Here is a 144179-nt window from a genome sequence, read left to right as displayed (position 1 = left end):
CATCCTTTCTCAGTTTTCTCCTTTCACAGCCATTCAACTCTGTAACTGTTTTAACCTGTACTGCTCTGGCGTTCCGCCAGCGGAACTCCTCCCACATTCCACTGAAAAGGCAGAGCGCGAAATTCAAAATATATTTTTTAGAAATATTTAACTTTCACACATTAACAAGTCCAATACAGCAAATGAAAGGTACACATCTTGTGAATCCAGCCAACATGTCCGATTTTTTAAAATGTTTTACAGCGAAAACAGCACGTATATTTATGTTAGCTCACCACCAAATACAAAAAAGGACAGACATTTTTCACAGCACAGGTAGCATGCACAAAGCCAACCTAACTAACCAAGAACCAACCAAACTAACCAACAAACAACTTCATCAGATGACAGTCTTATAACATGTTATTCAATAAATCTATGTTTTGTTCGAAAAATGTGCATATTTCAGGTATAAATCATAGTTTACATTGCAGCTACAATCAGAAATTGCACCGAAAGCAGACAGAATAATTACAGACACCAACGCCAAATACCTAAATACTCATCATAAAACATTTCTGAAAAATACATAGTGTACAGCAAATGAAAGACAGGCATCTTGTGATTCCAGACAATAATTCCGATTTATTAAGTGTTTTACAGCGAAAACACAATATAGCGTTATATTAGCTTACCACAATAGCCAGAAACACAAGCCATTTCCCAGCAGCAAAAGTTAGCGATCGTAACAAACCAGTAAAAGATATATAATTTTTGACTAACCTTGATATTCTTCATCAGATGACAGTCCTATAACATCAGGTTATACATACACTTATGTTTTGTTCGAAAATGTGCATATTTAGAGCTGAAATCAGTGGTTATACATTGTGCTAACGTAGCTACTTTTTCCCACAACGTCTGGATTTTTTTCTGACACTTTTTCTGACACACATATTCTGACCAAATAGCTATTCATAAACATAACTAAAAAATACATGTTGTATAGGAAATGATAGATACACTAGTTCTTAATGCAATCGCCATGTTAGAATTCTAAAAATAACTTCATTACCACATAAGGCTTACGTTATGGCGACCGAGTGCCCAAAAGCTGGGCGCCAACGACTAGTTCACATGTACGACAGATATATGAAATAGCATCATAAAATGTTTCCTACTTTTGCTGATCTTTCATCAGAATGTTGGACAAGGGGTCCTTTGTCGGGAACAATCGTTGTTTGGATTTAGAACGGCCTCTTTCCCTCTCGATTTAGCAAGCACACTAGCCAAGTGGCACGAAGCTCTCCATGTCAACAAACGGAAGAGAACGGAACACGGCAAAACTCCTGAAAAAATTTCAATAATCTGATTAAACTATATTGAAAAAACATACTTTACGATGATATAGTCACATGTATCAAATAAAATCAAAGCCGGAGATAGTAGTCGCCTATAACGAAAGCTTTTCAGAAGGCAATTCCAGGTCCAACCTCGCGCCTTCCTGAAAACAGGAAACTGGTGACACGTCATGCCAAGAGGATTTATTCCATCTCAGACCAAGATAAACACCCCATTTCTTCTCTCACTGCCTCTTGACATCCAGGGGAAGGTGTATGACGTGCATGTATACTAATACGTATCATGCCCATTTATAGGCAGGACCTAGAAGAGAGCATCGATTTCAGATTTTCCACTTCCTGGTCAGGAAGTTTGTGCCAAATGAGTTCTGTTTTACTCACAGATATTATTCAAACGGTTTTAGAAACTAGAGAGTGTTTTCTATCCAATAGTAATAATAATATGCATATTGTACGAGCAAGAATTGAGTACGAGGCCGTTTAAATTGGGCACGTTTTTCCCCCAAAGTGAAAACAGCGCCCCAGACCCGGCACCGACCAGCAGTACGGCCACAGATGGTGCATATGATATCAATTCAGGCTGTAACACAACAAAACATGGAAGTCAAGGGGTGTGAATTATTTCTGAAGGCACTGTATTGTGATATACATTTTAATTACATTCCGTAATATAATATATGTATATGTATTTATTTGGCCAATTTTAAATATCTCACATGTATCCTACATTTTCTTTTATCTAAAAATACAATTTAAAATATTTTTTTTCTGTTAGTGGTTGGTCTCCAGAACATTTCTGGACTGTTTTGTCCTGTTCTGTTCAAGAGTTTTGAGGGGGAAGTTCCTTGAACATCGAATTATGGCATGAAGAGATCATGGCATTGACAGTGGCAATGTTTTTGGAACATTATGCTCAATCGAAAAGTTCCATGGATGTTCTGGCAATGTTTCTTGTCCATTAAGTGTTTGTTTTAGTTTGAAGTTGTGTGGCATTCAACATATTTTGTTGGAAGAATTCTCAGAGTCAATGGGAATGGTCTATCTTAAAAGCTGCCAATTTGCTGGGCTGAGAAGTAACCTATGCTCAAGGCTCACCTTAACAATCACCAGATCGGAAAGATTTGTACTAACTTTGATCAAAGGTAAGCCTCCCTAGACTTACTGACGAGCACTTTTCAAAAGTCTCTGCTGGTTACCTCTTTTTTTTGTAGCAGGCACCTACTCTGGCTACCTACCGCTCTTCCACCTGTTAAGGAGCCAGTCCAGACTGCCTCACCATCGGTGGCATCCCTCAGCAGCCCTCCTCTGAAAGCCCTGTTCTCTTTGAAGACAAGTGGACTCCTCCATGTTGCCAAGAGGAAGGCTGGCTCTTATTAGCAGCAGAGGCAGTAAATATCTAATGAGCATCTTCACAATTTAACCCGAAGGAGCTGAAAGAACCCCAATCCAACATTACTACGGCAGTGGTAAAGATTTCCTTTCCTTAAGGTTTCTAACGGCTGAAATTCACTCTCACTGATTACATTATTCACCAGTCTCTCTCACCACTCACAATGAGATAAGATTGAGTTTGGAGATTTTAAATTCGTTTTTTTCCCCTAAATTGCTGGACCGTGTAATGCACTGTAGAGTAGCACTGAGATTTGTCTGATGTACGGTATGGTTCCTGGTGGGAAAGGAAGAGAAAGGAAAGGAATAGAAAGGAAAGCATTGGGACTAGAAGCACAAATTACTTTCAAGTGGGCTGAGACAGCGCCACAGGAAAGGGACCAGTGCCAGCCATGGTATCTACCCTTGATCAATGCTACCATATGGCACAGTGATCCGCAAATGTTACTCTCAACATTACACAAGAGCAGAGCAGAATGGAATCCACTGCTTCCGGGGTAAATTGTGTTTAAGACATTTCTGAACAAATGGAAACGGATGAGAAGATGTGCATTGTTGTATTGGTTGTTGCTGTAAATGTGACTTTGAGTCACGTTTCATGAGGATGTACATTTTTTTCAGCCATATCATTTTGTTTTTTCACAGAACTGAAAAAGTATCTGAAAGCAATCTGATATATGCTTAATTCATATGAATACTCATCAAAGCGATAATGCAGGTTGGGTTCAGCTTGAATTAACATTCATGACATGTTCTTGCATGGTGTGTAATCAACATTTTTAGATTTGGTTATGATGAGCTATTTTTATCACAACATATTCTCAGACACCAGAGATACATTGAAGCTACAACAATCATTGAAAAATGCAGTTATTTACTGTAAAGAAAAAAACTGATGTTTCTGACATTAGTATTTATGCCATGTATGACTGTTTTGATCTACAGTAATGGCAGCTATCTGTGTGTGGGGAAGATTCTTTGGGAGCAATCATCTAGACACAATGGGCTCCAACAGATACCTCTCTCTCTCTTTCTCACTCTTCCTTTCATTCCTCCCTGCAGTACGTAGGTGGACCTCAGTTCACCATCAGAGACAGACGGGGATGACGAAAAAAAGAAAATAAGAGTGATGTTGCTCGGCCATCTTGCTTTACTTTTCTTAAAAAGGTGTGTGTGTTTTTTATTAGAGAGAAAATAGAGCCACAACAACAATAACATTTTGGGTGTATCTCTACTCTACTTTTTTCTTGCTCTCTCTCTCATCTCAATGGCTCCTAAAATATCTGGTTTGCTTGCTGAATGCTTTGATTGCTTTCTTGTGACAATGACGTCCTCAGTGCTGTCAGGTAGCTAGGTCAGTGTGACTTGACAAATAAGGAGATTACGCCAAACTTGAAGTCGCTCTGTCGTGAAAATAAAAGATAAACCCATTGGAGATAGCAGGAGTCAGCGTCAGTATTCCTCACACCAGGATCCTTTAACCTGAAGAGCACAGTCTTTTGAGGGGTTTACAAAACTGTGATTTTTCTGTGATGAGAATAAAAACAGGGGGGGGGAACAGTTCCACTCATTTAATATAGAGGCAGACAGCTGAGCCTGTATAAGGTGGGTGTAGCCAGTGTCAAAAAGTGGCAGAAGGCAGTGGATGGGGTGGCGACCATCGCATCCATCTGTCCTTAGGAGGCCAGCGAGCGAAAGTGGATGCTGCTTTGGCCTCCGACGGGCATTTGCTCTCCTCCGTGTATGCTAGCGGAGTACCGTGTAGCGTGTCCTGTCTAACTTATAATTCATTAGGAAGCCCAAAAGACACCGGAACCCCTGTGACGAAGCCAGGAGTGCTTCTACATCTGCATTGCTTGCTGTTTGGGGTTTTAGGCTGGGTTTCTGTATAAGCACTTCGTGACATCTGCTGATGTAAAAAAGGCTTTGGAAATAGTTTTGATTGATATTTTTTACCTTTATTTAACTAGGCAAGTCAGTTATTAAGAACAAATTCTTATTTTCAATGACAGCCTAGGAACATTGGGTTAACTGCCTTGTTCAGGGGCAGAACGACAGATTTGTACCTTTACAGGTCAGGGATTTGAACTTGCAGCCTTTTGTTTACTAGTCCAACGATCTAAACAGTAGGCTACCCTGCCACCCCAGATTGATTGATGAACCTGGCTATGTCGTTGACATGCTACCAAACAGGGAGATTTTTTATCAACTCCATAGAACCTTTGGGTAGAAAACAATAACTTGTCTCTCGTTCTAATAAGAGGTGTGTTTTTAAGAGGTGTGTTTTTAATTTTGCCACTCACTGTCACAGAGTGACACACTATCTTTCAACGAAGGTAATTTAACAGCCTGTGCTGACAAATCTACAAACTTGCTTGGAGAAAAATACGTACATTGATTCAGTTCAAGAACTAACAGAGTTGGATTCAGTCAGTCCACCTTCCTTCTCGTCAATCTCCTTGGGTATGCTTATGTTCAGTTCAGTAAATCGTTATTGTCCCTGAAGAGAAATTTGAGTGCAGCACAGGGACAGGTAGAGCTCTGCCCGACGTTATGTCCACCATGTTCGTTGTGCGACAACATCATGCAGCCCAAGGTCCAGAACATTCTTCACATGAGGACATTCTTACACCACCGTGCTATGCTACTTGAACACTGCTATGTTGAAATGCTAATGAACTACTAATATTTTAAAAGTTCTGTTTTGAACAGTCCTGATCATTCTCAACATGTTTTTTTCATATGGAAAACCACCAGAATGTTCTCCCCTTCACCTCAATGTCTTCAAAGGAAAGCATTGTAAACTAGTCAGTGCTAAGGAAGCATTCCCATCGAAGATGTGTAAAGCAAAATAAAACAAGGTTGGTATTGTGTTGGTTGTTGCATCCTGTCGCTAGGTGATTTCTATGGGTTGTATGGCATGAGTGAGTGCAGCAGTCTTTCAATGTACTCATAGCAGACAGGCGGGTTTAAAGAGAATCTCTCCCCTGGATGTTGGCTGGAAGTATCAGAGAATCACATCTTTCTCACCATCCCTCTTGTTCTCTCTCCTCTGCTTGTCTCTACTTCCTTCCTCTCTCTATGTAAATGTATCCGTTTCTCTTTCTGTATCTCAAATTCAATTAATCACATTTATTTTATAAATCCCATTTTACAACAGCAGTTGTCACAAAGTGCTATAAAGATACCTAGCCTAAAACCCCAACGCGCAAGCAATGCAGATGTAGAAGCACAGTGACTAGGAAAAACTTCCTAGAAAGGCAGGAACCTAGGAAGAAACCTGGAGAGGAACCAGGCTCTGAGAGGTGGCCAGACCTCTTCTGGCTGTGACGGGTGGAGATTATAAGAGTAATGCCATTAAGGCCAGATCGTCCTTCAAGACGTTTAAACGTTCATAGATGACCAGCAGGGTTAGATAATAGCCACAGTGGTTCAATCTGCCCCTGTGTCACTCTCCCTTGTCACTAATCTACTGCCGCCTCTGATGGGGATTCCAATAGCAGATCAGCGACAGGTGTAGACATGTTCCCTTAACAAAACAAGCCTGTGCGTCTAAGCACTCCTTTTCTGAAGCATGTGTACGGGAGGAATACCATGACAGCACCTGTCTCTGAATGGTTAACAGTAATGTAAAACGCTTGTATGGTGTTTCTGTCTCCCGTTGTTGTGCAGTCCTGTCAAGTGTGAGATATTGGGATTTAGGTGGACGCTGTTGGTTCCGTCTCTTTTTTGGCCTGTCAAATGAACAGTTAATGGATGGTGTTTCTGAGGCAGGATTTAGGTTTAACTCCTGAGCACACTTTTGTATGTTGGAGGGATGTTATGTATTCAGATGCTGTTCCACTATCTCCGCTGCTGGGTTTAATAGGCGGTCGCAACACTCACTTCTCATTTGCAGGTTCAACGAAGGTTCCATTATTAATAGGGATGACGATGCAGTTGACATTGATAAATACAACAATTTGTTTGTGGAAAGCTCGATGCGGTACCAGGCTTTTGTGTGATGCTTCTCTACGGAGTCCCATTCTAAAGAGATAAAACGCCAAATTCTGATTTCCATGGTCACGACTGACCTATAGTTTCAATGTGGGAGTGGTGGAGATGCCTGTTGCAGTATGGGGGTGTCAAGTGAATGTGGGTGTCAAGGTTGAGGTCACTTTCATTTCACATCTTCTCAATTCTTTTTCACTTCAATTTACATTTTTACATTTTGAATTCAGAAAGAGTCGTTTTGACACCAAGGGCCATTTTACAAGTCAAATCTAAATTAATTTGCTTAAATGAGTGGCATTGAAACTGAGGTTACTCCAAGCTCAGCAAATTGAATGTCACAAAGTCCCATTGGTGAGTTGGCCTCATCCCTATTTATAATGGAACCTTCGTTGAACCTGGAAATCAGAAGTGAGTGTTGCGACCGCCTATTAAACCGAGGAGTGGAGATAGTGGAACAGCATCTGAGTACACAAAATCTCTCCAACATACAAAAGCAACCTACGTCACGTGTGCCAAAGAGTTGAACCTAAAACCCGCCATAGAAACATCAGTCATTTACTGTCCATTTGACACGCCAATAAAGACACGGAACCAACAGCGCCCATTTAATTCCCAAATTTCTCACACGTAACAGGAGACAGAGACACCATACAAGAAAGGGGAGGGGAGGACACGGACACGCCTGAGACCTGTTCACTCCAGGGACAGGAAGTCCCACCTCCCGCGTGTGACATTGGTGTGTGTGTGCGAATGGTACAGACAAAAACCACACCAAAGGGATACATCGCCCAAATGTGCAGATCAAGCCACACACACCAGCGCCTGTTGTGCATATGTGTAACGGGGTGAGTGACTGGTTGCCAGGAAGTCAGGCGCAGGAGAGCAGAGATGGGTGATAACAGGATAACTCTAATATACACCCTGGCCCAAAGGCACAGACGAGGCAGCACAAAGCACAACCACGGTAACATGAACCAGATTCAACAAAACAAACAAACCTAGGTTATAAACAAACCTAGCGCAAGCCAGCCAAACCAGCCTGTAGCGTAACACCCTACACAAAGAACAATTCCACACACAGACATGGGGGAAACAGAGGGTAATATACATTAGTCTGATGAGGGAATGTGAACCAGGTGGCCCACCTTGCCTGACGAGGATTCAGTCGCCTCGCTGCCCGGATGTACTCCAGGTTGCGGTGGTCAGTTCAGATGAGAAAAGGGTGTTGAGCCCCCTCAAGCCAATGTCTCCACGCCTTCAACGCCTTGACCACAGCCAACAGCTCTCGGTCCCCCACATCATAGTTTCGCTCCGCCGGGCTGAGCTTCTTCGAGAAGAAGGCACGGGGCGGAGCTTCGGTGGCGTACGCGAGCGCTGAGAGAGCACGGCTCTTATCCCAGCCTCGGACGCGTCCACCTCCACCGTGAATGCCAAAGAGGGATCCGGATGTGCCAGCACGGGAGCCGAGTTAAACAGAGCCCTTAGGTGACCAAAAGCCCTGTCCGCCTCAGCCGACCACTGCAAACGCACCGGGGCCCCCTTCAGCAGTGACGTAATGGGAGCCGCTACCTGACCAAAACCCCAGATAAACCCCCGGTAGTAATTGGCAAACCCTAAAAAATGCTGCATCTCCTCTAACGTGGTGGGAGTCGGCCAATTACGCACGGCTGAAATGCGGTCAATCTCTATCTCCACCCCTGAGGTAGAAATGCGGTATCCTAGGAAGGAGACGGACTGCTGGAAGAACAGGAATTTCTCAGCCTTGACGTACAGGTCATGCTCCAACAGTCGACCAAGTACCTTGCACACCAAGGACACATGCTCGGCGCATGCAGCGGAGTATATCAGAATGTCATCAATATACACCACTACACCCTGCCCGTGCAGGTCCCTGAAAATCTCGTCTACAAAGGCTTGGAAGACTGACAGAGCATTCATCAACCCGTACGGCATGACGAGGTACTCATAATGCCCTGAGGTGGTATTAAACGCTGTCTTCCACTCGTCTCCCTCCCGGATACACACAAGGTTGTACGCGCTCCTGAGATCTAGTTTAGTGAAGAAGCGCGCCCCGTGCATTGACTCAATTGCTGTGGCTATGAGAGGTAATGGGTAACTGTACTTCACAGTGATCTGGTTAAGGGCTCGATAGTCAATACACGGGCGCAGACGTCCCTCCTTTTTCTTCACAAAAAATTAACTCGAGGAGGCGGGTGAAGTAGAGGACCGAATGTACCACTGACGCAGAGATTCGGAGACATATGTCTCCATAGCCGCCGTCTCCGCCTGTGACAGGGGATACACGTGACTCCTGGGAAGTGCGGCTTCTACCTGAAGGTTTATCGCACAATCCCCCTGACGATGGGGTGGTAATTGAGTCGCCTTCTTCTTAGAGAAGGCAAGAGCCAAATCGGAATATTCGGGGGGAATGCGCACGGTCTGGACTTTCCACCGTAGTAGCACCAATGGAAACCCCCAAACACCTCCCCGAGCACTCTCGTGACCACCTCGTCAGAGCCCTCCATTGCCATGAAACACTGGAGTCATGACAGGCTAACCAGGGAAGGCCTAGCACCACAGGAAACGCAGGAGAGTAAATGAGGAAGAGACTGATTCTCTCCCTGTGACCCCCCTGTGTCACTATGACCAAAGGGGTGGTGGGCTCCCTGATAAAGCCGGACCCTAATGGTCGACTGTCCAACGCATGAACTGGAAAGGGCGTAACCACTGGAACAATGGGGATCCCTAAACTAAGGGCGAATGTTCTATCGATAAAATTCCCAGCAGCGCCTGAATCGACGAGCGCTTTATGCTGGGAATGCGGGTAAAACTCAGGAAAGTTGGCTTGCAGAAACAGGTGGGCAACAGAGGACTCTTGGTGAGAATGGTGCAAGCTGACCTGGGATGACGCCAGAGCGCTCTGCCTGCTGGACGACGCGGTCCATGCCAGCGCTGAGATGGTGAAGCATCGCCGCGTACTCCTGGACGCGCTCCTCTACACCCACAATGGGGGCACCCGCTCCTGCTGACTCCATTGATAGGTGTGGAATTCTGTAACGGGGTGAGTGACTGGTTGCTGGGAAGTCAGGCACAGGAGAGCAGAGATGGGTGATAACAGGAGAACTTTAATATACACCCTGGCCCAAAGGCACAGGCGAGGCAGCACAAAGCACAACCACGGTAACATGAACCAGATTCAACAAAACAAACAAACCTAGGTTATAAACAAACCTAGCGCAAGCCAGCCTGTAGCGTAACACCCTACACAAAGAACAATTCCACACACAGACATGGGGGAAACAGAGGGTGATATACATTAGTCTGATGAGGGAATGTGAACCAGGTGTGCGGGAAAACAAGACAAAACAAATGGAAAATGAAAGGTGGAGCGGCGATGGCTAGAAGACCGGTGACGTTGACCGCCAAACGCCGCCCGAACAAGGAGAGGGACCGACTTCGGCGGAAGTCGTGACAATATGTCATCGCCTGTATGTCCCCAACATACCTGGATCCCTCCACCATCCCCAAGTTCTAAGCCACAAGAGTTTATGTTAAGAACATGATGTTGCCAAGATGGATGCCGAACGCAGTGTTCACACTAGAGACAAAAAACTGTCTGACAGGACGTTTGACCATGATATCTTTGTGCAGGACATCATGGAGGGTAAAATAAACTTCTCTTCAAATATTCAAAATAGTATCTTGTATGTGGTGTCCACAGAATGGGTAGTTAGACATGTTAAAATGTCCAAATGCGTTAAAGTTGTATTATTTTTGGCAAGATTTGCTGTCTCATTGAAAACAATGACATTCTGTTTCACTCTGCCATTATATGTTGCTGGTGTAATAAAGTGATAATGGCCGGGAAGCCGGTGTTTGGAGGATGTACTGACATGAGTGTTGTTAGGCCCGAGACAAAGTATCTTCCAAACACTGACTTCAAGGGCATTCTCACAGGTTACCAACATATTGATAATAATGATTGACATATTTTCATAAAAAAGGTTATTTTGATGCATTTATTCATAATATTTCATCCTTCCTCAAGATATAGTCCCGACACAAATCTATGGTTGCTACCCAAGCCGGCTGGTTGTTCGTTCTATTGGTTCGGTTGCCAGAGACGCGACCCAGTCGTTCAGTCTTTTTATTCTGTATCTAAATGTTCCATTGCCATACTAGCTGGCAACGCTCTTATCCCTTGCTTGCTAGCTAGCCAAATACGGCTAACTTACAGTCATATCAAACAGTGCAGACAGAATAACAGCAAAATAGCAGCATTTGCATTTGTTTAAGCTGTTTTCTAGTGACATTTATTAGTGACATCCATAACAATGAGCTAATGAGGCGTGATTTCGCCTGGCATAGAAAATGTGCTCTTTCATCAGGATAATGTTGTTCAGAGTGGCTAGCCAACAACACAGCTAACACAATAACTTCAAACTGAAGTTGGAAAGACTGCAAACTAGCTGCTTTTTTCAATTGACATTTCTTTGTATATATCCATAAAAATTATGCCAGCTGATTCGTGATTTCGACTGGCTGAGGAACGCTGCCTGCCTGTCTGTCTCGTCCTGACTCCCGACCCCGACACGTTCATCACTGTGACAGCTGGAGATCGAATTTTACTTTTGAAACAATGTTGCAAATGTCAGAAAGACAGCAAGGTTTATACAAATCTCCGCTGTTAAAAACTAAATGTTAGTCTAAAATAAATGTGAGATAATGTCTAGATGCTTTTAATAGTGGAGATCAAGTTTATAAATTGCCTGGCTGGGCTGATGAGACAGTGGATTGCGCAGTCAGATGGAACAGAGTAAATAGGCATTTTAACATCATAGATTTTGGGCTCCCGAGTGGTGCAGCGGTCTAAGGCACTGCATCTCAGTGCAGGAAGTGTCACTACAGTCCCTGGTTAGAATCCAGGCTGTATCACATCCGGCCGTGATTGGGAGTCCCATAGGGCGGCGCACAATTGGCCAAGCATCGTCCAGGTTTGGCCAGAGTAGGCTGTCATTGTAAATACGAATTTGTTTAACTGACTTGCTAAATATTGTTAAATAAAGGTTAAATAAAATAAATACAATTTAGCCGGTGGTAACTTCTGGAATAGACACCGGCTGGAATGTGCTTTTAACCAATCGACATTTAGACCATACCCATTGTATAAACACAGCACTGCTACAAGAACAGAAAGGATATATAGGACAAATATGAAGAAATCTTGGACATACAAGTTGTATTCTGGTTCAAGTTTTCCATTCCATTCATAATAGTTCCAAATGCAGTAACGTCGACTCTATCCTTTCTCATCTTATATTCCACAACGCCAACGGATTGTTGCCCAGCCGTCCTATTTTGTTGAAATTGCTGTATGCAATGCTTTGATGACAACCCCGGATGGGTTGTTGTTGCAGGGCCGAGCAGTGGGGAGGCCTGCTGGCCGCATAGCAGAGGAGCAGTGGGTCAGAGTGTCTCTTATTGGCAGTGGGGCTGAGTGGGGCTGAGTGCCTCTCATTGGACAACGCCACAAACATGCGCAGAGTGGGGGCCTCTGGACATCCCACCGGACGAGCGGAGCTGTGCTACAGAGAGTCAGGACCGAAATGTTCCATCATCCAGACTGTTGTCTTTCTGCCTGCTATTGTCATGTGCGTGGCGATCGATAATGGCCATGAAAGTGCTCTTTTAAAGGGGAATGGAAACACTTCAGGAAGAAAATCCACTAATACTAGTGTTTCCATTCCCCTTTAATTGTCTTCCTTTTCTTTTCCCCTCTCTTTCTGTTCCATTTCAGAAACTCTCACTCTCTCTGTCCTCCAACCTGCTCTGCCTGTTTCTCTCTCCACCCCTTGTTCCCTTCCCTTCATCGCTTGTTGTTCTTAATTTTCTATGTACATACCTACCTTCTGTCTCCCTCCACCCTTCTGCTTCCTCTTTCTGTCCATCTCTCCCACAATCTCTCCTCTACAACCAGTCTCCTCTTTCTGTCTTGTCATCCTCGCTCATCCTCTGCCTGATCCACAGTATACACTGCCCACACCATGAATATGGCATTGAGTTCCTTTGTCCAAAGGTAATTGTGTGTTTTATTCCAGTTGAAAACCTTTCACGTTATTCTGTCCTCCGGCATATTGATAAAGCCTAATCATTTCATTTCAATCTGTCTTATTTCACAGGGCTCCCAACCCATGTCTTTGATCTATACAAGCCCAGTTTTTATGAAACCCGTTCTGCTCATCTGCAAGTAAACCTGACATTTCCAAATACTGAGTCAGCCTGTTGTTTAAGATACCAGAGTATAAATTGTATACTAATGCCTCTGTAATTTAACGGAACCTGTGGATTATTCTTTGGTGACTTTGGGATTGGCTTAATGATATATCTGTACCAAGTCTAATGGATGATATATTTTTCAAAACACATTTCAAAAGTATAAAATAGAGTCTGCAGTAACCTAGGAGACTTTAGGACTTAATTTGGAAGCTTCTCTATTCCTGTAGCTTTTCTTGTTTTTGCTTTCTCAACAGCCTCAACTTCCTTCATATTCAATTTTGCGTTCAAGAATGAGTTTGAGGTGTATCCCACCCTATTCATCTCAATTTACAACCCATTCTTTAACCTCTACAGGATTGGTGGGTCCCCCTCAGGACGATTTAGCTAACGTAGGCTAACGTGATTAGCATGAGGTTGTAAGTAACAAGAACATTTCCCAGGACCTAGACATCAAGTCAAATCAAATGTATTTATAAAGCCCGTCTTACATCAGCTGATATCTCAAAGTGCTGTACAGAAACCCAGCCTAAAACCCCAAACAGCAAGCAATGCAGGTGTAGAAGCACGATGGCTGGGAAAAACTCCCTAGAAAGGCCAGAACCTAGGAAGAAACCTAGAAAGGAACCAGGCTATGAGGGGTGGCCAGTCCTCTTCTGGCGGTGCCGGGTGGAGATTATAACAGAACATGGCCAAGATGTTCAAATGTTCATAGATGACCAGCAGGGTCAAATAATAATAATCACAGTGGTTGTCGAGGGTGCAACAGGTCAGCACCTCAGGAGTAAATGTCAGTTGGCTTTTCATAGCCGATCATTCAGAGTATCTCTACCGCTCCTGCTGTCTCTAGAGAGTTGAAAACAGCAGGTCTGGGACAGGTAGCACGTCCGGTGAACAGGTCAGGGTTCCATAGCCGCAGGCAGAACAGTTGAAACTGGAGCAGCAGCACGGCCAGGTGGACTGGGGACAGCAAGGAGTCATCATGCCAGGTAGTCCTGAGGCATGGTCCTAGGGCTCAGGTCCTCCGAGAGAGAGAGAGAGAAAGAAAGAAAGCTAGAAAGAAAGCTAGAAAGAAAGAAAGCTAGAAAGAAAGCTAGAAAGAAAGCTAGAAAGAAAGAAAGAGAAAGAAAGAGAAAGAAAGAAAGAAAGAAAGAAAGAAAGAAAGAAAGAAAGAAAGAAAGAAAGAAAGAAAGAAAGAAAGAAAGAAGGAAAGAAAGAAAGAAAGAAAGAAAGAAAGAAAGAAAGAGAGAGAATTAGAGAGAGCATACTTAAATTCACACAGGACACCGGATAAAACAGGAGAAATAATCCAGATATAACACACTGACCCTAGCACCCCCGACACATAAACTACTGCAGCATAAATACTGGAGGCTGAGACAGGAGGGGTCAGGAGACACTGTGGCCCTATCCGATGATACCCCCGGACAGGGCCAAACAGGCAGGATATAACCCCACCCACTTTGCCAAAGCACAGCCCCCACACCACTGGAGGGATATCGTCAAACCACCAACTTACCATCCTGAGACAAGGCCGAGTATAGCCCACAAAGATCTCCGCTACGGCACAACCCAAGGGGGGGGCGCCAACCCAGGCAGGAAGATCACGTCAGTGACTCAACCCACTCAAGTGACGCACCCCTCCTAGGGACGGCATGGAAGAGCACCAGTAAGCCAGTGACTCAGCCCCTGTAATAGGGTTAGAGGCAGAGAATCCCAGTGGAGAGAGAGGAATGGGACAGGCAGAGACAGCAAGGACGGTTCATTGCTCCAGTGCCTTTCAGTTCACCTTCACACTCCTGGGCCAGACTACACTCAATCATAGGACCTACTGAAGAGATGAGTCTTCAATAAAGACTTAAAGGTTGAGACCGAGTCTGCGTCTCTCACATGGGTAGGCAGACCACTCCATAAAAATGGAGCTCTATAGGAGAAAGCCCTGCCTCCAGCTATTTGCTTAGAAATTCTAGGGACAATTAGGAGGCCTGCATCTTGTGACCGTAGCGTACGTGTAGGTATGTACGGCAGGACCAAATAGGAAAGATAGGTAGGAGCAAGCCCATGTAATGCTTTGTAGGTTAGCAGTAAAACTTTGAAATCAGCCCTTGCCTTAACATGAAGCCAGTGTAGAGAGGCTAGCACTGGAGTAATATGATCAAATTTTGGGGTTCTAGTCAAGATTATAGCAGCCGTGTTTAGCACTAACTGAAGTGTATTTAGTGCTTTATCCGGGTAGCGAAAGTAGAGCATTGCAGTAGTCTAACCTAGAAGTGACAAAACAATGGATGAATTTTTCTGCATCGTTTTTGGACAGAAAGTTTCTGATTTTTGCAATGTTACGTAGATGGAAAAAAGCTGTCCTTGAAACAGTCTTGATATGTTCATCAAAAGAGAGATCAGGGTCCAGAGTAACGCCGAGGTCCTTCACAGTTTTATTTGAGACGACTGTACAACCATCAAGGTTAATTGTCAGATTCAACAGAAGATCTCTTTGTTTCTTGGGACCTAGAACAAGCATCTCTGTTTTGTCCGAGTTTAAAAGTAGAACATTTCCTTATGTCTGAAACACAGGTTCAAGCGAGGGCAATTTTGGGGCTTCACCATGTTTCATCGAAATTTACAGCTCTGTGTCTTCCTCATAGCAGTGAAAGTTAACATTATGTTTCCGAATGACATCACCAAGAGGTCAAATTTATAGTGAAAACAATAGTGGTCCTAAAACGGAACCTTGAGGAACACCGAAATGTAAAGTTGATTTGTCAGAGGACAAACCATCCACAGAGACAAACTGATATCTTTCCGACAGATAAGATCTAAACCAGGCCAGAACTTGTCCATGTAGACCAATTTGGGTTTCCAGTCTCTCCAAAAGGCAGTGAGTTGCTGCGCAACAGCTTTTTCAAAAAATGTTGAGAGGAATGGGAGATTCGATATAGGCCGATAGTTTTTTATATTTTCTGCGTCAAGGTTTGGCTTTTTCAAGAGAGGCTTTATTACTGCCACTTTTAGTGAGTTTGGTACACATCCGGTGGATAGAGAGCCGATTATTATATTCAACATAGGAGGGCCAAGCACAGGAAGCAGCTCTTTCAGTAGTTTAGTTGGAATAGGGTCCATCCAGTATGCAGCTTGGTTTAGAGGCCATGACTATTTTCATCATTGTGTCAAGAGATATAGTACTAAAACACTTGAGTGTCTCCCTTGATCCTAGGTCCTGGCAGATTTGTGAAGACTCAGGGCAACTGAGCTTTGGAGGAATACGCAGACTTAAAGAGGAGTCCGTAATTTGCTTCTGATATTGGCAGAAAGCTTAAATTCTTGCTAATCTAACTGTACTGTCCAATTTACAGTAGCTATTACGGTGAAAGAATACCATGCTATTGTTTGAGGAGAGTGCACAGTTATGAACTTGAAAAGTTATTAATAAACCAATTAGGCACATTTGGGCAGTCCAATTCTGAACAGAAATGCAATGGTTCATTGGATCCATCGAAAACTTTGCACATACACTGATGCCATCTAGTGGTCAAAATCTAAATTGCAGCTGGGCTGGAATAATACATTACTTTCTCTTGCATGTTTTTAGTTTTTTTAACACGTTTTTTTTCTTTGTATTATCTTTTACCAGATCTATTGTGTTATATTCTCCTACATTCATTTCACATTTCCACAAACAAAAGTATCAAGAATATGCATATCCTTGCTTTAGGTCCTGAGCTACAGGCAGTTAGATTTGTCATTTTAGGCGAAAATTGGAAAAAAAGGTTTCGATCCTTAATTAAGTTACAAGTATAATCTAAGAAATCATCATTAAACACATATGGTATATTGTTGCCTGAAAATAAGTAAAGTAATTTTCCCAGTTATCTAATACACAATTCTTCTTATGTTCAAGATCAACATTTTCCAGTATGATTTCCATGGGGGTTTTCATAACTCATAAACCTAGTTTATTCATTCCAAAATTGCTGAGGGTTATTACTTTGTTTTTGTTCGAGATGCATTGCTTGGCCCTTTCTGAATCTCGTCTTATCAGTGGTGGAAAAAGTATCCAATTGTCATACTTGAGTAAATGTGAAGATACCTTAATAGAAAAAGTGAAAGTCACTCAGTAAAATACTACTTGAGTAAAAGTCTAAAAGTATTTGGTTTTAAATATACTTAAGTATTAAAAGTAAATGTTATTGATAAAATATACTTAAGTATCAAAAGTAAAAGCATAAATCATTTATCATTCCTTATATTAAGCAAACCAGACGGCACAATTTCTTAAATATATTTTTTTACAGATAGCCAGGGTCACACTCCAATACTCAGAAATAATTTACAAACGAAGCATTTTTGTTTAGTGAGTCGGCCAGATCAGAGGCAGTAGGGATGACCAGGGATGTTCTCTTGATAAGTGCGTGAATTGGACCATTATCCTGTCCTGCTAAGCATTCAAAATGGAATAAGTACATTTAGGTGTCAGGGTGTATGGCGTAAAGTATCAAAAGAAGGCGTCCCGGAGTCGCCTCTTCACTGTTGACGTTGAGAAAGGTGTTTTGTGTGTACTATTTAATAAACATGCCAGTTGAGGACTTGTGAGCCGTCTGTTTCTCAAACTAGACACTCTAATGTACTTGTCCTTTTGCTCAGTTGTGCACCAGGGCCTCCCACTCCTCTTTCTATTCTGGTTAGAGGCAGTTTGCCCTGTCCTGTGGGAGTAGTACACAGCGTTGTACAAGATCTTTAGTTTCTTGGCAATTTCTCGCATGGAATAGCCTTAATTTCTCAGAACAAGAATAGACTGACGAGTTTCAGGAGAAAGTTATTTGTTTCTGGCCATTTTGAGCCTGTAATCGAACCCACAAATGCTGATGCTCCAGATACTCAACTAGTCTAAAGAAAGCCAGTTTTATTGCTTCAATAATCAGGACAACAATTTTCAGCTGTGCTAACATAATTGCAAAAGGCTTTTCTAATGATCAATTAGCCTTTTAAAATTATACATTTGGATTAGCTAACACAACGTGCCATTGGAACACAGGAGTGATGGTTGCTGATAATGGGCCTCTGTACGCTTATGTAGATATTCCATTAAAAATCATCCGTTTCCAGCTACAATAGTCATTTACAACATTAACAATGTCTACACTGTATTTCTGAACAATTTGATGTTCTTTTAATGGACAAAAAAATTAGCTTTTCTTTCAATAACAAAGACATTTCTAAGTGACCCCAAACTTTTGAATGGTAGACTACACATGCGCCAGCAAGTGGCTGAAAAAGCAACTAAGTCCTGTCCACTTGTAGAACAGGACAATTTGAATATTGAATGGTAAACAACAAGAGAATATAACAAATAATATTGTGACACACAGTTACACCAATTATTCCATCCATTGACTTGTCGACAATGTTCAATCTATATTGTTCAAATAATTTGTTCCTGACAAAAAAGTCAAACGCCACCTGAAGCATTCGGGGCTTTAATTTGAACGTTTCGATTGTGTCCAAGCCAAGAATAACCATCCAAGTCCATAGTGTAGATGCCAGGCAAATGAGTTTCATTCAAATAAATAACGTCAGTGTTTAAGGACTGTAGTAGTGATGTTCTAAGTGTACAGGTTGTAGTTGTCCATCCATTAACGCTCCAGTGAATTGAATAAAACATTTTCAGCATTTATGGACTACACAGCTTTCCTGAGCATAATCTGCAGGTCCAGCTCCCCGGCCTCGGTGGTCGCCCTTGGCATCAGAAGATCCGTTCATCATACATCCATTCCCTGATATTTAGAAATCTCTCCCAGCCAGGATCTCTCGTTTCGAAGTTGAGTTCGATGATTCGATCTGTGTGGGACTTGGCCGATCTGATGAACACCCTCTACCATTTTGGGCTGCTCCTCAGATGTTACTTCAGTCGGTGAACATCCAGTTTATCTTTGAGCCACTGGAATGCGACCTTCACGACTATTGGTCCCGGGCCTCTCGCTCTCATCCTTTCGGTGGCCACCAGCTCTGGCACCGTCAATACTGTCCATTCTTGAACTCAGGAGCACTATTTCCAGGTCAATACATTCAAGGACTTTTAGGAGTGAGTTAGTGGGTTATTTTGGCCATAGGTGCAGCGCAGCAGACTTCTCACCTATGGTTAATATATCCTACTGGTTTTAAAGTAATTAAAGTCACTTTAGGAAGTTTAAAACAAAGTATTTGCATCTTGTTTTCAATGTTTTGTCTCAAAGTTTATTACAGCTTTGTTCACACACTGTTCAACAACTGGAAGTTGAGCATATGCCATCACCAGGCGATAAAGTAGTTAATAGACCAATAAGAAAGAGAGTTCCAAACCTCTGTCAAAAACATCTTTCAGTTTTCCCCTCCCCACTTAGACCACTCCCAAACAATCCTAGCAAAATTCTTGCTTGAGAAATTGCTCTGCTAAGAAGCTTTTTTTGTTAATTGTTTTTACATTTTTTTTTGTTTTCAATCAGAATAATGTACTTAATTGTTACCCATAAATTGTTTGATATTGAGATAAAAACGGTTGGATTTTGATCTAATGCCAGAATTGGCTTCATATCCTTCCATGTTGAATTACACCGAGAGGTGCTAAATAAACAGTAGATTGCTTGTGCCCAGTACCTCTGACAGCTGCGCACACACACACACTTGTTTTTCTATCCTCATTGGGACCTAAAATATATTTCCATTCAAAATCCTATTTACCCTAACACCTATTTTATTTAACTAGGAAAGTAAATTAAGAACAAATTCTTATTTTCAATGACAGCCTAGGAACAACAGCTTGTTCAGGGGCAGAACAACAGATTTGTACATTTGAACTTGTAACCTTTCAGTTACTATTCCAACACTCTAACCACTAGGCTACCCTGCCTAACACGTAACCTTACTCAACAGCATACAGTTGAAGTCGGAAGTTTACATACACTTAGGTTGGAGCGATTAAAACTTGTTTTTCAACCACTCCACAAATTTCTTGTTAACAAACTATAGTTTTGGCAAGTTGGTTAGGACATCTACTTTGTGCATGACACAAGTAATTTTTCCAACAATTGTTTACAGACAGATTATTTAACTTATAATTCACTGTATCACAATTCCAATGGGTCAGAAGTTTACATACACAAAGTTGACTGTGCCTTTAAACAGCTCGGAAAATTCCAGAAAATGATGTCATGGCTTTAGAAACTTCTGATAGGCTAATTGACATCACTTGAGTCATTTGGAGGTGTATCTGTCTGATTCATCATTGGGAGCAATTTACAAATGCCTGAAGGTACCACGTTCATCTGTACAAACAATAGTACGCAAGTATAAACACCATGGGACCACGCAGCCGTCATACCGCTCAGGAAGGAGACGTGTTCTAGTCACATGGAATGACGCTGGAGAGACGAAGCAGATCCGGGGAGTAAAACATTTAATGAATAACGGACATGGAACGAGACAGGAACAGCGTCAGCAAACAGGTAACAAAAACAAAAGACAATTAATGCATCAGCAGGGAACAGAACGAGGGAACTGACAAATATAGGGGAGGAAATAAACAGATGAGTGAGTCCAGGTGAGTCCAATATCGCTGATGCGCGTGACGAGGGAAGGCAAGTGTGCGTAATTGATGACAGGAGTGCGTGATGCAGGGCAGCCTGGCACCCTCAAGCGCCAGGGGAGGGAAGAGCGGGAGCAGACGTGACAGTTCTGTCTCCTAGAGATGAACGTATTTTGGTGCAAAAGTGCAAATCAATCCCAGAACAACAGCAAAGGACCTTGTGAAGATGCTAGAGGAAACAGGTACAAAAGTATCTATATCCACAGTAAAAACGAGTCCTATATCGACATAACCTGAAAGGCCGCTCAGCAAGGAAGAACCCACTGCTCCAAAACAGCCATAAAAAAGCCAGACTACGGTTTGCAACTGCACATGGGGACAAAGATCGTACTTTTTGGAGGAATGTCCTCTGGTCTGATGAAACAAAAATAGAACTGTTTGGCCATAATGACCATCGTTATGTTTGGAGGATAAAGGTGGAGGCTTGCAAGCCGAAGAACACCATCCCAACCGTGAAGCACGGGGGTGACAGCATCATGTTGTGGGAGTGCTTTGCTGCAGGAGGGACTGGTGCACTTGACAAAATAGATGGCTTCATGATGAAAGAAAATTATGTGGATATATTGAAGCAACATCTCAAGACATCAGTCAGGAAGTTAAAGCTTGGTCGCAAATGGGTCTCCCAAATGGACAATGACCCCAAGCATACTTCCAAAGTTGTGGCAAATGGCTTAAGGACAACAATGTCAAGGTATTGGAGTGGCCATCACAAAGCCCTGACCTCAATCCCATAGAAAATGTGTGGGTGCAGAACTGAAAAAGTGTGTGCGAGCCAGGAGACCTACAAACCTGACTCCGTTACACCAGCTCTGTCAGGACTTATTGTGGGAACTTATTGTGGGAAGCTTGTGGAAGGCTACCGGAAACGTTTGACCCAAGTTAAACAATTTAAAGGCAATGCTACCAAATACTAATTGAGTGTATGTAAACTTCTGATCCACTGGGAATGCAGTGAAATAAATAAAAGCTGAAATGAATAATTCTCTCTAATATTATTCTGACATTTCTTAAAATAAAGTGGTGATCCTAACTGACCTAAGAAAGGGAATTTTTACTAGGATTAAATGTCAGGAATTGTGAAAAACTGAGTTCAAATGTATTTGGCTAAGGTGTATGTAAACTTCTGACTTCAACTGTAGCTTAAGCAGTAGGAAGCGCTGTCATCCATTTATATGCAAATGCTACAGTCCTATACTCAGCTGGCCCCTCCCCAGATTTTGTGTTTAAAACTTCTTATGGCTGCATCCCGCTACCGGGATCAATATGACAGCAGCCAGTGAAAGTGCAGGGAGCCAAATTCAAACAACAGAAATCTCATAATTAAAATTCCTCAAACATACATGTGTCTCATATCATTTTAAAGGTAATCTTGTTGTTAATCCCACCAAAGTGTCCGATTTCAAATATGCTTTTCAGCGAAAGCACTACAAACAATTATGTTAGGTCACCACCAAACCACAATAAGCACAGCCATTTTTCCAGCGAAAGATAGCTTTCACAAAAAGCAGAAATTGAGATAAAATGAATCACTAACCTTTGATTATCTTCATCAGATGACACTTATAGGACTTCATGTTACACAATACATGCTTGTTTTGTTTGATAAAGTTCATATTTATAACAAAAAATCTGAGTTTACATTGGCGCGTTACATTCACTAGTTCCAAAAACATCGAGTGATTTTGCATAGCCACATCGTTTCAACAGAAATACTCATCATAAATGTAGATGATAATACAAGTTATACACATGGAATTATAGATATACTTCTCCTTAATGCAACCGCTGTGTCAGATTTCAAAAAAACTTTACGGAAAAAGCAAATCATGCAATAATCTGAGACGGAGCTCAGAACAATAGCCAAATTAGCCGCCATGTTGGGGTCAACAGAAACCAGAAAATACATGATAAATGTTTCCTTACCTTTGATGAACTTCATCAGAATCCCAAGTCCACAATAAATGCTTGATTTGTTCGATAATGTCCGTTATTTATGTCCAATTAGCTACTTTGGTTAGCGCGTTTGGTAAACAATTCCAAAGTCACAAAGCGCGTCCACTATAACGTGACGAAATGTCCAAAAGTTTCGTAACAGTCAGTAGAAACATGTCAAACGATGTACTGAATCAATCTTTAGAATGTTGTTAACATACATCTTGAATAACGTTCCAACCGGAGAATTAGATTGACTTTAGATGAGCGGTGGAACGGAGGTCCTCCTCATGTGAACGCGCATGTGAAAGCATGGTCAGCTCGTGGCAGTGGTGACTAATTCCTGTCTCCTTCGGCCCCCTTCACATTAGAGTCATCAGACAAAGTTCTATTGACTGTTGACATCGAGTGGAAGCCGTAGGAAGTGAAACTCATCAATATCTCGCTGTAATTTCAATGAGAGCTTGGTTGAAAATCTGCCACCTCGGCTAGATGTTCTTTACTATTCGGCCATCAGATTTGCCACCAATGCTCCTTATAGGACATATCACTTCACTCTATACACCTCTGTAAACTAGTCCTCTCTGTATACCCGTCGCAAGAGCCACTGGTTGATGCTTATTTATAAAACCCTCTTAGGCCTCACTCCCCCCTATCTGAGATATCTACTGCAGCCCTCATCCTACACATACAACACCCGTTCTGCCACTCACATTCTGTTAAAGGTCCCCAAAGCACACACATCCCTGGCTCGCTCGTCTTTTCAGTTGGCTGCAGCTAGCGACTGGAACGAGCTGCTACAAACACTCAAACTGGACACTTTTATCTCAATCTCTTGGACACTCTTACTGACAGTTTTGGTTGCTTCGCATGACGTATTGTTGTCTCCACCTTCTTGACCTTTGTGCTGTTGTCTGTGCCCAATAACGTTTGTACCATGTTTTGTGCTGCTTGCATGTTGTGCTGCTGCCATGTTGTGTTGCTACCATGTTGTTGTCATGTTGTGTTGCTACCATGCTGTGTTTTCATGTGTTTCTGCCATGCTATGTTGCTGTCTTAGGTCTCTCTTTATATCGTATTGTGGTGTCTCTCTCGCAAAGTGTGTTTTGTCTTATATTTTTTTATTATTTGTTATTCTTAACCCCAGCCCCCGTCCCCGCGTTGTAGTAAATAAGAATTTGATCTTAACTGACTTTCCTAATTAAATAAAGGTTCAAAATAAATAACCCTAATTGTAACCTAAACCTAACCCCTATGCTTTAAATAGCCTTTGTCCCCACAAGCGAGAATTTTCCTTATTTTACTATTCTTGTGGGGATATTTGGGGATTTCAGGTCCGGTAGAAGAACAAGTACACACACACACACACACACACACACACACACACACACACACACACACACACACACACACACACACACACACACACACACACCACACACACACACAGGCCTGATTCTATCATGGCCGGGGGGGATCTTATGCATGAAAGCCTTTCACAAACATTATCCTACAGCCCTTTGTTAGGGAATGTTAGTATATTGACAATTCAATATGTGGACCTCTTTTCAACGATGCCCTGATACCCTCCAGTCATCATTAATACATAAAGCTTACGTGTGGATCCCTCCCAATATTTTTGGGATATTTTAAACGATCCTGTCATTGTTAAATGGCATTGTTGTTAAATGAGGACCCTTTAGAAGACAAAAAGCCTATCTTTTTAAAAAGCAGACTGCCCTTATGCAAATTCAAGATCTTCTGTCAAAAATAATTTCACAGTTACATTTTGTTGTTGTATCCAGTGTTACTCATTTGCCTCCATCAAATCCAGGAGGGATATTAAAAAATACATACAATAAAAATATGTTGTATTGTCGCATACACCGGATAGGTGCAGTAATATGTGTTGTTTTACAGGGTCAGCAATAGTAGTACGGCACCCCTGGAGAAAATTTGGTTTAAGTGCCCTACTCAAGGGCACATTTTTCACCTTGTCGGCTCAGCTATTCTAACCAGCGACTATTCGCTCCAACCACTAGGCTACCAACATGTGTCTGTCATCCTGTGAGTGACGGAATTCACTGAGAGCTGAGGAAAATGTCAAAGATGTTATGTCTACTTTCTCTAAAAAATATTCACTCTTGCTATTCAGCTATACAAGCATGTACTCTTGCCCCACATTTGCAGCCCAAGTCAGGAGGTTCTCTCTCTCTCTCTCTCTCTCTCTCTCTCTCTCTCTCTCTCTCTCTCTCTCTCTCATTTCTCTATGTCTCATTTTCTCTCCTTCTTCCCCAGTTAACCGTTTGCTCAGTTTCGCAGTCTGCAGCTGCGTGAACTTTGTACACAGAGCGCCTTGCTCCTAAATCTTTCAGAAACAAGACCCTCACTCATCATGGGAGGGAAGGGTCATTGGCTCGTTTGCTTTGAGCAACATATTTTCACCTGCACGGTGGCATTCCCTTTTAGTCACAAATGTATAGATTGAATTGGTTGTGATGACAGAGCTGTTGACAAAATAGTGCCCCGGGGTGTAACAAGGTTATAAGTGTGTTTTGAAAGAAAGAAAACTGCTTCGAACATATCCAAACCACTCAGCCCTCAGCTCATTACGCTGAACTGAGCACACACTTCACACTCGGATCAGCAAATGAGAAACGTGATTGGTGCGTACTCTCGAGAGCTGGGCTTTTGAAGCACACATGCCTTTAGCTCCTCATGCCACCCCCCACCACCACCTTAATGTTTGCGAAGGACAAAGAAAATGGGCCATAGAAGAAAGCCTCAAGACACCTTCAGGATACAACGAGCTCTCAAGGTGTGCCGCCAGTAGTTCCAGAGTTTTTCCAGAAATTACGTGCTTATCTGTGTATGGCCATGAGCTCCCAAGGTGTATTTGAAAGCTCCTGATAGTCACCTTTACATGAGCACCTCTTCAACATTTCTCAACCCTTGCGTAAGTCATACTAGTACACTTTCCAATACTTTTCTATATGCAGTACTATGCAGTACAGTCAAATCCTTTCACATTGGTCAGTCCTTGTGCATGCCAACCAAAAGTACGGATGTCATCCCATTTATAAGAATATGCAAGGACACATTTACAATATAAAACAGGATTACAAAGGAGATGCGTTGACACAAGAAGTGCACCATGCGCAGGATGGGATGGAGGCACCCACAACTTCATTCTCAATAGCTTCACTGCCTGACAGAAGACAACAGTTCCGCCGGGCCCCAGCCCAGAGCCCCAGCCCCAGCCCCAGCCATTCCTTGGCCTTGTGTGGGGACAGATAATGCCTGGGCCTGCTAAATTGTTATCTGTACAGCCTTTGGCTATCTCTCTGTGCGGCAGGTCCAACCCACACCCAGCCTTCAGAGGAAGCAGAAGGATTATTATCTCTCCGAGAGGCCCTGAGGGCATGGGTCAATGCTACGGTGATGGGCTAGTCTAAAAACAGAGACAGCAGGAAAGCTGTAGTAAAGAAGATGGACCTTTGTGCGTAGTCTTACTGTGTACAGCACCGTTTAAACATGAGTCTTACCATTCCATCCCAGTGATATGTGAAATGTTGATTTAGGAGATTGCTTTGTTGGACTGTACACAAACAATATATTTGCCAGGTTTCATTTTCCGAGAAGAAATTAAAATGAATGATGAAGGTTAGAAGTGAGCATGTAGAATGTAGGGCTGAGGAGAAATGTTCACTGAACTCTACCACGATGTTCCCCAAAACCATCCATCCTCTGAATCGCTGAAGGAAATTCCAAATAGATACATGTACGTATCTTTCTTCTTCTAGTTTGTTGTAATTTATTATGAGCAATTTTAAATAAACTAAACTAACATCAATGTGTGTCATAGAAAAGGAGGTGTGTGCACTATTAATAAATGAAGATGAATAAGAAAAATCGACTCTTATACACTGGATGGCAGGTATGCAGCGAATGGAGCATTGGGCCAGTATCCAAAAGGTTGTTAGCTTGAATCCCTGAGCCGACAAGGTGAAAAATCTGTCGATGTGCCCTTGAGCAAGTCACAACCCTATTTGCTCCAGGGCCACTGTTGATAATGGCAGACCCTGTCCGTGACCCCACTCTCTGAGTGTGTTTCAGGGGGACTTGGGATATGCAAAAAACACATTTCCAATTCACACATGCTTATTCATACACACTTGTACATGCGTGAAAAAGGACAAGTATAAGCACCCACCTATTTATTGTAACTGTTTCTTACTGATATCTGATACCTCCACAAGTGTGTTTACAGATACATAGCTAGCACAATGCTCTGAGGTAAACTAAGACTGTGGATGTGGTTGATTGTGGTTCACCTATCTGACAACCTTGGTGTGCTCCAACTTCCTCAGTGTGGTGTAGTGCAGTGTGGCGCATTGAGGCCTCGAGAGCTCTCTTTAACCTTTCGGCCATCCTTCATTTGCCTGTTTACTGCCTGCTTGACCTTTTTTACAGGTGAGTTCATATCTCCCCCATCAGAGGTGCTCACCCATGTATGCACCGGCCATCTTCTTAAAGTGCTGCTCGCATGGTAAGAAATCAATCGCATCTCCATGCAGTGCTGCATACCTAGCCTCTGAAACAGTGCCAGCCCCTATAAATCAGCATAGCTGAGATATTTGTGGCTAACTTGGAGGAAAGATTTATGCCGGTGGGATATTGGAGAGCATCTCTCAGGAGTAGGGGGTGGGGTTGGTGGAGGAGGGGTCGGTGGGTGGGTGGGGGTAGGCTAACGGGGATAAATGATAGGGATTGAAGGATTGAGAGGTGGTGAGTGGGTGGGGGTGGTGGATGAGGAAGGGGTGTTAGACAGTGTGATGTGGGATGTTTGAGGTGGGCATAGTTTCTGAAATGTATGGATTTTATTAAGGGTGAAAAAAGACTAGCGTGAATGGTGGGGGTCTTGCATTGAGGAGTGGGGTTGGTGTGTGGGGGAAGTATGATGTCTGAGGGTAGTAGTTGTGAGAGGGGAGGGGGTGAGGTAGGGAGAAGGGGAGGCTCTGGGTCGTTACTCTGGCCCGTTAATCAGACTGCGTGTGGGGTTGGCACGCCACTTGAGACGGGTTCACATGGTCACGTTACCTGACCTTACACTTCCAAACGCTATGGTTATGATGCATGTGCATGTACAGTATACTAGCGTGGCTGGCAACATTTTGATCTGGTCTTTTATGCCGTGTTTTTGGTTCATCATCGTAAGCAAGATGGGAACCATCTTTGTGGTTTTGGATTCATCCTTTTCTATCTGCTTGTGCGTTGATTCCTCATTGTGTTGTGTGATTACTGCATGTCACTAGACTTTGCTGTATATTCGCTGTCAGAAAGGCAATGTTTTTCAGTGTGAATGCTAAAGCGAACCATACACACATAATAGAAACCAAAGCCTTGATGTGCTATCATTCCAGTTAGACATAAGTGCTTGGATCGACCCCTGCTTTCATTCCAGAAATCTCAGTTGGCCTGGAAAGACAAGTCTGGGAATCAGGCTCCTTGGAATTGTGGGTATTGTTCAGGGGAAAAGACATGGCAGACAAAGGGCTAAAGCCTCTAAAATCCAATTTATGCTTGCTCTGTAAATGTAATCCGGAGGCTCCTTAATGAGGGTGTGACTCAATTGCAGAGCCTCTGGAGGCTTGGTGAGGCCAAATTGAGCTCTGTTCTGCATTGCCGTCCGCCTCCCAAATTTTCTAACAATATGGGGAGCTCCGTATAGCGCCGCATTGACATACTCACTTCCTTGACAACTTCCTTCACAACAGCTCTGCCCTGCTCCACAAAGCACAAAAAGTATGTTTGCTCTGACTTTTGCGGAGGCCACATCGTTGTAAATACTGTACGGCCACTGCAGATGTCGGATTGACCATGCAGAGCCTTTAAGTGTGTATTGGTTCATTCTTAACCAAGTGGGAAGTGGGAATTTACCACAGACGACTGGAAAAGGTCCACTTGAACGGCCCTCCAACTGGTAATTATTAGCGGGAAACTCGTCTATCATCCCTGAGTTCCAACTTCTCCACATGCTGACCTCTGATGTCACCTATTAAGAAATTCAGCATTTTCAGCAGTTAAATGTAACAACAAAACATTATTTACAAGAATGATAGCTGTAGGCTTTGGTTTCTATTATGTGACAAGATGGTGCCGACGGACATGGCAGCTCTGCTTCTAGCTTCTACGCAACTTTAAAGTATTTTGTTTTTTTGTGCGTTATCTCTTACATTATTAGACCAGAACGTTTTTCGTGTTATTACGTACAGATATCAGAGCAGCATTAAATACAACTTTCCGATTTGGATCCTTTGTTCTGACCCCCCAGGGCAATTGAACTTATCCCAGAGGTTGCTCGAAGAGGCCGCTGGCGAAGAAGAGGTATTCGGAGTGCTTTTAGTCGGACTCAGAAGGCGTGCACACCATCCACCGCTTCCGAGTATATTACTTGCTAATTTTCAGTCCCTGGACAATAAAGTAGATGAGCTCAGGGTGAGGATCTCCTTCCAGACAGACATCAGAGACTGTAAGATACTCTGTTTCATGGAATCATGGCAATCTCCGGATATACTGTCCCCATCCATACAGCCAGCTGGGTTCTCAGTATATTGCGTAGATAGGAATAAAGAACTCTCCAGGAAGAAGAAAGGCGGTGGTGTATGTTTTTCTGATTAACTACTCACGGTGTGATTGTGATAACTTACAGGAACTCAAGTCCTTTTGTTTACCCGACCTAGAATACCTCACAATCAAATGCCGACTGTATTACCTCCCAAGAGAATTCTCTTCGGTTATAGTCATAGCTGTGTATATTCCCCCCTCAAGCCGATACCGCAACGGCCCTCAAGAAACTACACTGGACTTTGTGCAAACTGGAAACTACATATACTGAGGCCGCATTTATTGTAGCTGGGGATTTTAACAAAGCAAATTTGAGGAAAACACTACCAAAATGTTATCAATACACTGACTGTAGTACTCGCACTTCAAAAACTCTCAACCATTGTTACTCTCCCTTCCAGGATGGCAACAAGACCCCCAGCAAATCAGATCACGACTCCATTCTGGCCCTCCCTTCCTATAGGCAGAAAATAAAACAGGGAGTACCCGTGCCAAGGTCTATAAAAAGCTGGTCTGAACAATCGGAATCCATGCTTCAAGATTGTTTTGATCACACGGACTGGGATATGTTCCGGGTAGCCTCTGAGAATAACATTAACGTATACACGGACACGGTGACTGAGTTCATCAAGAAGTGTACAGGGGATGTTGTTCTCACTGCGACTATTAAAACCTACCCAAACCAAAAATATGGATAGATGGCAGCATTCGCACAAAACTGAAAGCGCGAACCACCGCATTTAACTTCTTTAGGATTGGTGTCCCTTCCACGAAACGGTTGAGCTAACGTAGGCTAATGCGATTAGCATGAGGTTGTAAGTAACAAGAACATTTCCCAGGACATAGACATACATATCTGATATTGTCAGAAAGCTTAAATTCTTGTTAATCTTACTGCACTGTCCAATTTACAGTACCTATTACAGTGAAATAATACCATGCTATTGTTTGAGGAGAGTGCACAATTTTGAACAAAGTTATTAATAAACCAATGAGGCACATTTGGGCTGTCTTGATACAAAATGTTGAACAGAAATGCAATGGTTCATTGGATCAGTCTAAAACGTTGCACATACACTGCTGCCATCTAGTGGCCAAAATCTAAATTGCAGCTGGGCTGGAATAATACATTATGGCCTTTCTCTTGCATTTCAAAGATGATGGTACAAAAAAAATACAAAAGAACAGTTGTTTTTTTCTTTGTATTATCTTTTACCAGATCTATTGTGTTATTCTCCTACATTCCTTTCACATTTCCACAAACTTCAAAGTGTTTCCTTTCAAATGGTACCAAGAATATGCATATCCTTGCTTCAGGACCTGAGCTACAGGCAGTTAGATTTGGGTATGTCATTTTAGGGGAAAATTGAAAAAAGGGGCGGATCCTTAAGAGGTTTTAACCACGGAAAAGTGACTGGGAATATGGTTGAATACAAACAGTGTAGCTATTCCCTTCGTAAGGCAATCAAACAGGCAAAACATCTGTACAGAGAAAAAGGGGAGTCACTATTCAACGGCTCACACACGAGACGCTTACTTACAAGCCCTTTACCAACAATGCAGTTCAAGAAAGAAAATATTTAAGAAAATATTTACCAAATAAACTAAAGTAAAAAATAATAAAAAGTAACACAATAAAATAACAATAACAAGGCTATATACAGAGCGTACCGGTACCGAGTCAATGTGCTGGGGGTACAGGTTAGTCGAGGTAATTTGTACACATAGGTAGGGATGAAGTTACTATGCATAGATAATAAACAGTGAGTAGCAGCAGTGTACAAAACAAATGGGGGGGGGGTCAATGTAAATAGTCCTGTATCGTAGAGGCTGTTGCCCTATGTACATAGACATGGAATCACTGGTCACTTTAATAATGGAACACTAGTCACTTTGATAATGTGTACATACTCTTTTACTCTTTTCATATGTATATACTGTATTCCACTGTATTTTAGTCAACGCCACTCCTAGTTCAAAGCACGTTTGATGGCACCTTAATTGGGGAGAACAGGCTCGTGGTAATGGCTGTATCGGAATGAGTGGAATGGTATCAAATACAATACATTTCCTGTGTTTGCTAAATCCACTTGTCACTTAAATCTCGCTGGAATGATTTTATTTTCATTTTACTCCCGTGACCCTTTCTCCCTCTTGCTTGTGCCATTTGTTTTTTCCCAAATAACGTTTGTAATGACCTGTCAAACACTCCGGTAATGACTGAAATGGGCTCTATTGACTACATAGGCTTCCGTTGCATCTATTTAATTTTTTTAATTTTTTTATTTCACCTTTATTTAACCAGGTAGGCTAGTTGAGAACAAGTTCTCATTTACAACTGCGACCTGGCCAAGATAAAGCATAGCAATTAGACACATACAACAACACAGAGTTACACATGGAATAACCAAAACATACAGTCAATAATACAGTAGACAAATAAGTCTATATACAATATGAGCAAATGAGGTGAGATAAGGGAGGTAAAGGCAAAAAAAGGCCATGGTGGCGAGGTAAATACAATATAGCAAGTAAAACACTGGAATTGTAGATTTGCAGTGGAAGAATGTGCAAAGTAGAAATAGAAATAATGGGGTGCAAAGGAGCAAAATAAATAAATAAATACAGTAGGGGAAGAGGTCGTTTTTTGAGCTAAATTATAGATAGGCTATGTACAGGTGCAGTAATCTGTGAGCTGCTCTGACAGCTGGTGCTTAAAGCTAGTGAGGGAGATAAGTGTTTCCAGCTTCAGAGATTTTTGCAGTTCGTTCCAGTCATTGGCAGCAGAGAACTGGAAGGAAAGACAACCAAAGGAGGAATTGGCTTTGGGGGTGACCAGTGAGATATACCTGCTGGAGCGCGTGCTACGAGTGGGTGCTGCTATGGTGACCAGTGAGCTGAGATAAGGCGGGGCTTTACCAAGCCGAGACTTGTAGATAACCTGTAGCCAGTGGGTTTGGCGACAAGTATGAAGCGAGGGCCAACCAACGAGAGCGTACAGGTCGCAATGGTGGGTAGTGTATGGGGCTTTGGTGACAAAACTGATGGCACTGTGATAGACCGCTTCCAGTTTGTTGAGTAGAGTGTTGGAGGCTATTTTATAGATGACATCACCGAAGTCGAGGATCGGTAGGATGGTCAGTTTTACGAGGGTATGTTTGGCAGCATGAGTGAAGGATGCTTTGTTGCGATATAGGAAGCCGATTCTAGATTTAATTTTGGATTGGAGATGCTTAATGTGAGTCTGGAAGGAGAGTTTACAGTCTAACCAGACACCTAGGTATTTGTAGTTGTCCACGTATTCTAAGTCAGAGCCGTCCAGAGTAGTGATGCTGGATGGGCGAGCAGGTGCAGGCAGTGATCGGTTGAATAGCATGCATTTAGTTTTACTTGCGTTTAAGAGCAGTTGGAGGCCACGGAAGGAGAGTTGTATGGCATTGAAGCTCGTCTGGAGGTTAGTTAACACAGTGTACAAAGAGGGCCAGAAGTATACAGAATGGTGTCGTCTGAGGTGTATCAGAGAATCACCAGCAGCAAGAGCAACATCATTGAGAAGAGAGTCGGCCCGAGGATTGAACCCTGTGGCACCCCCAGAGAGACTACCAGAGGTCCGGACAACCGGCCCTCCGGTTTGACACACTGAACTCTATCAGAGAAGTAGTTGGTAAACCAGGCGAGGCAATCATTTGAGAAACCAAGGCTGTCGAGTCTGCCAATAAGAATGTGGTGATTGACAGAGTCGAAAGCCTTGGCTAGGTCGATGAATACGGCTGCGCAGTAATGTCTCTTATCGATGACGGTTATGATGTCGTTTAGGACCTTGAGCGTGGCTGAGGTGCACTCATGACCAGCTCTGAAACCAGATTGCATAGCGGAGAAGGTACGGTGGGATTCGAAATGGTCGGTAATCTGTTTGTTAACTTGGCTTTCGAAGACCTTAGAAAGACAGGATAGGATAGATATAGGTCTGTAGCAGTTTGGGTCTAGAGTGTCACCCCCTTTGAAGAGGGGGATGACCGCAGCAGCTTTCCAATCTTTGGGAATCTCAAACGATACAAAAGAGAGGTTGAACAGGCTAGTAATAGGGGTTACAACAATTTCGGCAGATAATTTTAGAAAGAGAGCTATAAGCTATAAGAGAGTGATGCTGGACAGGCATAAGCTACAAGCTATAGAAAGAGAGCTATAAGAACGCTAAAGCTTTTTCTGTGATTTAACGCACCGTCTCGACAGTTACATCACAAGAAAGAAAAGAAAGATAACTTGATTTTGATGGGTGCTGATTTTTTTTGCAATTGAAAAAAGTAATTATATTTAAGTTGAAATATGTCTGATCTCGCAAACAATGTAAAGTAAGTATAGATAGATTTAATCTAGAGCCAAGCCTTTTGATTTCTAATCACGTAGTATCCTTCTCTTGACACGCTTGCTGAATAATCCAAGAGAATTTGACAACAACAGTAATGAATAATTAATGAGGCAGTCTAGACAGCCACCAGTTGTTGGTGGTTACAGCCCTGTTCCACCCCTGTATATCAATTTATTACTGTTTGCAAATACACCCAGTGTATACTGCATATGCAGATGAGGCATGTATAATTGTCTTTATTCTATCTCACAAAGTATTAAAGAAATACCTGATATACTAAGAAAATGTATATATATTTATATTTTTACTGGTCAAGCCACAACTGAGTGAGCCAAATAAAACCTTTTGGTTGTACTCAGCCTGACACTAGCACCTCTATTTCAGGCTCTGAAAAGTAAATTTTTCTTATCTTTGTTTGGTTGCGCTGTTGTAATTCATGGTAAAGAGTTGTATATTCCCCATGGCTTTAAAGGGGTGATTTTGACCATATATGGTTTATTATGGGCATTTCTCAATGCAAATAGCCATGGTCGTGCACAAGCACTGAGGCTGGCTGAGAACAATTTGTATTTATCAATGGAGATCTCCTACTGATGTGCGTATGACGCTCGTAGGATTGTTTGATAAATCACCCTTTTTCCATGCGTACGAACATTCTAAATTCTGTTCGCAAGTAGTATTTAGAATAGTTTCAAACTAGCAAAACATAGGGCTCTGGGATACGAATAATAACGTCATACACGTAACGTTCAAATGGCTCTCCTGTGAAATCGTGACTTACGACATACGCCTAGTTTCCTGAAACGGGTCACATATAGAAATCGATGATGGGAGTCAAAATGACTCACAATGACTTCACTTTTAACTCTAATGCATTTGATTGATAGCGATGACATGAACATGTGTTGGGGTTGACATCCATCCAAGCATTATACTCTGATTTTTACCTCCACATAGTGTGTAACACACATATAAACAATAGCCTAAATGTAGGCTAATTTTGCTGGGGGGCAAGGAGGAGACTCCAGATCTTTCCCCCACGGCCCTTTCCACCACGCATTTCCATGGTAATTCCATTGTTTTGATTGACCTCTATACTGCTTCTATTGTGTAAAACTTAAACTGTTTACAGATATTTTTTTAGGGCAGCGACAATTCCAGTATCGCGATACTTGTTAGTAGGGAATGGGAAAGGGGGATACCTAGTCAGTTGTAAAACTGAAAGCATTCAACTGAAATGTGTCTTCCACATTTAACCAAGTATCGTGGCAAGGAAAAATAACATGAAGCGGATTTAACTTCTTTAGGAAAACGGCCCTAATGTTGGAAACAAACATCATTAGGTTGTCATCCAGTCACATTCATTTATATTCCTGTATAAAGCAGACAAATAGACTCAAATGAGATGTCAAAAACATGGAGTATGCACGTCATTTGTGAAAATGAACATAGGGAATTAGAGTTTACATGAGTTAATAAGTCATGTTTTCATCTCTTTCAACTCGCCGTGTTTCCAAAACCTACCAGTCAGACCTGACATCATAAACACTTAGCTGCTGCCATGGGTCCTCTGATGTCATGAGTTTGTATTTGCATGAAAAACTCCCCACATACTTGTCATAAATATGTTGCAGGAAAGGGCCTGTTCATTCTTGCCCCTGTGCCATTGCCACCGAGCATTTGACTTGGATCTGAACTATTGTGTGTGTGTGTGAGGGGGTGTGGTGAAGGGAGAGAGGGAGAGAGAGACAGAAAAGAGGAGATAGATGATGGAGCTGAGAGAGAGAGTGAGAGAGAGAGAGCCGGTAGTGAGAGAGAGTAAGAGAGTCCATTTGGAGAATGTGTGTGTGAGAATCTAGGAAAGAAATAAAAGGTTGAGGGAAAATAACATTTTCAAAAGTGTGTGAACTTTCAAGGTCACCTGTTCTCTGTGTATTTTTGGGTGAGTGCTGTTTGCAACTCTGAGCCAGGCATGTGAAGAGAGATGGGGGTAAGTTAGAGTCCCAGTTTGGGAAGCAGGTCTCTATATGCCCTGAAGGCTGGAGTCTCCTTCAGGGGCCTTCCCACAGACAACGGCCATGCATTAATCATGTGCAATGTGATACCCCCGACCGACAGCCATAAACAGACGTGGACCAAGCTGTTCCCACCACTGGGGCAGAATAGGACGGGGGGGGGGGGGGGGGGGGGGGCTTGTGCATGTTCGTGTGTGTGTGTACATGTGTGTGCATGCAAGTGTGTGTGCTTGTCCATGTTTCTATGACTGCATATGGGCCTGTTGTATATGCAGTGATGTAAAATACTTAAGTAAAAACACTTTAAAGTACTACCTAATTCATTTTTTGCAGTATCTGTTCTTTACTATGTATGTACTTCACTACATTACTAAAGAAAATAAGAAAATCCCTGGTCATACCTACTGCCTCTGATCTGGTGTACTCACTAAACACACATGCTTCGTTTGTAAATTATGAGTGTTGGTGTGTGCCCCTGGCTATCTGTAAGTAAAAAACACAAGAAATTGGTGCCGTCTGGTTGCTTAATACAGGTATTCCCAAACTGGGGTACGCGAAATGCCGTCAGGGGTACGCAAAATAAAAATGTGATTCATATTTAAAAATGACAAATTATTATTAGATTTTTTTTTTTTATTATAATTTATTTCTAACAGTACATTTATATATTCCAACGGGGCTATACATTTGGGTGAGTTTTTTTTTTCTCGCCTGAGTAACCTCGTTTCATTGCCAAAAATAAAATTAAACCATCTAGTGTTCAGCGAAATTACAACACAATGTGAAATACAGGTAGCCTAGTCAAATAATTAACATCCAATCCCATTAACCGTTATTCTCTCACGGGAATTCCACTAATGGTCCGTATGTAGCCAAACGTCATTCTGTTTGCTCGAAAATGGATAAATGGTTAAAAAAGTATAGCACATAGCAGCTCTACTGGTAGTAGTGCTACACCAGCAGTACTACACCATCACCTTTCGATGACACAAGTTGTTATGCTTCCACGAGCACCTCCAATGCTAGCATCAGTAATTCTACATTTGTTGTTATCCCAGATAGCATGGAAACTGACAGTTGTGAGTCTGATGCAGCCGAAGAGCAACTGCCCCCTTAGGGGGGCAACAGACATGGACGTTGGACCATCAAAGAGGCACACGTATGATGAGAACTACATTGATTTGGGGTTCACGAATATTGGAAGTAGGGCCTTTCCTCAGCCACAGTATGTTATATGTGCAAAAGTACTATCTCACAACTCAATGAAACCTTCACACTTGCGCAGACATTTAGAAACAAAACATGCCAATTTGAAAAATAAGCCACAAAGGGTTTTTTGAGAGAGAATTAAGACGACTTTCGAGTAGCAAGACATGTATAAAAGCAACAGATAGTTAATAAGAAGGGGCTAGAAGCATCTTATATGGTGAGCTACCCAGTGGCTAGCACAGGCAAGCCCCATACTATTGTGGAGGACTTCATTCTTCCTGCTGCCGCGGATATGGCTGGGACAATGCTGGGGAAAAAGGCCAAAAAACAACTATACAGACAATGCCTTCACCAAACAACACTGTTTCACGACGCATCAGTGACATGGCAGGAGATGTTTTGAAACAATTACTGCTTCGCAATACAAGCCAGTGAATTCTATGAGTTACAGCTGGATGAGTCAACAGACGTGGCGGGCCTGGCACAGCTCCTGGTTTATGTCCGTTACGTTTATGGGGGTCAATTAAGGAAGACATCCCCTTCTGCAAACCACTGGAAACCAGGACAACATGAGAGGATATTTTTAAAGTACTGGATGGCTTTATGACATCTAATGGACTTTGGTGGTCAAGATGTGTTGGTATCTGTATTGATGGCACAAAAGACATGACAGGGAGACATAGTGGAGTGGTAACGTGCATGTAAGCAGTTGCTACCGACACCACTTGGGTACACTGCAGCATCCACCGAGAGGCTTTTGCTGCCAAGGGAATGCCTAACATCTTGAAAGATGTTTTGGACACTTCAGTGAAAATGGTTACTCTTGTGTATTTTCTGCACTATGCAATGATATGGGCAGCGACCATGTAACGATTTATCAAGGGGCAAAGTATTGGCACATTTTTTTGAAGAGATTGAGAGATGAGCTTAAAGTTTTCTTTACTGACCATAATTTTCACTTGTCTGACTGCTTGCATGATGACAAGTTTCTCACACGACTGGCCTAACTCGGTTTTTTCGACTTCCGGCGCCGACCAAGATGGCCGCCTCGCTTCGCGTTCCTTGGAAAATATGCAGTATTTTGTTTTTTTATGTGTTATTCCTTACATTGGTACCCCAGGTAATCTTAGGTTTCATTACATACAGTCGGGAGGAACTACTGAATATAAGAGCAACGTCAACTCACCATCGTTCCAACCAGGAATATGACTTTCCCGAAACGGATCCAGTGTTTTGCCTTCCACCCAATACAATGGATCTGATCCCAGCCGGCGACCCTATGCGACGCCGTAAAAGGGGCAAACGTAGCGGTCTCCTGGTCAGGCTTCGGAGACGGGCACATCGCGCTCCACTCCCTAGCATACTACTCGCCAATGTCCAGTCTCTTGACAATAAGGTTGATGAAATCCGAGCAAGGGTAACATTCCAGAGAGACATCAGAGATTGTAACGTTCTCTGCTTCACGGAAACATGGCTAACTCAAGAGACGCTAACGGAGTCGGTGCAGCCAGCTGGTTTCTTCACGCATCGCGCCGACAGAAACATACATCTTTCTGGTAAGAAGAGGGGCGGGGGGGTATGCCTTATGATTAACGAGACGTGGTGTGATCATAACAACATACAGGAACTCAAGTCATTCTGTTCACCTGATCTAGAACTCCTCACAATCAAATGTCGAACGCATTATCTACCAAGGGAATTCTCTTCGATTATAATCACAGCCGTATATATTCCCCCCCAAGCAGACACAACAATGGCCCTGAACGAACTTTATCTGACTCTTTGTAAACTGGAAACCACACACCCTGAGGCTGCATTCATCATAGCTGGGGATTTTAATAAGGCCAATCTGAAAACAAAACTCCCTAAATTCTATCAGCATATCGATTGTGCTACCAGGGCTGGTAAAACCTTGGATCATTGTTATACTAACTTCCGCGACGCATATAAGGCCCTCCCCCGCCCTCCTTTCGGAAAAGCTGACCACGACTCCATTTTGTTGCTTCCAGCCTACAAACAGAAACTAAAACAACAAGCTCCCTCGCTCAGGTCTGTTCAACGCTGGTCCGACCAATCTGATTCCACGCTTCAAGACTGCTTCGATCACGCGGATTGGAATATGTTCCGCATTGCGTCCAACAACAACATTGATGAATATGCTGATTCGGTGAGCGAGTTCATTAGAAAGTGCATTGACGATGTCGTACCCACAGCAACGATTAAAACATTCCCAAACCAGAAACCGTGGATTGACGGCAGCATTCGCGTGAAACTGAAAGCGCGAACCACTGCTTTTAACCAGAGCAAGGTGACCGGAAACATGACCGAATACAAACAGTGTAGCTATTCTCTCCGCAAGGCAATCAAACTAGCTAAGTCCCAGTACAGAGACAAAATAGAGTCGCAATTCAACAGCTCAGACACAAGAGGTATGTGGCAGGGTCTACAGTCAATCACGGATTACAAAAAGAAAACCAGCCCCGTCGCGGACCAGGATGTCTTGCTCCCAGACAGGCTTAATAACTTTTTTGCTCGCTTTGAGGACAATACAGTGCCACTGACACAGCCCGCTACCAAAACCTGCGGGCTCTCCTTCACTGCAGCCGAGGTGAGAAAAACATTTAAACGTGTTAACCCTCGCAAGGCTGCAGGCCCAGACGGCATTCCCAGCCGCGTCCTCAGAGCATGCGCAGACCAGCTGGCTGGTGTGTTTACGGACATATTCAATCAATCCTTATCCCAGTCTGCTGTTCCCACATGCTTCAAGAGGGCAACCATTGTTCCTGTTCCCAAGAAAGCTAAGGTAACTGAGCTAAACGACTACCGCCCCGTAGCACTCACTTCCGTCATCATGAAGTGCTTTGAGAGACTAGTCAAGGACCATATCACCTCCACCCTACCGGACACCCTAGACCCACTCCAATTTGCTTACCGACCCAATAGGTCCACAGACGACGCAATCGCAACCACACTGCACACTGCCCTAACCCATCTGGACAAGAGGAATACCTATGTGAGAATGCTGTTCATCGACTACAGCTCAGCATTTAACAACATAGTACCCTCCAAACTCGTCATCAAGCTCGAGACCCTGGGTCTCGACCCCGCCCTGTGCAACTGGGTCCTGGACTTCCTGACGGGCCGCCCCCAGGTGGTGAGGGTAGGTAACAACATCTCCACCCCGCTGATCCTCAACACTGGGGCCCCACAAGGGTGCGTTCTGAGCCCTCTCCTGTACTCCCTGTTCACCCATGACTGCGTGGCCATGCACGCCTCCAACTCAATCATCAAGTTTGCGGATGACACTACAGTGGTAGGCTTGATTACCAACAACGACGAGACGGCCTACAGGGAGGAGGAGAGGGCCCTCGGAGTGTGGTGTCAGGAAAATAACCTCACACTCAACGTCAACAAAACAAAAGAGATGATTGTGGACTTCAGGAAACAGCAGAGGGAGCACCCCCCTATCCACATCGACGGGTCAGTAGTGGAGAAGGTGGAAAGTTTTAAGTTCCTCGGTGTACACATCACGGACAAACTGAATTGGTCCACACACACAGACAGCGTTGTGAAGAAGGCACAGCAGCGCCTTTTCAACCTCAGGAGGCTGAAGAAATTCAGCTTGTCACCAAAAGCACTCACAAACTTCTACAGATGCACAATCGAGAGCATCCTGTCGGGCTGTATCACCGCCTGGTACGGCAACTGCTCCGCCCACAACCGTAAGGCTCTCCAGAGGGTAGTGAGGTCTGCACAACGCATCACCGGGGGCAAACTACCTGCCCTCCAGGACACCTACACCACCCGATGTCACAGGAAGGCCATAAAGATCATCAAGGACAACAACCACCCAAGCCACTGCCTGTTCACCCCGCTATCATCCAGAAGGCGAGGTCAGTACAGGTGCATCAAAGCAGGGACCGAGAGACTGAAAAACAGCTTCTATCTCAAGGCCATCAGACTGTTAAACAGCCACCCCTAACATTTAGCGGCCGCTGCCAACATACTGACTCAACTCCAGCCACTTTAATAATGGGAATTGATGGAAATTATGTAAAAATGTACCACTAGCCACTTTAAACAATGCCACTTAATATAATGTTTACATACCCTACATTACTCATCTCATATGTATATGTATATACTGTACTCTATATCATCTACTGCATCTTGCCATCTCTATGTAATACATGTATCACTAGCCACTTTAAACTATGCCACTTTATGTTTACATACCCTACATTACTCATCTCATATGTATATACTGTACTCTATACCATCTACTGCATCTTGCCTATGCCGTTCTGTACCATCACTCATTCATATATCTTTATGTACATATTCTTTATCCCTTTACACTTGTGTGTATAAGGTAGTAGTTGTGGAATTGTTAGGTTAGATTACTTGTTGGTTATTACTGCATTGTCGGAACTAGAAGCACAAGCATTTCGCTACACTCGCATTAACATCTGCTAACCATGTGTATGTGACAAATAAAATTTGATTTGATTTGATTTGTGATGTTTTTTTCTCGCCTGAATGGTCTGAATTTTGCGGGACAAAATTGAGGCTATGATTAAGAATTTGGAGCTCTGCTCTGTCTGCATTAACAAAGACAACACACAGGTCTTTCCATAATTGTATGATTTTTTTTGTGTGCAAATGAACTCAAGTTTACGGACAATGTCAAATGTGATATAGTGAAGCACCTGAGTGAGTTGGGGGCGCAATTACGCAGGTACTTTCCCGAAATGGATGACACAAACAACTGGATTCGTTATCCCTTTCATGCCCTGCCTCCAGTCCACTTACCGATATCTGAACAAGAGAGCCTCATTGAAATTGCAATAAGCGGTTCTGTGAAAACTGAATTTAATCAGAAGCCACTGCCCTCACTAGCATGAAAACTAAATACAGGCACAGACTGTGTGTGGAAAAAGACAGAGACTCTCCAATACAACCCAACATTGCAGAGTTATGTGCATCCTTTCAAGCACACTCTTCTCATTAACCTGTGGTGAGTTATTCACAATTTTCGATGAACAAATAAGGTTTCATATGTAAGATGGCTAAGTAAAGAGCAAAATGATTGATTATTATTATTTGTGCCCTGGTCCTATAAGAGCTCTTTGTCACTTCCCACGAGCCGGGTTGTGACACAAACTCAAACTCATTCTTATGTTCAATAAATGTATCGTATAGTGTGCGGCAGCCTTACAATGATGGCAAAAAAACAACATTTGAGAGTGCACTGACCCTGGTTCTAGAGGGGGTACGCAGCTGGAGGTTGAATGTTAGAAAGGGGTACGGGACTATAAAAAGTTTGGGAACCACTGGCTTAATATAAGGAAATGATTTATACTTTTACTTTTACTTTTGATACTTAAGTACATTTAAAATCAAATACTTTTAGGCATTTATTCAAGTATGACAATTGGGCACTTTTTCCACCACTGTGTATATGTCGGTGAAGTCTGTGTATTTGTTCTGTGTATTTTCCAACATTCTAGCTCAACTGAAAATAATTGATGTTCTAGACACTCACACACGCACACACGCACAAACACACAGAAACACTTATACTGTCACGCCCTGACCTTAGGGAGCCTTTTTATGTCTCTATTTGCTTTGGTCAGGGTGTGATTTGGGGTGGGCATTCTATGTTTTTGTTTTCTATGATTTTGTATTTCTATGTTTTGGCCGGGTATGGTTCTCAATCAGGGACAGCTGTCTATCGTTGTCTCTGATTGGGAACCATACTTAGGTAGCCCCTTTCCCTCCTTTCAGTGTGGGAAGTTAACTTTGTTTGTGGCACATAGCCCTGTTAGGCTTCACGGTTGTTTTGTATTGTTTATTGTTTTGTCGGCGTCATTTCAAATAAAGAGGAATATGTACGCCCACCACGCTGCACTTTGGTCCTCTTCCTTTGATGGCCGTGACACATACACACACACACACTTAAAGAGTTACTGCCCCTAAAAAGCAACATCTCGTTTTGAAAATGGCCTATCTGGCATTGATATGAAGTGTAAATAGGATAATTTTTGTCATAAAGTCAGTCTCATCCAAAACGGACATTTGCGAGATGATAGGGAAAAAACTGAGCATGTATACTGTAGGACTTACCTAAGAATACTGAATACTGATATGAAACAAAGCATAAGGAATTTGATGTAATAAACATTTCTACGCTGGCTAACACAGGAACATACAGGCTAGTTCTGTTGTATTATTTTACTGAAATGTGTAAGTAAACCCTGAAAATCTATGTCTCCATTACCATAGACACCAGGTACAATGGTTATTGGCTGTCAATACGTGGCACTCATTTGCAGCAAAATCAATACATTGGATCACTAACATAGTCCGGTTTTGCACATGGGCGATTTTTTCACTTCTATCAAACAGCCGACTTTCTTGAACAGAGTATAAAAATCAATTCAATCTTTTAAATTAGCTGCATCTTGTTTGCTTTCAATACCACATTACAGAGGAGTAAGAAAGTCCCAAGTATGGAGCTAATATGACCCAAACAATGCTGTCCTACAGATTTAATTTGTTTAATATAAGTCATCTCTGTGAATAAGCACGAAATAAGAGTATGACTAATTTCAACTTTAATCCATATTAACGTCAATAGAGCTTCGTTGGATTCTGTTGTTTGTACTTTTATACTGTTAGTGTGAATTTTTCTGTATAAAGATGGTGTGACTGAATGGGTATTTTTCTCAATGACCAAATCAACCCATTTGTCAATGAAGCATTTAACTTGTTACCTCAGCTTTGTAATGTAAACATATTTATTTATAGCGAACATGTGTGCGACCTAGCATAGCCAAATCATCCGTTCCATTCCTTCCTCTTGTCGGACACATTATAAATCATTCATATCACTTACCCAATGTCGAGGATAACGAGTACCAGACAGATGTAGCTTAAACCCGTTTCTATGGTGTCCGTAGCTGCTGCACACTAGCTGTCTGACCCTGGCAATTAACACTGGGAGAGTTGTATTGAGCAATATTCAGGCATTGTTTATTTGGAGAAACAAAGTGATGGCGTGTGGGGGGTGGGGAGGGTTGAAGGGGGGGAAAGGAAGAGGAAGGGAATAAAGCTTGAGGGGCTAGCTGTGGAGCTAATGGCTAACTAGGCTAACTAGCTGAAGAGATAATAGGCTACTAAAGTTAGCGACTGGGCTAAAAATAAGCTAGCGTCTGGGGCTAATGGCTAGCTGTGGCCTAGCTGGCCCACTGGAGGTTGTGTCTGTCTGTCATAGAGGGGTTAGCTGGTTAGACTATGGTGGTGTTGGGCTAATGACTGGGCCTGTCAGGAAGCCATCCATTTCCCCCATTGTGCCCTGGAGGTTCAGGGCCTCCTGTCCTTCAAGCATCTGTTCCAGGACAGGGACAACGCTCTGTATATTTATTATTCCGTCATTATCTCTTTCTTGCTCTCTCCCTGTCTCCCTCTCATTTTCTCTATTTCGCTCAACCCGTTTCTGCTCAGTTTTTTCCCAGTCTATTTGAGTGACATCGAAGACCATGGGAGGTCCTATTTAGGATTTGTATGAAACACTGACATTAGCCATGTCAGAGTAAAGCGACATTTGCAGTATGCGACTTTAATGCCTCTATTTAATGTAGACTGCCTATAACGTCTTTAAGTCATTCAAATGTATTGCAGAGCCTATAATTTCTCTCATTGATCGTTATCCTAAAACATAATTGGAATACCACACATCGATAAACGTCTTGAATAGACCATTTTAAACCATTAGCTGTTGGATAGCCTCCACATCCCAGTTAAGATAGCTCCTAGCTAGTAATGTATTGGAATGTCAATGCCGATTGCAATATTCATACTGTAGAATGGGAAAAAAACATGTAATGATTGATTGACGGATCTTAGTCGTCTCTCTGACATGTGAGGATAAATTCAACTTATTTTATTTATAATCTTATCATATTTATAAAGTGCAAATGTGACTGATAGCTGACAAAATAATGCCAAACAACCATACTCTTATATGACATATACAACCACTTCAACCTAGTAAACTGACATATAGACAAAGGGGAAAATAAAACATTCCTTCTTCGTTCCTGGGATAGATTTTGAAGGAAGCACAATGACATGCATGGCAGTAACTTCAAAGTCTGCCATCAAACTGAATAGGGTGAGGAGCTCTAGAGTAGGATTAAGACACTCTAGAGTGACTCTAGCTCAGAGGGAAGTGGGTTATGGTGGTATACAATCTGAACCATTAGTATAACAACATACACATTGTGACATGTTAGATAAAGGAGCCCTTTGTGAGTGCCGAGTTGAGATCTGACGTGTTTTAATGAATATTGAGACGATTCATCGTGAAGGTTTTGACTATCGACAGGTTTAACTGTTGATTTGGTGTGGCAGAGCACTTGGAAGGGTTTTTGAGAAGTGCATCTCTTGTCAAATGAATATTCATATTTCCAAACCCACAGTAAGATAACTGATCTATACATTGCCCACTGAAAATAAGTTACAACCTAAGGACAAATGTTGATGTGCTTGCATGTGTGCGTATGTAGGTCTGTGTGTGTGTGCACGTATGAGTGTGTGCCTATGTGTGTGTGCGTGCTTATGCACGTGTCCGTGTGTGCTCCTGCGTGTGTGTGTGTGTGGGCAGGGGGCATGTGGTAGTGAGGGGAGCTTGTTGTTGCTGTTGTATGTTGGCAGGGCTCCAGGTTGGTAGGCCTTATCAAATATTGATCTGTAGAACCGTGTATCCTGCGGCCAAGCTGATACATTTGGATAATATATGTAAAATTTGGTTTGAAAGTTCATTCTCTCATAGCAACTGATATGTATACTATGTATACTAATGCATGCAACAGTAACATCTGACTGACAGAGGAGGCTTTGTTTGGTGTATATTCCTAGACACCACCTCATGACCAGTGCCCACTCTGTCCATTGAGACAAGACCATATCATCCACTGTTATTTTGGCATCTTAATGTTTCAATTTGGGCCTGTCCATGTAGGCCAGTTCCATTGAGTTTAAGAAGCTACCGTTGATGTATCTTCACTATACTGCAAGCATCAACTGCAGTTTCTTTCAATTCTGTCATTAGCTACTGTCTTGTACAAAAGATAGTTTGCACTACTACACCACACTACAATACTGTGTTATTTCTCCTAGTACTTATTGAAAGTAGAGAAAGCTTCGCTTTTAAATCCCAATGAGAACATCTATAATATATGACTTGAGGCCTCCTCCCTGTATTCCTTCTCCTAAATAAACAGAATAATTTCAACTCTGAGATAAAAAAAATAAAAAAAGAGACAGAGAGGAATCCTCTGATGTTCTGTGAGACGTGGAGAGGGGGCTGCTACGCTGAACGAGGGTGCCACTGGCATGGGTTAATTAGACTGTGTGTGTGCATCCATGTCATGTACGCGCATGCACATTTGTGTGTGTGTTTTATGTGTGTGTGTTACTGTGGGGACCATGTGACTGACATGCTCTTGTAGGGGCCTTAGAAGCCTTTCTACACCTCACTAGGAGCTCTGTGATGCAGGGGTCTGTCTTTCAATGGCAAACCCAGGGCCTTTGATTCATTTTTTAATAGGCCCCCACTGCTCAGGCAATGATACTCACTGTGTGTCGGTGTCCCAAAAGGCATCCTATTCCCTATATAGTGCAGCACACTACGTTTGGCTAGGCTCTCATACAATGCCATTTGGGACACAACCACTGTTTCTCTCCTCACTTTGCTCTTTTTCTTCTCCCTCCCCATCATAGATCTTTTTCATGCTCAATATTTCTATCCCACCCCGTCCTCTCTCTGTTCACTCGCTGCCTCTGTATCTTAAATGTAAATGTAAATGTATCTCAATCTGAGTGGATTGAGCTAGCTAGCCATCCTACGTACACATGCTACCCACCACTATGACACATTTATTTCAAAATGAATCGTAGTGTACCGGACCTATTCTGTTTGTGCTTGAGCCTTTAGCTCTACAGGGGGTGCATAGCTAACAACAGACTACTAGAGTTTCCTCTGGAAGATTTCTTGACAACTAGAATATGAATTCTACGGCTACATCCAAGGATATATGCATGCGTAAGTAAGTAACTGGTTTACACTTTTCTTGCCGCTATCTCTCCTCAGAGAGGGAGAAAGAGAGAGAGGAGAGAGGAAGGCAGTCAGCCTGTGGTGTCCCACTTTTCCTACTTCTATCCCTCCACCCCTCCCCCTCATCCTATCCTCCCTTTTCTCTTTTCCTCTGTCTAACGCCTACAGAAGCACACACACGTGGGGGAGCCTTGCTGTGTGTGTGAGTGTGCCTGCGGGCATGTCATGCCAGCTCGGTCTCATCAGAGTGGCACTGACATCCTGCCCTCCCCCCTAAGACTATCTGTTATCCCCTGAACCGCTCACCTACCCGTGTGTGTGCCCACCTGGGGGTATCCGGAGTCCTGCACGGGCCGTCACCCCCTCGATGGTCCCTGTCTCGTCACATCGAGTAAGGCAGCCCTCAACAGAAATCCCACGGGAGACTCATATACTATGAGACCTTAACCTTTGTTCAGGAATTATGCGTGGAAACCGAGCCGAACAGGCTCTCTCCGTATCTTGCTTTATCTCTCTCTTTCTTTAAAGCTTAATCCCTTTTTGTGTTTTTCTTCGTTCCGTGTTTTCCCACATCTCCCTCAGGTGTTTCCTGGGTTTTGTTCCTTTTGAAACACTCCGTTTACAGGTTTACCAGATCACTGCGGCAACAGTGTCCCCAGGGAAATCTGACACACACACACACACACACACACACACACACACACACACACACACACACACACACACACACACACACACACACACACACACACACACACACACACACACACACCGGTTGAACGGAAGAAGGGTCGTTCCATCTCAAATAGCATAAGAAAGAGGATTTCGACACCCACCATCTCAGATTTTTCTGAAATCGTTTCTGTTATTAGAAACAGATACGGTGAGCATTCTCTGAAAAATTAAGCTAATCGATTGCATCCAAATGGCTCATTTTCAATTATAGGATTCATATAATTTTGAATAAATATAGTACCTAGAATCGGATTTGGACCAAACTTTTTCTAACAATGAGTTAGACATGAGGGATCCAAAGGAATGAACAAAAGCCACTGAGACCCCCCTCAGCCCACGCCAATGCCAACCCAACATCGAGTATATGGTATCAGTTGTCTGTGTCTGACAAGTAGTATGAAGCTGCGGCTCTGAGCATTGTTTTTTCATCCTTTGTAATGTATTTCCAGTGAACTTGGTGATTATTTTTTACCCCCTGTTCAGACAAATTTGTCATTGAAGTTATTAGGTTTATGTTCTATCTTGATATTATGAGGTTCTGACCATTAGATGGTACTCTTCCTGCTATTAGGTGAAAAAAATGTGAAGAATTGCACCCCAATGGTAGTTTACCTAAATTACACAATTACATTGGTTTCCTTACCCTGTAAGCAGTCAATTGACAAGGTATGACAGCAACCCACGCTTTGGTTTCTGTTAATAACATTTTCACTCTTCATGTTCAAATAATCCTAATGTTTTCAAAAAATAATTGTGTAACTCAATAATGTTACTTATAGAGGAGATGGATATGAAGCCGAAAAGTGCTAATATTGGTTCCATTGACTTGCATTGGATTTGTGCCACAAACGCTAAAAAGTTTACATTTGAAACAGTGGCCAGGTAAACAAAACCAAAGCATGGGTTGTTGCCATACCTTGTCCATAGACTGCTTAGAGGGTAAGGAAACCAATATGTAATTTTGTAATTTGGGTGAACTATCCCTTTAACATTGAGGGGAACCTTTTTTAAATGACCTAATAGCAGGAACATCACCATCTAGTGGTCAGAACCTGGTAATATTAGGATGTAGATGTTGATCAGACATAGAGAGCTGATACGGTATACTCGTTGTTGGGTTGGGATTGGCGTGGAGTGTGAGTCGTCCATGGGTGGCTTTTGAGCACTAAATAGAATGGGATGCGTGTTGAGATTTCTCAGTGGATTTTGTGATTGTGACTGTGTTGTGTTGAGTATGAAAGAGGTCCAAAGAGGTCAGCTGATAGAAACAGAAAGAAGGCAGAGAAGACAAGATCTCGCACAGTAGCGCAGATACAGCCCCCTCGAATGGCTCCTGATCTACATACTGTATATCTTTCTTTTAATTGTTATTGTCTTTTTATATATGTTTATTATTTTCCAATGATAAAAGAAGACAGAGATACAAACATTGACATTCGTGCCGGAGAGGATGGCTGCCGTTGTATTGGCTCTTAACCAACCGTGCTATTTTGTTTATTTTTTCGCATTGTTTGTAACTTATTTCGTACATAATGTTGCTGCTTTAGTCTCTTATGACCAAAAAGAGCTTCTGGACATCAGAACAGCGATTACTCACCTCGAATTGGACGAATAATCTTTCTTAAATGAGTCGGGCGGGAAGGATATACTCCAAACACCCGGACAGGCCCTCATCTCCGTCATTCGCTGGAGAAAGAAACTGAGATTTCGCGGAAAGAGATCGGGGTGCCTTGTGAGGATCAGGCGACGAGTGGCTAATCTGCCTTTGACATCCGTACTGTTAGCCAACGTTCAATCGCTGCAAAATAAATGGGACGAACTGAAAGCACTTATATCCTACCAACGGGACATAAAGAATTGTAATATCTTATGTTTCACCGAATAGTGGCTGAACGACTGTCACGTTCCTGACCTGTTTTCTGTTAGTTTTGTATGTGTTAGTTGGTCAGGACGTGAGTTTGGGTGGGCAGTCTATGTTTTCTGTTTCTATGTTGGTTTAAAGGGTGACCTAATATGGCTCTCAATTAGAGGCAGGTGGTTTTCATTTCCTCTGATTGAGAGTCATATTAAGGTAGGTGTTTTCACACTGTTTGTTTGTGGGTGGTTGTCTCCTGTGTTAGTGTCTGTCTATGTTGCACCATACGGGACTGTTTCGGTTTGTTTGTTCATTTTGTTCGTTCGGTTTTTATGTAGTCATTTCCCTGTGCGTGCGTTCTTCGTGTTACATGTAAGTTCTTACGTCCAGGTTTTGTCTACATGCGTTTTGTTATTTTGTTAGTTAATTCAAGTATAGTTCGTTTTTTGTCTTCGTTGTTTTGTCGTGTCTAATAAATATCATGTCGAAGTATCACGCTGCGTCTTGGTTCAATCCATGCTCCTCCTCTTCGGATGAAGAGGAGGAGGAAAACCGTTACAGAACCACCCACCGATCCAGAACCAAGCAGCGTGAGTTCGAGCAGCGGCCAAGAGATCAGGACTCATGGACTTGGGAGGAAGTATTAGAGGGAAAAGGACACTGGGCGCACATTGGGGAATATCGCCGCGCTCGTGAGGAGATGGAGGCAGCGAGAGCCCAACAGCGGTGGTATGAGGAGGCAGCAAGGAGACGTGGATGGAAGCCGGAGAATCAAGCTCGAGACCGGATTTATGAAGGTACGCGGCTAGCACGGAAGCCCGTGAAGAAACCCCAAAAATTTCTTGGGGGGGGGGGCTAAGAGGTAGTGGGCCAAGGGCAGGTAGGAGACCTGCGCCCACTTCCCAGGCTAACCGTGGAGAGCGGGAGTACGGGCAGACACCGTGTTACGCAGTAGAGCGCACGGTGTCTCCTGTACGTGTGCATAGCCCGGTGCGGGTTATTCCACCTCCCCGCACTGGTAGGGCTAGATTGAGCGTTGAGCCGGATGTCATGAAGCCGGCCCTACATATCTGGCCACCAGTACGTCTCCTTGGGCCGGCTTACATGGCACCAGCCTTACGCATGGTGTCCCCGGTTCGCCTACATAGCCCGGTGCGGGTTATTCCACCTCCCCGCACTGGTCGGGCGACGGGGAGCATTCAACCAGGTAAGGTTGGGCAGGCTCAATGCTCAAGGGAGCCAGTACGCCTGCACGGTCCGGTATTTCCGGCGCTACCTCCCCGCCCCAGCCCAGTACCACCAGTGCCTACACCACGCACCAGGCTTCCAGTGCGTTTTCAGAGCCCTGTTCCTCCTCCACGCACTCTTCCTATGGTGCGTGTCTCCAGCCCAGTGCCTCCAGTTCCGGCACCACGCACTAAGCCACCTGTGCGTCTCCAGAGTCCTGTACGCACTGTTCCTTCTCCCCGCACTCATTCTGAGGTGCGTGCTCTCAGCCCGGTACCACCAGTCCCGGTACCACGCACCAGTCCTATAGTGCGCTTTGAGAACTCAGTGTGTCATGTTACCGCTCCCCGCACTAGCCTTGAGGTGCGTGTCTCCAGTCCGGTACCACCAGTTCCGGTACCACGCACCAGGCCTACAGTGCGTCTCAGCCGGTCAGAGTCTGCCGTCTGCCAAGCAGCGCCTGAACTGCCCGTCTGCCAAGCAGCGCCTGAACTGCCCGTCTGCCAAGCGGCGCCTGAACTGCCCGTCTGCCAAGCGGCGCCTGAACTGCCCGTCTGTCAAGCGGCGCCTGAACTGCCCGTCTGTATTGAGCCTTCAAAGCCGCCCGTCTGCCATGAGCCTGCAAAGCCGCCCGTCTGCCATGAGCCTACAGAGCCGTCCGCCAGACAGGAGCCGCTAGAGCCTTCCGCCAGACAGGAGCCGCTAGAGCCTTCCGCCAGACCGGATCAGCCAGAGCCGTCAGCTAGCCATGAGCGTCCAGAGCCGTCAGCGAGCCATGAGCGTCCAGAGCCGTCAGCCAGCCATGAGCGTCCAGAGCCGTCAGCCAGCCATGAGCGTCCAGAGCCGTCAGCCAGCCATGAGCGTCCAGAGCCGTCAGCCAGCCATGAGCGTCCAGAGCCGTCAGCTAGCCATGAGCGTCCAGAACCGTCAGCTAGCCATGAGCGTCCAGAGCCGTCAGCCAACCATGAGCTGTCCCTCAGTCCAGAGCTGCCATGTATCCAGAACTGCCCCTCAGTCCAGAGCTGTCTCTCTGTCCGGAGCTGCCCTTCAGTCCGGAGTTGCCCCTCTATCCTGAGCTACCTCTCTATCCTGAGCTACCTCTCTATCCTGAGCTACCTCTCTATCCTGAACTACCTATCTGTCCTGAGCTACCTTGTCCCGGAGCTGTCCCTTATTTTGATGTTACCCGGTATATTAGGTGGGTGGAGTAAGAGGGTGGTCATTCTGAGGGAGAGACGTAAGCTGGGATTGACTATGGTGGGGTGGGGACCTCGCCCAGAGCCTGAGCCACCACCGTGGTCAGATGCCCACCCTGACCCTCCCCTAGACTTTGTGCTGGTGCGCCCGGAGTTCGCACCTTAAGGGGGGGGTTATGTCACGTTCCTGACCTGTTTTCTGTTAGTTTTGTATGTGTTAGTTGGTCAGGACGTGAGTTTGGGTGGGCAGTCTATGTTTTCTGTTTCTATGTTGGTTTAAAGGGTGACCTAATATGGCTCTCAATTAGAGGCAGGTGGTTTTCATTTCCTCTGATTGAGAGTCATATTAAGGTAGGTGTTTTCACACTGTTTGTTTGTGGGTGGTTGTCTCCTGTGTTAGTGTCTGTCTATGTTGCACCATACGGGACTGTTTCGGTTTGTTTGTTCATTTTGTTCGTTCGGTTTTTATGTAGTCATTTCCCTGTGCGTGCGTTCTTCGTGTTACATGTAAGTTCTTACGTCCAGGTTTTGTCTACATGCGTTTTGTTATTTTGTTAGTTAATTCAAGTATAGTTCGTTTTTTGTCTTCGTTGTTTTGTCGTGTCTAATAAATATCATGTCGAAGTATCACGCTGCGTCTTGGTTCAATCCATGCTCCTCCTCTTCGGATGAAGAGGAAGAGGAGAACCGTTACAACGACGACATTAATAACATACAGCTAGGGGGTTATACACTCTATCAGCAGGATAGAACAGCAGCCTCTGGTAAGACATGGGGCGGCGTTCTATGTATATTTGTTAACAACAGCTGGTGCACGATATCTAAGGAAGTCTCAAGGTTTTGCTCGCCTGAGGTAGAGTATCTCATGATAAGTTGTAGACCACACTATCTACCTAGAGAGTTTTCATCTGTATTTTTCATAGCTGTCTACATACCACCACAGACCGATGCTGGCACTAAAACTGTACTCAATGCGCTGTATACCGCTATAAGCAAACAGGAAAACGCTCTTCCAGAGGCGGTGCTCCTAGTGGCGGGGACTTCCATGCAGGGAAGCTTAAATCAGTTTTACCTAATTTCTATCAGCATGTTAAATGTGCAACCAGAGGGAAAAGAACTCTAGACCACCTTTACTCCACACACAGAGACACATACAAAGCTCTCCCTCACCCTCCATTTGGCAAATCTGACCATAATTCTATCCTCCTGATTCCTGCTGACAAGCAAAAATTAAAGCAGGAAGCACCAGTGACTCGGTCAAAAAAAAAAATCAGATGAAGCAGATGCTAAACTACAGGACTGTTTTGCTAGCACAGACTTGAATATGTTACGGAATTCTTCCAACGGCATTAAGGAGTACATCACATCAGTCACTGGCTTTATCAATAAGTGCATCGAGGACGTCGTCCCCACACGTACATACCCCAAACAGAAGCCATGGAATACAGGCAACATTCGCACTGAGCTAAAGGGTAGAGCTGCCGCTTTCAAGGAGCGGGACTCTAACTCGGAAGCTTACAAGAAATCCCGCTATGCCCTCCGACAACGATCAAACAGGCAAAGGGTCAATACAGGGCTAAGATCGAATCGTACTACACCAGCTCCGACGCTTGTCGGATGTCGCAGGGCTTGCAAACTATTATAGACTATAAAGGGAAGCACAGCCGAGAGCTGCCCAGTGACACAAACCTACCAGACAAGCTAAATAACTTCTATGCTCACTTCGAGGCAAGTAACACTGAAACATGCATGAGAGCATCAGCTGTTCTGGACGACTGTGTGATCACGCTCTCTGCAGCCGATGTGAGTAAGACCTTTAAATAGGTCAACATTCACAAGGCCGCAGGACCAGACAGATTCCCAGGACGTGTACTCCGAGCATGCGCTGACCAACTGGCAAGGATCTTTACTGACATTTTCAACCTCTCCCTGTCTGAGTCTGTAATACCAACATGTTTCAAGCAGACCACCATAGTCCCTGTGTCCAAGAACACTAAGGTAACCTGCCTAAATGACTACTGACCCGTAGCACTCACGTCTGTAGCCATGAAATGCTATGAAAGGCTGGTAATGGCTCACATCAACACCATCATCCCAGAAAATCTAGACGCACTCCAATTTGCATACCGCCCCAACAGATCCACAGATGATGCAATCTCTATTGCACTCCACACTGCCCTTTCCCACCTGGACAAAAGGAACACCTATGTGAGATTTCTATTAATTGACTATAGCTCAGCGTTCAACACCAGAGTGCCCTCAAATCTCATCACTAAGCTAAGGACCCTGGGACTAAACACCTCCCTCTGCAGCTGAATCCTGGACTTCCTGACGGGCCACCCCCAGTTGGTAAGGGTAGGTAATAACACATCCGCCCGGCTGATCCTCAACACAGGGGCCCCTCAGGGGTGCATGCTCAGTCCCCTCCTGTACTCCCTGTTCACTCATGACTGCACGGCCAGACACGATTCCAACACCATCATTAAGTTTGCCGATGTCACAACAGTGGTAGGCCTGATCACCTACAATGATGAGGCAGCCTATAGGGAGGAGGTCAGAGACCTGACCATGTGATGCAAGGACAACAACCTCTCCCTCAACATGATCAAGACAAAGGAGAAGATTGTGAACTACAGGAAAAGGAGGACCAAGCACGCCCCCATTTTCATCGACGGGGCTGTAGTGGAGCAAGTTGAGGGCTTCAAGTTCCTTGGCGTCCACATCACCAACAAACTATCATGGTCCAAGCACACCAAGACAGTCGTGAAAAGGGCACAACAAAACCTATTCCCCCTCGGGAGACTGAAAAGATTTGGCATAGGTCCTCAGATCCTCAAAAGGTTTTAGAGCTGCACCATCAAGATCATGCTGACGGGTTGCATCACTGCCTGGTATGGCAACTGCTTGGCCTCCAACCACAAGGTACTACAGAGGGTAGTGCGTACAGCCCAGTACAGCACCGGGGCCAAGCTCCCTGCCATCCAAGGTCTCTATACCAGGCAGTGTCAGAGGAAGGCCCTAAAAATTGTCAAAGACTCCAGCCACCCTAGTCATAGACTGTTCTCTCTGCTACCGTACGGCAAGCTGTACCGGAGCACCAAGTCTAGATCCAAGAGGCTTCTAAACAGCTTCTACTCCAAAACCATAAGACTTTTGAACATCTAATCAAATGGCTACCCAGACTATTTGCATTGACTTTGTGCCGGTACCCCCTGTAAATAGCCCCGCTATTGTTTTTACTGCTGCTCTTTAATTATTTGCTATTCGTATCTCTTACTTTTTTTAGGTATTTTCTTAAAATTGCATTGTTGGTTAAGGGCTTGTAAGCATTTCACTGTAAGGTCTACACCTATTGTATTCGGCGCATGTGACAAATACAATTTGATTTGGAAGTTGTGGGAACCTATGTTTTTTTGTTTCTCATTGGTTCTGGGAACGAAGCCATAAGTTTCCTGACTGGTAAAATGTAACGTTTTTTTATAAACATTCTGAGAACAGAAGTGACATTGTTTTGCATATAGGAGGTTCAGAGAACGTTTTACTCTAGTTCCTTAGAAGTTTTTTTCCTGGGAGGTTTTATTAATGCTCAGAGAACAGAAATGATAAGTTATTTGGAGTTGTTTTTATAACTCCCTTAACTGTTTCAATAAGACTTTTAATAACACTGCTAGCATGGAAATTAATTTCCTTAGGTATTATTCATGCAAACACATATTTTTTTATTGTGACACAGCATCAGTGAGATTCAGACCTACAGTGCCTTCGGAAAGTATTCCGACCCCTTGACTTTTTCCACATTTTGTTAGATTACAGCCTTATTCTAAAATTGATTAAATTGTTTCCCCCCCATCAATCTACACATAATACCCCATAATTACTAAGAAAAAAATGTTTTTTAGAAATGTTTGTTAACTTATTAAAAATATAAAACTGAAATAAGTATTCAGACCCTTCACTCAGTACTTTGTTGAAACACCTTTGGCAGCGATTACAGCCTCAAGTCTTCTTAGGTATGATGCTACAAGCTTTGCACACCTGTATTTGGGGAGTTTATCCCATTCTTCTCTGCAGATCCTCTCAAGCTCCGTCAGGTTCAATGGGGAGCATTGCTGCACAGCTATTTTCAGGTCTCTCCAGAGATGTCCAATCGGGTTCAAGTCCCAATCTATTAGTTTAAAAAGAACCATGAGGAAACCTGTAGGAAACGTTATGCTGAAATTCCTGTCTCTTAACATTCTCTGAACTGTTTGAGAATATTCCCAATGTCAACCCAGTTGGAGAACATTCCTGGAACATTACCAAAATTTAAATTAATTGTAACCATTTTTGACCATTTAGGAAACGTTCTGTTAAAGTAATGAAATACCAAGAAAATAATGTTTTTTTTGTCAAGTTCCTTAAATGTGCTGAACATCATAGTATGAGTACCATAGTATGAGTCATAATACCCATAAAACCTAGCGGTCAAACAGGAAAATGGTTCCAATCATTTTCCAACCATTTATTTTTCCCATAGGGAATTTCAGGAAAAATTAAAATAAGGGCTATGTTTTGTGTAGGTTTACTTTGGCATGACTTTTTGATAACCATGTAAGTCTCTCTCGGACAAGGTGACTTTTATCAATATATTTGCCTGTATTTACCCCCCAAATATGAAATGCTAATTAGCTGCTAATGTGGCTATCATAAAAAACTACAAATGCCATGATTATCTGGATGAGTCTGACAAATCGAGGCAAAGTATCAAATGTTAGCTAAATGTAGTACATTTCTTTATATTGACAATTCTGTGAACTGTCTTGTGCAAGTTTTACATTGACACAGTAAAGGTGTCTGCTAGAAATGACATGCAGGAGCTTGCAGGAATTTGTAGTTTTGCATGATGTCTACTTTGATGCTAATTAGCATTTTCAAATCTGAGGGTAAATGGAGCTGAATATATTGATAAAAGTCACCTTGTCCGAGAGAGATTTACATGACTATCATGTAAACGCTAGGGTAAGTCTACACGAAACACAGCCCTTATTTTAAGTGTTTCTAAAATCTCCTGTGAGAAAAATGAATGGTGGAAAAACGTTTTGAACCATTTCCCTGTTTGAACCATTTCCCAACTCCACTGTGGGGCTCTATGTTCCAAAGCCAAGCAACTATCCTGCACCATTTCCCAACTCCACTGTGGGGCTCTATGTTCCAAAGCCAAGCAACTATCCTGCACCATTTCCCAACTCCACTGTGGGGCTCTATGTTCCAAAGCCAAGCAACTATCCTGCACCATTTCCCAACTCCACTGTGGGGCTCTATGTTCCAAAGCCAAGCAACTATCCTGCACCATTTCCCAACTCCACTGTGGGGCTCTATGTTCCAAAGCCAAGCAACTATCCTGCACCATTTCCCAACTCCACTGTGGGGCTCTATGTTCCAAAGCCAAGCAACTATCCTGCACCATTTCCCAACTCCACTGTGGGGCTCTATATTCCAAAGCCAAGCAACTATCCTGCACCATTTCCCAACTCCACTGTGGGGCTCTATGTTCCAAAGCCAAGCTACTATCCTGCACCATTTCCCAACTCCACTGTGGGGCTCTATGTTCCAAAGCCAAGCAACTATCCTGCACCATTTCCAGAAAGTTGTGGGAAAGTTTTCTGCAAAAATAATCATAGGACAACCACGCTCTCACCAAGCTCAAAGACACATGTGGTTCTCAGAACGTTATGTGCTAACTTGGTAATAATACAATTAATTAAACATGACTAAATAACAAACTGTATGCAGGAGAGAGGGAGAGAGGGAGAGAGGAAGAGCAAGCGAGAGAAAGATGTTGAGATACAAAGAGAAGCTCCAGAGCCTAATGAGCTGTCCGCGGGCCCCTCTTCTCTTGTCGTCCATGTGATTGCATGGTAATTGGGTCAGTCAATAGCCCCATACGGGTGGGAGGGTGGCTGGGCTGGGCTGTGCTGTGCTGTGCTGGGGAGAGCAGAGCAGAGGAGTTAAGTGCACTGTCTGATGAGAGTCCTCACCATGGTGGGAAATGTGGGCCAGAGGAGCAACGCCAAGCCCCATGGCTCACCCTACACTGGGAAAATACCAATCAACTGATCAGTGGTGGGTGGGCGAGCCAGAGGGATACACCGAACTGGGCTAAGGGGAAAGTTGGAGTTCCAAAGTTGTGTTTTTGGGGGGTTTCTTCTTTTTTAGTGGCTTTGTTCGACCCACATCAGTTCTCATATGAACATATCGGAAGCAATTGTCTCATGTCATGTAACCTCATAGCGCATAATAAGCCTGATATGTCAATGATTCAAAGTTGGCCTTAGTGAGAGTGAATTCTATGAGAGTGACCTTACTGACTAAAGTATTTGTCACCATTTAATTGTAATGAATCACACGACTGCGAGGCGTGGCTCTGTGCTTGTGGTGTACTAGTGTACGGGGGAGGGTTAAGGGGAAAGTTGTGGTAGATTGGCTGCTAGACTAAGGACTAGATTCAATCAGATAAAATGTTAACCGGCACAAGCCGACACCCGCATAGCTGATGTTTTGGCTGTGCCTAAGAAATCGGTGAGCAGCTGCTCTTGTGATCATTGTCACTAAGCCACACCCATCCCACTCGCGTTAGAAGGTCAGAATGTCACGTTCCTGACCTGTTTTATGTTAATTTTGTATGTGTTTAGTTGGTCAGGGCGTGAGTTGGGGTGGGCATTCTATGTTTTGTGTTTCTATGTTTAGGTGGTTGGTAATTAGCCTTATATGGTTCTCAATCAGAGACAGGTGTTTGACTTTTCCTCTGATTGAGAATCATATATAGGTTGGCTGTTCACACTGTTTGTTTGTGGGTGATTGTCTTCCGTGTCTGTGTCTGCGCACCACACGGGACTGTTTTCGGTTTGTTCGTTCGTTAGTTGTAGTCTGTATCCTGTTCGTGCGTTCTTCATGTTATATGTAAGTTCTCAGAGTTCAGGTCTGTCTACGTTTTCGTTTTGTTATTTTGTAATCATTTCAAGTGTTCTTCGTGTTTCGTCTTCGTCTGTAAATAAATCATTATGTATTCACAACCCGCTGCATTTTGGTCCTCCGATCCTTCTCTCCTCTCCTCGTCCGAGGAGGAGGAAGATCTAGACACCCGTTACAGAATCACCCACCAACCTAGGACCAAGCGACGGGGGAGAGCGCAACAAAAAAAACACGACTCGTGGAAATGGGAGGATGTTTTGGACGGCAAGGGTTGCTACACATGGGAGGAGATCCTGGCTGGAAGAGATCGCCTCCCATGGGAACAGCTGGAGGCGATTAGGAGAGCAGAGGCAACCGGAGAGAGGAACCGGAGTTATGAGGGTACGCGACTAGCAAGGAAGCCTGTAAGTAAACCCCAAAAATTTCTTGGGGGGGGGCTAGAAGGGAGAGTGGCGAAGTCAGGTAGGAGACCTGCGCCCACTCCCTGTACTTACCGTGGAGAGCGAGAGTACGGGCAGACACCATGTTACGCAGTAGAGCGCATGGTGTCTCCTGTACGTGTGCACAGCCCGGTGCGGTACATACCAGCTCCTCGTATCGGCCGGGCTAGATTGAGTATTGAGCCGGATGTCATGAAGCCGGCCCTACATATCTGGCCACCAGTACGTCTCCTCGGGCCGGCTTACATGGCACCAGCCTTACGCATGGTGTCCCCGGTTCGCCTACATAGCCCGGTGCGGGTTATTCCACCTCCCCGCACTGGTCGGGCGACGGGGAGCATACAACCGGATAAGGTTGGGCAGGCTCAGTGCTCAAGGGAGCCAGTACGCCTGCACGGTCCGGTATTTCCGGCGCCACCTCCCCGCTCCAGGCCAGTACCACCAGTGTCTACACCACGCACCAGGCTTCCAGTGTGTCTCCAGAGCCCTGTTCCTCCTCCACGCACTCTCCCTGTGGTGCGTGTCTCCAGCCCAGTACCTCCAGTTCCGGCACCACGCACCAAGCCTCATGTGCGTCTCCAGAGCCCTGTACGCACTGATCCTTCTCCCCGTACTCGCCCTGATGTGCGTGCCCTCAGCCCGGTACCACCAGTGCCGGTACCACGCACCAGGCCTACAGTACGCTTTGAGAGTCCAGTGTGCCCTGTTGCTGCTCCCCGCACTAGCCTGAAGGTGCGTAGCTTTAGCCCGGTACCTCCAGTTCCGGCACCACGCACCAGGCCTATAGTGCGTCTCAGCCGGCCAGAGTCTGCCGTCTGCCCAACGGCGCCTGAACTGCCCGTCTGCCAAACGGCGCCTGAACTGCCCGTCTGCCCAACGCCGTCTGAACTGTCCGTCTGCCAAGCGCCGCATGAACTGCCCGTCTGTATTGAGCCTTCAAAGCCGCCCGTCGGTACTGAGCCTTCAAAGCCGCCCGTCTGCCATGAGCCTGCAAAGCCGCCCGTCTGCCATGAGCCTACAGAGCCGTCCGCCAGACAGGAGCCGCTAGAGCCTTCCGCCAGACAGGAGCCGCTAGAGCCTTCCGCCAGACAGGAGCAGCCAAAGCCTTCCGCCAGACAGGAGCAGCCAGAGCCTTCCGCCAGACAGGATCAGCCAGAGCCTTCCGCCAGACAGGATCAGCCAGAGCCTTCCGCCAGACAGGATCAGCCAGAGCCTTCCGCCAGACAGGATCAGCCAGAGCCGTCAGCCAGACAGGATCAGCCAGAGCCGTCAGCGAGCCATGACCAGCCAGAGCCGTCAGCGAGCCATGACCAGCCAGAGCCGTCAGCGAGCCATGACCAGCCAGAGCCGTCAGCGAGCCATGACCAGCCAGAGCCGTCAGCGAGCCATGACCAGCCAGAGCCGTCAGCGAGCCATGACCAGCCAGAGCCGTCAGCGAGCCATGACCAGCCAGAGCCGTCATCCAGCATTAAGCCATCATCCAGCCAGGATCCGCCAGAGCCAGCCAGCCAGGATCCGCCAGAGCCAGCCAGCCAGGATCCGCCAGAGCCAGCCAGCCAGGATCCGCCAGAGCCAGCCAGCCAGGATCCGCCAGTCATTCTGGTGTTGCCCCTCATTCTGGTGTTGCCCCTCATTCTGGTGTTGCCCCTCATTCTGGTGTTGCCCCTCATTCTGGTGTTGCCCCTCATTCCGGTGTTGCCCCTCATTCCGGTGCTGCTCCTTATCCTGGTGATGCCCCTTAATTTAGGTGGGGTTATTTGGAGGGTGGGCATTGTGAGGGGGATAAAGAAGCGGGGATGTATTATGGTGGGATGGGAACCACGCCCAGAGCCTGAGCCACCACCGTGGACAGATGCCCACCCAGACCCTCCCCTAGACTTTTGGTGGTGCGTCCGGAGTTCGCACCTTGAGGGGGGGGTTCTGTCACGTTCCTGACCTGTTTTATGTTAATTTTGTATGTGTTTAGTTGGTCAGGGCGTGAGTTGGGGTGGGCATTCTATGTTTTGTGTTTCTATGTTTAGGTGGTTGGTAATTAGCCTTATATGGTTCTCAATCAGAGACAGGTGTTTGACTTTTCCTCTGATTGAGAATCATATATAGGTTGGCTGTTCACACTGTTTGTTTGTGGGTGATTGTCTTCCGTGTCTGTGTCTGCGCACCACACGGGACTGTTTTCGGTTTGTTCGTTCGTTAGTTGTAGTCTGTATCCTGTTCGTGCGTTCTTCATGTTATATGTAAGTTCTCAGAGTTCAGGTCTGTCTACGTTTTCGTTTTGTTATTTTGTAATCATTTCAAGTGTTCTTCGTGTTTCGTCTTCGTCTGTAAATAAATCATTATGTATTCACAACCCGCTGCATTTTGGTCCTCCGATCCTTCTCTCCTCTCCTCGTCCGAGGAGGAGGAAGATCTAGACACCCGTTACACAGAACAAGAAAGTCTGTAGGTTATATACAAATAATGACGCTCAAATTGAAAGTTATATAACAAAATAATGAGGGTTTCTATCAGCCTAATAGAGGTGTAGATTAAATCTCACATTCCAGGGTTCGAACTTGTAAACATGGCTGCATGGGATTTCTCTCAATTCAACTCTGTGCAGCCAATGGCAATGTCTGCCACTTGTGGATTTGACAACTCTAACACCTCTGACACCGCCAAAATAAACGCTATGCAGGTGTCAGCTAGCGTGGATCTGACCAATCAAATAACATTTTATTTGTCACGTGCTTCGTAAATAACAGGTGTAGGTAGACTAACAGCGAAGAGCTTACTTACAGGCCCTTCTCAACAATGCAGAGAGAAAAATATTAAAATAAGTTTAAAAATAATAACACATTGAATTAATACACAATGAGTAATGATACCTTGGCTGTATACACGGGTTACCAGTACCAAGTCCATGTTCAGAGGTACGAGGTAATTGAGGTAGATATGTACATATAGGTAGGGGTTAAGTGACTAGGCAAAAGGTTAGATAATAAACCTTAGCAGCACCGTATGTGAGGAGTCAAAAGAGTTCATGCAAAAAGGGTCAAGGCAGATTGTCCAGGAAGCTATTTGGTTAACTATTAAGCAGTCTTATGGCTTGGGGGTAGAAGTTGTTCAGGGTCCTGTTGGTTCCAGACTTGGTGCTTCGGTACCATTTAACATGTGGTAGCAGAGTAAACCGGCGTTGACTTTAGGGCCTTCCTCTGACACCACCTAGTATAGAGGTCCTGGATGGCAGGGAAATCAGCCCCAGTGATTTACTGAAGCTTTCGACCCACTCCACTACAGCCCCATCAATGTGGATGGGCGTGCTTGACCCTCTGTTTTCTGTAGTCCACAACCAGCTCCGTTGTCTTGCTGACATTGAGGAAGAGGTTGTTGTCCTGGCACCACACTGCCAAGTCACTGACCTCCTCCAGTTGCAGAGGGAGGTGTTCAGTCCCAGGGTCCTGAGCTTAGTGATGAGCTTGGAGGACACTATGGTGTTGAATGCTGAGAAATGGTCAATGAACAGCATTCTCACATAGTTGTTCCTCATGTCCACGTGGGAGAGGGTAGTGTGGAGTGCAATAGAGATTGCGTCATCTGTGGATCTGTTGGGGCGGAATGCAAATTGGAGTGGGTCCAGGGTGTCTCGGAGGATGGTGTTGACGTGAGCCATGACTAGCCTTTCAAAGCATTTCATGGCTACAGATGTGAGTGCTACAGTTGTGAGTGCTACAGCGCGATAGTAATTTAGACAGGTTACCTTGGCGTTCTTGGGTACAGGGACTAGTGGACTGCTTGAAACATGTAGGTATTACAGACTGGGCCAGGGAGAGGTTGAAAATGTCAATAAAGACACTTGCCAGCTGGTCAGCGCATGCTCTGAGTATGCGTCCTGGTAATTCGTCTAGCCCCACAGCCTTGTGAATGTTAACCTGTTTAAAGGTCTTAAATAGACTACATAGAGCGAGATCACACAGTCGTCCGGAACAGCTGGTGCTCTCATGCATGGTTCAGTGTTGCTTGCCTCGAAGTGAGCATGGAGGTATTGAGCTCGTCTGGTAGGCTTGCGTCACTGGGCAGCTCACGCCTGTGTTTCCCTTTGTAATCTGTGATAGTTTACAAGCCCTGACGCATCCGACGAGTGTCAGAGCCGGCGTAGTAGGATTCGATCTTAGTCCTGTATTGACGTTTTGCCTGTTTGATGGCTCGTCGGAGGTCGTAGCGGGATTTCTTATAAGCGTCCAGATTAGTATCCCACTACATGAAAGTGGCAGCTCAATCAATCAATCAATCAAGTTTATTTTATATAGCCCTTCGTACATCAGCTAATATCTCGAAGTGCTGTACAGAAACCCAGCCTAAAACCCCAAACAGCTAGCAATGCAGGTGTAGAAGCACGGTGGCTCGGAAAAACTCCCTAGAAAGGCCAAAACCTAGGAAGAAACCTAGAGAGGAACCAGGCTATGAGGGGTGGCCAGTCCTCTTCTGGCTGTGCCGGGTGGAGATTATAACAGAACTATGCCAAGATGTTCAAACATGTTCATAAGTGACAAGCATGGTCAAATAATAATCATGAATAATTTTCAGTTGGCTTTTCATAGCCGATCATTAAGAGTTGAAAAACAACAGGTCTGGGACAGGTGGCGGTTCCATAACCGCAGGCAGAACAGTTGAAACTGGAATAGCAGCAAGGCCAGGCGGACTGGGGACAGCAAGGAGTCACCACGCCCGGTAGTCCCGACGTATGGTCCTAGGGCTCAGGTCCTCCGAGAGAAAGAAAGAGAGAAGGAGAAAATTAGAGAGAGCCAAGATTTTCAAAATGTTCATAAATGACAAGCATGGTCAAATAATAATCAGGAATAAATCTCAGTTGGCTTTTCATAGCCGATCATTAAGAGTTGAAAGCAGCAGGTCTGGGACAGGTAGGGGTTCCGTAACCGCAGGCAGAACAGTTGAAACTGGAATAGCAGCAAGGCCAGGCGGACTGGGGACAGCAAGGAGGCATCATGCCCGGTAGTCCTGACGTATGGTCCTAGGGCTCAGGTTCTCAGAGAGAGAGAAAGAAAGAGAGAACGAGAGAATTAGAGAGAGCATACTTAAATTCACACAGGACACTGGATAAGACAGGAGAAGTACTCCAGGTATAACCAACTGACCCTAGCCCCCCGACACAAACTACTGCTCTAGCCTTTAGCTCAGTGCGGATGTTGCCTGTAATCCATGGCTTCTGGTTGGGATATGTACGTTTGCTCAGTGTGGGGACATCATTGTCGATGCACTTATTAATGAAGCTGGTGACTGATGTGGTAAACGTATCCATATTATTGGGTGAATCCTGGAACATATTCCAGTCTGTGCTGGGGAAACAGTCCTGTAGTTTAGCATCTGCTTCATCTGTCCACTTCTGTATTGAGCGTGTCACTGGTACTTCCTGTTTGAGTTTTTGCTAGTAAGCAGGAATCAGGAGGGTAGTTCTGGTCAGAATTGCCAAAGGGAGGGCGAGGGGGAGCCATGTACGCATTTCTGTGTGTGGAATAACGTGGATCTAGAGTTTTCTCGCCTGTAGTTGCACAGGTGACATGCTGGTAGAAATGAGGTAAAACCGATTTCAGTTCCCCTGCACTAAAATCACCGGCGACGAGAAGCACCACCTCTGGATGTGCATTTTCTTGATTGCTTATGGCCCTATACAGCTCGTTGAGTGGCGTCTTAATGCCAGCATGGGTTTGTGGTGGTAAATAGACAGCTATGAAGAATATAGATGAAAACTCTCTCTCAGTAAATAGTTTGGTCTGCAGCTTATCATGAGGTGTTCTAACTCAGGCAAGCAACAACTTGAGACTTCCTTAACATTAGAGATTGCGCACCAGCTGTTGTTAACAAAGAGACACACCCCTCCCCTCTTCGTCTTACCCCATGCTGCCGTCCAGTCTAGACGATGCATGGAAAAACCAGCTCGAACGGAGCTCGTCCAGTTTGTTCTCTATGACTGTACGTCAGGAGGCAGTTAGGACCAGGTCCTAAGGTCAGAATATTTCTGTAGAAACACCTCTGCCACACCTCTGCCACACCTAGCATGCTTTTCTCATGCTTAAATTCAAGGTCAGAATACGTGTAGAGAGAAAAGTGCATTAATTAAAGGGAATTCCGTTCTATTTACGCACGCTTTAGAGTTGCACTTGGTAAACATTTCTTGACCAGGTTTAACTTTAACTGTAAAATGTTTCCTTAGAAAACTAGAATCTTGGTTTGGTGAGGTAACTGCCAAAATAATGGAAACACTTGAGTAAATGAGGGATACAAAGTGTATTGAAAGCAGGTACTTAAACACAGGTGTGGTTCTTGAGTTAATTAAGCAATTAACATCCCATCATGCTTAGGGTCATGTACAAAAATTCTGGGCAGCCCATTATTTTGTCTACCATGGCTATGCCCCCCCCCTCCCCCCACCCAGTCTTTTCTACCATAATTAACAAAACACCAAATTATGGAATTTCTGGTGTTGCATCCATCCAAAAGACTACAAAGACACTTGTAGAATCTATGCCAAGTTGATTGGCAGTTGTTCTAGCTCGTTGTGGTCCAACACCCTATTAAGACACTTTATGTTGGTGTTTTCTGTATTTTGGCAGTTACCTCTACATTATAATATGACCAATAGTGATTTTATCAAATCAAATTGTATCGGTTGCGTACATAATTTAGTAGATGTTGTGGCGGTTGCCGCGAAATGCTTATGTTCCCAGTTCCTATCAATCATTGCAGTAAATGTCAACAAGCACACAATAATCCAAAATCAAAAAATTGGCCAAAATGTAGTACAGCAGTAGATATTGAAATAGTACGTAAACATTATAAAAGTGACCAGTGTTCAATGACTATGCACATAGTGCAACAGTACCTAGAGCTTACTACAAGCTCTATGCAGACACAATAGTTGACTATTCATCTATTCATTAAAGTAGTCTATTTCATATTGATAAACAAATATAATATCAGCGACTGTTCAAACAGTAAACAAAACAACAAGTATCCATCCAAAAATGTATTTAAAAAAAATATATTGTGCATGCCGAGGAACTTCAACCTTTTGATCCTCTCCACTGCGGACCCATCGATGTGGATGGGGGGCGTGCTCTCTCTCTGCCACAACCATGTTTCATGAGTGTAACTGAATGGTTTTACCTCTCTGTCTGAAACATCGACTTAAAAGCAAATGTCTTCCAAAGTTTGAATTTGATGTATTCAATCTTAAATTCATGATCTAAGATACAGTACAATGTCTCAATAGCTCAATGACTAAGCAACATTTACATGTCTTTATACCTCTGCCACAATATCAAATGGGGTTATGCATGCTCATAACAGCGTTAACAATATATACTGTAAACAGCATAGCTATTACAACATATTCTAAGTCATTGTCATGTATAAAAACTGTAACGGGGATGAATTCATGTCAGTCAAACATGGTCGCAAGCAAGAAACAACCAGCAGTTATAAGAAAGAAAAGTGGGTCATATAATCTGGACAAACAACTTTATTTCTGGTAATGCATCTATACACTGTACATTCAGTCACTGTGGTATATAAGCATAGCTATTTTCAAACATAATCTCATAAAGTCCTTTACTTTACAATATAGTCCGTGTCATGAGAGAGCGAGAGGGTGTCGATGGGGGGAGGTGGAAAAGGCGCGATAAAACAAGGGAAAGGAAGGAATAGATAAATAAGCCAAGCTTTTTTTTCATACTATATGCGTCATTAATAAACGAGAAAGCACACATTTTCCTCTTACATAAAAATATTTCTAGAATTGTAAAGTTGGTATAGTATTAGCAGCAGCGTAGGGCTAAAAAGATACAAGGATGGGAGAAAAAAATCTACGAGGTGGCGGTAGTTCTTGTGTGACTCATTTTTACCATGGGTAAACTATTTGATATTGAATATATTGTTAAAAATATATATGAACTGGTGAAAAAAGTCATTCAATATAAAGACTCTACAGTAAAAAAAAAAAAAAAACATCCAAACAATGGGATAAAAACATATTTATGTAGGGTATATTCTCTAACGCACTGCAATAATGATTTTTTAAACATGTTCTCGGTTAAAACACAAACTCAAAAAAACAAGACAGCTATTGTGTCCGAAAAGATTTCTTTTTGAATAAGGATTAACCTTGTACATATATAATACAATATTGTAAATGAAAAATTATTTACATTTGTAAATTCTTCTTTTTTAATCTTCACACTGGCTAGTTTTGTCTATGAATATGTACTGTTATTGCTGCTTTATTGTCATCCATTTAGGAAAATGGTTCCTGTTTAGAAAATGATAAATAATTTAACCATTTTTTTCTTTTACTTGGGAGCGAAGAGCCAATGTCGTCATTTTCTCCCTTTTTGTAGAAAACCATGAAAAGGAAACTACAAATATCAATTTGTTTGAGTGTAAAAACAACTATAAAATGTGCCAATTTAAGGTCTGTCAAAGTCACAAACTCAGTGTCAGTCTCTCAATAACATTGCCCTTTTCTAATGTTGGTTAAGACATGGGGCTTCAACATAATGCCCTCTTCACTAGTCAGAGATGTCCACCTTTGGATGGACAGACCAGATCATGTAAAAATGGTATAACATCTTTATCTACAACCAAGATTAACCTTATAATACCGCATAGCTATGGTACATACGTTTTCTGTTGATACCTATAATTGTTTTTGACATGCATATCTCTGAAAGAGCATTTCTGAATGAATTACAGATATTATTGTTTTTCTAGCAGTTAAAAGTAATTAAATTGTATTTGTTGATAATGTAGAGTAAATGTAATTACTACCGTAAACTGCAATAGCGTCATCTTGTAACTTGAGAAAGGTAGTCAAGTCAGGCCTGTCGAGAGGGATAGTGCTGAGAGGAGGGAGAATGTTCTAGATACTCCCCTCGAGAGTGCAAAAAGAAAGTATCCCCTCCATTGACAGTGTCTGCACTGTGTGACGGGCTTGACATCTGCACTGTGACGGGAATGACATCCCATGGTGGAGTTGACTCTGAGCATGTCCCTATGGGCCAGCTACAATTACTTCATCGTCAGTGTTCCTGATCTGGAAACCATCTGCCCACTTTCAGGCACTTGAGGTTGTCCAGCATTGCATTTGAACTTCGGGTTGTGTTTTGGGGTGTACTTGTGAAGTAGTTCTTCTTCTGGTCTATGTAATAAACAAAGTTTAGTTTCCTTTAAAAATGTGGGTTTTTTCTTTAAAAAATACATGTTTGCTGTATATTGCATAACACAATAAAACCCTTACATGTACAGTATCAATGCCCAATAATGACTATATGTATGGCAAACCTTCTCAAATGTCATGCATATGAAAGAAAATATGAGTTTTCGATTGGAAAAACAGACAAGCAATAAAAAATATCCCACATTAAAAACAACAACAAGAACATCAACAACCAAAGGAAAATGGCATAAACACAATGTACATTCGGATTGCATTGTACCCACTGTGTATTTGGAGCATTTTTAAATGTATTTTTTAATTAATCATGAATTTCTCCCAGGTAAATATGTGAGCAATGTGTCTTCGGACTCTAACAATCACTGCTTTTCCATGACTGGTCAAACAGCACTGTTTTACACCTTGGAACTTCGATGAATCATTGGCGTATTAATAAATACCAAAAATGTAGGAGAGTTGGGCACTCAAAGACATTCTGTGTTTCGCAATCCTACGTCCCATTATCTTTCTATTTTGAGGAGTGTCAATTGATTAAACAACCAAAATGGTACAATTAGTGCCAAAAAATGATTGAAATTACATTTTTTTCCAACAGCCCAAACAGTATCAGCAAGCAAGCCTGTACACCCCTTTTTTCTCTCTCATTTTATTTACAATATTTTGTCTTAAACACATGAATACATTGCATTTAAATGAGTTGCATATAATTAACAAAATGCTCACTTGGATTTATATTGTTCTTGTCATGGATATGTCCTCTCCAATGTAAGATTGAAGACAATAGTGGGAGTATAATGCATTATAACAGTATTTTGTTATGACAAAGTGCGATTTATAATTGTAACGTAAAAAAAACATATCTATATTTACATACCATAATTTAATTAAAAATAACATTTTGTGGTTCTGGCTAAAGGCGCCACTTCCAGCCCTAAAATCATAATATTCAAATGTTTTATTTTTTATCTTAATTTGAGCAAGTCATGTCAACTCTTGGTAATCAAATGAAAAGGAGGAAACACAGGCAAGCTAGTTTTAACCAACAGTCCCGGGGGAAACTGGCAAAGGTCTGGGCTTCAGATTGCACCCAGATACAAATTGATCACAAAGTGTATCTTTATAAGTTCTTTACAAGTTCCAAAGAGATAAAATATCTAGTCCAATGCAATCCTCCTCACCTCTCCCATAGTAAACGTTATGTATTTCTGGAATAGTACAAAAAAAAAAAATGAAACTTTTCCTCAGTGGATCACAATGGCCTGCTCACTTGGATCACCACCGACGAACCATGGTGGTAGTTTGTCTTGCTTGTTGTTGTCTGTTAATATATTTTGTAAATCTTTTTTTAAGCTCCGATAGAACAAAGAATCAAAGATTTTTTTAAAATATTTTTTTTATATCACTACGCAGTCTCTTAAATAGCTTATAACGTCATAAAATTATTTAACTTCTTCACGGGAAACGGAGTAGAAGTCCTGCTGGGGCACGTGGGCAGAGTCCAGTCCTCCTGCTCGGCTCATCTGCCGTTTTGAAAGCCCTCCATTTTGTTTCTAAACAGGCCAGTCTAATATCTTGTATTATTATCATATTTTTTTTCATCATAGAAAAGTCTGTATCCAAAATGTTCACCAGTTTTTGTCTCAGAGAAAATACAGGCACAACCATATTTTGTGCTATATTTTTTTCTTCTTCTTCAGATTCAATTTTCAGTTTTTGGAGGAGAGGTGCGTTTCAGTGCTTGTCCTAGTAACACATACAGAGTTTGACTTGCTTTGTTTCTTGCGTCAAGGATGCACCCAAGCACTCATACATTTTTTTGTGAGGATGTATACGTGCACATATAGAGGTTCGATATATCTGCATTTCTCTATTTTGTCTCTGTTATCTCAGTCTCTCTGGTTGGGTTGGGTGGGGAGGGTGTAGTTTTGTTTTGGGGTGCTGATGGTGGGGGATTGGAAGGGGGTTGATAGTGGAAGGGGCTAGTTGTTGGCGGGGGTATCCTTGGTTGGCTTGTTCTGCTCCTTGGGCCACAGCTGCTGCTGCTGCAGCTCCTTAACCACTCTCTCCAGGTGCTCCCTGGCCTCCCGTTCCAGCAATAGGTCTGCCCGGAGCTGCTCGCGGTCTGCCTCGGCATGCTGGAGCTTCATTTGCAAGTCCTCGATCTGAAACAAAAAAAAACACCATGAAGGGTTGAGCTTAGGAACTAGACAATACACCTGCTTAGTGTGTCTACTTTCAGCCTTTACAGTTTTTTTTGTTTACTATCTAATATCATCTCTTTAACTCTTAAATCAGACACACACACAGCCAGTGTGACAGCAAGACGCAATAGCCACATCCTTCCCCCGCCACTGCAAACCTCTAAGCCTCTCCACTTCCCGACCCAGACACACAACAGTGAACTAGCGACACAGACCTAACTTAGCTGTCTCTCCAAATACCACAAACACTATAAACATTCACTCAAGTAAAGGCTTTTAAGACAGGGCTAGAAAGCAAATTGCTCTTTTTAGAGAAACTAGGACTCAAGGCCAGTGTACTTCTATTTTGTTTTGCCTAATCTACATTTCCCATGATGCTTAAAGGGAACTACACGTCTCTTCCTGTTTCCTCTTTAGGCTAGCACTTATCTTGTGTCTGTGCTCTTTGGGTTACACCCATTTGTTTTCGACCACGCAGAAGGAACGTTTTTTTTTCTTACCTCATTGACAATGAGCGCTTAACCTTGGTGTTAGACAGAAATGCTACAATTACTTTGAGGGCTAGCCTCAGTTCGGAGTGTTTATGGAATCGGACTACAGACACTTTGACTATGGCATCTTCTGTCTGGGTTTGAATAGCTTATTGTGTGTGTGTGTCCTCACCTGTGCCGAGTACTTGGCGCGCAGGCGGCCCGCCTCGCAACCCTTGTCACACACTCGGAGCTGCCGGGCCTGCTCCAGCTCCCTCTTCAGACGCATACGCGACTCATTAGCCTCCTTCATCTTCTTCTCGCTCTCGGCGCGCAGGCGCTCAATCTCCTTCCTCAGGTTCCGCTTGGCCTCCGTGGCCTCCCTGAGCTTCTCTTTCTTAGCCACCCGCAGGAACTCCAACTCCTATGGGACAAAGTTGGCGTAAACATTAGGATGAGCTAACTAGCAGTAGCATTACTGAGTTACCATTAGCGTGTACAGGTTAGCAAAAGCTAATTAGCATTAGCCTACAGAGGAAAGCATTAAATGTAGTCAGGGACGCTAAACCAAACAACAAGCTAGCTGTTGACATTGCGCCTGAGGAAACCCTGTTCAACTTTGAATCCTCTGAAACTCATAGCGAACTCCTGGAAAATAGATAAAGAGATAGCGTTAAATTATTTTTTTTAAGTTATGAAAGCTCATCCAAACTAACAATGCAAGTTTAATGTAACATTAAGTCTGTTGAAAAAGTTCTACTGCACAATGTACTGTGTTATAATACATACAGTTGAAGTCGGAAGTTTACATACACTTAGGTTGGTGTCATTAAAACATGTTTTTCAACCATTCCACACATTTCTTGTTAACAAATTCTAGTTTTGTGGTCGGTTGATGTCGGTTAGGACATCTACTTTGTGCATGACACAAGTCATTTTTCCAACAATTGTTTACAGGCAGATTATTTCACTTATAATTCACTGTATCACAATTCCAGTGGATCAGAAGTTTACATACACTAAGTTGACTGTGCTTTTAAATAGCTTGGAAAATTCCAGAAAATGATGTCATGGCTTTAGAAGCTTCTGATAGGCTAATTGATATCATTTGAATCAATTGGAGGTGTACCTGTGGATGTATTTAAAGGCCTACCCTCAAACTCAGTGTCTCTTTGCTTGACATCATGGGAAAATCAAAATAAATTAGCCAAGACCTCAGAAAATAAATTGTACACCTTCACAAGTCTGGTTCATCCTTGGGAGCAATTTCCAAACGCCTGAAGGTACCACGTTCATCTGTACAAACAATAGCACGCAAGTATAAACACCAAGGGAACACGCAGCCGTCATACCGCTCAGGAAGGAGACACGTTCTGTCTCCTAGAGATGAACGTACTTTGGTGCGAAAAGTGCAAATCAATCCCAGAACAAAAGCAAAGGACCTTGTAAAGATGCTGGAGGAAACAGGTACAAAAGTATCTATATCCACAGTGAAACAAGTCATATAATCGACATAACCTGAAAGGCTGCTCAGCAAGGAAGAAGACACTGCTCCAAAACCGCCAGAAAAAAGCCAGACTACGGTTTGCAACTGCACATGGGGACAAAGATTATTCTTTTTGGAGAAATATCATTTGGTCTGATGAAACAAAAATTGAACTGTTTGGCAATTATGACCATCGTTATGTTTGGAGGAAAAAGGGGGACGCTTGCAAGCCGAAGAACACCATCCCAACCGTGAAGCACGGGGGTGGCAGCATCATGTTGTGGGGGTGCTTTGCTGCAGGAGGGGCTGGTGCACTTCACAAAATAGATGGCATCATGAGGATGGAAAATTATGTGCATATATTGAAGCAAGATCTCAAGACATCAGTCAGGAAGTTAAAGCTTGGTCGCAAATGGGTCTTCCAAATGGACAATGACCCCAAGCATACTTCCAAAGTTGTGGCAAAATGGCTTATGGACAACAAAGTCAAGGTATTGGAGTGGCCATCACAAAGCCCTGACCTCAAGCCTATAGAAAATCAAATCAAATCAAATCTTTATTTGTCACGTGCGCCGAATACAACAGATGTAGACCTTACAGTGAAATGCTTACTTACAGGCTCTAACCAATAGTGCAAAAAAGGTCATAGGTGAACAATAGGTAGGTAAAGAAATAAAACAACAGTAAAAAGACAGGCTATATACAGTAGCGAGGCTACATACAGACACCGGTTAGTCAGGCTGATTGAGGTAGTATGTACATGTAGATATGGTTAAAGTGACTATGCATATATGATGAACAGAGAGTAGCAGTAGCGTAAAGAAGGGTTGGCGGGTGGTGGGTGGCGGGACACAATGCAGATAGCCTGGTTAGCCAATGTGTGGGAGCACTGGTTGGTCGGCCCAATTGAGGTAGTATGTACATGAATGTATAGTTATAGTGACTATGCATATACTATAAACAGAGAGTAGCAGCAGCGTAAAAAAAGGGGTTGGGGGGGCACACAATGCAAATAGTGCGGGTAGCCATTTGATTACCTGTTCAGGAGTCTTATGGCTTGGGGGTACAAACAGTTGAGAAGCCTTTTTGTCCTAGGTCCTGGATGGCAGGCAGCTTAGCCCCAGTGATGTACTGGGCCATACGCACTACCCTCTGTAGTGCCTTGCGGTCAGAGGCCGAGCAATTGCAGTACCAGGCAGTGATGCAACCAGTCAGGATGCTCTCGATGTTGCAGCTGTAGAACCTTTTGAGGATCTCAGGACCCATGCCAAATCTTTTTAGTTTCCTGAGGGGGAATAGGCTTTGCTGTGCCCTCTTCACGACTGTATTGGTGTGCTTGGACCATTCTAGTTTGTTGTTGATGTAGACACCAAGGAACTTGAAGCTCTCAACCTGCTTTGTGCTTAGTGATAAGCTTTGAGGGTACTATGGTGTTGAACGCTGAGCTGTAGTCAATGAATAGCATTCTCACATAAGTGTTCCTTTTGTCCAGGTGGGAAAGGGCAGTGTGGAGTGCAATAGAGATTGCATCATCTGTGGATCTGTTTGGGCGGTATGCAAATTGGAGTGGGTCTAGAGTTTCTGGGATAATGGTGTTGATGTGAGCCATTACCAACCTTTCAAAGCACTTCATGGCTATGGACGTGAGTGCTACGGGTCTGTAGTCATTTAGACAGGATACCTTAGTGTTCTTGGGCACAGGGACTATGGTGGTCTGCTTGAAACATGTTGGTATTACAGACTCAATCAGGGACATGTTGAAAATGTCAGTGAAGACACCTGCCAGTTGGTCAGCACATGCCCGGAGCACACGTCCTGGTAATCCGTCTGGCCCTGCAGCATTGTTTAAGTTGACCTGTTTAAAGCTCTTACTCACGTCGGCTACGAAGAGCGTGATCACACAGTCGTCCGGAACAGCTGATGCTCTCATGCATGCCTCAGTGTTGCTTGCCTCGAAGCGAGCATTAGAAGTGATTTAGCTCGTCTGGTAGGCTCGTGTCACTGGGCAGCTCGCGGGTGTGCTTCCCTTTGTAGTCTGTAATAGTTTGCAAGCCTTGCCACATAAGACGAGCGTCGGAGCCGGTATAGTATGATTCAATCTTAGCCCTGTATTGACGCTTTGCCTGTTTGATGGTCCGTCGCAGGGCATAGCAGGATTTCTTGTAAGCTTCCAGGTTAGAGTCCCGCACCTTGAAAGCGGCAGCTCTACCCTTTAGCTCAGTGCGAATGTTGCCTGTAATCCATGGCTTCTGGTTGGGGTATGTACGTACAGTCACTTTGCGGACGACGTCCTCGATGCACTTATTGCTAAAGCCAGTGACTGATGTGGTGTACTCCTCAATGCCATCGGAAGAATCCCGGGAACATGTTTCAGTCTGTGATAGCAAAACTGCTTCATCTGACCACTTTTTTATAGACTGAGTCACTGGTGCTTCCTGCTTTAATTTTTGCTTGTAAGCAGGAATCAGGAGGATAGAGTTGTGGTCGGATTTACCAAATGGAGGGCGAGGGAGAGGTTTGTACACATCTCTTTGTGTGGAGTACAGGTGATCTATGATTTTTTTCCCCTCTGGTTGCACATTTAACATGTTGATGGAAATTTGATCGAACTGATTTAAGTTTCCCTGCATTAAACTCTCCGGCCACTAGGAGCGCCGCCTCTGGGTGAGTGGTTTCCTGTTTGCTTATTTCCTTATACAGCTGACTGAGTGCGGTCTTAGTGCCAGCATCTGTCTGTGGTGGTAAATAAACAGCCACAAAAAGTATAGCTGAAAACTCTCTAGGCAAGTAGTGTGGCCTGAAATTTATCACAATATACTCTACTTCAGGCGAGCAAAATCTATTGACTTCCTTAGATTTCGTGCACCAGCTGTTGTTTACAAATATGCACAGACCGCCCCCCCCTGTGCTGTTCGTTTGTGGGAAGAACTGAAAAAACGTGTGCGAGCAAGGAGGCCTACAAACCTGACTCGGTTACACCAGCTCTGTCAGGAGGAATGGGCCAAAATCCACCCAACTTATTGTGGGAAGCTTGTGGAAGGCTACCCGAAACGTTTGACCCAAGTTAAACAATTTAAAGGCAATGCTACCAAATACTAATTGAGTGTAAATAAAGTTCTGATGAAAGAAATAAAAGCTGAAATAAATCATTCTCTCTACTATTATTCTGACATTTCACATTCTTAAAATAAAGTGGTGATCCTAACTGACCTAAGACAGGGAATTTTTACTTGGATTAAACGTCAGGAATTGTGAAAAACTGAGTTGAAATGTATTTGGCTAAGGTGTACGTAAACGTCCGACTTCAACTGTAATTGAACAAGTCAAGTGGTTTCAGTCAAGGGATGCAAAGCTAACAATGTGTAGGCTAGCTACTGATACATTCATAGGAAGGTCACCAAATAGAGCTTTCCTCCATATACTGTACATGTACCTAGAATTCCTATTTCAATACGCCACAGACCACAGTGTTTACTATAGGGATGGGTGAAGTCCTCTGAGTGAAGGGTTAAGGAGATGAGAGGGCAAACAGATGTGAGGTTTCCTTCCTCTTTGAAACTGAGAGACTAAGAGATTCCTCTCTCTTTGTGTGTGTATGTGTGTGTGTGTACATAGAAACACCCTTCTCATGGGAACCTAACTGACAGGACAAGCATGTCTGTCGTCAAGCTTTGTTAGCTGTTTCGTAAAAGTATGATAAAAAAGGACAGGAAAAAAAATCCCCCGTTCTACTTGCTCAATTTACAAAATGTCCTATTTGGTAAATTAAGTGGAACTTTTGAATAATGTTCCATCTCGGAGGATGCACGTTGTGTACCTTCACACACACACACACACACACACACAGACACACACACACACACACACACACACACACACACACACACACACACACACACACACACACACACACACACACACACACACACACACAGTTGTCGTTGGTTTAAGAAATAGTTTCTTTCCAATACCAAAATATAAAAAGAAGTCTGCTCCGACTGCTTTTGTAGCAACATCCGTTTAAAATGTTTTTGCCAAGTCATGGTGTAAGCCGCCAGTCATCTGAGTTCTTAACATTTTGCCCTCTGTCTGGCACTTAAGAGTTTGAGGAAACTAAGACAAACTGGCATAAGAATAGGGCTAAAACCTAGACATTAGCCCTGGGAGTTGTCAGATCTTAGCCAAGGTTCCCCATCACACAGGGATAGTTCATCAACCTGTCTCTGCAATTCTATATATTTTATAAATATTTATGGATATTTGATTAAATATACACTGGGTGTACAAAACATCAGGAACACCTGCTCTTTCCATGACATAGACTGGCCAGGTGAATCCAGGTGAAAGTTATGATCTCACTTGTTAAATCCACTTCAAACAGTGTAGATGAAGGGGAGGAGACAGGTTAAAGGAGGAATTTTAAGTAATTTAACAATTGAGACATGGATTGTGTATGTGTGACATTCAGAGGGTGAATGGTCAAGACAAAAGATTTAAGTGCCTTTGAACGGGGTATGGTAGTAGGTGACAGGTGCACAGGTTTGAGTGTGTCAAGAACTGCAATGTTGCTGGGTGTATCAAGAATGGTCCACCACCCAAAGGACATCCAGCCGACTTGACACAACTGTGGGAAGCATTGGAGTCAACACGGGCCAGCATCCCTGTGGAATGCTTTCGACACCTTGTAGTCCAAGCCCCGACGAATTGAGGCTATTCTGAGGTCAAAAGGGGGAGGGGGGGGGTGCAACTCAATATTAGGAAGGCTTTCCTAATGTTTAGTATACTCAGGGTACATGAATTGGGATATAGGATAGTTGATTGATGGGTCTCTGTACCTGTTGGAGGCTGCGTTTGGCCTGCAGGGCTGAGCCAAGCTTTTCCTCCTGCTTCACCCTCATCTTGACGATCTCATGCAGGAACTTCTCCTTAGACTCCTTGGAGTCCAGCCCGCTGTCCAGTGTGTGCCTCAGGGTCTCCAGCTCCGACTCAAGACCCCCGGCCCCGGGGACATCAGGGGCCAACACCACTGCCACTGCTGCTGCTGCTACCCCAGTAAGAGGGCCACCCTCTGGGGTCAATACAGCCGACGTCAATGTACACACTGGGCCCTGTGCGCCAGGCGAGCTCAGGTCCTTAGCCGAGCTGGAGGAGGTGAAGGATGGGGAGGAGAGGGAGGAAAGGGACGAAGTGACTGGGGAAAGAGAGGATAGAGAGAGAGTAATGTTAAGTTTTGAGTCAGAGAAAGAGGTTTCCGGCCGTTGACAACCTTAATCTTTCACGTCAAACATGACATGTTTCTGGGATACTCACATTCCTCTCGGCTCTCCACCTCAATCTCAACTTCTGAGTCCTCCTGGAGTGGGGGCTTGCTGGCTGCTGCTGATGGGGGGCAGAGGGGCTCGGGGCCTGGGTGCGGGAGCTCCACGGTGGCCATCCTCTTCCGGGGCCTGGGGATGGCCCCTTCTCCTGGGGCCTCCCTGGCGCTGGGTTGGAAGGTGCTGGGCACGGACGGGGACAGTGGCCCCGCCTTTGCCAGGGGGAGGGGCGTGAGGGCAACGTTTGGGGCCACGGCACTCTCCATCGTCTTGAAGTTGTAGAAGCTAAGAGGGAGAGACGGAAAGAGAGAGGAGGATGTGAGAGGTGGTTGGTTTTTCGGTGTCTGTGGTTGGACTACAGGGAAAGAATCTCGAATGTTGCGGATGCTTTGACAATGAGCTAACAATGAGCATGCGTGACACTTTATTTCACAATCCAAAATGGGTTCAACAGCCACACGTAATAGTCTGTTAGATATTCACTCCTACTAAGTGAAAAATTGAATAGATTAAGTGTGTGTGCCTGTGCACATGTGTGAATGTAATGTGTGTATTATGTGCTTATGTGATTCACTCCGAGTGGGTGCACACGGTTGAGTGTGTGTGAGTGGTGCCGTGTGGGAGGCGGCAGTACAGTCAGCACTAACCCCCTGACCTCAGCCCACCCAGACAAGCCGGTGGGCCCTCCTGATCGTGAGGCATGCCGGGAGGGAGCAACTCCGTGACATAGGAATGAGCACAAAATTCCCATCCAAAATGGCTGCCGTGGTTGTGCTCTCAAAACAACCAAACTGTTGCTGCTTTTAAACAGTGGGGGGTTTTTCATTGTTTTAGAGCAGGGGTGTTGAACTCATTTTGTCCCGGGGGGAGCATTCGGTCTTCACCGAAGTCCGGAGGGACTCTCTGAAAAGTGGTTATATTTCCTTGCCGTCGAAACTTGCAAAAAAATAGTCTCTCTATCCATGTGTTTTATTTAATTTTTTTTGCTCCCTGACTGTCAATAAATAAACTGTATGAATGTAGGTCCATTGACTCTGCACAGTGATTATTAGCGAGCTGGGCAGTGCTGGAGCTGGACAGTGTGAATATTGGTCCATAATCATTTCTTCACAGTTTCGATTTGGTTGTAGTGATTTTAAAGTATATTGAGTCATTTTAAAGTATTTTTACTCTAACCACCCACGGGCTGGATTGGACACCCTCGCGATGTTTGATACCCCTGTTTTAGAGGCTTGGATGATTGACGTGTGTTTAAAGCATGGACTTGTACTATGTCGACATGCGTGTTTCTTCAGGGTAGTGTGCTGTTGTTTGTTATTGTGCGTATGTTGAGCTCACCTGTCTCTCAGTGTAGCCAGAGGGCGGTTGGGCGTCTCTTTGTCCCCAGCCGAGAGGTTAGGGGACCAGGGCCTGAAAGCTGACGGTCTCTGTCTGGGCTGGATGCAGTTGAGCCCCGTATTGTCTGAAGCCGAGAGGGATCTTAACCAATCGGGTTGCTTCTCTTTCTCAGCGGACAGGGGCAGCGATGGGAAGTCTTCATGTTTAGACTTCTTGGCTGGGATGGGATCTGATGCCTGGAGAGAGAAAAGAAGGGAGAGAAGAGTAAATGGCATGTAAGACAAATTGTAGGGCAATTTTAGAAGTACAAGGTCAAATCTATGTTCTATTCAGAGACCGGACGTTTCCTTTGTCCAGCGGATGGCAATTTGAGCCGCACGGCCCGCTTGGCATCCTCAATACCAGTCTCTAATGCCAGTGAACTGAAAATGCATCCAGAGGTGTAAGATGGCTCTAGCCTGTGTGTGTGTGCGTGTGTATTTGCTATAGTTGGAAGTGCTTGAGGGTTATTATAGTGTTAGACAACACAAGACGGAAGCCTCAACTCTCCCACTCGAGCTTGCAAGCCCTTCTTAACCAGCTGGTATATTGACATATGACACACGTATAAGTTATATAGAGACTGTTTGACTGAGGTTGAGCTTGTTTTGGTCAAACAACTATCAACAGTGACAGCTTTTGAGCAGTGTTGCAATAATGTTGACACTAGGATAGGCTATATTGCTTCAAACACTTAGAGTACACACACACGCGCTCACACTCACACACAGTCTGCACACGCCAGTACTCCAGACAATTGTACTACAGTGTATTTCAGCAGAGGTGAGACGTCTCTCTCTATCCCTTTCTCTCTCTTTCTCCCTCTCTCTCTCTCTCTCTTTCTGTCTCTGAGCTGAGGGAGTCTTTAAAAAGCAGACAAGGGCAGGTCTGTGTTCCGGACTGCCATGACCTCAGCCTCTCCAAGCTGTGGCTGTCACTAGCCTCCCCCGACCCCCCCCTTCCCTCGCAGCCCTCCTCACTGCAAGTCTCTGTCTCTCCTCTTCTTCCTTTTCTCATTCTCTCGAGCCAATAAACGTAATGCCGTGTATCCTTTACTACTATCTTACTTGTCATTCACCGAGAGTGAATGACAACAGAGCATCTGGAAATGATATATAAATGTGTAATAGCTATATAATTCCAATCCCTCATCATTAGCATCATAACACAAACCTAATGTCACAATTGCTGAGTGTAATATATTGTTGTACACAAGAACAACATTGGAGAGCCCAAATCTAGCATTCGTTATATCACACATGTGATGTTCGGCCACAGACAGACAATAGCCTATCATTACAAAATTGACTCAAATGATTGAGAACGTGGAAATAGGAACTAGGACATCGGAAGGAAAGACACTTTGGAATATTGGGACGTGGCCAATGTCTCTGAGAGGAGCAGATGTCTTGCTTCCGTCTACCTGACCACCCAACCAGGGCTCTGCACGTGTGTGTGTGTGTGTGTGTGTGTGTGTGTGTGTGTGTGTGTGTGTGTGTGTGTGTGTGTGTGTGTGTGTGTGTGTGTGTGTGTGTGTGTGTGTGTGGGTGTGTGTGTGTGTGTGTGTGTGTGTACTCGGGACGCTTGCCAAGGTCTTCCAGCCCAAACAGGAAATGCTGGGAGCAGTGCTTTGTGGGAGGAAGTGAAATCTGAAGGACGGGCCGAGGTGAATCGTAACAATCCTGTCTCCCAACGTATTGTCTCACACACACCCCAACACTAACTGTGTGTGTGTCTGTGCGTGCGGTGTGTCCTACACAAGGTGGGACACATCTACTTTTATTAGAAAGCCAACAGCCCTATGCTGATAAGCCACTGCATTGCAACAGGATTGAGAGAGAGAGAGAGAGAGAGAGAGAGAGAGAGAGAGAGAGAGAGAGAGAGAGAGAGAGAGAGAGAGAGAGAGAGAGAGAGAGAGAGAGAGAGAGAGAGAGAGAGAGAGAGAGAGAGAGAGAGAGAGAGAGAGAGAGAGAGAGAGAGAGAGAGAGAGAGAGAGAGAGAGAGAGAGAGAGAGAGAGAGAGAGAATCTCCTGGCATGGGCTGCAAATGTGGGGCAAGAGTACATGCTTGTATAGCAAGAGTGAGGTGGAAGAAAGGGAGGGGCAAGGCTTGTTTTTATGATCCTGTCTGGATTACAAAGCATAGACAGGATGTCACACTCGAATATAAGGCCTTTGATTAGCCAAGTTGTGTGAGAGACATGCCCAGACGAGTGTCGGCTCACTGAAAATACCCGCTTTTGAAATCTCACACCTCGGCGGAGTCATAGTATCTGCACCCCCACTGCCTAGGAATAGCCCAGGGTTGAGAGAGTGACAAAGCCTTTTCTCATGAGGGCTGGCTGGGTGGATGGAGGTAAGGAGGGAGAAAATAGAGAGAGAGAGAAGATAGAGAGAGTAGCGGGTAATGCTCAGCTGCCAGGAAGCCCTCCGGATGAGTGTGTGGCATGCATGTCTGCCAGTGTGTGTGTGTCTGTGCTCGTGTGTGTGTCTGCTCATGTGGGTGGGGCACGTCACACTCTGTCAGTCACGCTCAGTCAAGGTCTATGTGCCCTGTATGAAACTCTTCAAGTTCTTCTGTCTGCTAGCTACCACAGTGTGGTACACCAATGTAGCGTCCAGCTCAGTACAGTCAAACACTCATGCTATGGCTAGCTAGCGCTGAGGCTAACACTAGAGCAGACGAGGAAGCAAAGGTCAGCTCTGGCCACACAGGCAGGGGGCTCTTACTCAGTCGCTGAGGACAACTCCATGTCTGAGCCCTCAATGTTACACATCCAATGAGGGGGAAGTTCACTGAGTGGTTTTAGATGTTACAGAGCCAATCAAATTCCTAGTAAGTTAGAGAATTGCTTTATTCTGGGGGGAAAATGTGACTTGGCAATTTTGATGGGAGGATAATTGTCGGATCTAGAAAGGCTTGAAAGAAAATCCTCCTCGCCGAAAAAGCCCAGGCTTTGTGGTACAGTGGATAGACGGTCTGTTTTCTCAAGAGGTAGAACTGACACTCCCATGACACAATCTGTCATTTTCATTGCTCTCTCCCTCAGTCTCTGTCTCTCATTGTCCCTGCCTCCCTCTGTCTGTTTGTCTGTCTCAATTCAACACTGCATTTCTTGTGACACAGATTACAGGATGTCCTCTCCAAACAAGCAGAATTCCATTCAACAAAAGCAAGCGAGCAAAACGAAGCTAGAATGAAGAAAAAAAAGTCCCGACAACACAGGGAGGTAAACAAACAAACTGTCGGGGGTGAACAGTCAACCGTATCTCAACCCAATTTAAAAGGTCAATCTCAAGATCAAAATGAAACAAAATTGCTGCAACTCTCGGACATTGCGGTTCAATGTCATACTCTGGTCTTATTCTGGTCAGGTTTCAACTATACTACATCTTGGTTGTCTAGGCAAACCCTGACCGTGACATTGACCGCGTGAATGAGGTCACTTCCTGTTTGGCCTGACGACCTCACTTCCACGTTGAGTTCGCGGCCTGAGTGTGAAACCTTGTCAACAGTGTCAGTGACGTGGTTGTGTCAGAGAGAAGAATGGCCCGTGGCGCTAGATTATGTGCATGTGGCACCAAACATGTTGTGTTAGCTAGTGCAAAGCTAACATCCTCTCAGACTACGGGGAAATTAATGTCTCTAACTATCGAGTCCCACCCTGCCTGTGACCTGTCTTTGACCTCCTTGCTGGAGGGGCCACACTGTGACTGCAGGAAGGGAGGGCCTTCCTGGAAATTAGCCTAGCACCTTGTCTAGTGTTCGCTGCTAGCTCGAAAAAGGACATGAAGCGAGAGATGTCTCACTGCGCCTTAACCGCAGAAACCTAAAGTCTACATCTGCTGGCAAACAAACAGGTGTCAGACAACACGTTTCTGTGAAAAGTGTGATTAAAACACACACACACACCTGTGTCTCTGTACTCGGTGAGGTAAATAACTATAAACAGGTTTTTGAGTTACAGCAACACAACTCAACACTGCAGACTAGGCTCAATTTCATCTTAAGTGTCTACTCTATACTATAATTATTTAAATATCTAAGTACGGTGCAACTGGATATGTGCATTTTGGAGATTCTACTTTTCTTCGCTTTGCTGACTAAACTTGAAAGTACCTCATTTAGTATTCACTTTGATATACCGAGGAACACTTTCTCTGTGCTCAGCAGTTAAGTGAGTATGTTTAGTCCTTCTAGTTGGGCTGCTGTATAGAGAGGGTGTATTCAGTTGTTGATTGAATATCCCTGTTCTTAAGGCAGTCGTGTTCAAAATATACAGCCAGGGATTTACTGACACCTGTTTCTGTGTGCGTACGTGCATGTGTGGGCGCGTGTGTGTGTACTAGTAGCAGCAAGGGGTGAGACGAGAGGCAGATGTTCAGGTAGCTGACTTCTGTAGCGAGAGAGGGGCCAGCATCTGTACTACCTTTACATACACACAAACACCCTCATCTAGCAACACCATCTCTTTTCATGTCTCCCTAATACAAGAACAAAAACAGCCCAATTCCACAACTTAACCTTAACCTGCAACTTCAACCTCCAACGATCCTAGCCATCCCTTATCAAATCAAATCAAATTTGATAGGTCGCATACACATATTTAGCAGATGTTATTGCGGGTGTAGCGAAATGCTTGTGTTCCTAGCTCCAACAGTGCAGTAATTTCTAACAATACACAACAATACACACACATTTTTAAGTAAAATAATGGAACATATAAATACCATGTAAGTCCAAAGTTAAGACTTTGCTCCTGACAGCATTCTCTCAGTCTCCACATGTCCATTTGGAAGGACAATGTTGATAACTTTCAGAAAATACAGACTACAGAACATAGTTGTCTTTTTTTTTTTATATGGCTGATGCACTTTGGGCTTTCCCAGAACAGAATGCGGTCTGGTGTTGTTCCTCCTCGACTGAGGTTTCCACTTCCAGGAAGAGTCCATAGGGACAGACATAACAGACCCTGATACGTGGTTGTGCTCGGCTCGGCTACATTAGGCTAGGCTAGAGGCTAGGGCCACCACAAAAAGGGGAGAACAGGCTAGCCAGCCGCAGCTAAATTAGGCCCAGGTCCCAAGGGGACAGGAGTCTCACACACCCTAGCCACATCAGAGAGAGAGAAGGGGAGGAGGAGCGAGAAGGTGTCTGGGCAGATGGAAAGAGAGGGAGGGAGCGAAAGGGGAGAAGGGGAAGACTGAAGTAAAAGAAAAATCACCACTGCATGGCGAGGGATCATATTTATGCAGACTACAGAAACTCTCCCTTAAATACAAATATATGAGAGAAGCAAGAGAGAGGGAGAATGCGAGCAGGAGAGCAGTTAATGACTTTCCTTGTTCCACAGGCCTCCCATCCTGCCTGAAAGTAACTGTCCAGTGAAAATCTCACTTTTAAAAGTTAACATGCTGTTAACTCATAACTAAATAATGCAGATTTTTTTGTGCTCCGATTACACGCAAGCGCCTAGTTCAGCAGTTTAAACATGATGACTTCAGCCTTATGTGAAAAACCTTACTAGCTAGCTAACGAGCTTTCCTCTTTTGTTAGTTAGCAATCTAGCCAACGTTAGCTCTCATTTGACTGATATAACGTTACGTTAGCTAGCTAGCTAACTACCTAGCTAATCAAAACCACATTCATTGGCTAGCTACCTTTATTTGCCTGTCCGTTAGCTAGCTAGCTTTCAGTTGACTGGTGTTAGCTAGATACAGCGGCTGGCTAACTGCTGGGCTTTGTACAAGCAAGCTAACGTTAGCTAGGTAGCGTTAGCTAGTTAGCCACGTAGCTAACTAGCTAATCAAAATATCTGTTTGCATTTATTGATTAACCTCAGCTTAAATACCACCATATAGCTAGCTATATAGAGTAGCCTAGGTTTATTAGCATACACTTCAAATGACTGGCAGCAATACTCTTGAGTTTTGGCTAAAAAAATATGTTAGCATTGTCAGAATTTCTACAAAAAAGTATCACATCAATGTTTCTTAGCGGATTATTAAATTATCAATTTAATAACAACTGTTGCACCTACAAACTTAATTAATCCGTTTTTAAGTCCAACGGTAACTTTATGGATGCTATAGTCTCGTTTGATTTCAACGTCAAGAATTTGAGCTAGGTACTATAGGCGCAAGAAATACTCAACTGTTAACGTTAACCACCCTGTTAAAAAATCTGGTATGTGGATTTTTGGTAATGGCCAGACGGATCATGACGAGAGGCGGGGAGTGTGTTGTGTACCTCCAATCAAGTTGATTTGCGAATTTTCATCGAGATTGGTGTCATATTGGCTTATTTATAACCAGAACAGTGTTGACTCATCCTATACTCATATGTGGCCAAAGCATACATTAAGAAAATAACTAAACAAAAATAAACACTTTATCTGAAAAACGTTTATCTGAAACAGGCCGTTTAAAAAATGCTTGCCATTTCCTCATAGAGGATTGACGTCATCCACCTGAGGAGGATGAGCTGTCCACTCAGCAGTCTACTTGAACTAATATTTTTAATGACCAGTATACACCATTCTGTTGTTGGGGTACGCCCACACCATTCCAACACAGAAAATCTGCTTTTTAACGCATATTGTAATTAATTGTACGCCATATTTCATAGAAATCTGGAAACACTGGAAAGTTACTTGAAGGCCTAGCAGAGAGCAGTGAACACACACTCTCTGACACACACACACACAGACCTGGCGCAGCGCCAGTGCTTCAGAATAGTCTAAACCAGGTCGGAGAGTGAGAGAAAGAGGGAGAGCGAGAGAGGGAAATTGAGGGGGGGGCTCCATTTCCTATGGCCAAATTTGCTTTGGCAACTGTTTCCGTGGGAATAGTGCGAGACTGGTTCCCCTAAGCCAGAGAGGGATCGGCTCCACTGGAGGAAGGGTTGAAGCATGGGGGGTGGCCATGGTAAGCAAATACAGCTGGACTTTTCCATCCATATCTATATCCCCCCGTGCCAAAGCAAAACATGAGCCGGTCTGTCTGCTAGATGAAGCTAGCTAGCTGATTGTGGAGGGATCAAATGCTAGCCAAATGCTAACATGACACTTTGGACGGCTGTGCATAGCTATACACAACGACATGTCCACATTGTGACGTGACGTGTTATAACCCTACACCAACTGGCCATAAAATGGCTTATGAACATGCCAAGCTATGAAGCATGGAATGATGTCTGACTTATGTGAAGGCTTCAAAGCCAGCTTTGTCACCTTATGTGTCTCAACACCAGTGGGTAGTGGGCAATTAAGAAGAGTATTGGAAGACTCAAATATCACAACTAAATATTTGTTGCTTTTGACTTCTTTGGTCCCTGGCCAAGTAAGATGGGCCAAAGAGCAAAGTGTCCATTTTCACATAGGCACATGATGCTAGAAAATAATCCAATGTCTGCCTTACTATCCAAACAAGTAATGTTTTATAGCCATCTAAAAGCAAGATAATTCAATTGACTATATTTTTAAAAGTTGTTCTAATCCCTGCCACACACTAATGGACAGTTTTATCGATCTGCCTCTGTGTGTGTGTGTGTGTGTGTGTGTGTGTGTGTGTGTGTGTGTGTGTGTGTGTGTGTGTGTGTGTGTGTGTGTGTGTGTGTGTGTGTGTGTGTGTGTGTGTGTGTGTGTGTGTGTGTGCATAACTCCTTCTTCCTGGCCATGAATGGAGAATAATTGTAGTCCCCATCTTAATGATAACATGACTGACCATCAAGTAACAGAACACAACTCATGGATAATCAAACATGGTCATGTGGCCATGCCGTCTCACCATATCACAGTGCCGTACTGCTCATAGCTATTGGGTGCTGTTGAGGCAATAGCTAGCCTCGAGAGAAGAAACAACATTTCTCAAAGGAATGCCGGCCAATTTAGGTGGGGCTTCATTGCCGTGGGTTATGACGGGGCTTTACAGTCCACTCCAGATAGTTTATTTGGTGTCAGAAGGCCTCCCCTTCATATGGAATATTCTGAGTGGGAATGGCAGAAGAGAACAAAAATGCCAGCCTTTACAGCCTCGTAAAGGCTTGCTCTGGTTAGGGAAAGGCTGAGAGGAGGAGAGACAGAAAGACAGAGGGACGGAGGAGAGGAATCCACTGAGGAAAACTATGGCCCGTTTTCACAGGAGCAGATGTGGACAACAAGGCGAGGGGAACGGTGTGTGTGTTGGGGGCGGGGTGGGTGTACAGTTGAGCCTAGTGTGTGTGTGACAGCGCACCCCCGTTTCTATTTTTTTTACATTTATTTAACCTTTATTTATCTATGCAAGTTCTTATTTCACAATGACGGCCTACCCCGGTCAAAACCTCCCCTAACCCGGACGATGCTAGGCCAATTGTGCTCCGCCCTATGGGACTCCCGATCACGGCCGATTGTGATACAGCCCAGGATCGAACCAGGGCCTGTAGTGACGCCTCTAGCACTGAGATGCAGTGCCCTCGGGAGCCGGTTGAGGTTGTATGTGAAAGGGTTAAGCCGCATGGCTGAGTGAATACATCAATTGCAGCGAGGGGTGTGTGGGCATTGCATGCTCCAGCTGGCACGGAGGCACACACACACCGCCAGTTTGATTTCCAAGTATTACTTACGGGGGGCAGTGGAACACCAGCAGGTACAGTATTTTTGGGTGCTCAGGCTACTGCTGCACATGCCTCGACATGTGACGCCCTAAACCTACCACACACAGACAATCCCCAGAAATCAGTGTGCAAGCTCTTAGACACACACACACAGGCATGTTTACACACCTATGCCAAATTTCACACACACACACACACACACACACACACACACACACACACACACACACACACACACACACACACACACACACACACACACACACACACACACACACAAGCTGTGCCACACAAAAAAAGCAAACATGCCCACACCCACACTTCAAAGAGCTGCAGTGCGGGGTTAAGTTGTGGAGACAAGCCTTACCCCATAACAATAAATCACAGATCTGAGCACCTAAAACAAACTCCCAACTGTTCCCAACTGCACTTCTATAGACACCCCAAACAAAACACACCATGCGGTGCCCTGCACTCACATAGATAACGTTAGGCCCCCTCTCAATACTTGAAAACCTTGTTGTAACTGCTTTAAATTATTGAACAGAGCTGCATTGACAACAGCTGAGCAACAAGCTGCCTTTCTCTATGTGTGTGTGTGTGTGTCTGTCTGTGTGTTTGTGTGGTCCACTAAGGCCCAGGCATGGGGCCTTAGTCAGGCTAGTTGTGAGGCAACACAGGCTAGAAGTCACAATCCCCCCTTCCCTGTCTATAAGGCTAAAGCCCTTCCCTGGAGCCTGCCAATACCAGGGATAAGGACAGACGACCAATTACAATCTTAACCTCGATCGCCCGCACCCAAAGCTGCTTTGCTGCTCTCTCTCTCTCTCTCTCTCTCTCTCTCTCTCTCTCTCTCTCTCTCTCTCTCTCTCTCTCTCTCTCTCTCTCTCTCTCTCTCTCTCTCTCTCTCTCTCTCTCTCTCTCTCTCTCTCTCTCTCTCTCTCTCTCTCTCTCTCTCTCTCTCTCTCTCTCTCTCTCTCTCTCTCTCTCTCTCTCTCTCTCTCTCTCTCTCTCTCTCTCTACCAATCTACCAATCTACCAATCTACCAATCTACCAATCTACCAAAGGGGGGAGCCGCCACACACAGAACCAGGAAGAGGAGACGTCGACTCACTCTAGAGGGTGGTGGCCATTATAGAAATAGAAGCAATAGAACAGAAGTAGTTCTGAAATGTAGGATCTGGATTGTTCTCTTTTTCGACAGCCACTGTGGCTGCCTGTCCGTATAGCCTATCGCCTGAGCTACGTTTCAATATTCACACTGGCATACCACTTGGAATGTAGTCCTTTGCTTCAATGCAAGTGGTATGCTGGTATGAATTTGGGATTCTGTGCCTATAGGGGCTGACTAAACTTGGTAGCTTGATTGTTTCCATTAGCTTCTGTATGGAATTCGGCGTAAGGAAAGAGGACCTTGAAGCAATCACTTATAGATGGAGTGGTTTGTTGATGAAAGAGGTGGATATTGTGCCACGTGAATAGGAGTCAATGGAACTCGAGACACTGAGGATAATGAAAGGTATGAAAATGGTAAAAGGTGTGAATAGAATGAAGGGTGAGTATTCTAGGGTTCTCAAGTCATCGTACTCCACATCGAAGTAGCACTCGAGACCGATCCATGGCATGTATAAGGGGACTATTCATGTCAATATCAAGGTCCACAAGGAAGCTGGAGAAATTAATGTATTTGTTTAAAATGTATGGGGGTCTGTGTGTGTATAAGTAGTTTGTTTATGTGAACGTGAGTGTGTGTATGTAGGGGCCAATGTGCTAGAGGATACCATGTAAAAGGTAGTTGTTTACCAACTGTTAAACTGCTGTCACTGTGATGCCATTCCAGAGTGTGTGACACTAGACAAGACTGGGAGGCTAGCCCATATTGAGTAGAGAGCAGGTCAAAGAGCAGGAACCCTTACTCCCCTCTGCCTGCAGCAGCTGTAGTCTGAGCTGGAGAAATCTGATTATTGCCACCTGGCATTGTCTGCCGTGTGTGTGTGTGTGTGTGTGTGTGTGTGTGTGTGTGTGTGTGTGTGTGTGTGTGTGTGTGTGTGTGTGTGTGTGTGTGTGTGTGTGTGTGTGTGTGTGTGTGTGTGTGTGTGTGTGTGTGTGTGTGTGCGTCTGTGTGTTGGACTGACTCAGATTTCCGGAGCTATGTCAGCGCCGGCCCTCATTTTCATAAGAAAATCCTATAAATCCTCTCTCTACCTCCTTCTCCATAGCAACCCGGGGAGACACTCCGGTTAAGCGGCTCCATCTCAGCCGGGCGCCCCCGTCCTCTTCATCTTTTTAAATTCTAATTGAGGACTCTTTTCAGAATGGAGCTTTTGTGGCTTTTATGGGTCACCAAAGTCCCAGGCTCCCGTTTTTCCTACAGTTTTTCCGGTTCTTTCCGACGGATGTTGAGATAAAACAGGGGGCTGGATGTGGGATGTGGCGGGATTAGGCTCTTCAGGGATTGACCCCAGCCGAGCTGTCTGCTCAATCCTCTTGATTAAAAACCGGGGAACGTGTGATACGACAAACGGGTCTCGTTCGCGGTTTCCCGCCGGGCGCAACTAAGGTTAGGGCCTTAGACAATCCTGAAAGAAAACATCCAAAACACGTGTGTGTGTGTGTGTGTGTGTGGGTTGGGGTGGGGTGGGGGGAAGCAATGCTTCACAGTCCTCACACACACAACTGCATAAGCCCTGAACCATCTGAGACAGCAAGTTTTTCAGATCTCTAACACGCCAGAGAACACATTTGTCCTAGAAGAGAGAAGGGGGGTCACTCTCCTTCCCTTTCCTCTTCTTCCTTCCTACTGGGCACGGTAGGTTAGCCATTTTACAAACCGATTCAAGTCAGCCGTGGTGGTTGACGTATGGCAGCGAGCGAGCGCGACTCCCAATGCCGATTTTGGACACCCAGACTCCTTGAGACACAGCCACTCCTGTGGAGCGTACAAAAGGCGGACTGTGTTCACTGATGGACGTGTTTGTTGTAGTTGGGCATTCAGTGGGCCGCTCGGGGCTACGGTAATGAGCTCGCAGACACGCAGGTCAGTAGATGGACCACGCTGAGTACATCATCACCGGCGCAGGAGAAACAAGTTCTAATACATAGTAGGACTAGGGTGGAGGACTCCATTATATAGAGAGGGACAAAACGAGGAAGGCGGAGGGGGAAGGCTGAGTCTGGATAAAATGAACGGAGCATGCTGTGTTGAATCCCATAGTGACTGCAATGTATGATTGTGCAGGAGAACAAGTGGGAGATGCAAAGAATATGCTGTCAGAAAAGGTTTGGGGAAAATGACAGGGCCTTTGTGGGGAAAACGTTGACAATGTGACGCGTGCTTTCAGAGATAATCCGGATATCATGTCCATCCACTTCAATTACAATTAGAGATTTGGATTGTAGAAAATGGCACATTGTAATTCGGATGTCATATCCTGTATGTAAAGTAGCCAATGTATTGCTGCTGTTCAGTTTAGCAGTTCACTGGTTATACACTCGCCTCCATAGAGCCAGCTTTTCCGCTTCCCTTCCCATTTAGACTGCAAGACAGTCAATAGTGGAACAGCTGCAGCCGCCCCTAGTCCTCCCCTCTCTTACCCAGAACAAACCCGCCTAGAACAGGCAATCATATGTCAGTACTATAGCATTAGCACAAATTCCAACACTTTAAATGCAACGAGAGTGTTTGTCCACAACTGTCATGACAAAACACTCAATGTGATGGCCAGCCAGCTGTTTTCCATACCCTCCGACAGTCAAACACTATGGAAATGATGCGATGGGCAACTTTTGCATATAGTGGCCAGCTCCTGCGGCGCGAGGGTGGGTGGGGGGGGGGGGGGGGGGGGGGGCGAGACATTTACGGTTGAGCCACTGGCATTTTGACAGTGGCTGCCATCTCATTTGCAAACCACTAGAAAGCGGGAGTGGCTGAAGCTGCCAATCCCAATCGGGAAATAGGCCCAGCCGAGAGACGTCGGGTCACATCGTCGGGGGATACGGCATGGTGGTCTGAGGAGCATGCAATGCATGGCCAACAAAGTTTCTCCATTGACGCCAATGGCTCAGCTTAACAACTCCCCCAAGAAGACAGCCTAGCCTAGCGGTGTCTTCCAACCTGCACTAACTGTGACAACGATGAGGTTATTTTTGGAAAACCACAAAAATGTCCAAGCCAACCGTCACAACTGTCAAGTACTGCACAGCACCGAGTTGACGCCACACCAAGACACTGACATTCCAGCCTTGGCTGAGGGGGAAGAAAATGTCAGCTTCTGTGCATTTATCTGCCGCAAAGTCGCATTTCAATGTCTGCAGCAGCTTGTCTTGCTAGTCAGTGGCTTGACTCGAAGTCAAGGCTGTTCTGTGAGTGAGGCATGGTGGTCCGGGGGTTGTTACAGCTCCAACGTTGGTGTGATGGAATGTTTCTGACAGCTTTCAGACACAAGCTCACTAATGACGCTCTGCATGCCCGATGGGCAATTTGGGTTTTTTCCCCCTTCTCTCGCTCCCTTCCCAATCAATGTACCATACAATTTAACCAGCCATGCAAACAAGCAGCAGAATGCCAGCTCATGAGCTCATCCAAGGTAAATACTATTGGGGAGATGTGTGTCCAAGTTAGAACTGTGTCTACGCTAATACTCTTTAAATAAGGCTTTGGTCGTAACCAAGTCTATTGGAAAATATTGACACTTAATTCATGTCTATAAAAAGTCTGTCTGGGATATTTCCTAGGTCTAAACTATCAAAGCAACCTTTTAACTATAGTATATGTGTCAAATCTTTGTTACCAAACAGTGTTATCGGTTCGTTCTTTTCTGTGTCTAGCTAACAATGTTAGATATTAGACGTTTACATCTAGAAACTAAAATGACATCTATACTAATTTACCAGTCTACTGTCTGTCAAATCCTTGTTATGTCTACACTGTAGCCTATTGTAGGTCGAAGTTCCACCAGCCAGTAGTGGGAGGGAGAGCAGCGGACGTGAGGGACAAACCAATGGGCAGCACCATCAGGGGGGAGGTAGGGTTATTGTTAATCAATGATCAGCCAATTAATTTCCATTGATACCATCAGCCTAATGACACGGTGTAATAAAATTATAATCCGGACTTTAGCTTGTACAGATGCAAAGTTTGGTAACAGAATGACGGCACAAACATCACAAACCATCATTCTGTTACCAAACTTTGCATCTGCACTGTTCTTTAAGTAAATGTGTTTTTGTAAAATATTCAGTGGAAATTGTTAAAAGTAGTCATTGTGCATAGAGTTGTATGGTTTGTTTAACTTTGCAATGATTGTGTTTTGTTTGACGTACATTTTAAAGTCAAAAATCGGAGTCTCTGCGTTATTCTGCTACCGTGTAATTGCCATAAGGCTACAAAGTTGTTTGTGTTATTGGTTAAACAGTCGCTGAGATTATATTTGGTTATCTTTTATTTTATTTAACCTTTATTTAACTAGGCAAGTCAGTTTAAGAATAAATTCTTATTTTACATTGACTGCCTACCCCGGCGAAACCCTCCCCTCACCCGGACAATGCTGGACCGATTGTGCACTGCCCCGTGGGATTCCCAATAACAGCCAGTTGTGATACAGCCCGGGATTGAACCAGGGTCTGTAGTGACGCCTCTTGCACTGAGATGCAGTGCCTTAGAACGCTGCGCCACTCAGGAGCCCTTATCGATGCAATAGACTGCTTATTTGATTGAAGCATGGTCTATAGATCAGATGAAGATCATCACAACACTGCCCCCACCCCAACGTACGGAATAATACGTTGCACCAAAAAATTGGAGCGGAGAAAATCTGCGTAGCAAGTGCCATAGCCAGGCCTACATGCTACAAAGAGCCAGCCATTTTGTGACAAAAAAGCGACATGCACATAATGCGCTATGCTCAGAATCGCTACATTGCGTGAAGTCTTCCGAGGCTCTAAGCCAGCCGTGGGGAGGGACGACAGTCAGTCAGTGGCCCACATTCCCACTGTACTGGGGGAATGGGATCCATGTTTCGATGATCTGTTCAGCCCTTTGAGAACCACAGACATCTGACACGACAACCAGTCAACTGAGACAAACTATCAAAAACCAGAGGTGACGCACTTAGGTCAAACCACAAATAAACATAATTGGATAGCGGATCACGGCCGGGCTATGTGCGAGTGAGAAAAGACAAAGTCATTTATCGGAAATATTGTTCGGGTTTTAGATTGTGGCGGGGCCAAACATTCCTGGAGTCGAGGGTTCCCGTTTGGCTGTTGTTGACGTAGAGAATTAAATGTGGGTCAGCCCATTGTGAGGCCAGCTGTCAAGGCCTAGTTACCCATGGTCCATCGGTCCGGCTCATTAAAATGCCCCCACACCCCTCCCTTCAGCCCAGCCAGAGAACACATCAACTCAGCCCTGTCTGGGTCCAGGTGTCACACAGACAATTGCAGATGCCTAAAATACCTCACGTGAACAGTTAAGCCCCCCCCTGTCACTCCCCTGAGCCTAGTAAGTGCTTCCTCTCTGCTTGCCATGCACCCTTAGTCCATACGCTATCAGACAGACAGACAGGCAGGCAGGCAGAGGAGTAGAAATAAATACTGCCTACTGCCAAGCTCTATGCCCTACTTCCCCCCCACACCCACATACACACCCATGTGCCAGCCCCTCCAGTGCGGTGCCAAGCTCCCTCTATGTTGCCAGCCATTATAGAGGACAGGGCGATGCCACAGGAGCCAGTGTCACTCATGTGAAATCTATATCTGTAAATCAATTCTGTCTGGCGGCGAGCGTGTGCACTGACGACAGATCTGAAAGCTGACGTCTTTGAAGATAGGTTTAGTCTCGGGCACTTGGGAGACACGAGCCAGAGTACTATCAATCGAGGTGGCGTCGTAATAGGGTTCCACATAGTTCACATACATAGTAGATCAACGGGCTCCAGCTCCCTTGTGACTTGCCACGTCTGTATGACAGAGGGAGAGAATATCTTCCAATAACTTTTCATAGATACCACAGCTACCTGTAAAATCCTAATTTGGAACCTTTGCCACACACATAAAAAAAACAGGATCCACTCAGCGTAGTCTGTCAGAACTGAGGAAACAGGTGGCGGATTGATGAGAAGAAATTAAAAGAAGTAGTAAAGAAGTGTATGTTGGAATGAAAGGGGTGGGGGAAATTTTAAGAGATAGTGAGTGGGGGGCGGCAAATACTGAGCCATCCCATCAAAGTCCTGCTACAGGGGCAGGAACAGGGGCAGGGCGTGAAGTTGGGGTCGCATTGTTTCGCCTGGCAGGAGGATAGTTGTGTCTGTTGCAGGAGTTCACCCAGAGGTGAGCGAGAAGACTGGTGCTGTAAACAAGTCTGAAGTTTATAGCCACTTTTGGGTTTGTTGTTCCTTCAGCCCATTCTACCCCACTGCTCTCGGGGGGGGGGCCACAAAGCAACGATGGCGGCAAGAAAAGCAAGGGCAGGCCGTAAAAGAAGAGTAAAAACAGCCATGTGGTAGCTCAGGGGACCAACTGGCCCGTTAAGACTGGGGTCAACTAAAGAGCAGCTTCAGGTCAAGCCCCCATGTCCTTCATTCCCTTCCTCGGTCAGGTCAGCCCAGGAGCCATCTCGTTTTACCTTAGCCCTGAGAGAGAGAGAGAGAGAGAGAGAGAAAAAGGCCGGCACTCTCTTTTCCTCACCGGAATCTGTTTTAATTAAAAAGGATTGGTTTTATGTGACTGCCCGAGGGGAGATGTGTTTACTGCAAACATGTTCAGAAACGAGGGAGAGACTGGAGGAGGGAGGGAGGCAAGAAAGGGGAGGAGGCTATGGGAGGGTGAAGTATATGGGTATTCTTTCTTAGTAGCTCACAGCTACGGGGCAAAGCCCTACTTTATTGCAGGCGATGAAAGCTAAATGAATAGGTGGTTTGGAGGTCGAGTGAGAAGCAGATTAATGGACCTGGCTGGGACTACTTTTCATCAGTTTTGTGCCACTGCAAATCACAGTGAAAAACCCTGTGTGACTGTTTCGTTCAGGCCCTTGTCTCCAGACTGGAACAGTTGGATCCTTCACTGTCTCGTCAATCAGGATTTGTTTGGTAGGATGTGTTAAACACCACTTCCTTCGCCAGCAACACACATCTCCATGGGAACCGTATCCTCCATAAACACCAGTGCTGAAACAGTATTTTTACATCTACGTCATTTAGCAGATGCTCTTATCCAGAGCGACTTACAGTATTTTCATACTCTTTTGTACTAGTCCCTAGTGGGAATTGAACCCACAACCCTGGTGTTGCATGCTCTAACAACTGAGCCACACGAAACTACAACTGACAGACGCTGGTGTTAATGGATATTTTATGGCGTCAACCTCGGGGACCACTGTCACACACAGAGATGGAGATTGATGTCACCAATAAGCTATTCTGTTCAATTAAATATGTTAATTATCTCAATGTAAATGTATAACGTTCCTTCAACAGCGACGTAATGTATTATTTTGATGTATCTATTTATATTTAAAAATTGAATCACAAATTCTGGATCATCCTCCATCAATTCCAGTATTTGTTCAAGCCCAGATATGTCTAGGCGATGAGGTAGGTTGCTTGGACTGTGTGACGTAAGAATAGCAGACACATTCCTTGGTCATGGAAGATGTTGCGAGCCAAAGGGCCAACAGAACAGGACTCTGCACCATAGCAACGAGTAAACCCAACAGTTGCGGAGAAAGGCTAGACTAAACTGTTGACGCTCTCTGACTCAAACCAGAACAAGCCCTTTGATCCCTTGACCAGACATAACACATACACACAAGCATGCAGTCACACACACACACGTGCATGAGCGCATACACACACACACACACAGGCATGCAGACACACAAACACACTCACACACAGCCTTTCTTCCCACAGCCTGTACAGGCGGCATTGTGACCTGCCAAAAACCAGGGTACATGATGTTGTTGTTAAGTTGGTCAAGGTGACATCTGTTGGGCAAGGGATTTGACCAGACGGTGTGTGTGTGTGTGTGTGTGTGTGTGTGTGTGTGTGTGTGTGTGTGTGTGTGTGTGTGTGTGTGTGTGTGTGTGTGTGTGTGTGTGTGTGTGTGTGTTAGCAGGGCAGGGGTGTGTGGGAGTGGGTGGCTGAGAGAAAACCCACCCGGCGTGACTGGAAGGACACAGATAGTCACCTCTCCAGTCTACCGTCACAATTGGCGAGGGGGCTTTGTGTGTGTGTGTGTGTGTGTGTGTGTGTGTGTGTTGGCACAGCGTGTGGGAGCAGCGGCTCAGTTCCCTTACTGCAGGTGAGCTGCATACCAGAGCCTAGGCACAGCTAGACAGATAACAGGCAAGCAGGTATGGGCACGATCCGCACACACACACACGCGCACAACACACACAAACACTTATTGAGGAAAAACGTAACGCAGCTGTGTATGTGAGAAATACACAAATGAGAAAACAAAAGATCTCTAATTTATCCCCAAAATTCTTAAAACAAACACACACCAATCAAGAAAATGGAAGAGTGGTAGCAGCCATGCACTCTACTCTGACCTTTCACTCACTTCAATTTGTTAAATAAAACGCACCCCGTCAATCTACTGTCTGACAACACTAATATACCTCATCTCTCATTCATTCTCTCTCTCTCTCTCTCTCTCTCTCTCTCACACACACACACACACACACACACACACACACACACACACACACACACACACACACACACACACACACACACACACAACACACACACACACACACACACACACACACACACACACACACAAACTAATGCATCTCATCTTTCATTCATGGAGGGGGAAAAGCATGAAAAAGCCACAATTCTGTTCATACTAAAATGTCTGATAAGCACTCCTATGCAACATCATAGGTTAGGGCCAGTACAGATTTAGAATGACAAAGGTCATGAGAAAATGTAACAATGACGATCATATTCAAATGCACAGAGGTCTTCTGGTGGTGCATTCCAGCTTGGCTTTGCTTGAGTTGTTTTCTCCACACCAAATATTTGAGGTGATCTTTTCCAGCATAAACATGACTCCTCCTTACGCCTGCCAGATCTGGATAGGTATTTTACATATCAGCTACCCACTTCATATGTTACAGCAATCTGTCAGTCTCTGACACAATCAATGAAATGGCACGCAACCATTGGTTGATGCATGCAACGTCTGAGTAGGGGAACGCGACCGGAGTCTGCTGAGTGAGACAGCAGCCATTTTGTTTCCATCAGACTCCATTTTTCATCCACTGTCTGAGGGAGGCTGTTACTCCTCATTCACTCACTCCAGTCTCTCTCTCTCTACGCCCTGCAAATTCTTGGATCGAGTTTCTTCGCTTTTTTTCTTTTCAACATGTGTTTTTTTTTATTCCTTGTACTCTTCGGAGTCTGGCATGGCCTGTGTTATTCACCATAGAAACCGACATAACAGGCCAATACACAGCCAAGCTCAAGCTCTGCAAACAGTACCAAATAAAAATCTATCATTCAGTTGCTCTGTGCGTATGGGAATTCCCCCCACCCCCACACACACACAGCAACTCATGCCATAGTTTAGAGCTGGGAGGTTTGGTAGGTGATTTAACAAAGACGTAAGCTCATCACCGGGGGGGGGGGGGGGGGGGGGGGTTAAAGTGTTGGAATCTGAAGGGGAAAAAAACACAAAAGCAAGTGAAGAAAAATGGTGTAAATGAAAGATGAAATCATCTCTTTCAATTCCCAAGTCTGAATTTGGTTTAAACGTGGTGTTGGGTGCACCTTCCTGACTGCTAACACAATTAAGCTAGCCATTCAAGCAGAAAATAGCCCTCCCATCTGATCCGTTTATGATGTAATTCCTCTAAAACTTGGATATTTGTTTTGGTTACGTAAGTACTCTTGCTACAGATGGAATGAGTGACAAATCTCAGAGGTTTGGTGTTTCCTGTCCAAGAGGTGGTAGGGGTAATTTTCAACAATTTCCCAATGCATAAGAACAAAAACATTGAAATCTGTGGAAGCACAAAGCTACGTGAAAATCCTTAAGCCTGACTGTCATACGAAGTTGTGTGTGTGTGTGTGTGTGTGTGTGTGTGTGTGTGTGTGTGTGTGTGTGTGTGTGTGTGTGTGTGTGTGTGTGTGTGTGTGTGTAGCCTGTGACAGTCGCACACACACAGTGGACGACACCAGCTGACATTGGCCAGCGCAGGCCCCAGCCAACCAGACGTCTGTGCCTCCAACCAATCACCTCTCTGCCCTCAGCCAAACTCTCACCCTATGGGATATGTGTCCTTCAAGAGCGGGAGATCATGATTGGTGGGCTGGGGAAGTGGACATGACACACAGACAAGAGCCAGAGAGACAAGCCATAGGAAGACGTCATAGTGCCGCTATCACCGGCCTGCTCTGGACTTTGTCAGCTCTCCGTCTGTCTCTTCCAATATCTATCGTTCTCTCTCCCCTTTTCTCCTCCTTTCCCTAATGCTCTCTTTTCCTCTTTCCTTCTTTCTCTCTCTGTCTCTTTGTTCCCCTGTTAGTATGTGGTCCTGGGTTTGCGTCGCACCCCAAAAATCCCAGAAAACTCACTAGAGCTCTTACTCAAAACACCTCTCTCTGAGTTACACTTGGGTCTCATCCATGACACCATTACATAATGGCATTTAGTAAACAATGAGGGCCCCCCCCCCTCCCTTCGGTTATGCCAGGGCCAGCATGTTGTGTCTGGGGCGCAGGAGATGGATTCCAGACAGACTTATCGCAATCTGTTTGTTACAGCGCTAGGCACACAGAGTTACTTTTATCTGCCCTCTCTTTCTCTTTCTAAAGGCAAATGAACGAGAGATGACAGAGTTCCTGACCCAATCTTCCTTTTCCCGCGATGCCGAGCATTGTATAAAGGGCTGATAGTAAACTCTTAGAAATAGTTTATCAGTTGTTATAGGTTAAGACCAAAAAATTGCTTATAGTTTATTATAGGGTTACAATGGAAAAGTCTCTGAGCTCTTACACTAAATATTCGGCTTCCTTTCTGACACAAGCTCGTCAACACAACTGTAGGTCGTGTCAGGAACTCCAGTCCTTTGCCAGGAACTGATGTTTGGTCTAATTTGTCCCTGGTGACGCCTATATAAGCCACGCACAGAGGGAAACGGACTAAGTGGGAGAGCAGAAAATGAAAACAGCTGTCTCTCTATGAGAAGGGAGGAAATACAAGTGTTCTCTCCAGAGCTAGGCCCCAAGATTTTTCCACTGACATGTTTCCCCAAGGTTTCTCTTTTCTTCCTTCTCTCTCTGTCTTTCTTTATCCAACTAACCCTGCTCATAGAGTGCACACACACACTGACCTAGCCAGAGAGATGGAGAGAGAAAGTGGGGATGTGAGAGAAAGGGAGGGGGCATTTCCTTTACTTTTTCCATACTCTGTATCTTGGCTAGCCGAGGGGGGGGGAGACAAGGTTCCATAGCCTACCGGCAAAGATGAAAAGACAGGAGAGGGAAAGCAAAGAAAAAAAGAGGGAATATGAGGGGAAAAAAGAGAGAGAGAAAAAAAAACACTGAAGAAGAACAATAAAAAATGCATCGGAGGGGAAGCAGGAAGCAGCCTGTGGGCTTAAGTGCTGTGGAAATGATCATCAAACCGTCCCTGATCTGCAGCTAGCCGCAAACAAGGCCTGCCCCTCCCCCAGCGTCTATAGAGTCATAAAATATACATTTAAAGAGTGGAAATTCACACATCACCTCCTGCAGCTGAGGTTAGACAGAACACAGAATGGTCTAGGATGAGTTGTGCACCAAAAGATACTGTAGTGTTATCTTGTGACAACAACTGCAAAGTGAATGCTGTCGATTGCAGGCGTGGACCTCTGCAAGTGGATGACCAACTCTCCTGAATTGAAAACAAAATGGGAGGAAAGTTACAACAACTACACTTAAAGACTTGAAGTTAGGAGGGTGTGCGTGCAAGCCAGCGTAGATAGACACAGAGTATAGACGTAACCTGTCTTAGATAAATAGCTACATGAGGGAAGCCTAGTGGAGAGTTCATCTCAACCACTGTGACACACAACGCCGTTTGTCGCTTCACTCTCGAAGATGTTGCGGCCACGTACATGAACTTCCATTGTGTAGACGCCAAAGAGATGTGCTGTAACTAGCTATGTTGGACTAAGGCCGAGCGTGATTCAACACCAAGCCCTTCCGGCTTAAGGGCTTAGGCAGGCAACCCAACACTAGCAGATCTCCACTGGTGTGTGTAGGCAGCTAGCTACACATATCGATTTCATTGAGCAGATTAGATTTGGGGGAGTACACAGGCTCACGTCGATGCTACTTTGTGAGGGGGGGCATGAGGCGCCTGCCTAGTCTTTTGGAGTCTGGCTGAGGCATGTAGACACACACACACACACACACACACACACACACACACACACACACACACACACACACACACACACACACACACACACACACACACACACACACACACACAAGCCCAGGGAGTAGCTAGCAGTCAGGCAGCTGTTAGCGTTTCAGAAAAGATTAGCACCAGGTTTGACTGTCAACAATGAGCTCATTCTCCTGCGCGGCCGAGTTGCAAAACTCTCTCCACATCTGCTTTGGAACAAGCTGCCTTATTCAAGCCCCGCAGCGTGCGAGCGAACAACCCACGTACACCCCCTTGTAAAATAAAGAAGAGGGAAAGCACATGTGGGGGAAAGGGGCTACTTTCGAGTCATGCTGTGTAATGGCATGTCGTTAGCCATGTAGCTCGTAACCGACCATGTTCCCGGTTCCTTCACCAACGCATGGCTATGACTAAATGCGTAATGCTAACGCTAGTCAGCGGGGCCAAGCGGCCGCCCATAACGTGGCTTCCTCGTTACGTTCTGTGCTGGAGTGTTGTGTATCTGAAGTGCACAGCCACACACTCCTAGCGAGGCTTTATAACTGCTCAAGAGTCCATTTTGAAGGCATACTCTGATTCATACTCTGATACTCTGTCTTCAATAAGCTCTTGGGTGAAGCATGAGCTTGGCGTAGGACCACCTATAGTATACACACTAGGAGGGAGGGGGTAGTGAAGTCAAAAGCACATCCCATGAGTCAGGCTTGGTGTGTGTGTGTGTGTGTGTGTGTGTGTGTGTGTGTGTGTGTGTGTGTGTGTGTGTGTGTGTGTGTGTGTGTGTGTGTGTGTGTGGGTGTGTGTGTGTGTGTGTGTGTGTGTGTGTGTGTGTGTGTGTGTGTGGGTGTGTGTGTGTGTGTGTGTGTGTGTGTGTGTTCGTATGCAGGCATGTCATGTGATCATGGAAGTGTGTGTGTATGTGTGCCTGAGCGTGTGCCAAGCTGGAGGACGGGTCTGCTGGCCTGCGAACCACAGACGAGGGGAACAGGTGGCACCCAGGTGGGGGTTGGCGTGGAGGGGGTTGGGGCTCAGAGCGGACCGGGCGCCGTTGCCCTTTCACGCTCCACGTGCCATCTGCCTCTGTTGGCACGGCAACACTGCAGTGACTCACCTCCGAGCGAGAGAGAGAGAGAGAGAGAGAGAGACAGTAACATCTCGTTGTGTGTGTGTTATTGACAATGGCTAATACCTACTATTATCACTAAGAGTGGTATCATTATTAGTGGTTGTGGTAGCAGAGGTAGTCACAGTGGAAGTGGTGGTAGTTGTGGAAGAGCAGTAGTAAGAGAAGCATAATGGTAGTGATTAGGGCAGGAAATTACCAGGGACCTCATAGTACGATATCACGATACTTGAGTGCTGATATGATATGTATTACGATTCTCACGATTCTATTTGTATTTCGATTTTACACAGCAATTTGATTTCAATTTGATTTCCCAAACATATTTCTCAATATACAGTATGGCTGCTGCAGAGAGACAAGAGACAGCATTAGAAAAGGAGTTTTGATCAGTCATGGAACTAAAAGTGCGGAAAACATGTTGGCTCACTATTTAAATAGAAGATGGAGAACAAGCTATAGAATGTTTTGGGGCAGGTAAAGCCGACAAGCATTAGCAAATGCTACCTAGCAACTAAATAAAAAATAATATATATTTTTACGATATGTAACTGTATCGATTTTTTACCCATCACTAGTAGTGATAATGGTAGTGCAGAAGTAGAAGTGGTAGCAGTCATAGTAACTGTAGTAGTGGTGGTAGCAGTCATAGTAACTGTAGTAGTGGTGGTACCAGTCACAGTAACTGTAATAGTGGTGGTACCAGTCATAGTAACTGTAGTAGTGGTGGTAGCAGTCATAGTAACTGTAGTACTGGTGGTAGCAGTCATAGTAACTGTAGTAGTGGTGGTGGTACTAGTCATAGTAACTGTAGTAGTGGTGGTAGCAGTCATAGTAACTGTAGTAGTGGTGGTACCAGTCATAGTAACTGTAGTAGTGGTGGTGGTACCAGTCATAGTAACTGTAGTAGTGGTGGTGGTACCAGTCATAGTAACTGTAGTAGTGGTGGTAGCAGTCATAGTAACTGTAGTAGTGGTGGTAGCAGTCATAGTAACTGTAGTAGTGGTGGTGGTACCAGTCATTGTAACTGTAGTAGTGGTGGTGGTACCAGTCATAGTAACTGTAGTAGTGGTGGTGGTACCAGTCATAGTAACTGTAGTAGTGGTGGTAGCAGTCATAGTAACTGTAGTAGTGGTGGTGGTAACAGTCATAGTAACTGTAGTAGTGGTGGTACCAGTCATAGTAACTGTAGTAGTGGTGGTACCAGTCATAGTAACTGTAATAGTGGTGGTACCAGTCATAGTAACTGTAGTAGTGGTGGTAGCAGTCATAGTAACTGTAGTAGTGGTGGTAGCAGTCATAGTAACTGTAGTAGTGGTGGTGGTAGCAGTCATAGTAGCTGTAGTAGTGGTGGTGGTACCAGTCATAGTAACTGTAGTAGTGGTGGTACCAGTCATAGTAACTGTAGTAGTGGTGGTAGCAGTCATAGTAACTGTAGTAGTGGTGGTAGCGTCATAGTAACTGTAGTAGTGGTGGTGGTACCAGTCATAGTAACTGTAGTAGTGGTGGTACCAGTCATAGTAACTGTAGTAGTGGTGGTAGCAGTCATAGTAACTGTAGTAGTGGTGGTAGCGTCATAGTAACTGTAGTAGTGGTGGTAGCGTCATAGTAACTGTAGTAGTGGTGGTGGTACCAGTCATAGTAACTGTAGTAGTGGTGGTGGTACCAGTCATAGTAACTGTAGTAGTGGTGGTACCAGTCATAGTAACTGTAGTAGTGGTGGTAGCAGTCATAGTAACTGTAGTAGTGGTAGCGTCATAGTAACTGTAGTAGCGGTGGTAGCGTCATAGTAACTGTAGTAGTGGTGGTAGCGTCATAGTAACTGTAGTAGTGGTGGTACCAGTCATAGTAACTGTAGTAGTGGTGGTACCAGTCATAGTAACTGTAATAGTGGTGGTGGTACCAGTCATAGTAACTGTAGTAGTGGTGGTAGCAGTCATAGTAACTGTAGTAGTGGTGGTACCAGTCATAGTAACTGTAGTAGTGGTGGTACCAGTCATAGTAACTGTAGTAGTGGTGGTAGCAGTCATAGTAACTGTAATAGTGGTGGTACCAGTCATAGTAACTGTAGTAGTAGTGGTGGTAGCAGTCATAGTAACTGTAGTAGTGGTGGTAGCAGTCATAGTAACTGTAGTAGTGGTGGTAGCAGTCATAGTAACTGTAGTAGTGGTGGTGGTACCAGTCATAGTAACTGTAGTAGTGGTGGTGGTAGCAGTCATAGTAACTGTAGTAGTGGTGGTGGTACCAGTCATAGTAACTGTAGTAGTGGTGGTAGCAGTCATAGTAACTGTAGTAGTGGTGGTAGCAGTCATAGTAACTGTAGTAGTGGTGGTGGTAGCACTCATAGTAACTGTAGTACTGGTGGTAGCAGTCATAGTAACTGTAGTAGTGGTGGTAGCAGTCATAGTAACTGTAGTAGTGGTGGTGGTAGCAGTCATAGTAACTGTAGTAGTGGTGGTAGCAGTCATAGTAACTGTAGTAGTAGTGGTAGCAGTCATAGTAACTGTAGTAGTGGTGGTGGTGGTAGCACTCATAGTAACTGTAGTACTGGTGGTAGCAGTCATAGTAACTGTAGTAGTGGTGGTAGCAGTCATAGTAACTGTAGTAGTGGTGGTGGTAGCAGTCATAGTAACTGTAGTAGTGGTGGTAGCAGTCATAGTAACTGTAGTAGTAGTGGTGGTACCAGTCATAGTAACTGTAGTAGTGGTGGTAGCAGTCATAGTAACTGTAGTAGTGGTGGTAGCAGTCATAGTAACTGGAGTAGTGGTGGTGGTAGCAGTCATAGTAACTGTAGTAGTGGTGGTAGCAGTCATAGTAACTGTAGTAGTAGTCGTGGTAGCAGTCATAGTAACTGTAGTAGTGGTGGTGGTACCAGTCATAGTAACTGTAGTAGTAGTGGTGGTACCAGTCATAGTAACTGTAGTAGTGGTGGTACCAGTCATAGTAACTGTAGTAGTGGTGGTGGTACCAGTCATAGTAACTGTAGTAGAAGTGGTAGCAGTCATAGTAACTGTAGTAGTAGTGGTGGTAGCAGTCATAGTAACTGTAGTAGTGGTGGTAGCAGTCATAGTAACTGTAGTAGTGGTGGTAGCAGTCATAGTAACTGTAGTAGTGGTGGTACCAGTCATAGTAACTGTAGTAGTGGTGGTAGCAGTCATAGTAACTGTAGTAGTGGTGGTAGCAGTCATAGTAACTGTAGTAGTGGTGGTACCAGTCATAGTAACTGTAGTAGTGGTGGTAGCAGTCATAGTAACTGTAGTAGTGGTGGTACCAGTCATAGTAACTGTAATAGTGGTGGTAGCATTAAATGTTGCATCCAAGCAACGTACACCACACCAATAACAGCACACTGTCTCTGTTTTTAGGAATACAGACCACAGTGCATCAAATTTCACCAAGCAGAAGAACAAAAAACGGTGGTAAAACTTAGTTGACCGTGTCTCCAAAGACTTGACGATGGTCGCACTCTGCCAATTTCATTTGGCATTCCAATTCATGGAATTGTTAATTGCAACACTGCTCTATTTAATTGTCCAAATGAGTTAGAGGGGGTGTTCTGTACCGTGTCCCCGATGAAGTCAGAAGTGTGCTTGTGTCTTCTTGGAACTATGAGAGAGAAAGCAAAATTGCTGTGGCATAATGCTCACTGGCTGTTTGAGTATTTGACGTGAAGTAAGACGACATTCACGTCTGGTAATTCTTTACAAAAAACTTGAAATATCTAAGTGTGTGTTAATAGAAAATTGACAATGTGAACAGGTTTTTCAAAATTTGAGAATGGATGTTGTTGTGTATACATGTATATTTGTATATGTATATTTAAACATGTACATTGTGGCCAGTGTCCATTCAGACCGAAATACAATTCAACACACTTCTCAGCTCAAATCTGTCAGGATTTTCTCTCTCCTTACTTCTCTCGTTTTTTCCCTTTTCGAAAGAGAGAAGGAGAAGAAAAAAATGATATGTGCTATTTGCAAGCAAGGTCAATAAGAAAGGGCATGACAAGAAGCCAACATTCTCTCTACCTCCCCCTCACTCCCTCCCTCTACCTCCCCCTCACTCCTTCCCTCTCTCTCTGTCTGTTAGGCAGGCAGGGAGGGGAGCCACTGCTCAGGAACTCAATAATAACTTTCAGCAGTCTAGCCAGGAGGCTGGAGGCCCAGACTGCAGCTGTTCTGTCATCTCGAGCTCCCTCCCCCCTCCGCAGCCTGGCTCCCCTCTGTTCCCTACTCCTGCTCCACAGCACTAATGCATTCTGCAGGTCTCTCTCTCTCTCTCTCTCTCTCTCTCTCTCTCTCTCAAAGGGCCAGGCGCCTAATTTTTCTCCAATAAAATCGCTTCAATTAGAGGCCGCCGCTAACTAACACAGGCAGCCATTATTTTCCTTCCCTCAGCTTTTCGATCTCCGTCTCACTCTCTCTCTCTCGCATGGCCTTTTTCTTTTTTGTCGGTCCCCATCTCTTGAAAACTCAACAGACCCACTACAGAGGAGTGGGCGAGAGGAGAGCGGAGAAGGGGAGAAGGGGAGATTGGGTGTGAAATGTGTTAGCGACTTTGAAAGAAATGGAGCGCAGCAGCGGTACTGGCAGTGTAGGGCAAACGCACCTTGTCGAGGGCTTCCTTTTGATCTTTCATTTAGAGAGCGAGTGAAAAAAGGAGAGGAGTAGAAGTGTCGAGTGTGCTGAAACCCCTCTGTTTTCATCAAAGGATTTATGATTCTTTCATTCCCCCCCCCCCCCCCCCCCATTGCACTGATGAAGTACTACAAACTGAAGTAGCAGAGTGCGGGAGAAGAAGAAGGGAGTGTGAAAAGGAAGTTAGCAGGGTTGCGTTTGCTTGGGCAGTTTGGGCTGTGATCTTGTGTGGGTCTAGTTGTTGTTTTTTTGGACTACGTTTGTCAATCACCCACCTTTGTGTGTTTGACTAGGAGTGGTAGCTGTAGTGAATGATAACAAGGCGTGACATGAATGAACCCTGAAGGTATAGAACACTATAGGTATACAGGATAGACTGACCTGTCATCTTCTTTCCTCTCCCCTCCTCCCCTCTACCCCCCCCCTTCCCATCCTTTAACTCTCCTCTACTCTCATCTTCCACTCCTCTCCTCTTCTCTTCTCCCCATTCTACCAAACTCCTTTCCCATCATCTCTTCTTTCTCATCCCCTCCCCTCTTCTCCTGCTCCCATCCCTCTCTTCTTCTTTTCTTCTCCTCTGCTGGAGGAGTTTTCCGTTTTGTGGTCATTGGGTGAAAAAGTGGAGCTGTGTGCCAGGCAGAGGGAGGAAGCAATTAAAAATGAATGGAAGCTGAGTGATAAGAGAAGCCTGCAAGGGCGTGCCGCCCGCCAAACACACACGCACTCTGCGTCTCCCAGCCGTCAGCGCTTTTCCATCCGTCCATTCCTCCCTCTCTTTTTCTCTCTTTCACTCACTCGTATAGTCTCTCCCTCCTTTCACTCACTCGCTCCTTCCCCCTCTCCATTGCTCATACACGGGACGTCCAAAATGGGAGAAAGATTATGTGATTCGGTCTAACCAGTTTCTTCAGAGGAAATGGCACACAGAAATAGAATGCAATTGTAGCGTATACGTATATCGTGATTAATTACCAACATACAATATATGGGAATGGTAGTGTGTGCATCTCCCCACTCTCTCTGTCTCTGTCTCTGTCTCTGTCTGTCTCTGTCTCTCATCATGTGACACAGGCTTGCACTTTGCTCCTGCTTCACTCTGTGCCGCTGTACTCTGTGGAGAGTTGAACCACACTCCCCCACCTTCAAACCTTACCTCCCCTCCCCCAGAGAACCCCTCCCCCCATTCTTACTCTCTCTCTCTCCTCTCTTTCTCAGCTGGTCCTGACTGATCTCTCCGCGCCAGGAGACCCCCTCGCCAATATCCCCCACAAGTCCCCTGAGGCACGCCATATTAACAACCCCGGGGCTCATTTGCATGTTGGAGACCTTGCCGCCTGTCCCTCCGGAGAGGCCGACCCCCCTCCAGGGGCCACTTCTAACCCTTGACCTTTCTTTGTCCCCTTCCCTAGTCTCCCACAGATGTGGCTCTCTCCCTAGGCTGGTGCATTATTTTAGCCCTACAGAGATAGATGGTTGTTGCAGGCAGTAACCCCATTGTCCTGGGTGAGACACGTCAAAGTGGGCATGGAGGGGTGGGTTGAGGAGCAGGGTGGATGGAATTCACTCCATTTTTTTGACCAATGTGTGTCTGGCTGAGTACAGTCTGGCTGGTTACAAGAATGGACATTGAGGGACAATACAGCTCTCGTCATGTCAAGTCGAAATGAAGCAAAATGAAGCGCAATATTGATAGGTGCAACCATCTATAGTCAAGACAGCATGTCACGGGACAGATGCTACGCAGACAGCCCAACTCTGGCACTCTCCAAAATGCTGCCTCATATTAACTACTATCTACTGTGACAATAGAGACGACGGAGAGAGGAGTGGTGGAGGTTAAACGTACACAAAACAACAACTTCACTGAGACAGACTATCTGTAGCTTTGTGTGATTTGGGTTTGTCGCATCAAAGCAAAAAATAACCCACGCGGTAAGCCCTACTGGCGTCCTCTATCAGAGAGACTGTTGTGGGCGGCCATTTTGGTTTTGGTAAGCCAAGGTCGGTCTGCACCGGGGTTTCAGTACTTTGGCGCGCAGGCGCTCTGAACCCCCCTCACCACAACAGCTCCCTCTACTTAGTTCCTCCCTTTCGAACACAACAGCAGCACTGAGAGTTATCAGACGAATCTCTGCTTACACAGGAATCCATTTTAAGAAGAGGGGAATGAAATTCATGTAATGTAGGCTGCATAGTGGTTTAGACTGTTTAGGTGGTGCACTGGGGTGTCGTTGTGAATTCAAAGTGATGTATTCACCACACTCTCCTGTCTAACAACCTTTAGAAAGTAGCTTAGAGGCAGGCTATTTTTTGGGACATTATTTTGGCCACCATGGCTATGGCCTATAGGATGAAAATCACCCATCCACATGGCATGAGTGGTCACTGAATGGTTTGATGAGCATGGAAGCAATGTAAACCGTACGCCATGGCCGTCTCTGTCACCAGACCTCAACCCAATTTGAATACGTATGGGGGATTCTGGAGCGGCGCCTGAGATAGCGGTTTCCGCCACCATCAACAAAACACCATATGATGGAATTTCTAAGTGGAAAAATGGTGTCACATCCCTCCAATAGTGTTCCAGACACTTGTGGAATCTATGCCAAGGTGGATTGAAGCTGTTCTGTCTCGTGGTGCCCCAACGCCCTATTAAGACACTTTATGTTGGTGTTTCCTTTATTTTGACAGTTACCTGTATGTGTTATGTGGTGTGTCATCTGCATGTGAGGCTATATGTGTTGTAGGTGTAGAGGGCAGGCAGCATGGTCTTGCTGGGAGGAAAGGGCCCACTAACTGTACAGCTGATATAAAGCTCGGTATAAAATATACGAATTGGAATGAAAGACACTCACCTATTGATGACCAAGGACAGCACCAAGGAGACATGGAATAAAAAATAGAAATAGGAAGATTAGTTACATGACAACGTAGCACAATGATCAAAGATTCTGTTGCTGTGTGGTTTGAAAAACAGCTGAGGAGAGGAAGAGGAATGCCTAAAGTCCCATAGGGGTACCCCCCCCCCCCCCACACACACACACATCTCATGAAAGGTGGGCTATTTTTTTTTGCATCTGCTACTCTATGGGCGGCAGCTTTTTCCAGTAGTTGTTTTATTTTTCCTCCGTCTGTTTAAGTGACACGGCGAAGAGGGCCTGTGAAATTCCCGACAGGCTCATTAAAGGCAGTAATGGCTTTGAGAGCAGTGGCTCGTAAAGGACTCCGCTGCCTCCATCTCTTTCTAGAAAGTAGGGGAGAGGGAGGGACCCCAACAGTGGTGGGGGGGGGGCTCAACAGCCCTCCGCTCCCCCCTAAATTACCATTCATCATGAATGTGAGACTGAGTCCCGGCACACACATCACACTGTCAAGCACACAACTAACACGCACAAATACAAATTCACAACAACAACAAAACCACGAGACAGAAGCAGATATCTGACTATCTGACTCTATCCATTTACTTCTTTTATCTTTGGAGGGTAAGCTAGGAAAGAGGTTATGACCGCAGTACCCTTTATGGCTTCTTAACCGCCCCTTCACCACCCCCTTCCACCCCTTTATCCACATAGCCAGAGGGCCATAGGCACTGAGTGAGTGGGGCTGCAGTGCGTTCCCCTGCACAAGGCTGGTTAATGAGGGTAAAACATCCACACTCGGCTCTGCTAATTACTTCCTAGCTATACTATAACCCCACAGTTTGCATAATCATACAAGTTGATGCTTCAGTCCTCCATGCTAACGATGGTTAAAAAGGATTGGCTGTAAAGTATGAGTTAAACCTCGAATAAATATAGCCTGTGTAGTTTGCTTAGCCAGATGTTGGGGTAGCTCGGCTCAGGTACACAAAGGGTTAAGACCGAAATGTGGCTTTCTTGCATGGGCAAGTATAATGTTAGTGTTTGATGGAATTTCAATGTTCCCTGATGGAATCTGTGTGGGTATCCGGTGAAGTACCGTATTTCTCAAAGTGTCTCAATCCCACCCTGTTTTAATAGTTAACCATATAACATCCGTTGTAGAAACCCAACGTCCTTTGCTGGGAAAACTATAGAAAATATCCCAAAAAAAACCTCACCCGCCCACGCTACTGTTAGGTGAACTCTGTGCTATTGAAGCCCGGGGAAAAAAACACATCAGAGATAAATAAGTTAACATTTCAAGGTGGATCATTCTTGATTGTTGATTAAGCACTTAAGAAGATTTCCCCCTCATTCTCTTCTTTTACATTGATGCCGCTAACAGGATTGGTCTGGCTAATGTTCCCTGCTTAACATGTTTTCGGGCCGGCTGAAAAGTGCCACGTTTTCATGTGAAAGGGTGGATCATTTCGAAAGACAAAAGGGAGATGATAGTCCTTGACTTTCTCTTTTTCGGGGGGCTCTTTTCTCTCTCCTTCACTGGGTCTCAACAGGCTTGGCTTACCCTCCACGTAGGCTCACCACATCCTCCCAGCTAGCAGGGGGACTAAACTTTCTCTGCGCTAAAGGGATTAGCTGTAATTGGGACAAAAGGCTTGTCTCCTAGGTTTTCTAGCCCTGGGACTCCCATTACAGACTGTTAGTTGTTGTATATCCTCTCAATTCAAACCCCCCCCCCCCCCCCCCCCCCCCCCTTAAGTTAGCTTCTTTGCTAATGCCTCACTCTGATGTAGCATTTCCTTTCAGGCTGATATATTTCAGCTTCTCTACTGCTAAAGCTAGATTCTATTGTAGAGCTCCTAATTCTTGGCCTCCCAATTCAGCTACAAACGCTAACTGACCCATTCATTAAGTCTCGCTGGTGAGGTGACGCATGCATTTGGTGGCTGTACTTCTCAGGATAAGAGTACATTTTTCTTTATCTCTGTGTGACCTTTCAACTGGGACTGCTGTTATTTCTGCCTAGTCTAGCTCTGGTGGCGCTGAGAATGTTCACGTGTTTCCTTTCTCACTCTCTTATCCGTCTGTCTACATGGTCTAGTCAAGTCAAGTACGAAAGTGGTGGTGGTAAGGCAGAGAGAGAAAAAAAAGTGTTACAGAGAAGGGAAAAAAAGTGTAAGAGAAAGAGGAAGAAAGAGAGGAGAAAAGCCTGTTACTGTGACTTATCTATCGAACGTGTCAGCAAACAGAGTTCTCGTTGTTTCTCTTTCAGACTTACAAGTCTGAGCGGAAAGGAGACTGCTGTGTAAAATGTTACTGCTGCACCCTCCTCGCGACCTTCAGCACACATTCCACGGCCAAACAATCTATAAATAATGACGAGAGCTCAACATCTGGGGATCGCTAATGAATTTGTCAGTCGCGTGTTTCTCTCTTTAACGTGACAACCTGGTGACACACTTCCCCTCTCTCTTAACCCCGGCGAACAACCCCACCCGGGCAGGAACACTTACTTTCCGACCGAAATCAAAAAGACAACAGGTTTGAACTTTTGACCCCCTTAGCTCCCCGGATTTGGTGGAGTGAAGCTGTGTGGAACTCTGACGGAAGGTGAGAAGCCAGGGGCAACCCAGGAGTCCACTACTTCTCCCCTTCCTTTCCCTCTCTCTCACCCCCTAAAAGCCCCATTAAAGAGCACAAAAGTCGGACTTACTGGGCTGACTTTATGGCTACCAGATGGCATGAGATGGGCCTGGGCTGCATGTGAACTAGCCTCCACCCCTGTAAAAGACTGACCAGTTGACCCTGGGTGCATATAAACCTGCCGTCTAAGACAACAAGGCTCCAACCGCCGAGACACATCACGCCAGACAGTCAGCCAGTCAGTCACACAAGGAGACCAACCGGCTCTGTCTTTAAACAGTTCTTCCTGCCGCCATTTTAACTCATGGTTTGGTGCGCACTACAGAGCTGTTCTCTGAAGCTAAAATGGCTGTACAGTGGAGCCTTGGAGTGGAGTGTTTTCTCCATGCACAATGAGGGGGCGATATAGAGACTCAGTTGAAGGCCAGGTGAATGTTGGAATCATAATATTTCCTGAGATGAGCGATTAGACCCAAGGACAACTGGACTATGGGATTTTTTTAACAGCACGTAATACAGTACAGTTGAAGTGGCATATCCAATTTGTGATCAACAGTTACACACTTAATAGCCATGTATAGGTTAATGTCGATAGCACTGAAATATATTGTCGGGCTGCTTCTTAAGCCGGCACCTTATCAGTGACCCTGATGATGGTGCTTGATAAGAGAAGCGTGTTCAACATCCGACTTGCAATACATGAACCCTGGGTGTCTTGGAGGGTTCGCGATCCTCGCTGACCTCCCTCTGGAACGGCCAAAGCCCCCCCCCTTTCCCCGTCCCCCCTGGACTAGGTTTACGGTCTGAACCACTGTAAAAAAAAAAAAAACATTTAAAAAGGTGTTCCTTTAGAAATGCAGCCTCGCTCTTTAACGCTATCATGAGAAGTAATGAAGGGAGGGACACTTAAAGCTTCATTACACCAAATGTCTTTTAATGACTCCAGTCACAGCCTCCTTAATTAATGGCCACGCTGGGGAGTCAGGAGGGGGTCTGGTTGAATAACAGGGACGTAAACCTTGGGTCGCCTCCAGAGGCTCAGCCCACATGGTGGGGATAGAGAGGAGAAACTGGAACTGGGAGCTTCGCAGAGGCTGGCTGCAGGAAAGGCGTTTGTTCAGGAAGGGATGTAGGCCTAGTAGGCAAGCCAACTTTTAGAAGCCAAGTATAAAATACAATCTACGGTTGGAGGGGGGTAAACTAAGGTGAGGGGTAATGATGTCATATCTGTGTGGCTGTCGTATTTGTGTGACGCCCCGCAACATTATAATGAGCAACTGAGTGGAGTGTCACTGGAGCCAAAAGCAATCAATAAAAAATAGTCACATTTAGAGAATGGGAGAGAAATCTTTGCTAATTTCCATTTTTTTGTTCCTTACTGTCCTCCTTTCCCTCCTTTTTTGCACACATCTGGAAAGCAAGACTGTGCCAGCCCCACGCCTCGCTCCAACACACACACACACACCCCTCTCGCTCCCAGGCACTGACATCATGTGTATCTTACTGCCTGATAGGAAACACATTAGGAGGGGGGGGGGTCATCAGAAAACCGCCAGAACTTTCTACTCTTTTCTAGCCTTTCCCCCCCTTATCACACAGCTCTGGTGCTAGAAGATTCCCTTCCCCATTGACCGCAGCATATTCTCATCCACGCGAACTTCCAAACACCATTTTTTCTTCATAAACATTTCAAACAGCCGACTGTGCTTAAAACGAATGGGCGATAACTGTGATGCGACCCCCCCCCCAACATCCCACCCACACTCCTATTGCCATAGTTAGCAAATAACAACATTCAGGATATATATATATATATATATATCTTTTTTAAAGAGCAACTCGCTGGCTTTGAATATGAAACTTATGTCCACAGTCATTTGTACTCCTCCCTTTAGCAAAACAAGCCGAGCAGGGAAGGGGTAACCAATCATCTGGGCTGGAGGGAGAGTTTCTCGCCTTGGGTGGCTAACTCTTTCCGTGGCTTCACTGAGCACACCCCCACGGTGCCTCTACCCTATCCTGTTTCAGTTTCTACTTTCCTCTGCCTGTTGGTGAGCCACTGGAACTCGCGAGGGGACAAAATGGTCGAACAGGTGAAGGAGAAGAGGGGTCGATCGACACTTGTGCTCTGACCTTTTGAAATTATACATAGCATTGTGCTGTAATCATAATCATCACAAACACTGTCCTAATAATGCACGGAGACACACACACACACACACACACTCCCACACACAGGCTACTCTGCATTCATGAAGCTAATCCTGTAGGTGCAAGTAAACAACTGGCTAATGCAATTAATTGGAGCTGCTGTTGGAAGAGGACTCAATGGAAGCTTCATTTCACACAGTTCAGATAAGCTTGTGTAATGAAACAAACCCCATTTCCCCTGTTTCATGTGACAGAGTGAGAAAGCCACACTGCCACATTTCCTGTCCCTGCCTCCCTCTCCCTCTCTCTCTCTCTCAACAACGTCTCAGTGCGAGTCACGCCTGCCAACATCGGTTGGGTAAAGGCCGTAAGAGAGGTGCGAGCTCCAGCCGATACACACGCACACACACACACACAAACATCTACAAGCGCCGATGCACTCTCACAAACAAAACTGAGACTAGTCCAAATAAAGAAACACAATAATGAACACAGACACACCCACACACACTGCAGCGAGAGCAACACATACAACTAAACAAAAGAAGATTAGCGTCTCAAGTGGAGGAGGCGGTGGTGTAAATGAATTGTGCTAACTCTGCAGTTGATAAGCCCCTTCGTGCTGAGGGGCTGGCCGATTACCGAGTTCGCACGATGCTAATCTGAAAAGCTGCTTGGGAGTTGTTTTAAGATATACGACTGTGTGGCTGAAGGCTGTCCTCTCTCTCCTGTCTCTCTCCTCTCCCTCCCCCGGCTAGATTCCGAGGGATGCTAATAGCGCTAATTCAAGAACAATGATGCATGCCCGCTGCAGTGAAGTGTGGAGGAGCTGGCTCTATTTTAAGGCTAGCTAGCCCTCCTCTACCCATCCCTGAGAGAGTGTAGGCACGGCTGGAAATAAGGCCAGACTCCCTCAGACACCACCCCCTCCTGAGAGAGAGAGAGAGAGAGAGAGAGAGAGAGAGAGAGAGAGAGAGAGAGAGAGAGAGAGAGAGAGAGAGAGAGAGAGAGAGAGAGAGAGAGAGAGAGAGAGAGAGAGAGAGAATTGATAAGGGGCCAAAGGTTTCCCTCAGGAAGGGAAGCTAAGTGTCTAAGACCAGATCATAGCCTCATTACGTCCGGTTATTAAAGTGTGTGTGTGCAGGTCTGTCTGTCCTTGTAGGTGTGTGGCGATAAGTAAACTATCACAGTACAAATAAATACTTTGCCTGAAGCTTCTTCCACAGCTACTGTAATTGCTTACAGAAACCAGTGAGCTTTAAGATTAGAAGCTGTTCCCCGTACAGTGCATAACATGTGGGCTGGAGTTGGCCAGTGAGGCCTTTACATAAACGCCTCAACATTGGCTTCGCTGGCCACCCCCTTTATGTCACAGCGAGAGGGACAGAGGGAGAGATGGAGAAAGAGAGGAAGGCGAGAAAGAAAGGATTAGAGGGATAGAGGCCGAGTCCCATGTCTGGGTAATTGGGGGTGACAGGCCTGGGATGCTGCATCAGCCTCCCAAACAACAGGCCATCTGAGAGAGAGAGGGAGAAAAGGGATGGATGGAAGGAGAGAGTGAGTGAGAAAGAGAGAGAGATAGGGGAGTGAAAGGAGCAGTACAGGACCCCCAAAACCCTCCCCCCCCAAAAACTTCTGAGTCAGCCATGAAAAAAATAGGGAGAGAGAGGGACGAGTGCTAATGAGCGGGGGGGGGGGGGGGGGGGGGGGTATGGGATAGGAGAGAGAGGGAGAAATAAGGGGAGACGTCAGCCCCGACACGGCGTCAGGTTACATGGCTAGCGAGGTGGTAATCTAGAACGTGTCTAGGAGCACGCTGGCTTCGTTTACCTCTCAGGGTTTCTGTCGACATGCCGGGCCCCGTGTGCGTGTGTGCGCGTGTGTATGTGTAGTGCAATGCACATGTGCCAAAGTAGATATTCCCTAACCCTGCAGAATGCGTCACACATCGACCGAGCTTTCCACCTGCCTCGCAGAATGCTGCAACGTAAAGCGCCACTGCTTACACGTGTATATGTTACACTGACCTAGTACACCAACGCCATGAAGTAGTCTATCTAATACGTAGCTGCTTGGTAAGAAAACAATTATGGCATTGTCATTTTGTATCGCTGTATATTGCTATAAAACAGACTTTGTCCGTATTGTCATGTTATAGGGTAGATATACTCCATAGGCTATGCCGCCACCAACACCCAATTTGTCTGTACTGTAAGTAGCTGAGGTGAATGAACATGCCAGGCTGAGCTGTGGGAGAGGGGGGAGTCTTGTGTTTGCTCATGCGCGTGTGTGTGTGTGTGTGTGGTGTGTGTGGTGCGTGTGCGTGTGCGTGTGTGTGTGTGTGTGTGTGTGTGTGTGTGTGTGTGTGTGTGTGTGTGTGTGTGTGTGTGTGTGTGTGTGTGTGGTGTGTGTGTGGTGTGTGTGTGGTGTGTGTGTAACTCTGACTGTGTGAGACCGAGCTGTGCTGCAGAGTCGCTGAGGCGCACAGTAATGCGGCTCCGGAGTGGGGGAGAGAGAAAGAGAGGGAGAGGGAGAAAGAGGAGAGACGTGCTCGACTCGCGCACACGATGCCGACTAGAATCAGGTCAGAGCAGGCACAGGAGGCCCCCTCGCAAATAGAACTGGGCTACAGCAGAGCTCTGTATTCAGTGGCCCGCCGTTCACACGTTCCCGCCGCCTCTTTCTCAGGCCCTTTTGTTTGCAAAGAATTTAGTGGTCGAAACAGCACTTAATAAAAATTCTAATGATGGCGATAGTAGTTTTTTATTTGTTCTATAGCGTGTCATAGCTGTCCCACAGTGCAAATGTTCTTTGTGTGCTGTTTATTTGAGCTTATGTGTAACTAGCAGTGGAAATATATTTATAACTGTCGGATGAATACGGTGACTGAGTTCATCAGGAAGTGGATAGGAGATGTTGTACCCACTGTGACTACTAAAACCTACCCAAACCAGAAACCGTGGATAGATGGCCACATTCGTGCAAAACTGAAAGCGCAAACCAAAACTGAAAGCGCATTTGACCATGGCAAGGTGTCTGGGAATATGGCCGAATACAAACAGTGTAGTTATTCCCTCCGTAAGGCAATCAAACAGGCAAAACATCAGTACAGAGACAAAGTGGAGTCTCAATTCAATGGCCCAGACACGAGACGTATGTTGCAGGGTCTACAGACAATCACGGACTACAAAGGGAGAACCAGCCACGTCGCAAACACCAACGTCTTCCTTCCGGACAAGCTAAACACCTTCTTCGCCCGCTTTGAGGATAACACAGTGCCACCGACGTGGCCCGCTACCAAGGACTGTGGGCACTCCTTCTCCGTTGCCGACGAGAGTAAGATATTTAAGCGTGCTAACCATCGCAGGGCTGCCGGCCCAGATGGCATCCCTAGCTGCTTCCTCAGAGCATGCGCAGAACAGCTGGCTGGAGTGTTCAATCTCTCCCTATCCCGGTCTGCTGTCCCCGCTTGCTTCAAGATGGCCACCATTGTTCCTGTTCCCAAGAAAGCAAAGGTAACTGAACTAAATAACTATCGCCCCGTAGCACTCACTTCTGTCATCATGTAGTTCTTTGAGAGGCTAGTAAAGGATCATATCACCTGTACCTTACCTGACACCCTAGACCCACTTCAATTTGCTTACCGCCTCAATAGATCCACAGACGATGCAATCGCCATCGCACTGCACATTGACCTATCCCATCTGGACAAGAGGAATAGGAATGCTGTTCATTGACTATAGCTCAGCATTCAACACCATAGTACCTTCCAAGCTCATCACCTCCCGGGTGGCGCAGTGGTCTAGGGCACTGCATCACAGTGCTAGCTGCGCCACCAGAGTCTCTGGGTTCGCGCCCAGGCTGGGCTGGGTTCGCGCCCAGGCTCTGTTGCAGCTGGCCGCAACCGGGAGGTCCGTGGGGCGACGCACAATTGGCATAGCGTCGTCCGGGTTAGGGAGGGCTTGGCCGGTAGGGATATCCTTGTCTCAGCATGTAAAAATGTAATGTCAGTATGTAAAAATGTAATGAAATGTATGCACTCTACTGTAAGTCGCTCTGGATAAGAGCGTCTGCTAAATGACTAAAATGTAAATGTAAATTAAGCTCGGGGCCCTGGGGCTAAACCCTGCCCTGTGCAACTGGGTCCTAGATTTCCTGACGGGCCACCCCCAGGTGGTGAAGGTAGGAAACTACACCTCCATTTCGCTGATCCTCAACACAGGGCCCCACAAGGGTGCGTGCTCTGCCCCCTCCTGAACTTCCTGTTCACCCATAACTGCGTGGCCACGAACACCTCCAACTCAATCATCAAGTTTGCAGATGACACAACAGTAGTAAGCCTAATTACCAACAATTACGAGACTACAAAGAGGAGGTGAGGGCCCTGGCGGAGTGGTGCCAGGAAAATAACCTCTCACTCAACGTCAACAAAACAAAGGAGATGATCAGGGACTTCAGGAAACCGCAGAGGGAGCACCCCCCTATCCACATCGATGGGACCGCAGTGGAGAAGGTAGAAAGCTTCAAGTTCCTCAGCGTTCACATCACTGACGATCTGAAATGATCCACTCACACAGACAGTGTGGTGAAGAAGGCGCTTCAGCGCCTCTTCAATCTCAGAAGGCTGAAGAAATTTGGCTTGGCCCCTAAAACCCTCACAAACCTTTACAGATGCACAATTGAGAGCATCCTGTCGGGCTGTATCACCGCCTGGTACGGCAACTGCACCGCCCGCAACCGCAGGGCTCTCCAGAGGGTGGTGCGGTCTGCCCAACACATCACCGGCGGCAAACTACCTGCCCTCCAGGACACCTACAGCGTCCGATGTCACAGGAAGGCCAAAAAGATCATTAAGGACAACAACCACCTGAGGCACTGCCTGTTCACCCCGCTACCATCCAGAAGGCGAGGCCAGAACAGGTGCATCAAAGCTGGGACCGAGAGACTGAAAAACAGCTTCTATCTTAAGGCCATCAGACTGTTAAATAGCCATCACTAGCCGGCATCCACCCGGTTACACAGCCCTGCACCTTAGAGGCTGCTGCCCTATATACATAGACTTGGAATTACTGGCCACTTTAATGATGGAACATTATTCACTTTAATAATGTTTACATACTGCTTTACTCATCTCATATGTACAGTATGTACTGTATTCTATTCTACTGTATTTTAATCAATGCCACTCTGACATTTCTCAATCTAATATTTATATATTTCTTAATTCCATTTTTTTACTTTTAGATTTGTGTGTATTGGTGTGTATTGTTAGATACTACTGCACTGTTGGAGTTAGGAACACAAGTATTTCGCTGTACCCGCAATAACATCTGCTAAATATGTGTATGTGACCAATTAAATTTGATTTGATTCAGCATTACATGGAGGTCTGAGCATTGCACTATGGGAAAAGGGAAGCTCTGGGATAGGCTACATATCAACTATGAGACTTCTGAGTAGAAGCTTACTGTACACAGAAAATGCATGTGTTCCAAGTAGAAGTCGACTGCACATATAGTGTGTTAAGTTAAGTAGCCCCCAATGCTGAGAAGGTCAAAGTAAACGACACACACACACACACACACACACACACACACACACACACACACACACACACACACACACACACACACACACACACACACACACACACAACCTCAAACAAATTTGTTTGAAAGTGGATCCCGTTTTCTATCTCTCACGTCATACAGTCACATCTTGGCATCTGGCTACGCTAATTGCTGCGCCACCTGTCTCGGTCTCCTGTCAGAATTCTAGCCAGGCGCTAAACGCAGGGCTGCTCTCTCCATCCGGCAGTTTATTTAAATTGCCTTGAGGAACTGACCCTTTCCCCCTTCACCTTCCCCTGTCTCTCTTCCTGACGGACAGTTGACCCACACCTGCAGTGTGCAGGCTCGGATTACAGAAAACCTAGTCGACAACTAACGGGAGAGCGCTATAGCTACGCTAGGCTATGCTAAAGTTAACGCTCCTGGGCTATTCTAAGGTAAAGCTTCTTCTCCAGTAGAGGAGGACGGTTCACCGGCTGGGCCACCCAGAAATAGACTCAGTTGTGGCCCAAAGCCAGAATACGGTTACACCTAGGCTAGCTTAGCAATGAGTTGTGTTAGCAAGATAGGCCAATGATCTCTTCACAGCAGGCACTTCCCTCGCCCATTCAGGATGGGCAAAATGGATTAGCGCATTAGCCTGTGATATGATTATTATATAATGATTACTGGGGAGATTTCATTGAGAAACTCCACGTTTCCTGTCGTGCTCCCTGGAGGGCCTGGCTGCTTCAGCACAGACAGACAGACAGACTGACTGACAGACTGCTTCCTGGGACAAACAGACAGCCAGACATGCAGACAGAGCCAAGGCCCACCCGCCAGCTCATCTTGCATGCAGCTGTGAGTGTGTGTGTGTGTGTGTGTCTGCATGTGTGCGAGCGTGTGTGCAAGCATGTGCCTTCGTGTGTTAGCACACTGGCACGCTCCCCTCCAGTCCAACCCACCAGCCAGGAAGCAGCCGACCCATTATTTTTTAGCACAGGAAGGGCAGATTTGCTTAGCAACCACATTAGTGCTCCAATCAGAGTGGCATTTGGGATAATGTGGGGCCAAGCGTGCGCGGGGGGGCGGTGCGTTAGACACATAAACACAGAGAGACTACTGCTTCTCCCTTAATGCGCCAGCTTTCTCCAGGCACGAGAGAGAGCGTGGTAGAGTACAGTTTGTCACACTAGCCTTTCCCTTAATGCTTGAGATGTCTCTAAGCACAGTCTCTCTCTCTCTCTCTCTCTAGAGAGAGAGAGGACTCCCCCCGCTGTCTGGCACCTTGGCGCACACGCTTAAGTAAATACATTATCACTCCCCCCCTCCCTCCGTTATCCCTCCCCCGTCCGCCATAGAGGTGTCTGACTGTCTGCATCACCACATCAAACTAATAGACTGAAAAAGAAAATCCTCTGCCATCTTGGCTGGTGTGAGCCGCTGCCTTGGAGCCCTGTACTGAAAGCCTTTCATAGCAGAGGACACAGTCTGCTTCCCAAATGTCACCTCATTCCCTATAGTGCACTACATTTCACCAGAAACCTATGGGCCCTGGTCAAAGGTAGTGCACTACATAGGGAATAGGATGCCATCTGGGACGCACCCACTGCACTGCGGCGCTATCGTTCTATAGTGAACTCTGGGTCATTGAACTTGAGGTCAAAGCTAAACACAACCTTCCAATGGGAGTTCCTTCAGTAGTATCTCCTACCATATATAGCCTAGCTTTCACCAATGCCATTGTATTTATACAGACAGGTGTTGTAGGCCCCTAAGTTAAGCATAAACATTTTTATTTGTGTGATGTGAATATGTTACATGTTGTGAAAGTGTTACATGTAGGATATTTGAGACGTAGACATGCACCAGAGGCTCCTGCACCAGAGGCTGTGTGGTTATCGACGGCTAAATAAACCTTTATCTACCTCCGGGCTGTGTTTACTACGGTAGACATGGCCAAGGCCCTGAACCAGGGTTCAAAGTTCACCAGGCACCACCCTGTCACACCTACAGTTGAAGTCGGAAGTTTACATACACTTAGGTTGGAGTCATTAAAACTTGTTTTTCAACCACTCCACAAATTTCTTGTTAACAAACTATAGTTTTGGCAAGTCGGTTAGGACATCTACTTTGTGCATGACACAAGGAATTTTTCCAACAAAGGTTTACAGACAGATTATTTCACTTAATATTCACTGTATCATAATTCTAGTGGGTCAGAAGTTTACATACACTAAGTTGACTGTGCCTTTAAACAGCTTGGAAAATTCCAGAAAATGATGTCATGGCTTTAGAAGCTTCTGATAGGCTAATTGACATCATTTGAGTCAATTGGAGGTGTACCTGTGGATGTATTTCAAGGCCTACCTTCAAACTCAGTGGCTCTTGCTTGACATCATGGGAAAATCAAAAGAAATCAGCCAAGACCTTAGAAAAAAAATTGTAGACCTCCACAAGTCTGGTTCATCCTTGGGAGCAATTTCCAAACATCTGAAGGTACAACGTTCATCTGTACAAACAATTTTACACAAGTATAAACAACATGGGACCACGCAGCAGTCATACTGCTCAGGAAGGAGAGGCGTTCTGTCTCCTAGAGATGAACATACTTTGGTTGTGAAAAGTGCAAATTAATCCCAGAACAACAGCAAAGGACTTTGTAAAGATGCTGGAGGAAAACAAACGTATCTATATCCACAGTAAAACGAGTCCTATATCGACATAACCTGAAAGGCAGCTCAGCAAGGAAGAAGCCACTTCTCCAAAATTGCCATAAAAAAGCCAGACTATGGTTTGCAACTGCACATGGGGACAAAGATCATACTTTTTGGAGAAATGTCCTCTGGTCTGATGAAACAAAAATAGTACTGTTTGGCCGTAATGACCATCGTTATGTTTGGAGGAAAAAGGGGGAGGCTTGCAAGCCGAAGAACACCATCCCAACTGTGAAGCACGGGGGCGGTAGCATCATGTTGTGGGGGTGCTTTGATGCAGGAGGGACTGGTGCACTTCACAAAATAGATGGCATCATGAGGAAAGAAAATGTTGTGGATATATTGAAGCAACATCTCAAGACATTAGTCAGGAAGTTAAAGCTTGGTCGCAAATGGGTCTTCCAAATGGACAATGACCCCAAGCATACTTCCAAAGTTGTGGCAAAATGGCGTAAGGACAACAAAGTCAAGGTATTGGAGTCGCCATCACAAATGTCAGGAATTGTGAAAAACTGAGTTTAAATATACTTGGCTAAGGTGTATGTAAACTTCCGACTTCAACTGTACATATACACATACTGAGTAAAAAAGACCTGGTTAGAAAATAGACACGGTAAAGGGTGTGTTCGGCTTGAACAGTGTTCTTTGCCTTTCCTAGGGGAAACCTCCTTTGCCCTGTTGCGTGGTCATTGTGACTTAGGATATGAGGGGGAAACTGAAAAAAGTCCTTTCTACAGCAGCTTCTTCCTCTTACTATTCACGGTTTTATTGGTAACCTCCATAACTAATATACAAACAGGCTGATATGTGTATTTATTAAAATATGGATATATTTTTACGGGGCGAGGCACAAAGGCGGTTTAGTTCAGGGAGCCTCAAACAAGCCAGGGTGGCTAGCACATGCTGGAGCTTTCCACCCCAGCCCCGGACATTTTGTTCCAAATGAGTGAACTCTGGGAGATAGAAAGAGGAAGAGAGAGAGAGAGGGACAGAGACTTCGCTCGGAGGCCAGATCACAAGAGCTCAGAGTGGCCAAGTCTCAACAGAGAGGGAGGAATGGGGTAGAGAGAGAGAGGGGAGGGGGAAAGGTGGGAGACTGGTGGGAAAGAATGAGAGAAACAAGAGGAGAGGCAAATTGAGGCACACTAATATCCGGGTAACATTCAATGAACGATTGAGCCCTCTCGTACTATTTCATGTACACTAGAGATGTGCCATAGGCCTATGCTATGCTCACAATCCAGCTTGCCTGGTAATACACCGAGCCTGGAGTAGCTAATAATAGGCCGAAGATAGTTGATAAAGTGCAGGAGAGGTGAAACTCCCAGAGTGACAGTCAAATGCAGAGTCACAACAACCTAACCCTGGCTGGGTGTGTCACAGTCGCATAGGAAATCACTGTGGTGTTACATCAAAACCATAGTCTCCATTCCACCGCAGCCAGGGAGGGGGGGAAGAGTCATAGCGAGACACCGCAGACTAGTAGCAGCGCCCACTTATTGAGGCATCCGCATGCTTAGAATTTTGTGATGTTTTCTTCATTTTGGACTTCGGTCAGGATTTTTTCGGCTGTCCGAGCACATTACATTTTTTCTGAAGGCAAGCCGAAGTCTATGCCCCTTCGTCGGTTATTGGTCAACAGTAGGGATTCTCAATAAAGTCTTTGTTGTCATTCAATGAGAGACGACTCGTTTTCACGCACATCTTTCCATTGAAAAATACTGCACCAAACATATTAGTTAGATGTAAAATTGTGCGACTAAGATCCCTTCGATAAAAACGTCAAAATGAATGACAGATTTCGTTTCTCAAGCGAAGGTCTTTTAAGGGAGTATGCGAGCTCACTCTTTTGGCTCGGTTAGCCGAGTTCGGCCGAACTGAAGCATGCTAACGCCTTTAGTCATTCAGGAGGAGGAAGTGGAGGTCTCTGGATTGTGTGTGGGGGGGACTCTGTGGAGGGGGAGGTGTGTGTGTGTGTGTGTGTGTGTGTGTGTGTGTGTGTGTGTGTGTGTGTGTGTGTGTGTGTGTGTGTGTGTGTGTGTGTGTGTGTGTGTGTGTGTGTGTGTGAGGACCGTCCGTTCCTGCGTGACCCCTGCTGCTGTTTGTCCACTGGGCGATCACCCCACTCAGGACACGTGACACGCCCACACAGGCGGCCCACTGTTTGGGGACAGGGGTGGGACAGGGGGCAAAGGGGGGTGGGGGCTAGCTGGGACACTCCAGAGAAAACTCTGGCATCAGCAACCTCGATGACCTTTGAACTGTGGCCGGCCTGGCGCACGCAGAAGGAAACAACAATGGCCTTTGACATCCCCGCTGGTGGAAAATACCAAAATACACACAGCCAGCTAGTATAGCATGGAAGCTAGGAACTGTGGGAAGCTAACTCCATTCAATAACATGCCAAAAAGCATAGCATTGAAGCTACCAAGCGAACTCCATTCACCCAGAGCTTGATACAAAAAACCTGTCTCCACTAAACAATATCACAAGAGTGGAGTGTTCGATTGAGCAGTTTGTCGGCAGCCATTTTGTCAAATTGGGCTATGAATGAGCTCAGTACATTGAAGAAGGAGATGTGTTCTGTTCTTTCCTTTCCTCCCCGTCAGTCTTTTCTCTCTAGTTTTGTTAGTTTCTCCAGCGGAGGACGACGCTAATGGACATATTAGTTGCTGGGTTTTCCCAACATGACGATTAGGTGCCTGTGAGGTCATCCCTTCACTTCTGGCCCGCTCACATCGGGGAGCTATCATTTAATTACCGCTGCACTGAGGAGGGAGGGTGCATCCTTCCATCCCATCCAAATGCCGAGTGTAGTGGGTTTAGCTTGTAGCCTAGCACTGGTAGCATTTAGCATAGGATAAGCAGTAAAATGAAGCCTGAAATGTTTTGCTAGTGCTGTTTGCAGTGGCGCAGGGTTAATTGCTGAAAGCTTGCAGACAAGGCATAGCAGTATCCCTCCACACCACATCCGTTTTCAGCCAGGGAGGGTGGGGTGCTCTGATTCCCTGCCATTTCCAGCAGTTAGTCTGAATACCACAGACATTTTGAGGCCGCCATTACATAAATGGTGCAATAAACCTTTTTTATTTTTGGCCAAGTCTAATTCCAACACAAGGGCAATTCGTTTATCCTCTTTTCCGATGTGTGTCCCGAGGATGTGTGTGTGTACGTGTGTGTGTGTGTGTGAAAGCATGCCATTGCATGTGTCTGTGTGCATGCATTCCCAGCCATATGCCAATGTGTGGGTCTGCACAGGACCTGAGATGTATTGATTTCTGCAGGAAGTGGATTCTGATGTTTCATGGCACGTCCTGAGTCGGATGGCTTCTACACGAGAGCCAGGGAAGAAAGGAACCCCAGCCAAGGAGAGAGGGAGGGAGGGATGGGGAGGGGGGGGGCAGAGAGACAGAGGGAGAGAGAGCTAGAGAGAGAGGGAGAGAGAGAATACCACAGTCAGAGAGAAAAAGAAAGAGTAAAAGAGAACGAAAAAGAGAACATGTTAGAGAGAGAGAAGAAGAATAAATTGATCATCAGAAAGAGAGACATAACATCTCTCCCTCTGTCCATTCCCGAAGACTAAACACTCGCCCTGCATCTCATTTTCTCTTACAATAATACCGACTGGCTCGGCAGGCGCGTGGAAAATCAAACATGTACAAAACCCAAGCCTCTCTCTCGCTCACTCCTATGAAACTAACCTTGCTAAGGTATCATTCCTACCACAAAATACAGACGGATTGGATTTCCAAATCTAAAATAAATACGCCAAGAATTCTCTCCTTTTTTTGTGACCGTCCAACAAACTCCGACGGCAGCATGTAGGCCTATCTGTTGGACTGTTGGGCGTCGCGACACAGACTGTCTCTGGCTAGTGTTTGTGAAAAGGTGCATGCTGTACAGACCACAGACATACAGAGAAAGAAAGACACACACACACACACACACACCAAGGAGTCAGTTTAATCCAGAGCCTTGCAGACCACCAGTTGTCAGGCCTGGAGATGGGGAGTGGAAGTAGGGAGGTAGGTTTTCCATCATTCTCTGCCTTCTCCAGCCTCTGGATGAGTCTGTGTGGCCCAGAGGGCAAGGTTCACCGGGAGCCTTGACCTGTGTGTGTATGTGTGTGTATGTGTGTTTGTGTGTGTTTGCAAAGATAATTAAACAGGGCAAACAGATGAGCCGAGCGAAGGGGGTAGAGGTCACAGGAGATGGAATAAGGATAAGATGACCGCCCGCCTGCCACTGCCCCACACCCATACACACAGACACACACACACCCCCACAACACACGTGTGTGGAGGGAGATTAACAGAGACGGATATAAATGGTGGTATGCTTTATATAAACAGATGTCCTACTGCTGAAGATAGCTTTGACAGTCTCCCCCTTGAAGAACAGCTAGGGATAGGGTCTTACGCAGGGAAATAATGCCTTTGTACTCCTGGGGAGGCTTTACACTGAGGAGGCTGTTACACACTCCACACATTTGCCTGTCTGCACATCTACAATTACATGAATTATAAGCCAGGGGCTTCAAGAGATTCATTGTCTGCCCTGGCGGAGTGTTGGGGGTGCAAGTGTGTGTAAATAGCATGTGCGGATGTTTGACTGTGTGAATATTTATGCATTTGGCGAGGACTATGGGAGTGTTTGTTTCAGTGGTGGTGAGTGTGTTTGACTGGAGTGTGTGTGCATGCCGTCATTTATTTATTTGTGTGTGTGTATGTGTGTGTGTGTGTGTGTATGTGTGTGTGTGTGTGTGTGCGTGCGTGCGTGCGTGCGTGCGTAGGTGCGTATTCATGCGTGTTTCTATGAGAGATTGTGTGAGGCGGGGGAAGGGCACAAGGGACATTAAATCAATAGGTTACACTCAAGCCTAGAGAGGTAGGGAGAGAGAGAACCATGGGATATGTAAAGGAAAAATTAAAGAAAGAAAGAAAGAACCAAAAAATAAAGAGTTGTGTGCCGTGGTCGGAGGCAGCTTCCTTCATTTGAGACCCAGGCGCCCTATAGCCAGGACTCCAGGAGGAGGGATCCCCTTTCAACACCTTGTTTTATTTAGTATCTATGCTGCCAGTTCATTTGCCAGAGTGGGCTAGAATGGGATTCATTGGGGAGATCAGTGACTTGGAGGTGGAGGTGGGAGAGGCTGGAGGGAGAGACTGCAGGAAAGATGTTAATGACATTATAAGCCATTGTTTCAGAAACTTCATTCCTGAGGCATAAACTGAGCCGTGGGGCATGGAGAGGAGAGGAGGGGGGTACACACACATACACATCCCACCTCTGCTTCCTGAAAATCTGCCATGGTGTGACCGGCAGCCGAGTTTGTTTCTTTTGCTGCCTCGCTGGCTGCCGACAGTCTTAACGAAAAGCTCTAAACTGATCCAACATTGCTCTCTAAAAGGTGAACTACCTTGCTCCCTTGCACCAGTCTAAATTCCACCTCTTTGCTCACTAGTTCCAGTCTAAACTTCATCCTCAAAGCCCTCCTTTACTGTCTGACTAACAGACAGAGGTAGAAGGTAGATCATTTGGGACAGACATTCTTGGGGAACCAGTTCGGTGACTTCCGGCAGCCTGAGGGGAAGAGTGGCATGTGACTAGAAGTTGCTCTCTGATCCCCACGGTGAGCCACCAACAGCAGAATACCACCCTTATCTCTCTCTCCTCGAACCCCCTTCTCGCTGTAACTTCTCCACTTCTTGACTGTTCTCCAGTCCTAGCCTACATCTAATATTTGTATTGGAAAGTAATTACTTGAATCTAGAATCGGTAAAATTACCAAAAACGAACCAAGTAACTGTTGTTGGATCAATGTATAGCAGTTTACATAATATGGATAGCTAGTCCAACTGAGTACTGACATCTATAGTGGATAGTTAAGACTGGAGTACAGACAGAGAAATGTGTTGTTCTATTTGTTACTAAATGTAGCCAGGCTGTGGTGATCAACAGTTGCAGTTTCTAGTCACCGGTCAAAGTTCAGAACAAGTGCTTTGTTGGATCGATAGGGCAATTACTTCCGTCTCCCGTCGGATTCATCTTCTGTAAGATTAACCCAGGCAGAGAGCAGGCAGACATCGCAATGAGTCGGTAGACTAAACAAAGCAAGGATCACAGACGTTTACAGATTCATATCGCTACTCTACCCTTTCCCTCCACACAAGAGAGATGCCACACATGCCACACAATTCCTGCCCTGCCCAAAAGTAAACAGCCGCAAGTACATTCAGTCGTTTCCGAGGAAATGTTTATTTCGTTTTTACCTCAGAAAGAAGAGGGTAAGCTACATTGTGGCTAGCTACATCATGACTCGGTAAAATCTTCTATAATCTTCTCCAGTATACTATAGGATTTAAGATAATATGAATGTTTGTGATGCTACCGTGTCAATGTCCTGGGTTCAAATACTTTGAAATATCTCAATTACTTCACATAAAATCGAAGTAGGTATTCAGATATACAGTACCAGTCAAACGTTTGGAAACACCTACTCATTTGAGTTTTTCTTCATTTTTACTATTTTCTACATTGTAGAATAATAGTGAAGACATCAAAACTATGAAATAACACATATGGAATCATGTAGTAACCAAAAAAAGTGTTAAACAAACATATTTTATATTTGTGAATCTTCAAAGTAGCCACCCTTTGCCTTGATGAGAGCTTTGCACACTCTTGGCATTCTCTCAACCAGCTTCATGAGGTAGTCCCCTGGAAAGCATTTAAATTAACAGGTGTGCCTTGTTAAAAGTTAATTTGTGGAATTTCTTACCTTCTTAATGCGTTTGAGACAATCAGTTGTGTTGTGACAAAGTAGGAGTGGCATATAGAAGATAGCCCTATTTGGTAAAAGACCAAGTCCATATTATGGCAAGAACAGCTCAAATAAGCAAAGACAAACGACAGTCCATCATTATTTTAAGACATAAAGGTCACTCAATCTGGAAAATTTCAAGAACTTTGAAAGTTTCTTCAAGTGCAGTTGCAAAAACCATCTAGCGCTATGATGAAACCAGCTCTCAAAAGGACCACTACAGGAGAGAAAGACCCAGAGTTTATTTATTTTTCATTTAACTAGGCAAGTCAGTTAAGAACAAATTCTTATTTACAATGACGGCCTAGGAACAGTGGGTTAACTGCCTTGTTCAGGGGCAGAACAACAGATTTTTACCTTGTCAGCTCAGGGATTCGATCTAGCAACCTTTCGGTTACTGGCCCAACACCCTAATCACTAGGCTACCTACTGGCCCAATGTAGAAGTTACCTCTGCTGCAAAGGATAACTTTGTTAGAGTTAACTGCACCTCAGATTGCAGCACAAATAAATGCTTCATAGGGTTCAAGTAACAGACACATCTCAACATCAACTGTTCAGTGGAGACCGCATGAAGGAGTTACTGTGTGTGACGTCAGGAGGAAAAATGTATAAGAAGTCTGTGCCAAGACTGGAAAGTTAGTTGTTTTCATGAACCAGCATGGCTTGTATTATGTTGTAATAAAAGTCTATTTGAACTCACAGGCTCCGGTATTTGAGAAGTATGATTGACTGAATATTTCCACGACAACCTCAACTCAATTGAGATGGTTTGGGATGAGTTGGACCGCAGAGTGAAGGAAAAGCAGCCAACAAGTGCTCAGCATATGTGGGAACTCCTTCAAGACTGTTGGAAAAGCTGGTTGAGAGAATGCCAAGAGTGTGTAAAGCTGTCTTCAAGGCAAAGAGTGGCTACTTTGAAGAATATAAAATATAAAATATATTTTGCTTTGTTTAACACTTTTTTGGTTACTACATTATTCCATGTGTGCTATTTCATAGTTTTGATGTCTTCACTATTATTCTACAATGTAGAAAAGAGCAGAAATAAAGAAAAACACTTGAATGAGTAGGTTTGTCCAAACTTTTGACTGGTACTGTATTTTAATTTGAAAAGACAAGTAGTTTCATATTTTAATGTATTTGTAAATACACTTGGAAAGTATTAGAAAAACGAAAATACACAGAGTGAAATGCACTCCCGTACATTTAACACAGCTATCGAAAATAGTATTTAAAATAAGTATTTTAACATATGGTCAAATACAATTTGCCGACTATTTGGTTTATACAAATAACCATTCAAATTCTCAAATAAAGGTATTTGTTTTGGGCTGTATATTTGAAAATACTCAAATACACAGAAAAACTATATTTTTTAAACCAGATACTCAAACACACATGCATATAAACCCAGATCTGCTATTTATATGTAGGCCTATCCCTTCTTGGCACCTTAGCTAGCAGTCATTCATTTATAAGTAAAACTCTAGGAAGGGAAGCACAAACAGAGGAGAGTAAAGGTAGAGGAGGGGGACGGTAGGGGTCCAATAATGAGCAGTTGTCTGTGACTCAGTAGCTTGGGACAAGTAATGACGCGACAAAGGGGGGTGGGGAGAGCGCAATGTCCCAGCTGATGCCCTCCATAGAAAGAGATGACAAAGGCCAGCCACAAAACCCCGTAGAGGGGGGGGTCACAATACCCCCCAAAGCCCATGGGACCTGCCCTTTGACATGGCTGCGGCTAAGCATGCACAACCACTCTTTAATAACTAACCCACCCCCCAAAAGAGGGGGTTGCAGCCTCCCTCCACAACAGAATACCCCCAAGCCTTTTCATAATTCAATAGCCACACAGGGCCTGGCATCCGATGTTTGGAGGGATAGATCATGACGCCGCTATTTAAATTTTTGGGGAGGGGGGGCTGTGGGAATTGTGACATTTGAGTCCCCCCATCCTCTGAATGAGAGATGCAGTGTAGGGGACAGCAGGCTCTCTGTTTGCTATGAGCATGTCTGTGGTAGCATATAGCGTTAGCATCTTTCAGATACAGAAGCTTTGTTTTACCAACCAGTCCACCTCCGATCCCCACCATCATCACATACATTACTGAACATATGCAGCCTACATACAGTACATCCACTGTGCAAAGCAAAGCGATTTCCCCTATTCATGGGTTGCATCTTTTATCACAATATTGTTCTGAACGTTAGTTTTGGACTGATGCCCGACTGAGCATTTTACTCAATGCATCGTCAATGAGCGCTAATGAAGATCTCATCAAAAGTGGATTACAGTGGCATGGAAATACAACAACATTCAAAGGGAGGCAAATAACTAGTAGGAAAACCTTTTGTCATCATTTTGATGTCGCCAGATTGGCTTTAGATGCTGTATAAAATTGACCGGATTTTACCTAGCCAACGTTAGCATTGCTAGCTATTTTTGACAAACTTTGCTAGCTAATGACAACATTGCCATCAGTCTAAAGTAAATTTGACGACATGATAAGGCTGGCAAAGTGTTAATATTTGACTACTTTAGCAATGTCATTGTATTTCCAGGCACTATAGTGTAATTTAGACGAAACAGTGGTTAGCCTCCGTCCAGAATGACTGGGTTAATCACCACTTTAGGGCACCACTATGGCGCCGCTGTTAGAGGACGACTTGAGAGCGGTCATAACAATGGCATGATGCGACCGAGTAACGGAGGCGCCACCTATGAGAAGTACACTTAGCAGCTGCCCTCCAGTCTAATCGTGCTGTTTCAATCTGAAACAAGATTAGCCAGGCTTTGGAATTGGCTTTTCCCATTACACAGTGGGAGTAGGATCCTGCCAACCTCATGACTCTCTCCTGTGAGCTGCCTAACAGCCTCATAACAGTGCCTGCCTACACACCTGACGACGGGAGGTGTGTGTGTGAGTGTGTGTATGTGTGGAGAGGGGGCAGGGAAAGGCAAGCCTCCATCACCGTGGGAGACAGACAGATGGAGATGGAAATGGAAATGAGTAGGCAGTGAGCAATTGCAAACCTCCTCCTACAGCTGATCCAGGCATAAAACAACGCAGACACACACGCTTGCACAATCACAAACCAAACGAGGCAGAATAGGCCATTCCTATTCAAATGTTCTCTTGTCGCTCACGTGGGTATTTGGCTAGTTAAGCATTAGATGATTAGATGAGTGTAAATTTTAAAAAACACCTCACTGCGAAGCATTATATCTAAAAACACTTTCACCAAAGCAGAATGTAGAGTTCTTTCCTTTTAAATGACTGTACTGCTGACAAGAATTTGTGATAGTGCTGTATAATACTTTTTATGTGATTGTGAGTGTGTCTGCTGCAGCGTGTGTGTTTTTGTGTGTGTCTGGCTTCCTTCGTCAGGCAGCCATCTGTCCCCGTGGGAGCTGTTCTGAGGCACACTATTGGCTTACGCGAGCTGAAAGAGCTGAGAGGGTGAGAGGGATCATCATTTTGGGGGGAGGTCATGTGACAGAGCGCTCTTTCAAAAGGCCGACACCACTGTCACACAAAGAGAGTCCGAGCTGACGCAGCACAAATCGCCCCCAGCCAGCCATGCCAATGAAGCCCCCCCCCCCCCCCCCTAATCTCCCCTCTCTCTCTCTTTCTTTCTCTCAGCAATCGGCTACCTTCTACACACAGCCGCTTTCCCATTACAAACCCACACAGGATTGGACCAATAGGACTTCAATGAGCGTCATCAATTCATACTGTTTACTGACACTCCCTAATAAAAAATTTCATGCAATTTCATAAAAATTTTAATAAGCTGAAAAATAAATCAGCTGAATTTCAATAGGTGGAGGAGAGCATATAGTCTCCCGGTTGTTCATGACAAGTTATATTATTAAAGTATATGGAGGTAGTTTCTCTAGTCCTCTCTCACCCCCCAGAATGATTGAGTTTATAGCAGGCTGAAGTGTCTGAGTGCCAGTGTGTGTCAACGACAGAGTCCTTGTAACTGGGCCACTCCTTCCAACAACAAAAAAAGAAAGAGAGAGAGAGAGACAAAGAGAGAGAGAAAGAGGTAGATAGATACAGGACGTACTACTACTGTACCATAACGGCTCGCCAAACACTGCATCTATCTTTATCCACACACAGATACATGACAAAACGGCGGAGGCTCATATGTAGCCTCTTGATATAGTGCGATATGTGGCCGTGAGTCAAAACAAAAAGTATCCACTCCGAGGGGGGGGGGGGGGGGGGGGGGTGATTGTCAGCGGTGCGAACACGGAAATAGACTGGGATGTTTATCGTGCGCACACAAATACTTGTAGGGAATTCCCTGTCTGGTGGTGGGCTAATATCTTCACAGTGTGAGATTTCTTTTAGAACCAAGTACTGTTGGTTACCAAAGTGTTTGGTTTTTCATGTCGGGCATATATGCTTAATTGAAAACTTTTCCAGTCTTGAAGCCCAATAAATGCCCTACGTCATAATTGAATTCATTGGCTGACGGCTGTAGTAGCTCTGAGGCAATTGGACGAGGCGGCGGTCGTGGTTGATTGGATGGAGGTTGAATGTGTAGCCAATTGCAATAGTTTGTATGGAAGTTCCATGTGTGTCGATTAATATTTCAAACCCCAAGTCATCCTGCGAACATTCTATGTCATTAAATAAACAACGAGGCCCTTGCCACTTACGGTAATCCGCCATCAATAATAAAAAACTAAAAATCTACACATTGTAGTTTGCGACCTGGAAATCTGTATGAGTCATCAAATTGCAACCGGACAGCTGATAAAAAACGCATGACACCGAAAAGAAGTCATCGGGTTCTTCTGTGGGACGTCACAACAGTACTAACAGGCAAACGTCTTCTGGTTGCTACGAGATACCAAAATCGGTAGCCCGGGTAACCTGCTGGCACTACTTTTTCCCTTTGGGGAGTGGAAGGATACCCCTAGTCATTTACATGTGCGGGGACCTTTCCCTGTATCCCCCCCTCCTCTCTCACCGTCCCTCTTTCCTTCAGAGCGTCATAGCACACCAGGTTCTGTTCACTGCTCCCCAGTCACTCAGGCAGTCAGGTATATTAATGCACTCTCCAGCCCTCTTGACCTTTGCTGCTCATAAAGCACGTCCCCCAGATCGCCATTTGTCATATGCAGACACTCCTGACTGACCGGGAGGCAGGCAGACCAGCAGGGGGGAGACAGGAGGCAGGGGAGGGGACACACTGGAAGAGGAGAGGGAGGAGGCAGGGCAGACAATGGCTTGTGATGAGGGATTGAACTTCTCTCTCTTTTTGTCTTTTTGCTCCCTTTTCCAGCACATAGGATTTGTGCTATTCCCCAAGGACGACAGTAGTGGCAAAGTTGGTGGAAGGGGAGGGGGTCCCAAGGGACGTGTGTGTGTGTGCGTGTGCAGACGCAAGTGTGTGTGGAGGAGGATGGCAGGCAGTGAGTGAGCTTCTAGAAAAGATCGCTAAGGAGAGAGGGAGAATACTCTAAGGACTCATGGAATCTATCGACATACAGAGCAGCCACAGTAATAACACCAAATCCCTGGGAGGTTAACATGATAGTATACGAATTACTGTACGGTAACTTCCATTGACAATGCTTCATGTGTCAGAACGAAACCTCTGTGTACTAGCCATATGAATTCATCATTGAGAAATTAAACAGAAAATGCAACAACAAAAAATGCCCGTGTAAAAAATTAACAAACGGAACATAAATCACTATTAGATCTGTTGTTTTATCAAGTATTTCCAGTGAACATTCAGCCTTTCGTAGAGAGAGAAACCCCGTTTGTTAAGACTAACTTTAAAAGGCTGTGAATTGAAATAGCTGCCGGCAGGGTAGAAATGAAAGGAATCGGCGCATTTAATTTATTCTCCCTCGCTGTTATTGTGCTCTTTTGAAGAATTTCCCAGACACCACAGTCAAGCATGTCACCTGTGATTCCCTGGTTGCCTCTCGTAATAATGCGTGTTGTGATGCCGTGTTGTGATGCTGTGTAAACCTATTGTCTTTGTGGTGCAGCACAAGAATGCGTGTCGATTCTGTGCACTTTTCATCTTGAAACACATCAGTTCCTCAAAGTTTTCCATAGACAAGCCTTGATTCCCACCTAATTCCCATCTAAAAAGAGTGCTTGCTTTCCCCGCTGTGTCTTCAGAGGAAATAATTACAAAATACACCTATACACTTCCCTCCGTATTAATTTGGACAGTGAAGCTAAAGCTTTTGCTTTTGCATCCACATTAAGGTAGAAGTGTTCCGAAAGATATTCTATTGTTATTTACAATAAAAGTGACTCCAAAATGGCACAATACATTATTCCTAATTCCTATTGGGCAAAACATAACCGGAAACAAAACCAAAACCAACTGCAAATGCATCCAACATGTTCGTACAGCCACAAGCTTCATGTAGTCATTCCGTACTAGGAATATGGGACCAAATACTAAACGTTTGACTACTTTAATACACTAATTGAATTTGTCCAAATACAATGAGAGAAAAAACGTATTCAAACGGGGGGACTACTAGATACATAAGTGCTTTCATTTCTAAATGGTAAAACAGATCTGAAAATACCCTCAAATAAAATATGTCATTCTGTACTATCGCCTCATATGAAACATTTGATGTCACCTCCAAAATGCTTGAGTACAAAGCCAAATTGACACATTTTAGCTTCACTGTCCAAATAAATACGGAGGGGAGATGTTTTTCCCCAGCGAGACAACATAAAACAGAGCAAGTGAGCGGCACATGTTGCAAATAATTAACATGAGCCTCTTTGCACATGAAGTTAACCGCTAATTCAAATAAGAAACTTAATTGACTTGTATTTGAATAACATTCAAGCTACAGAGCAATTATCATCCAAATTGTTAACGGGAGGTTTCCTCCGCCACCTTATCTACACTGTGGAATCAGCATCTGTTTATCAGTATGAAATCCACACCTTAGGTCTCATTGGGAAAGAAAGCCCGCTTAGCTAAATGTCAGACCCATGTATAACAACGTATAGATTTAGAACCATATATAGTGTCTCTCGACATACAACTCTGCTAAACTCAATAATCAAACCAACTGCAATGAGATGGTCATTGCACAACTACCCCCGTGTGGTCGATAGAACTGATATGAGGTCAGACGAGAAAACGGACATCCCCGTGTCCCTTCTGGTTATGCAGTGGAGGTGAAGGAGTGATGGACTCTTCAGCCGCCCTTGACAGGGGAAGACCCCGGCCGTCGATATCCTATTGATCCCGCTGACCCATCATGCTGGTCCAACAAGGCAGGGCTCACTGTACCCGGACAACTCAGAGTAGTCACAGTCTGCCTGGTCAGAGATAGAGATTGGAGGAGGACTCATTTAGCTAGGCACTATGCAGGCTTCTGTAGAGTTTGTCATTTCTCGGTCATGCACAGACAGACACACACACACACACACACACACACACACACACACACACACACACACACACACACACACACACACACACACACACACACACACACACACACACACACACACACACACACACACAGGAGTCATTGGATGGGTCTTCTGCGATCACAACAGCCCTCACGACAACACCATGCAAAAAAGTCCTTCTTCAATCAATTCAACCACTACCCCAAAACCACTGGCCCATCGCAGCCGTGTATGTATTTTAATGCAGTTGCAGTTCCCTACTGAAAACCCTCCCAAAACGAAGTGAAGAGGGATATTCTCTCTGTGGCCATTGATATGCATGGCTACCAGCTGTTGTGCTGTCCACAGTGTGGATATGGTTCTCCGTCAAAAGGCTTAGCCGTGCCTGTGCCTTGCATATGAAACAGGACATGGTCTTCTGTTCCCTCAGGGAGTTCACTTCCTACCCCTTCCTTTCCCTCCCCCACTCCTTCCCTCCCTTTCCCCCCTCCAACAAGCGGCCCCTTCAGCTGGAGGCCAGATATCCCAAGGTGCACTGGGGACATTTTTGGGCAGTGGGAAGGGAAGTTTCAGCCCCTGTGAAACAGGGTCTGGAGCCCAGCCACACTTTTGGAGCAGTGCTTTTGAAAACAACGAGGCCCCCAGATCTCCTTGCTAGAGAGGGCTGACTCTGCAGAAAGAGAGAGGGGCCTGCCTGCTACCTGGCTTGCACTCTACAAAATGGATCTCTTTCCACTTTTGCCACCCTTTTGAGAGTCCACAAAAGAGCTTGTAGTCCAAACTCAGTTTTAGGCTTCTTCCATTTTCAAACTTAACTGCAACTGCAGACCAAAAGCATCACGATGAAAGTCCTATCTGAATGCCTCCGCCTTCACAGCCACTCTCTAACAACTACTCTTTGCCTACAAAAGCCTTCCTAGCCACCCCGGCGCGAGAATGAAACATGGAGGGAAAACAACTTGATTTTTCTGTCCCAAAGAAACTGGACGGTGGAGGGTTGGATATAACAGTGCCGTGCAGGTGTGGGGACACGTTTCATTCATGCCTATTCAAGAGGGTTTGTCGGGGCGGCAGGTAGCCTAGTGGTTAGAGCGTTGGACTAGTTACTGGAAGGTTGCACGATCGAATCCCCAAGCTGAAAAGGTAAAAAAATCTGCCATTCTGCCCCTGAATAAGGTAGTTAACACACTGTGCCTAGGCCGTCATTGAAAATAAGAATTTGTTCTTAACTGACTTGCCTAGTAAAATAAAAAAATACATAAAAGGGTTTGCAGTTGATGCTTGCATAATGGGCTTGTCTCCTCTCTCTCTTGCAGGGAGTGGTGGGTCTGGAATGTAACGTCTGTCGCAACTCTCCCGTTTCCCGGACTAACTACTAGTTTTTCCCTGGCTAACTACTAGTCTTGTCTGCTGGCTTCCACAACGCGACGTCTGCCAAAACACACAACTAAACAACGTCTGATAGCCCTGCCGCACTAGAGAGCAACCAACCAGCTTGCTACAGTACAGGGAGAACCATTGAGCCATTGAGATTTTTAGGCTCAGAGTCTGAATGCTTTTGTATTCTTTTTTTTCGCCTTACGCAACCAAAAGACTGTGCTGCTGCTAAATGTCTCAGCAAAACTTGGCCGTTGGTGGAAACGTAAACTGCCTGTGCATAAACTAAGCTCTCTCCCATTCTTTTTCTCTCGTTCATATCTCCTCCCAACAGATGGGGCGCATATAAATCACATCGTCTTGATGTGAAATAAAAAGCTAGGGAGGTCCTAAATCTGCGGCCGCCATCCTTATCTAAACATCCTGCCACTGATGATGTTTGCCACCCACATGTGTTCTCGCCAGAAACGATAATAAAGGCAAGCCAACATTGGCATGGTGAACTTAGAGACCAAGTCTACTGCTCCACACCCTACTTGTAAACTTTGAACACATTCAGCAGTTCACTGAGCTAACTCACTTGCTCATTCACTGTTGTTTGCACTCCCACAGTCAACACCGGCGTGCTCGCATCTAAAATGAAAACGGAGAATGCACTTTTATCGCAAATTCCAACACAGCCTTTTATAAGGGAAGTAGGCTGCAATAAGGAAGGTGTACTGCAAAGTCGGTGTGGTGTCATTTTTCTGTCTATGGGTGGGACGTGTGTGTGTTGGGCAATGCCCAGACGGCTGCTACCAAGCAGCAGTCTGCTCCTCAGAGGAGCAAAGCGTCTCCGAGGCCAGGAAGTCCTTCGAGCTCACTTCCTGTGTCTGACTGTGAGATGGCTGCCAGCTACATTCACAAACCTTCACAAAACCACCCTTTCCTCTCGCCAACAACTCAAGAAAAAAAGGTATTGAAAGCACAATAAATGCAATCCGGTCTATCACTTACTTACTTCTCGGAAACGCATTTCAAAGTCACACCCGTGGTGAAATGCGCTGACAAATGGAAACTTGTACAGTAGCGAGAGAAGTTTAGCAATATTATCATAATTCAAGATTCTGCAAATTTTCTCTCATTAGCATTGCTTTTACAAAGGACGCTCATATTAACAATTTCTAACACACGGGCGCTTTTTGAGACCCTCTAAAAATAGAAGAGACGTTTAAAGAGGGGTCCTTTAGGTTCCCCCACGCACGCCTAAACACAGATGAGTGCCAAGAGAAAGTGTTAACTGTGCATGGCAAGGCTCTGGCCCTCCTAAAATACTGGCAAATGGAAGGGGAAAGACTGTGGTGGTGAATTGTTAGACCTCTGTTGGTAAACACTTCCACTTTGTTTGTATGGCCCACTGAAAACTGTCTTACCATAATCACCCACTCTCCTTTCACCCTCCTTTCATGCTGAGGGGCAAAGGAGTAGGTAATAAGGGGGAAGGGAAAATAGTGTGTGTGATGGGGGAGGTGAATGTCCCCCTTTGTTGGGATCATATTATGTTTCCACCACAATACTCCTGTCCCTGCTTCATCAACTCTATTCATGTTAACAGTTCATGCAAATGACCATGCTTGCCTTTCATTTGTGGAGGGGGCTCTTTTATCAGTCCTAGCTGGAGGAAGAGGGGAGGGATGATCCCCCCTCTGCCTACCTCCCCACCCCAAAGCGCAGACTTAATCCCCCCATATGACTTAAGGCTCGCTCACATCGAACTGAATGTGGACCTAGCGTTCGTCTGTCAATCGTTCGGCGAGCTGTGTTTTAGGGACAACCCGCTGTAGACGTCTGACTGCTGACATTTTTCATGTGATTCTACGTGTAAAATCGGTGCGCATTCGGTTAGCAAATTACATTTAGCGGTGCCAAGTACTCTCCGCCAGCAAACGCTATTGGTGTGAGCCCTTAGAATCAAGGGTCTGCCTGTTGTGGTAGCAGTTCTAGGCTAAAGCCTATCTATCCTTCAATGTAAAAGTCAGGGTTAGGCGAACTGAGGCCCCCATACTCTTCACAGCGCTCAATTACCCCGAAAGGGTGAGCCTGGGTGGCATGCAGGAGACGAGACTCTGAGCCCCTCTCGCGTGTGTGATAGGCTCCACTCTCCTTCATTTAGGGCTCATCAGATAGCCGGCAATGGAAGAGCTGTGGGAATCCGCCTGATAAATCATGGCTTATTTTGATGGGTCGTTCGTGAACGAGCCGCTCTTTTTGAACAGATATTGTTGGTGAACATCGGGAGCCGAATCGCATCGGTGAAAGAGACGTTCATTTCGCTCCCTGATTTGCATACTGCTACTACTGATTTCTTTGCTCAAAACAACGTTTTTGTGCAGAAAGTTACAAAATAATTATATGAAGAGGGTGAACCCGCACGGCAGAAACAATAAATAGTGGGGAGAGCGCGTAAATCTGGTCCCCGCTGATTTGTTTCAGGCCATCTAATAATTTGGCCAAGTAAAAATGTATTTGAACGCGCATTTAACGATCTGACATAATGGTAGTTAGTCTACCTTTGGGGATTTACATTGGATATGTTCAATTGTTTCATGGTTATAGGTCGATGTTTAAGCATTTTGAATGAAGAACCGGTTGGGAGCCAAATGAGCCAGCTCTTTTAGGTGAATGGATCCAAATGGGCCAGGTCACCGAAAAGATTCGGAATGCCCATCACTAATGGCTTGCAAAAACAGTGCTGGTCTCCCCTCCCTCTCGTCTTCTCATTAGAATATAAGTGCTCTGAAATAATATCATTTTTTTTTTTAGAATCACTGCATTTGGAGGGGGGAAAATCATAATAAAAAAGTGTTTAGTAATATTTAACATATTTTGTTGTGACATGGGATTTGATCTTACTATAGTAACCCATCGGCACAAACACAGACAGATTGAAGCGATAGTAGCTACTAGTTCTTCAGCTGACAAAGTCGACGTCTTCTACTGTAATGGGCTCTCGAGGCAGACACAACAATGAACCTATCTCGCGCGTCATAATAAAAAGCCAGCCCGCCATTACGCACGGAAGAGCCCCTCGTTAACGAAACATCCACATTCAAGTACCTGAGATAACTTGGCCCGAGCAAAGTGCCTCTTTCTCAAACACAGCCAGTCTGCCACAATACACTGCAAAGTGCGAACTGAGAGAGCGGCGGCCCCCACCTCAAGAGATGTAAAGGGGGAGTGGGGTGCGAGCGTGCAACTGCCTGGGGGGGGGGGGGGGGGGGGGGGGGGGGGGTTTGCTGTAGGAGGTGTTCTCCGGATTTAAGAAATGACGACTTTATTTCCTTGTCCCGTCCTTACATCACATGAGTTCTCGATAGTTGTTGTAACACTATTATAGGGTAATTTGTTGTTAAATGGGATTGTTTTTAAAGTAAGGTCAATAAAATTGAGCCATTGACACCCGCAGAGGTGTTTCACAGGCAAATAATGATTTTATTGCCACCAGAGGCGTTTAGCTGGTATTGGTGGACAATTAGTAACAATATGTGAAGTGTAACCAAATCCTGGAAAGACTCGCCTCCAGTCTAAACAAACCCATGGCAGGGACAAGTCATTGCAGTTTGCACCAATAGTATACTGTACTCTAGATAGGAGACGTTCTAGATAACATTGTATTTACAAGAAGACAACACAACAACACACCAGAAAGAGAAATGGAAACAAACGTTCAACAGTGTAACAACATTCGTATAATGCAACAACACTTGCAACACAGTGCAACTACATTGTAACATTGACTTCAACTCACCCTTGATGCTTTCCTCTTATATTTGTTGGCGAAGTCAAATTTCTCTTTAATCTCGTCCAAATGCTGCTCCAGGCGCGCCTTCTCCTCTTTCCCTGTGTAATCCTGGCCCAATAGGATGTATGCCCTCCAGTTCGCAGAGTCAAAGCCCCAGTGGCAAGTCCTGTTTTCCAACGATTTGTGACTGTGCACCACGAATTTATGTGTCGGGTACATGAGTCTGCAGTCCATGCACTGAATGCAGGCTGCGTTTGGGCTGGTGTACAGCTCCGGGACGAAGAGACCCTTGCACTTTCCGAAACACTCGTGGTATATTTTGAAGCTTCTCTCCGTGATCTCCAGCTCCAGGGAGCCAGAGAACTCTTTCTTGCAGTGCGGCGGGTAGGTGCCCCCGTAAATCAGGGCATTGCACAGGCGCTCCGCGTCAGTTTTGGTGATGAGTCCGCAGGAAGGCGCGGAGAATGGGAGAATTCCCATGACTTTGAGGATCTCCAGCTGTTCCGCCGTGCACCGGGAGCAGTAGATGTGGAGGTCGTCGCACACCGAGTTGATCTGTTGGAGGGAGAAATCCCGCAGGACGGTGTTGAGGATCTGCGGCAAGCACAGACGTTTCTCGCCGCCGACCACGAAACAGGAGACAGTCTCCGTCTCCAAGACCGTCTCGCACCTCTCAGTGGAGCGGTCGGACGGGATGAAGAGAGGCCCTGGCATCACTGTCGGCGGTTGCATGGGCAGATGCAGCACGGGCTCGGGCTCTTTCCCATCCTTCTTGAACAGGAGGTCATGTGGCCATCGAGCAGAAAAAGCCGCCGGTCCGCCGAGGGAGCTCATAGAACTCAGATGAAACTGCTTGAGAGTTTGTTGCAGTCCTGGGTGAGGTTGGAAGCTTTGTCGAGTTACAGTCTCCATGTTTTCACTACGACTTTGAAAGCGAGAGTTCCTGTCAACTGGGGGAAACTAAAACAATCGAAAGACACGATAGGTCCCGGTTCCTTGTAAATCCAAGGTATCCCAGAATCAGTCAAGTGCGAAAAGCGCTTCATCAAACATCCACAAAAAAAGTCCCAGGTAGTGAGTTTCCAATTCCGTTGACTAGGAGCCTACTAGGCAAATGGTGACACCGGCGAGTCTTCCCATGCAGTAGACTCCCGACTGTCCATATCTAAAACGCGTCCCTCTGAAACTCCTCCAAAAAGGAATGATACGCTTTTGAAGTTCCAGAAAAAGTATCGACCGATAAAGCAAAGCCTTCTCTCTATGTAAAAGTATCGACCGAAAAAGCAAAGCCTTCTCTCTATGTAACAGGTGTAAAACACATACAAAAATCAGTTTGAAATACTGCAGTAGAGCCCGATGCAAACACTCCGTTTACCCACGCAGTTCGCTACGCCTGTGTGGAGATGGCTAGTCTGTGAGCTGGGTTGCGCTCGCTCACTCACTCACCCACTCACTCACTTGCCCCCTCGCTCTCTCTCTCTCTCCCCCCCTCTCCCTCTCGCTCTCTCTCGCATCCCTCTCTCAGTGTTTGTGAGTGTCTGGCTCAATCATTGAATCCCAGCCAAGAATGTGACTGACTCCGCAGGCTGGCTCTTCCAGGAACAAGTCGACACTCCCCTACTTCTAGAAGCCTTGTACGGAATATGCAAAGGCGAAAAAATGCACAGGGCTCATTGAATCCCTTGATTCACAGCTAGGAACGGCTGTAACCGAAAGAG

At 45.0% G+C, this 144179-nt stretch overlaps 1 protein-coding gene across 1 annotated transcript; it reads right to left on the bottom strand.

The window, feature by feature from the left end:
* Positions 1-66786: 66786 nt before the first annotated feature.
* On the bottom strand, positions 66787-143931 carry skia (v-ski avian sarcoma viral oncogene homolog a). The gene is made up of 6 exons (XM_039010400.1): positions 142468-143931; positions 79323-79558; positions 77980-78269; positions 77505-77860; positions 71377-71607; positions 66787-70674 (listed from the first exon to the last, which is right to left on the bottom strand). The coding sequence occupies exons 1-6, from the start codon at positions 143371-143373 to the stop codon at positions 70492-70494; spliced, it is 2202 nt and encodes a 733-aa protein (XP_038866328.1). The 5' UTR covers positions 143374-143931; the 3' UTR covers positions 66787-70491.
* Between the last annotated feature and the right edge of the window lie 248 nt (positions 143932-144179).

This window comes from Salvelinus namaycush, chromosome 16 (assembly GCF_016432855.1).
Source record: "Salvelinus namaycush isolate Seneca chromosome 16, SaNama_1.0, whole genome shotgun sequence".
NCBI lineage: Eukaryota > Metazoa > Chordata > Actinopteri > Salmoniformes > Salmonidae > Salvelinus > Salvelinus namaycush.
Note: the sequence above shows the minus strand (reverse complement) of the source record. Positions and strands in the feature narration are given on the sequence as shown.

What these genes read in the sequence shown, in the direction of transcription:
- skia (XM_039010400.1), bottom strand. Translation starts at nt 143,373, where the DNA reads ATGGAGACTGTAACTCGACAAAGCTTCCAACCTCACCCAGGACTGCAA. An exon ending in CTGGCTACACTGAGAGACAG is followed by an intron (nt 78,270 to 79,322) that starts GTGAGCTCAACA and finishes TCTCCCTCTTAG; the next exon opens with CTTCTACAACTTCAAGACGA. An exon ending in GCGCCAAGTACTCGGCACAG is followed by an intron (nt 70,675 to 71,376) that starts GTGAGGACACAC and finishes TTTTTGTTTCAG; the next exon opens with ATCGAGGACTTGCAAATGAA.